The sequence below is a fragment of the Diplotaxodon limnothrissa genome, linkage group LG13 (assembly GCF_057381915.1).
Source record: "Diplotaxodon limnothrissa isolate DT_005_m linkage group LG13, D_limnothrissa_male_GT1.1, whole genome shotgun sequence".
Classification (NCBI taxonomy): domain Eukaryota; kingdom Metazoa; phylum Chordata; class Actinopteri; order Cichliformes; family Cichlidae; genus Diplotaxodon; species Diplotaxodon limnothrissa.
Genome location: NC_140608.1, coordinates 10,329,704 through 10,473,882, shown reverse-complemented (window position 1 = coordinate 10,473,882; position 144,179 = coordinate 10,329,704). Strand labels below are relative to the sequence as shown.

The following is a 144,179-nucleotide window of genomic DNA, read 5'->3' as shown; positions in this document are numbered from 1 at the left end:
GTATAAAGTGTTTTAGTTTCATACAGTACACGGTGAGGATGTAAAATGTTGATTACAAAAAAGCTGATCGGAACAGGGAAACTTGAAACACAGTAATAGAATGCAACTAAATAAATGAGAAAAATGTTCTTGCATTGGAAACTTAAAATGAATACATTCTTAAACTTGCACAAAATGATTATTTAGCCACACGGGGCAACACAACAAGCTGTAAAAATAATTACAAAATAATTGGAAAGCATTAACAAATACTTGTGCCTGTTTACTCATCCAGCTCAAATGGGTTAACAGTGTTACTCACTTGACATCATATTTGTGTACATCTGTAGGTCTTCTTCTCAGGTCTGCTTTGCACACCACCATTCCTTTTTGATAGACTTGTATTCTAAAATCCAAGATGTTTGACCAGAAATGTGATAAAATCTTGGTTAAAAAAAGGCGTTTGCTTATTTTCTCCTTTTTAGCAACCGCACAGAAACGTTTCTTTGTTTTTAATTCACCAGTTTAAAATTGTTAGGGCATAATGTTTGAACTATAATGTTGGTTCCTTCCTGGAACATTTAATTTGTTAATGTACTAAGATTTGTGTGAGAAGACAGGTTTTGGCGAGTGATATCCTTCAGTGTTATTTTATTATAATCTGAGGTTTACTTTGCTAGTGCCAGGCTGAACTCTCTTTTACCTTGAGAACTGGTCGTCTGACATCAACAAATTATTTTCAGCCAGAGAAATGCTGCTCACTGTCTATGAATTCCCCTTGATAACCAAACTTTTGATAAGCAGTAATGATAAGCAGTATCATTACACACAGACAGGATTATAAATGTAATTGTAGGACCACCTTTTACTCATATTAGCCAGTAGAGGTGGAGGGTGATACATGGTTATCCAGCTTTTCATTCTAAGATATTGAGATATTCAAGTAACTATGGCATTTTGATGAATAAAAAATACTAAATAAATAAAATATGTACTATCCAAATATATATTTTTGCATCGACTTCAAATAGCGATACATCATTACATTTGTCACTTAAATGAATAAAATGCACTGGAATCAAATATTAATTAAATGGACTCTGAAAGATTTCATCCATTAGAACCACTTGTCAGCTTTATAAATTATAGGTAAATCAACTTAAGTCAAATAGATTACTTAAGTCATTATGCTGGAAATATATCATAGAATCATATATCATAGTCAACGGTGCAATAGACTTCATACTTGAAATGTGCAATTCACTTGTATTTTTATTTTTATTTTATTCCTATTTATTCTATTTATCCCCTTTGTATATTTTATCTATATATGTCTTTGTATTTATATATGTGTATATATATATATATAATATTCTGTAACTCTGTAACTTCTGTCGGTGCTGTGCTTTTTTTGGAAACTGAATTTCCCAGAGGAACCCACCCGAGGGATTAATAAAGTTTTATCTTATCTTATCTTATCTTAGAAAAGACTGAGACTAATAAGCTACAGTACATGTGTCCTGTTGAGCAGTATATACTGCTCACACCTTGTCCCTGGTGATGACATTGCCCCACCTTACCATCATGTCAACTGTTGAGGTCACCTAAGGCAAGGCATGAGGGGTGGGGGTGGGGGGCGGGGCTGAAACCCCTGGGAAGGAATCTCAAGAGTGTACAAGCTCTCTTACAATGGAATAACCTAGAACAAGACACGGCCTTTACCTTAAACTACATTTACAAACGCAAAGTGTTTTTAAAATTCTAATAGTGATGTTATTTTAAAATAAATTACAAAATATTGTACAATTTAAAAAAACACCATGCTAGTCAGTGTATTTTTTTTTTACATATGTATATAATTATACATATGTAAAAAATGAATATAATACCACTGCAATCAACGAATGCATCTGCCAAGGTGCAAAATACTTACACTGAGTGAATCTGCTAAATGAAGTTAAATAATTTATTTATTTTCTTATGCAAGTCAATGTGGTTTCAGTCTTGACTAAACATTGAAAAAAAAAACAGTGGACAGAAAAAAGAAGTTGTTTTTATAACTCAGACCTTGTATATGCTGTGAAAGTCCTGTGCTTTGTGCGACAGCATAGCAATTCTTTCAGTGGTAAAACATTGCTTTGAGCATAATCCAAGCAGCAATTACATTTCCTGAGACACAAATGGAAAAACAAATTAACCCAAGAACATCACACACACAGACAAATGCATATGCACCCCCACACACACCTGTGTTTGTATATGCTGTATATATGTATGTGACTGCTTTTCATTCTAGAAACAATTAACATGCTCTCAAAACAGCCTCACATTCTCTCTGAGAAGGCTTTCCACAAGATTTTAAACTCAGGCTGTGAGGATTTGTTCATATTTAATCCATAAGAGCATGAGTGAGGTTGGTGATATTTGGTACCAGTCTACAGTTCACTTCATCCCAAAGGTGGTGGATGTGTAAAAATCAAGGTGCAATATCAGCCTGTCAAGGACTTCCACTAATTCCTTTAAGAACTTGCGTTGTGCATGGAAGCAGTTTCATTCTAAAAAGAAAAAAGAAAAAGAAAAAAGTATTTGACTTAAAATGCTGCCAAGCATGCTTTTGTCTAAAACGATCCTGTGTGGCTGTTATTATTGTTATTTCAGCTCCAAAATACATGAGAAATAAAGTGCAATTAGGTCCTTAAATAATTTTTAAAAATGACACAATTTTTGCCTCTGTACACTACCACAGTAGATTTTAATTAAAACGATCAATATGTCATTGAAGTGCAGACTTTCAGCTTTAATTTAAGGGGTTCAATAAACAACATTAACAATTTTGGGAATTATAGACATTCTTATGCACAGGCACCAATTTTTACAGACTCAAAAGTAATTGGACAAGCAGTTAAATGGCCTGGTGAGTCTAGTTCCCTCATTATTCTTTGACATATTAAGCAGATAAAAGATCTGGAGTTGATTCCAACTGCTGAACTTGCAGCAGTTGATGCTGCTGGTGATGAAGTGGCAGGGGCCATCATTAGACTGAAAGAACATAACAAACCTATTAAAGAGGAAAAAACCTTTAGAAGCAGCAAAATCAACAATCTGGCGCATTGTTAAAAAGAAGTATTGCACCAGCCAGTCAGATACACCAAAAGGCCAGGAAGATCATTGAAGACAACAAAGTGGACAATCAAATAATTCATTCCTTGGCTGTGAAAATATCTGTCCAAATCAAGAACCTGCAGAAGAGGAGAGGTGTATTAACAAGGTGGAAACCATTGGTTACATTCAAGAACACAATCTTAAAGAGCATGTACAGTTCTGAAATAAATCTTTGCACAGATGAAACCAAGAGAAACTTTTATCAAAATGATAGGAAGAGAAAAGTATGGAGATGGAAAGAAAAAGCTCATGATCCAAAACATACCACATCATTTGTCAAATATGGTGGAAGTAATATTATTGCATGGGCATGTAAGGCTGCCAGTGAAGTCAGACCCCTAATGCTTATTGATGATGTGACTGCTGATAGAAGTAGTAGGATGAATGCTTAAGTGTACAGGGCTATACTCTTCTCAGATTCAGGCAAATGCAGCAAAAAACTGATCGGTCGGGGCTTCACATTAGCAAATGGATAATGATGGAAAGCATGCTGCAAAAACACAGAGTTTCTAAAGGCAGAAATGGGATATTGTTCAGTCACCAAGTCAGTCACCTGATTGCAGCCTGATAGAGCATGCTTTTTTTGTTATTAAATATAAACCCGAAGGCAGAAAGACCCACAAACAAGCAGCAAGTGAAGGTGGCTGCAGAAAAGGCCGTATAGAGCTTCTCAAGGGAATAAATGTAGCATTTGGTGATATCCATGGATTATAGACTTCAGACAGTCATTGACTGCAAAGGATTTTCACCCCAAATTAAAAAATAATAATTGATATTTTTTCAATTATTTTCATTTGTCGAATTACTTTTGGACAAACTAACATAGAATGGCGGACTATGTATGAAAATTAGATAGATTAAATTAGATGTATAATTCCTAAAATGCTTCATCTCAGCTCTGCACGATTGATATGACAGGTTTCTATTTTTCTTATACACATAGCCTTCCTCACACAAGTCCAAAGTGATTTGTGTCATCTCCTAGCATCAAACGAGGGATCTTTTGCTTGTTGGTCAAATGTGCAGACAACAACTCTATAGAACCACTAAACAGGCAATGCTATTTAATGCTATCTATAAGCTTATGGACCTAAATGTGTTTTTCAGCTTCACACTGTAGCGCTGAGATTTCCCTCGTTGTGAACTCAGGAGCCTGCAAAACATTTAAACAGCCCCACAAAACAGAAATACACACACAAACTATATATTTAAGGAAATTCACATGCTGCTATTAGTCATATAATGTTGGTCCAGTACTTTTCAGATCGTTTAAACAGCATTTCTAACATTTTAGCAAGGACATGTTTTAATGCAATATTATACTTTGCAATAAAACAAAATAACTTTTTTTCTGAGCATATCTAATGTCTATTTATTTGGACAACGTCTCCCACCCCATGCAGCAGACTGTGACAGCACTGAGCAGCTCCTTCAGTGGGAGACTGCGGCACCCACGGTGTGGGACAGAGAGATTTCGCAGGTCTTTCCTCCCCACTGCTGTCAGACTCCACAACAAAGACTTTAACTGAACAAACACACACATCCACACATGTGCAATAACACTAAGTGCAATAATCTTTTCTGGCATCGTTGTATTTTTACTCAGTTGTATATAGCATTCGTATTCTATTTTTATCTTATTGTATATTTTTATTCTATTTTATTCTACTGTATATAGTATATTATTTTATTCTATTCTGTACAGCTGTGTACTGTATTTATTCTTATTGTATTCTAATTTTTGCGTCATAACTTTTGCACTGTCCACTTCCTGCTGTGACAAAACAAATTTCCCACGTGTGGGACTAATAAAGGTTATCTTATCTTATCTTATCTTATTTCATTTGTTTCAACATTTCAGCCTTTATTGAGGCTAGCTTTATAATTGGTTGTCTGCTCTACTCTAGACTAGCTCTCTAGGTACAGTTTGCATTTGTACTGTGAGAAGTGAGACAGTTTATTCTCACTCTCTTTATCTGCATGTTTTTATTATGGGACTTGCAGCAGAGCCTATAAATATGACAGCTCAGTATTCCAATTGCAAGAAGAGTAAAGAAAAAGTAAAAAGTCCCTATTAAGAATGGCAGTTGGTATAATGACACAAGAAGCAAAAGCAGATGCTAGTCAATGAACACAGACGTCTTTTAATATCTGTATTGTTCCATTGTTTCCCATGACAGTCCAATAAGATGGGATGCTCAAAAACTGTTTTTTTTTGTTTTGCTTTGTTTTTCTTTGAATGTACGTATTTGTAACTGTGCTTTAGTATTGGCAGTAATCATGTTCACATCCTGATAAATTATTCATCTTGAGCATGTTTGCTATGTGCTGAAATAGTTCATCAACATGACAACACTGCTGCTGCAATAGGGTCGAAAACAGGTCGCACAGTGACATATACTGAGAATGGCTAAGACACATTTTCAAGGCTCAAAGAAAAATTAAAGTTGGTGCACCTGTAATGTTACTAGTAATCATTCATTCAGAAAATCAGTATAAGTGAAAAAATCCTGTTGCTAGTAGCAACCACTACTGGAGTTCCAGGTAGTTTTCACTGACAGTGATAGTTAGGCCTTTTATTATGTACTCGTCAAATACTAGTACTTTATTTTTTTTCTTGATACACTGATTATTACAGATCTTTCATATATTTGCTAAATTAAATGTTTACCCTATTATTTATTGTATATTCAGTGTTGCCAGATTCACCTACAGAAAATAGAAAGAACAAATAAACAAACACAAATAAATATAACATGGTGCAGAACCCAGTCACCTGTCAAAAAAGCACTAGTCTTATTTTAGTTTTTATTTAAGAACTGGTTTATTGGTATATTTTGCATTAACTATGATGTGCACACGCCTACAGTACAGCCAGGGCTAATCTAAAGAAGGGCATCAAAAAAGCCAAACACCATTACAAAAAGAAGGTAGAAGAACACTTCTCCAACTCCAACCCCCGACGCATGTGGCAAGGACTCCAGACCATCACAGACTACAGGACCACCAAACCCTCCCCCGCATCCTCTGATGTCTCCTTCCTCAACGAGCTCAACAACTTTTATGCTCGTTTTGAGCGAGGGAACCCCACAACCACAACCAAAGCAGACATGACGCCAGACCACCAACCTATGACTCTCTCCCCCACCGATGTAGGAGCGGTGCTGAGCAGGATCAATGTCCACAAGGCTGCAGGCCCTGATGGCATCCCCGGGCGTGTTCTCAGAGCGTGTTCTGGGGAGCTTGCAGGAGTGCTCACAGACATATTCAATCTGTCCTTGGCCCACGCTGTGGTACCGGCCTGCTTCAAATCCACCTCCATCGTCCCGATACCCAAAAACTCCAACCCATCTTGCCTCAATGATTACCGCCCAGTAGCACTCACCCCCATCATCACTAAGTGCTTAGAGCGACTGGTCCTAGCACACTTCAAATCCTGTCTCCCCCCCACCCTGGACCCCCACCAATTCGCATACCGCCGGAACAGGAGCACAGAGGATGCAGTCTCCATCGCAATGCACTCTGTCCTCTCACACCTGGACAACAACAACACCTACGCCAGAATGCTGTTTATAGACTTCAGTTCAGCATTCAATACAATCCACCCCTCACAACTCATCAGGAAACTGACAGACCTGGGTATCAGTTCCCTCATCTGCAAATGGTTACTGGACTTCCTGACCAACCGCCCCCAACATGTCCGGCTGGATAACCGCTGCTCATCTACCATCACAATGAACACCGGTGTACCACAAGGCTGTGTGATGAGCCCTTTCCTCTACTCCCTCTTCACCCACGACTGCAGACCTGCTGATGGTTCCAACACCATCATTAAGTTTGCAGATGACACCACGGTGATTGGCCTCATCAGTGACAACGATGAGGCCGCCTACAGGGAGGAGGTGGATCGTCTGGCTGAGTGGTGCGACAGAAACAACCTGCTGCTTAACACCGAGAAGACCAAGGAGCTCATCGTGGACTACAGGAGGAATGCTGACCCACATCCACCCATCCACATTAAGGGGACGGCTGTGGAGCGTGTGAGCAGCTTCAAGTTCCTGGGAGTCCACATCTCCGAGGATCTCACCTGGACGACCAACTGCTCCAAGCTGGTCAAGAAGGCTCACCAGCGCCTCTTCTTCTTGAGGACTCTGAGGAAGAACCACCTGTCCTCAGACATCCTGGTGAACTTCTATCGCTGCACCATCGAGAGCATCCTGACCAACTGTATAACAGTCTGGTACGGGAACTGCTCTGCCTCGGACCGGAAGGCGTTGCAGAGGGTCGTGAAAACTGCCCAGCGCATCGCCGGAGCACCACTTCCTGCCATAAAAGACATCTACAGGAAGCGGTGTCTGAAAAGGGCTGGGAAAATCATCAAAGACCCCAGTCACCCATCACATGGACTCTTCACCCTCCTGCCCTCTGGGAGGCGCCACAGGAGCCTCCGGACTAAGACCACCAGGTACCGGAACAGCTTCTTCCCCACAGCTGTCAGACTCCTGAACTCTGCCTCCTGACATCTGACCCACGTTAAACTCATGGACTGAACATACACACACCCACAATGGACAACTGTACCCTCAAACACAATAATAACATGGACTGAACCACCACTCACAACCACTAGCACTTTATATAGCCTCTGTAGAAACTATCTACACCCTCACTTATCTTAACTGCACTACTGTATAGCTCTGTGTAAATAATCATTCTGTACATTCGATAATCTTTAATCCTACAACTGTTTACAACTTGCATAGTTCCCATTTCTGTATAGCTGTATATCTCAGATTTCTGTAAAGTTATTTATTTCATATTCTGTATAGTTTTTCATATTTATATCCTGTTCATATCCTGTACATAGCTTGTACTCACTACAGCCTGTACATACTTATAGTTATAGAATATTCACAACATACTTCATACCGTGTACATTATAACATAATAGACCCATTTCTGTAATATACTCACATATCTATATTATTGCTAATATATATTGTAATATATCTATATCACTAAAGCACTTCTGGATGGATGCAAACTGCATTTCGTTGCCCTGTACCTGTGCATGTGCAATGACAATAAAGTTGAATTCTATTCTATTCTATTCTATGTGACGACATAAATTAGACATTGTGGGAACACATTGATTTAAAGAGAAAAAAGACACAAACAAATGGACAAACCAAAAAACACAACGACACCCTGTCTTCCTGGAGTTAGTCAGCTAACATTAGCTGACTAACTCCAGGAAGACTAACTGTTTGGTCAAAGGATTTGTTCAATTCTGCAGACAATGATAGTCCATGTCCACTTTTAAATATGAAAATATTCACAAAACTTTATTTCCTATTCTACAGTGTATACAATGTATTCTTGACATATACCATATTTAGATAAGTGTGATTATCTCGATTCTTACATTTATAAACAATATAAGTTACTGTTTTTATATAACTGAATAACACAGTTTTGCAGGTGAGCCAATTTCATCCGAATTGCAATAACTCTTGAATGCATTATCTATTTTAAACCAAGGTCAGGTGTCCAGTGCATTAGAGACCTTCAGTGACCCAACAATATTTCATAATGTTTTAGGAGAAAACGTAAATTTAAAATTTTGTCAATTTTTCTGTTCTTGATAAACAGTTGCATTTGTTTTCATTCTGCAAAACTTTCATGTTCTTCTACTTCAGTATGCTTAAAGGCTGGAAACCCACTACTGCTTCTAGCAAACAGCAGCTTGTAATAATCCCAGTGTGTTTACTCCAGGAAATGCACTTTCTAGTTGAATTTGCTGTCTGATGCTGCTTTTAGAGTTTCAATACTCCTTCTAGTAATGACTTCAAATGAGGTCTTTATTTTTAATTGGACGTTTTGTAAACTTTATGCAGTGTAGACGCTGTACCAAATTCTGCAGGTCAAATGTAAAATGTTTGGAATATTTACTAGACTTAATATTTACTGAATACAATAATGTATTTCTATACATTTTACATAAGATGAAAACTTTGGTTGTAAGATTCAGATAAATATTTATTAAAAGCTAGACATTTTAAATGAGAATAAGAAAGAAAAGTATGGATCCTGGTGTTATTTGACTCTCAGAAACGGTTCATTTCTTCCCTTCAACTTCCCTTCAACTCATTCATGTCACCTAAAATGTAAACCTGTTTCTCCATCACCTGTTCAGCTCTGATGATTCAGTAAGGACATCTCCTGGTTTCATCTTCATGTTTCCCCCTTACCACATATCCAAACCGATATCATGACCAGCAGCTTTACAGCTGTGGCTCCAACAAACATCAGCTGATACTAGAAATGAACATTAAATAAATTCTACCGACAGCTGATCAAGCTTAAACGTGCTGCTGTTGTTTAGCGCGACATCTGCTGGTTCCCTCTTTCTGGCGCAGAGAGAAAAGCCGATCAGCTGATCATTGATCAGTTTCATGATTGAATTAGCAACTTTCTAGCTGAAATAGTTATGAAATCGCGTTCCTTTTCACCTCAACTGTAAAGTTCAACCTCCTTTGCTGTAACTGGTCAAGCCCAGAGTCGATCATGACCAACTGGCCAATCCACCACAATTCATTTATATCGTAAAAAGAAATAAATAAATAAAACCCCATCGGCCCATAAAAACGAAAAATGACAAGCCCGGTGGGCCGGTACAGGATGATGTACAGGATGATGTGATTCATCCTGTACATGCCCAATTCAGTTCTTCTATCACATGTGAAAAATCAGCACATTTTGTCAAACACGGACAATTTAATAAGAAAAAAAGTAATTTGTATGCCAAAAAGTAAGTTTTTCTACTTTATTTCAATTTCTAATAGCATTATCTGCTTTGCAGTTAAACTCATCAAACTTAAATTATGTTTTTTGTATGTCTGTGGGGATATATTCTGTGTAGGTCTTTAGTGCTAATGTTTTAGCCGTTGGCTGCAATCTTAGCTAGTTCATGGCTATAGGAGTCTGGGTCAGTTGTAACAGCAACAGTCTGGGTTAGTTGTAACAATATTGCAAATGTTACAACTTACCACACTATTACTTTAACTTATATTAAACAAGTTGGGGCAACGACATCAGCAGAGAGAGGTTCACTGGTCACCTTTGTATATGCGGTTAATGCCATTGGCAACACAATTCCTCTACTGTTTGTGTTCCCACACAAACATTATACAGACCACTTTGTCAGAGATGGACCAGTAGGAAGTACTGGTAGTGGAAATAAATCCGGATGGGTGCAAGAAACAGATTTCCTCATCTTTCTGAAGCACTTTGCAAACCACACCAAGGTAAGCCATGAAAAAAAGTAATGGAATTGCGATGCTGGTGCTTCATTGTTATGTTCAAAAGTTGGTGCAAGAGTTGTAGGTTACAATGCCCACTGAACCACTGAAGCCAAACTCAAGGAAGACCAACCAAAATTAATGAAATATTCAGTTGCAGAAAACTCCATAATTTGTCTTTTTTGGGGGGTTGGAATATGTTCAAAAGCTAGATTTCTGCATTCTGTCACACACACACATAGCTACATAAATGGCATTCATTTATTCATGTGCTGAATAAAAAAAGATTACATGTTAATGTTTTTCATTGTGTTGCATTTCACCCCAGGATATGTTACAACTAACGCAGGCTATGGGGTTGGTTGTAACATTTTACTCTTTGTGTTTGAGACCATACCATGCAATGAGTAATTGTGCTGCAGAGAAAATAGCTGTACTATTAGCAGAGACATGTAAATACTTTGCATTACATTTTGAATCCACTACCTTAAAAGAGCTCCAATTTACAGACAGAAATGTAAAAAATGTTACAACTATCCCCGTTCTCCCCTATTTGAAAGATAAAAGTAAATTTTGTTCAGAGTTGGTGGGTGTGTCTGTGGGACTATAAAGGCTGCCTGGAATCAGTAAATACCTCCTACAATACCTATTGTAGATTTGTTGCTTTTTGTTGCACTCTTTTCCTATTTCAGCAGTTTTAAAATGCTGTTTGAAGATTCTTTGACTGAGTTGTACTGAGGGAAGAAAGAAAGTGATAAAACTAAATACTTTTGATGTTAAGTAATGCCACGTAATTACTTTTCCAAATGAGAAATTTTTCAAATAACCCTTAGAATCACTAGTGATTGCATTGATAGACACAGCTGCAAAATAAGAAAATTGAAAAGTTCACGGGTGGCACAGTAGCGAAGTGGCTGGAACCTGCTGATCGTCTGGGGAATGTCTTTATTGGTTTCCGCCCACGTCACATCCATATAAAGCTAATCACTGATGTTAAATTGGCTGTAAGTGTGGATGTGAAAGATTGGATGTAGAAAGATTTCGTCATTCATCAAAAAACAAAAACCTATGAGTGATTTATATATGTACTCAAAAATAAGCTAATTATATATATTTTAGGTTAACACTGTGGCTTTACCATTTGTTGAGTGTGAATTAGTAATATATAAATGTGGATTTAAACATGCAGGCATGTCATTACCGAATGAGGAATCGGCTAATTGTTAGCATGAACTACAATCCAGTTTTCAACATCACCTTTGAAGTGTGTCTTACAAAATATTATCTACAATGCCTGAACCCTCGTTTCCATAACCCTGATTCTGCATCATGCTAATGTGTTTCTATGAACTTAACCATCGCTTCATAGCTAGCCACCAGGAATCACAGCATCATCAGCTAGCCCAACTTTTCACGTTCAAACTACAGCTATGGTTTCCAGTTTTATGGTATATATATATATGGTATATATATTTTATGGTATATATATATATATATGGTATAATATTATATAATATTATAACATCACTCACTCACTTGGACACTTGGACACTAGAAGGGGGAATTATGTTAAAATGCTCTTCATAGACTACAGCTCTGCATTTAACACCATAATTCCCTCCACACTCACCACCAAGCTGGAGCATCTGGGACTCAGCTCATCTATGTGTCAGTGGATCTCCAACTTCCTAACTGGCAGACCACAGGCAGTAAGGATGGGCGGACATGTCTCAGCCTCCACCACTCTCAGCACTGGAGCCCCCCAGGGGTGTGTTCTGAGCCCCCTGCTGTACTCTTTGTACACATATGACTGTGTGGCCACTACCAGCTCCACCACCATCATCAAGTTTGCTGACGACACCGTCGTGGTGGGCCTGATCTCTGATAACAACGAGACGGCCTACCTGAAGGAGATTAGGAATCTGGAGAACTGGTACCAGAGGAACAACCTCCTTCTAAACGTCAGTAAGACAAAGGAGCTGATAGTGGACTTCAGCACTAAGCAGGAGAGGAACTACCAGACCCCCGTCATCAACGAGTGCCCAGTGGAGAGAGTGGACAGCTTCAAATACCTCGGAGTTCACATCACGCAGGACCTGTCATGGTCCTGTCACATCAACACCGTGGTGAAAAAGGCCCGACAGCGTCTCTACCACCTCAGACGCTTGAGAGACTTCCAACTGCCCTCCAAGGTGCTCAGGAACTTTTACTCGTGCACCATAGAGAGCATCCTGGCGGGAAACATCTTAACCTGGTTCGGGAACAGCACCATGCAGGACAGACGAGCTCTACAGAGGGTTGTGCGGTCAGCTGAGCGCACCATCCGCTCCGAGCTCCCTGACCTGCACTCAATCTACAGCAGGCGGTGCTGGACCAAGGCCAGGAAGATTGTGAAGGACCTCAGCCATCCCAACAACAGACTGTTCTCTCTGTTGAGGTCAGGAAAGCGATTCCGCTCCCTGAAGACCAACACAGAGAGACTGAGGAGGAGCTTCTTCCCGCAGGCGATACGGTCTCTCAATCACACCACCACACAGTACTGACCCACACATATGGTTCTTACACACACACTGGACTTTCTGGACTTTGGTTTTGCACAACACTGGTCACTATATTCTTCATTTCCGGTTAATACTTGTACAGCTGCTGTTATTGTGTATATATTTATTTATATTTAGATTTCTTCATACATTCTTATATAGTTCTATATTGTGTATTGTGTATTTTGTTGTACAGTTATTTTATTTTCAACTTTAATTTATATATTTATCTTTATCTTATTCTTCCCAGTTAAATTTACCCTTCATTCTAATTTGTGTTGTACAGTTATTTCATTTTTAACCTTAATTTATATTTTATTCCTTCCTAGTTAAATTTACCCTTTTTAATTTTTCATATTTATTTCCTTTCTTATTCATAGCCTTTTCCTTTTTTGTTTTCTTTAGGTCACGAGCAGTTGTCCAAGCATTTCACTACATATCGTACTGTGTATGACTGTGTACGTGACAAATAAAATTTGAATTTGAATTTGATATGGCCAGAGGGGCCGATGGCGCGATATGGCAGCCTCGCTTCTGTCAGTCTGCCCCAGGGCAGCTGTGGCTACAACCGTAGCTTGCCTCCACCAGTGTGTGAATGTGAGAGTGAATGAATAGAGGTATTGTAAAGCGCTTTGTGTGCCTTGAAAAGCGCTATATAAATCCAATCCATTATTATTATTATTATTAATATCTTTTAGTGGAAACTAGACTTTCATGGATTCTGCAACAGCAACACTGATCATTGTTGTGAAGCTGAAAGAATTTGGATGATTTTTAATACTCAGTAGTGCCTCTGAGTTTGGAAGAGTGTTTGGACCCAGAAACTCCCAGTGACTTCAGACTTAACAAACAGATTTTCCCGTGTCTCACGTGTCAGTCCACCTCACACTATTTTTGTATCCCATAGTTTTCCCCTGCATTCTGTGCAGTGGTAGTGTTACCAAAGAAAAGTAATGTATTACACATTACTCATTATTTTTTCGTAAATGTAATGCAGTACATTACTTAATTACTCGCTGGGAAAAGTAATTTGTTACACTACTTGTTACATTGTTTTGTTGTTACTCGATAAAATCACCTGAAACACACCGTCTCATAATAACCAGTTAACTGTATAAACTTCATGGCTACAGCCGACACATCACTACCAAGTAACAACATAATTGTAACTGTAATGTAATTATTGAATTTAGTACAGTAATGTGTTACATTACAACATTACCGAAAAATGTAATGTGATTATTTTGTAAAGCATTACAGAAAATAATTTTTTTTCCTTTTGTTGTTTTATCACCTTTTGGATTTAAGTTAAATTTAACTGGTACAATGAACACATGGTCCACGTCAACTGAAACTTCTCTTTTGGGTACTATTTTATGAATCACACAATACTGCACATTTACTGCACTTAATGATTTTTTAACAAAAGAAGATGTTTTTCACATTTTACAAGCCTTGGGTCTTGGCTGAATTATCAGTAACTGTCCAGTCTGGCACTAAACCTGTCTGTTTCCAGCCTAATCCTGCCCTTAGGTTCTCCGGTAACCATCTGCTGGCAATACCTGGAGATGAAATTGTAGGTCACATCACAGCTGTACCTTGTAGCCACAAAGCTCCTTGCCTTTATTATCACTCAGCTCCTCCCTCTTACAACTGCCCAGCTCATCAGCCCCCCAGCCTCTCTAGAGATTCTGCTGGTTAGTACTGTAGAGGTCATGATGTGTCCTTTTTTAAATCTGTTCAGTTCAGCCAGCCAAAGATCAACCACTATTTAATCAATTCTGTATTCCCTGTTGCTGAATCTGCTCCTGGTCTTTGGTCATCTGATTCCTTGTCCATTCATAGTTAAGCTGTCTCTGTTTCCATGCTACCATCATCCCTGTTCCAGAGTCTATACTGGCCAGTTCAAATATTGATTCTATGACGGTTATTTCTCCACATAAGGCAAAGGAAAGTCTGTCCTGAAGTCTCTCTGATGGAGCTAGATTCAGAGTGACAAAATTTAGATTCTGTCATAATGTTTATCATCCCTGATGCCATGGGGTATAATGCATATGTCTATCTAGAATGCTCACAAGGTGCATCTGTCGGAAAACATAAAAAAAATAGATTTTAGCCAAAATATAAAGACCCAGAATATAATAATAACTTCCAGGGTGAAGTGGACAGGATGAAGATACGCACATACAGAGAATCCTTCATTTCAATAAAACAAACAGCACATACTCTCAGACCTGCTGAACTGTATTTTGCATGTGAGCAGAATGAGCTGTACTGATCCTCAGCTGCTTGATCATAGATTTCTTTTTTCCTGTGTCCTCCCTTGCATATCTTCAAAAGTGTTTATATTTTGTGTTATCCTAGTACATTTTTTTGCACATTTTTGTATGTGCAGTGATGCACAAGATATTTTCATATGGCTCTGTGCATGTAACATACAATGGCCTCTACAGATGAAAACCAAAATAATTTCTCACATCACGCCATGCTGGGCAGTGTAGATTTTTGATTAACAGCTGTAATCGAACTTGAGCCCCTCTTTCTGAGCCATTTCCCCTTGGCTGTCCAAAAAAGAACCGCGTAGGATTTCGAGCTGTCTCAGACTTCAAAAGGAGTGAGATGGGAAAGAAGTGAGGAAGTGCAAGTGGAGACACATAGACCGAGAGCGAATGGGTTGGGGTAGGGGGGTGGGAATGTACTTGAAAGGAAGACAGAGAAACCAAGAAACACAGGGAGACAAAAAGGAGAAATGTGTGTGCACTTGTGTATGTGTGGTGGGAGAAAAAGTGTGGTTGGTGGTAAGCAATTGCCTGCCAATAGACCCCCCAAAAAAAGTACGGGAGCAGAGAACGCATCACCTTTGGCCGAGTTCTAAAGTGCTCATTTAAAAAAAAAATCTCACAAAAGTTGCAGAGGGGTTTAAGCAGTATTGACTTTCCTTTCAGCCTGTGAGGAAAGCCTAAAGGAAACCCACTAAAAGTCCAAGTTAGCCCACATAGCTGATGTGTAAATGTAGGACGAAATCCATAATGGGGAAGACATTTCTTTCCCTTGGCCTCTTTCTTGTCAGCGTAAAATATGACACGACAGTAAACTGATACAACCATTACTTGTTTATGATGCTGGAGCAGGGGAGATGGGATAGCTACTTAGATATTTATTTATTTTAATCAGTTGTCAGTCACAACACGTACTGGTTCATTTTAATTTGCTATGGTATACCACTGTGATAAATCTGTCTTAACATCATCGTGATACTAGCAAGGTGGGGAATGGATTTGGATGAACTCAGTGTCAAGTAGGTTTTATCGCTTCTATAGTCTAATCTAATCTTATCTTATCCTGTTGGTATTTAATCATATTTGAACTCACCTAAATAAGAATATGAAATGATTTCGGTATTTATACATCTAAATATATATATGCATATAAATATGGTCTGATTTCATAAGCAGTTTATTTGCCTACATAAAGATGACCTAAAGCTCAAGAGCATAGAATTAAATTTGAGTCCAGATGAAAATTATATATGAAAATGAAATGAGCTGCACATTGACTGCAATGTGCCAAGTACACAAAAACTAATAGTAGTGGATGAGCATAATGATCACAGATTCATCTGATTTATTCAGCATACTGTACTGCAATTATGCCTAATACAACCACCGTCACTGTGTTAAGGCCACTTCACTAATACTGGATTTCACACCCTTTTGCCTTCAGAACTGCCTTAATCCTTCATGGCATCAATTTCACAACACGCTGGAAGCGTTCCTAAGATTTTGGTACATATTGACATGATAGCATCACATAGTTGTAGGCTGATGTAAATCTCCTGGCTGCTTTTTAGAGCTTTTTTCCCCCTTTTGTTCTTGTTTTTTTTAACTATATGCTCCAAAGTCTGCCAAAAAATTCCCCCCGTGCAGTTACACCACCACTGTTGATACTGACGTTGTTACAGGCAGGATGGATCCATGATTTTACCAGACCAGACGATGTTTTTTTGCTATTTTCCAATTTTTTGCTGAGCCCATGTTTCCTGTTCTTAGCTGACAGGGTTCACACCTGGTGTGGTCTTCTGCAGCTGTAGCTTAAGGTTTGATGGGTTGTGGCTTCGAGAGACCCTTTTGCATACCTTGGTTGCAACCAGAGGTTATTTGAGCAGCTGTTTTCGTCCACATTGTTCACATGCTTGAAAGCATTGACTTGCTGCCATGTGATTGAGCAGGTGTACCCAATAAAGTGACTACGTAATATGAGGTCACTCCCTATGCCAGTTGTTATCAACTTCAAACTAAACTGGTAACAAGTGTGCTACAATTTAAAAGAATTCACATGTTAATTTGATCAAGTAGAACAGTATCTGCAGAAAATGGCTGGCTTTTCTGTAGGAGAAGGATCAGGTATTTACAGTGTGGGTCAAAGAATTTCTCTTTGATAACAGATGGTGTTCACTCTCCAGTGGCAATAAACAAACATGTTTAATAAGAATGAACAGACCAACTTTATAATTATCTGATTATGTTTTTGGTCATATTTTATAAAGGCCTTGAAGAGTGTGGTGACATAATTAGGAAAAAAGAAGTATTCGGAAACATTACTGAGAGCCTCTGTTCATACACAGATTCTCCCCAAAGTGATTAAGCTGATTCAATAATTTATTCATGTATTTTCTCTTACATCTTGAAAGTTGTTAATCCGACACGTGGTTGGCAGAAAGTCACATGCCTTCCCAGTTAAATATGTTAATTTCTAGCATGAATTTACCAATATTGATGCAACATTCAAACTTAGTTCTATTAAGAAACAAAGGCATGGTATTTTTTTTCGACATTTTTACAACGATCTAAAAAGAAGTCAGGTGCTCAGATTTTAAATAATCCTTTAGTTTTTTTTAAATATATAATTGAGAATGCAGTCTTTCCTAATTGATTCAACTTATATTTATCATGGTAATTTGCTAATACAAGAAAAAATGACACTGAAAAATGTAAAATAAACATTTTACATTTTTCAGTTTTCCTAAAGAATGAATTTAAAAACGTTTCCTATATTTCAGGACTACTGTGTAGTGCAATTGATTTTGCTTTTTAAAAACATTGTGCAGCAAAACCTTTATCATTTTTATACAAGCAGCCTGTTGCAAACATGTTTGTCACATTGTGTTGAAGAGCAAAGATGGTCATACCAAATATTGGTTTTCAACTTTCTTATAAATATATTATCTCTTCTTGCCTTAAATGCTGTATTTCCACATGAGTTTAAAAATGTTTCAAAAGTTGTTGCACCTATGTCCCATTTTCCTAACAAACTATAAAGAAATGAAGGGGTAGCTCAGGACTTTTGGGCAGTATTGTGGGGATCATAAGAGCTACTGGTTTAAAACCTGACTGATAAATAATCAGACATCTTTTTATCCCAGTGTTCCGAGATACAATTTGATCAAGACAGGGAGGCACAATAGCCAAACTGATGTCAATCTAAGTTGTGATTAATTGGAAATGAACTGCAATGATGATGCATTATGTAAATGTATCTAGCTAAAGGAGTAACGCCAATAACTGACTCAACACATTTCTGCTGAAAGTAAAACATCACCGCTGTGCGTGACAGATGAACTACAGCTTTAAGAGATCAAGTAAATTGTATTGATATCCTGCCAAGCTGCTCCCTGTGTTCATCATGTACAGGAAAGAGGCCCAAGAACAAATATGTCAAAGCGATAATAGTAATACAGTGATTCACCATTGAGGCCCGTTTTCAGTGACAGGGCCAGTTTATAGCAGTGGCAAACTGTCCTAAACTACTACTCCCACTGTGATTTTAAAATCCCTTTTATTTCATCTAGACGATGAAGGAGGTACAAAATAAGTGTTTTGCCATCTGCAATAAAAGAAAGTTTCCCTTTTTAATGGCATGGGTATAGCAGTGTGGGGAGTGCACCTTGCTGTTCATCTCTTGCATGCGAGTGTGAGCTGTCTGGGTGATGGCCATTATGGTTCCTGCTACTGCCTGTGCGTCTGCTCCGCCGGGATCACTGAAGTGTTGGAACTAACAAGCTTGGGATGCAGACAGCGGATGCACAAATGGGATTTTGTCCTGAAAGCTTTAGAGTTTGCTCCCTGTCTTCGGTTGAAACAGGAGAGAGGATGGTACCGTTTGCAAGGATTGTCAGAGTTATGTGCCAAGAGAAATGAGATGATTACATCTGATAATCTTGCTAATGATCTACACTGGGGAGGGGAGCATATAAAATTAAATGAGCTCCACCGATGTACACAATTTTCAGTCTTGTCCTCTCATCTCTCTTTTTGCCTATTCTCTTTCACTGTAGCTAAGTTTTATGCAGAATTTGAGATGTTCTCCACCCAGGAAGATATGCAATATTCCTTGTCATAGTGAAAGCACACACAGGATGTAGGGCACAGACACATTAAAAACTCTCCCCCTGATACTTCTTCATAAAAGTACAAATGCTCGCCTCTTCCTCTTTCTTCCTCTCTGTCTTACACAGACGCACACATGAACGTGCACACATGAACGTGCACAATGAGGCAAACAGCGAATTCGCACAATGCTCCCTGCCCAAGGTTAGTATAGATTAAAAGATGTGTCATTGATAGAAGAGGCTCCTCCTCCCTCCCTGGCCTGTCACAGTGTGTTTGGGAACAACCCACTTCATTTTAGCAGCATAATGGGTAAACAGAGTGTGATCAGTCCAATTACCCCCTCATTGCAGGGGCGTTCTGGCGGGAATGGCCTGTAGAGAGAGTTAGCTGTCTGGCGTGCTGTGGAGATGCAACAGTAGCACCTGCTGCCCTGAGTACTCACTTGTATGAATCTCAATTTGTTTGTACAGCCGTGCCAAAAGCTGATGACCAAGAATTGAGCCCTCTGAGGCGGATGGGACTGCTGGCTTACCTTCTGATTGCTGTTTTCACTGCACTGTCTGTGAATGTGTGCATGATCCGAAGGTGCTGTTCTCAGCACTGAACTCATGTCAACGTCAGTCCTTCTAGCGAATTGTTTTGCGGTTGTTCTTGCTGCACAGTTTTCAAGGGCTGTAAATTTTCTCATCCCCCAATTCCACTATGTTTTACAGCTGAGCAGATGCATGATTTTGCTGCTGAGAGTTGTAACAGTAGAGTAAAAGGCTGCATTCCTGAATATGATATCTGAAAATCGTTATGATTTGATTTTACTTGTTCTGAAGTACTTTGTTCACTATCAAATGAAGAATAAGATGGGACAGTTGGCTTTTTTCTCTATTTTTCATGTTCATGCAACCGTGGGATCCATTTTTAAGCATCTCATGGATTTTTTTTAACCTTGACGGGTATTATTGCTCTCACTTTATCTCAAAATGTAAGTAACATACAAAAACATATCTGGTTACTGCTTTTGTGCTGTGCTTGTCGTCCTTGGAAAAGATGAAAATACTTCTCTTTATTGTTATCCTTTGGGCAGCTGTCTGGCAGCAGATGTAAACATAGGCCTATCACTGTGTCTCCATTTGAATACATCTGTGGACTACGCTTCCATGTAGTGCACTGTGTATATGCATATTTATTAACATAGTGTGCAAATTCCAACAAGATGGTGTTATTTCAAATTGAATGATGCAAACTGTTCACTTATCAAAAATGAAGACAGGAGAATCAGACTGTGATTATCACCACAGCTGTCATATTTTTGATCCTCTCATCAAAAATGTAGTACTAAATTCTTCTACACCAAAGACAGCTATTAAGACATGTAACATTAATAGCTGATGAAAAATGCCACCATTAATTGCCTAGATAGCACTGACGATCTCCTTTGCTACTGGCTGACATTTGGTTGGTCAGCCCTTTCTTTCTGTTTTGTTTCAATTCAATTCAATCCAGGTCTACTTATAAAGTGCCAACAACATTCAACATGCTTTATGCTGAAAGGTCAAGACCCTACAATTTCCAAAATTGCAACCGCTGAAAGGAAGAAGAGATCAGTTCCATGTTCAGCATGACTGTTATCAGAACTGATGTGCTGCATGTGTAGGCCAAGGGACAACCCCTGAAAACTGCATTTCTCTGGGTGCTTGTTTGAAGCTTGCTCCCCATAGACTTCCATGTTAAAGTGGCCAAATTTACAGAAATAAAAGGCATATATAAAAGTCTGTTAATAAACACACACACACAATAGTTTGGACATACATAAACACGGTACTTCAGATTTTAAATCCAGCATTTTTACAATGTGATATCCCTTTGTTGGTGTGACTCCTGCATAGGGCTGCACGATTTTGCATAAAATGAGAATCACGATTTTTTGGCTTAGAATTGAGATCACGATTCTCTCACGATTTACTTTTCCAGTATAAATATTTATTGCACTTATTAACTGCACATCAACTTCGTAACAGTTGAGACTGAACATAAAAACAATAAATAAACATAAAAACAACAAATGTCTCACGTTTTGTTGTTGCCGCAAAATGTTGTACTGCTTGAAATTCCGTCTCCACCGTTGCTCGACGCTGCATGTATAGAGCAGGTAGTGCAACAATAGAAAAATAGTTGCGGGACGGCACTGTGTAGCGTTCGTCGTCGTCTTTTTTTTTTTTTTTAAATCGTTGTCATTTGGAAATGAGATCGCACATAAGTATGAATCGAGATCGCGATTTTCTAACAATTAATCGTGCAGCCCTACTCCTGCATCACTATAACAATGATGGTCCAGGATTAACCAGTTCAGTTAGCAGTTCAGTTAGCATTAGCCATGAAGTTAGCTAATGCTATTTAAGAGTAGCTAATGCTATTTAAAACCAACATGGAGCCAACCATACTTGCCAACCTTGAGACCTCAGAATTAGGGAGACATTGAAAAGGGCTGTTGGGGGTGGGGGGTGGTATACATATATATATGTATATGTATACAAAAAACTTGAATTTTACAGTTTTTATTTATCAGATAAAATAAGTTAAATGTCATCGTTATTATTGGCTGGCCAGAAACAGCGGGGGCATCCAAATTCAGAGGCTGCATCCTCCTGAGGACCTCCGCGGTCTGTGGGCCGGGTCCTCTGAAAGCCGGGCAGGCCGGAAGTGAGCGACTGTGCAATTGGACGGTCTAGCCTTCAGAATTACGTCACGAGCTCTCTCGGTGGAGTGAAACTCTGCCGTCTGCTCCTTGCTGTCAAAAATATAACCGGACGCTAGCATAAATTCTCGACCATCTCACACTTCTGTTTAATCAGTTTTCTGTTTGATGTTTATTCGGCTGTGTGAAAATCCCGGAGGAACCCTCCCAAGAGATTAATAAAGTTAAATTTAATCTAACCTGATCTAATAACTTTAATCTCATCCAAATCGATTTCTCGCCTGAAAATATATTAAAAGTTTATTTTGCGACCCAGAAAGAGTAATAAGAGTAATATTAAAACTAAGTAGCTGCCGCCATTGTTGGAAACTGGAATTGGCTGGGCCGCGCTATGAATTCTACGATATGGTTTTTCAATTTTGTTGTCCGGGTGAAAAATCAATAGAAATTTGGGAGAATGGTGACTCCAGGAGATTTTCGGGAGGGGCACTGAAATTCATGATTCTCCCCGAAAAATCTGGAAGGTTGGCATGTATGGAACCAGCATGAAACTTGGTTGAAACATACATGTCTTTACCACATAGCAAAGCTCTGACATCACAACAACATGATTGGTCAATTGCAGTGCTGATGCTGCAACAACATTATGATGATGATGCAGAAACAAGACCAACATGGAGATACACCTTTTATTAGTCTATTACTTTAGGACTAATTAGCCAATGTGTGTTTCACCACTCAAATGTAGGTTACTAGGAAACCTTCCTAAACAGCACAACTTATCACTCCATCCTTTCATCCATATAATGTAACTTCTGGCTTAAAAATCAAATATGGTGCCAGCCAAAATCCTAATGTTAAGGTTTCAAAATGCAGAGATCAAAGCTAAGGGTGACGTCACAGTGTGTACTTTTAGGCTTGCTTGTGCAACTGTGAATGCACTTATGCACTCAAAATAGCACAAACAAGTATTTCAGGAGTACTTTTTAAAATATTGACACACAATTTCAAGAACTGACAGACAGCTCAGTCAGCAGGAAGTTGGAATTGCCTTTTCGGGATTCATTTAGCTGCACTAATTGAAACTAATACCTTTTAAATTGCATATTGATTTGGAGGAAACTCAGTTTTCAAATGTACACTCTAAAAATGACGGAATAATAAAAACTGTCGAAGTGCTAAGATTGAAAGAGCTACTTGATCCTTCTTGCCTCAGTGGGAACACAAGTCATGAAGATGGTGCCAAACATATCATTATATGACTTCAAAGCTCTTCTTCTATCCTGGGCTGTTGTGCAGTAGAAGGCCTGAGGCACACCGTGTCTGTGGCGTAATTGGGAAAAAAAAGTTACAGTGTCAACAGACAAAGAAAGGTAGATAATTCCGAATCTCTGCTGCAATGCATTTTTAGAATGATATCAGTCATGGATGTTTATCAGAAAGTCCATCTGAATTTCCCCCAAACGCACCCTTACTCTCGCGCGTGCACATTTGACAAGTGAATCCGGTGTTGATTGATGCAAGCAAATGATGTTTTTTTTCCCTGCCATTTCAAAGGCAAAACGTTGCCACAGAATAAACAGGGTACTGCAAAGCACAAATTACTTTTGCTGTCAACAGCTCTGAGTCATTCAAGCTCTGTTTTGGACAAATTGCACAGGTTTAGGCAACATAAAGAGTCTAAGATGTTACTGAATAAAACACAATAGAATTGTGGAATAATTTCGAAATGATTTCGGGTGATTACAGCGTTATAAATGTTTTCTTTCTTCAAACGTCCTCATGAACAATGAGCTCCAACCGTTCCCGCAGTCACTCACCGTCGGTGCGTTTGTCTGATGCGCAGCGCCTCCCAAACTGGTCCCTCACTTTGACAAATTCTTGGACGTGAGCGGGTCTCCTGAATGGCTTCTTGCTCATAAAGATGATGCCTTGAATATTTTAGAAGTTGAACAGCTCTGCCGCTCTCTGTATTTTCCCCCCACTGGTGGACTGTCAGTTTGGAAGACCACAATGGCACTTTGGTCATTTTGGGGGTTTTCTCTTTTGGCTTTGGTGTTGCTCTGCCCCTTTCACCCCAAGTTTGTGGCTCGCGCGGAAATAAGTTTTTCCACAAAACTCGACAGATTTTATCGACTGGATGTAACGCCACTGGACGCACGTGTGGCCAGAAAATCGGCGGAAATCAAAGTCTCACTGAAAATCGACAATAACACGAAAGTTTTTAGCGCGTATGAAACAAACACAGCCGGGGCTTTGAAACGAAACCATGGTCAGCAAGTGTGGAATGAAACACAGAGTGGAAATGAGGCACCGATCGACATCAAAACAAACTATAGCAGCGGTCTCAACATTCCCGATAAAAAGTATGATAACATTTTCGAGGACAAAGAAGGACGATTCAAAGCGAATATAATGTTAGAAAATACATTTTCTGCCGGAAGAAAGAAGGCAAAGAGGAGTGTGGGCGCAACATACAACGAAAACGTGGATAGGAGTATAAGTGGAGAAGCGTATTCAAGAGAGAGATTCGTGCAAACTGTCCAAGGTGTTTCCAGCGCAAGACCCGAGTATCGGCGCAGCGGAGAGGAAGCAAGAGTGTCAAACCCGAGACAGAACGAACCTCACCTGGACACTTCTACTTTTGCTCTGTCGGGAGACTCGGCACACAACCAGGCTATGGTGCACTGGTCCGGGCACAACAGCAGCGTAAGTTTCAGTTTTACAAAAATACACTTTATCATATTTTTAAAGGTGTAAAGAACATAAAAATGCCCCACACACTGGTGATATTTAACTTTGTTTCTACCTGATATAGACGTTTTTATTATTCAGTCGATGCGCATCAATCTGTCACATTTTTACGCACAGCTGATTCCGTGCGCACAAAAAGATTTCGTTCCTGCAAATAAATTCCACTCTAACAAAGCATTTAACTTGGAGCATTTAACCACAATTGTGTTTTCTTTTATTACCTATAAAGAGATTATTAGTGTTTGCGCATTGCGCGCCTGTTTGCTTGGACGCCAGATGGATATAAGTGTGCACTTGGAGGATTCCCTCGTGTTTTTTCAAACAGTAATGGAATCGGTTATCTCAACAAACTGTTCGCCACCTGAACTTTAAAATAACAGTTAACCCCTTAGGTAAATTTGATGTGACAGTGCCGTGGGAAGGTGCAGGCTGTTTGGCAGCAATCAAAACACATTAATAATTTATGAAATAATCAAGTAATGCCTTCCAGGAAGGTGTAGTAGCTACAATTAAAAAGGATTGTGTCCAACCTGGCCCTTTATGTGATGCTGATGAGACACTATCTGACATTTTTGGCAAGTTGAACATGCTTTTGTCACTGACATTTACTCACACTTAGCTGATACTTGTTCAATTGCCCGTCTAAATACTGTATTGCAGTATGATACACTTCAACACGTCTTGATGGGACTATGCACAATTTAAATGGATGACAAGACATTGCAGTAAACATCCAGATTGCCCGCATCACAGTCACACACCCTTACAAACACACACATCCACATCCTCACAAACGTGCACATAGACGCACAAATGCACACACACACCTACACCACAGCTAAATGCACATGCACTTTTTTTTTTACCATAACAAAGACAAAGCCATGGAGATTTTATCTCTCTTTACATATCCACCATGCAAAAATGTTTTCAACTGGCAGCATTTATCAGGAACAAAGATCTTTAAACTACAAACAGCCTTGTTCAAAAGAAATGAGCTGCTCTGCATTTTTTACTTCAGGTAATTTGAGTCACCTTAGTCTGCTGGGCAAACGGGTGTGCGGCTGAAACATTAGTCTGAGACCACATCTAAAGATCCCTGTGTCCCAGAAAAAATGCAAATATTCATGTGTTATCCCAAAATGCAGACATATTTCACTTGGTGAATTATATTATTTTGCATGTTCCTGATAAGCGTTTTCTTATCTGGTGCAATTTCTTTTGTGGTGTATGTCATAACATAAGAGGCATCACAGACGTTGGTCATTGAAGAAGGTCCTGAAATATAACTAATAATAACGTTGATTCATGGATTGCTATGTGAAATATGCTTCTGGTCTGAGATGTCTTCACCAACGATGGCCTTTGCTACTGCAGGACACTGTTCACTGGATTATCGCTGATGGGGTTGTCACTGCAGCTGTCAACATTTGAGATTTATACAGTCTGAACTCCTTTCCATGGTCCCAAAAGTACGACTGAAACAGTAGAGTTTAGATTGATGGCATTTTATGACTAGATGTTATAGCTCAGGCTATATTAGATGTAAATGACTGATAATAAATCCAATCTTACAGGGACATTTGAAGGAAAATTACTTCATTTCTGTGGTGTGGGGTAGTTCTATCAAATATTCACCTCAAGACTTTGCCTGTGATCTGACCAAGATGTAAAATACCACAGGGAGTAAAATGAAAAAGATGTAGAAGGTGATGGTGAAAACTCCAGCGGGGTATCCTCAGAGTACAGATTTGATAAAGAATTTTATTGCATAAAACCCCAAAATCTGTCCACAAATCAGTCTCTCAACTATTATTAGATTTCAGTGATTGTCTGAGACATCAAAGCCTAAGTCATAGCTCTCTGGTCTCTGATTTTAGGAGAGATAACATTGATTGGAGTCGACCATGGGAATAAAACATGTACTAATTCCCTTTGAAATGAATGGTTCTTAGCTACATGTATCGATTGGCTGTGCATGTTTCTTACTCCTTAAGTCTGTGCTGAATGTGAATGGGGATGGTGATAAAAAAGATTCATGATTTGTAATGATGTGTGCCATAAAAACAGAAAATAAACTAATTAAAAACACTAATAAATACACTTGGCTGTTGATGGTCCTATATGGCAAATCAATATTTCAGTCTTCTCCTCACATGGGTGTTCAAGCTATTGGTAATCTTTCTAAACAGCCATTGCACCACATCCTACACTCAAGGGATGCAGAGAGCCCCCTCTCTACCCCGCTGAAGGCAAAAGTCTTAGTGTGCAAGCCAGCTGGTGATCATGGAGTTATTGGCAGCCAAATGATTTTAGTCTCCTGATTGACCAAGCTCCTCACAGATAGCTGACCAAACTAGGACACTGTGTTGAAGCTGCAGACAGTAATGAGTATCTTTATTGACTTCACTTCGTCTGAGCATTTGCTTCAGAAATTATACTGTGTGTCATTGTAAATAAAGTAAATATATACCATGACAATAAGGAGCTGGTCATCTCTATGAAGCTACTGTTAAAAACTTGCTTTAGGACGGGCCATGCTCCCACTGGGCACCTTTGGACTTGTTAAGCTCTTATTTTATTTATTTATTTATTTATTTTGGGGGGGGGGGGGGGGGGATTGTTTCTTGTGAGGTGGCAAGGCTCAAGTCAATCTGTCAGCTCTGTAACATCATCGTCCATTGCAGCGGCTGATTGGGAATCAGACTGGCCTCCTGAGTCATGCTGTACGCATGCCTAACCAGAGAAAGGCCGTTATTGTTGCACATAATCTTATCAGAATAAATAGACAATAAAAAGGAGGAAATGGCATGGCCCTTGGGGACACCTGTGTTTAAAACTGGTTCATTAGATAGACAGCCATTCCATTTAACATGCCAAAGCTGGTTGCATGGGAGCTCCTTGATCCATAAAATCAAATGTAATGGGTTCCCAATTCACAGGGGAGTTTGACTGGAGTTTGGTGCTGTTACAGTATGATGAAAAGTGTATTAAAAAGCCGCCACTGGTGAGGTTCTCAGATAAAATAAAGAGGAAAGTTATAATGTGTCTTTTAAAATTTTCTCATAACTTGCAACATTTCACTTTCCTATTGTACACAAACAAGAGAACTTTTCTGCTTTTGCAGTTCTAGTTTCATGCAAAATTCCTCTATTAAAAAAAACATTACGATACTCAGTCAAAGAGACAGATAAAAGGCCTGTTTTTCATGAACTTTTCATCATCCTGCCCCCGATTGCTAGCTAAGGGGATTTTGATCCATTGAACGTTTGATGAAAATCAAAGTTGTCTGTTGTTCTCACATTTAAGTACAAATTATTTCCCTCCTGTGGTACACTTTGTATTATAATATTGGCAGCACTTCAATCTTTAATTTGTACTTAATATTTTCTTTCAATTATGTCTCTTTTTTCATTTTTTTCCTACTAATTGATTTTAACATAGATGGTATATTTAGAGTTTTAAAATGCACAAAAAAGAGAGAATAAAATTCAACATAAAAGAGTTTTTCGAACAGCCGTTTTTGTCCTTTACCTGCTTGTCCCTTGAGGTGTCAACACCACACAGCTGTTCATTAATCCCGCCCGTCTCAAGTCTTTAGGGGTGTGCTGTCCACTGATGTGACAGCACACTGTGTAAAAAGAGACCCGTCTAGTTCCCACTGAAATACCGAGCCACTGGTTGTGACCAGAGCGTGTGACACAGTTACCTGGTTACTATGGTTTATGGTTTACTCGTACTGATGGCACAGAGCTTCTAGTTTATTGGAGATTGTTGTTGTGGAGCTATAAATAAAAGGTAATTAGATCCAAGTCCAGCTATTTCCCATGGTATTAAGACCGGTTAATAATGCCACATTTATGAGCTATTGACCATATTCCATTTTCCTCTGATGCCATCCTCTGCATTATTGCATAGAAAATGTGCTGCTGTGTTGTAAAAAAGAATATTGTGAGAATGTTCCTGGAACTAGTGATTAAATATGAGTAACACTTAGACTAAGTAACTACTCTAAAAGAGTACAAGGAAAACATAAATGGGGGAAAAAAGGCGAAATTGAACACAATTTAATGCACCAAGTTAAAAATTGTCAAGAAAAAAAGCCCTACATTATTTTCATTTGAGAATCTTTTTTTAAAATCACATTAACCACATCTTATTTTCCTGTTGAGTGATGGCCACAACCACTTAGCAGTCATCTAGCTGACCTATTACACATCCCTAGGTTTAATTTGTATTAACAAAGGGAATAAAACTCATTCCAGATCGGTAGAGAGCTGAAATGACACTGGATAGTATAAATCCAGAGAGACATCATGACATTTTGCAAGGTAAAAAATATTTAATTTAGCTTCTCTTAGTATACCTGCATACAAGTACTTTGCCAGCCTGTGCAGAGGACTGCTTTGATGGCTTGAATCAAATTATCAGCATAGAAGTGCTTGTGCTACTGTTCAACCCAGCAAAAACCCATTGAAAACATACTGAAGATGACTTTGCCAAATTTCTAAACAATGTTAAAATGTGACCTCTAATCAACAGAAAATGTTCAGGAGGATAAACATGAATTCAAGTCCAGCAATAGACTGAAACAAATTACTTTTGATCTTTTACCTTTAAACCAACTTTAGACATAAAGGGTTCTCTTTTTAAAGATCATGACAGTCGTTTAGTCCAAATTTAGTCAAAAAAGCAATCTCCATGGACAACTTAGGCTGGGTGAGATAAATCCACAGTAATTATAAATGCAAAGCATGTCCGTAACAGCTCATAACAATTACTGAAAGATAGCATTAAATTGCAGTGACAATGAAAAGATTTTCAGGAGTATTATCATCTGTAAAAATGTTTTGTTGTTGTTTTTTCCCTTTTTAAAACTTGTTATTTTGGATAGCACATTTCTGTTACTGTTCTGTGTGGAGTTTGCATGCTCTTTCTGTGCCCTTTGGCATTGTCTCCAACTGTCCAGAGATATGCATTATAGGTTAATGGTGTTTAATGAGTGTGTATGTAACTCTTGGTCTGCTGTGACAGGCACATTAGCCAACAAAGCTATGTTGGCTAAAACAGCTATGTTACTTATGCTGTAGTCACACCATGGAAAACGGTGGTTGGATACTACGGCATGATCAAAATTATTGCCAGCGTGTGCAATGAACGTGCAAGCTCATTATCTTTAAAATGGTTGCTTTAAACACAAAGGATTGGATCCGGATCACTTGCAGCTGGCTGCTGTTTTCAGAGTGATTTTGGTGTGTCAAGATGGTGCAATAAAAAAAACAGCAATATAATGGAGTCAGTCAGCAATCACTTGTGATAATATGGTGATTAATTGGGATAAATAAGGCAAAAAAATATTCTTAAATTGTCCTCTGTTGCAAAGTTGTTGTTGTCTGGATACACAGAAATTCACATTAAACAGAAATTCACATTCACTACTTAGTGATTGCAGACCACCACTGTTCGGAGACTGGTCGCCTTCTACCAGGTAACTTGTGCAGTTGCCTTGCAATCAAAAGTGTTCTCTAGCTGCAAACAGGTATGTTAGCTAATGTTAATGATAGAAAATGGCTCTCAAGTAAAGATCAAGGCCTTTTTAAGCACCTAACCATCCCCATACTTCAGAACATCTATGATTATGGCTGTGGTTGGAGCTCTGCCCTCTATTAGAGGCAGATTGATATTTGGCACACACAAAAAAACAAACAAACAAACAAACAAAAAAAAAAAACCCTTACAATTTCTCAGGGTTGGATGGGCAATTTTTAAACATTTCTGGAGAAAAAGGCAGCATTCGCATTGTTATTTCCTTTTGTCTCAGTTTATTTTATAGCGCACAGGCTACAAGTCTCTACCTCGATGTAGTAATAATTCATTGAAATCCCAGTTTTTACTCCACAAATGACATGAATGTGTGCCCCCTTTTTTTTCATGAATCATTTGTGCTCAGGGACCATAATGCATCACATCAACATATCCTCTCAGCACTTCCTCAGCACTCAGAATTTAAATTTGCCTCACAAAGTGCATTTTAAGCAGCAAATAAAGGCCTGCCATCAGTTGTATGTTCAAGCACACTGTCATTACTTGATTTGACCTCGCTCTCTCATTATTTGTGCAAGACTAACACATGCACACGTTTTATTTTTCAGCTTTAATCAAAGAGACAAAGCGGGTGCAGAATCATACTTGACAGGTTTGCATGTGATTAATTAGCTTTAATAACTGCAGTGAGGTAGATATAACTGTGATTAGGTTATAAAAGCAAATTTATGCGTTTTCTGATTGGAGAAAATCATAAAATTGATATTCAGATTGGGAGACAAATTTATTAATTAACATAGAGACCGAGCTAACACAAACTGTGCCTTTTTAAAACTTTGTATGTCTAAAGGTCAAGGCTAATTTAGTTTTCAGTTTTATTCTTCTTGATACACAAAACAAGTTTGATCAAACTGTGTGTTGGGAATTGCTGGGATTTGCAGCAGCATATTACCAGAAGAAACACAGACGGTACTATCACGTTTAAAGATGACTGGGATTGCTCAGGTGGCACTCAGCTTAAATAATAGCTTGACTTGGCTGGTTACAGTGACAGGAATGCATTAGTTGCAGGAGGAAAACGTTTTTTTCCCGATCAAGCGAGATGCAAAGGACCCAACCCTTGAGCGCCACACACACTGTGCAATCAATGGAGATGATGGAAAACTTCCAAACACAAAATGACACATTTAGAAAACAGAGTACTTATTGTCAAATTCGGAAGCTGTATAAATGGGCAAATAAATATGGATCAAAATAATGGCAGAAATGGTGACAAGACTTGACAGGATCTACACATCATTTATGTGAGTTAATGATTGTATTTGAACACATTTGAACTGCCATCATTATAAATGTCTGTGAATGAGACTAAATTATTTTAATAGCTAAATAAAATCTAATTATGTTCTAGCTTTACTATGGTGATCATTTCACATCCTCTGAAGCCAAAGCAAACAACTTGTAAGCCCTGATTTCTTACGATGATTTTGACACACACTTATAATTAAACAGTGCTGTTCAGAATGTTTAAATGACCATCTTTAATTTATAATCCTATCCATTTCTGTCTTTTTTTTTTGCTTCTTTTAATGGCTTAATTTGCCGCCCAGAAGTAATGGAAATTTTATTATATTGGTTGTATGTAGCTCTACTCTTGCTGCAGCAACAAGAAAAGTAGTTGAGAATGTAACAATAGGTCTTTGGTTTGAATTGGCTAGCTCAGGCTTTTCTGTGTGGAGTTTGCATGCTCTCTCTGTGCCTGTGGCATTGTCTACAACAGTCCAGAGATATGCATTATAGGTTAACTGGAGATTCTAAATTGGCCATAGATGTGTGGCTGAAGGCTGTTGTGTTGTGGTGAAATTATGGCTCACAGGTGGTAGCACATTTGCAGTCTGCTGGTAACTGTGGACTGCCCATCTACCTGCAGAGAACATCTATACTCAGATGGAGGCAGAATCAAGCCTGTGGGCTACTCTTGGTTGTGGTGTTTTTTTTGGTCCATCAGCCAGCCACAGAGAAGAGCAAAGTTATCATATAGAAAGAGCTGAAGTGAAGCAGTGTGTTAAAAACAGTGAAAAAAAAAAAAAAGGAGCTGCTCACTGCAGCTGCTGTCTGTAGTTTTCATACTGTATTTTTTGATCTTTGATTGGGATTTTGGCACTTCTCTCCTTCTTGCTGAACTACACCGTGGGTCTCTTTCCTGTCAAATCATAAACTTTCAACAAATGCACAGTGGCATCCACATTCAGCAAAGTGCACTTGGGATTCTGGAGGACTGAAGGGGAGCACATTTGCATTGGCTGAAAACCTTTCTCTGTAGCCTCTCTGTAGGCAAATACCTCAGCATGTGGACACAATCACAGTACTGTAAATAAAGCATTATTCCTGCAACAAACTAACTCTCTCCTGTGACAACCCACTGTAACCTTGCATATGAGGAAGAAAATGACTGGATGGATGCATTTATACATGGCCAACATAATAGGCAAAACTGCCACTATGTTGAACCTTATGTTTATTTATAAATTGGTAGTGTGCTTTGAAACAGAAATAATACACATCACATGGTTTTAGTCACCAGCATGAGAAGAATTGTTAACCTATCTGTCAGCTCACAAAATGTTGACACTTTGAAATGACAATACATTGACCACACAATTCATTCTTTTCTTACAATGTACAAAATATGTACAAAATATCTACATGTTGCAATCAAAGCATGCTAAAACCTTTGCGTGGTGATAAACAGGCAGCTCCTTGTTAGTTTTGATGTTAGGAAAAAATGCTGTTCTTGGATTTTAGTTTTAGAAAAACCACCAGTCAAATCACCAGTGATTTGAATATCTCACTTGTTTACTCTGTTAACAGTTATCAGAGACTATGGCTATGATTAGGGGGTTTCAAACTGTTTGTATTGTCTATCAGAAAAGCCCAGTCTCTGGTGTCAAAGTCCTGCGCTTTGAACATCCAGATTCACGAGCCAATACTAAAAAGAAATTATTGTAAAACACCCGAAGTTTTCTCTACGGAAGAAACTGTTTTGGCTTACCTCGAGTGTTACACTCCACGGCTGAATATGGATGCAATTTTTAAAAAAGAGCAACGGGTTGATCTTTTGTTTTATTAACATAATTATTCTCAAATGAACTGGAAACAACATTTGGCGCTGAAACCCACCGAGCTCATCCCCCTGTCAGTCTTTATCATAATAATGAGGAGAAGGGCCTGATTTGCTAGACTGTATTTACAACTTTTTGTCAGGGTAAATATAAGCCAAATTAACACAAGATATTTACAACTAAACAGCTCAAACTATATTTGTACTGTACTGTATTACAAGCACTTCGGTACAGTATTTGTACAGGCAAAAAAAAATAGGAAAGAAGAAAAAGAGGAACATAGCACATTACTTTCTGGAAAAGAACTTTCCTATCAAACATGATCTTGGCAGGACTTTATTCCTTAAAAAGTATCATTGGCAAAGAAAACGCGTAGTGTATGCATTTAATTTTTATTAAAACTAATGTTTACCAGTTTACTCTCTTTGCATTATGAAAAATGCAAATAAGCAAGAGGGGAAGAAAGACAAAATTATATGTGGGACACATTTAGCTCACGAGCTGAGTCTCAGCACTTTTGGCAGTGAAGGGGGTCATTTTAGGTGGAGGGCTTCTCTCTTCCAAAATCTCAATTTGGACTAACTACCGCCTTTGGCTCTAGCTCAGACCCCTCCAGGCAGAAGCTGAGCCATTAGGAGCCAAAGCTGTGAGAGAACAGAAGACACTGGAAGAAATGCCTAGATGGCATTAGACTGTACAAAGTTCTCCAAAATGAAAATAGTAGTTTTGATTTTGGGGGAACTTTTCATTTAGTATTACATTTTATATTACCATATTTCATCTAATAATCATATTAATCGTCAGACTTGGTTGTTTTCTGTGGCTTAATGAATAAGATGATAATGCACAGACAACATGCAACTGTACCTTCAACCTATGAACTCTAAATCTGAGCAATCAAGAGAAGCACATGCCAAAACCCTGTAAGAGAAAAATGCAAATATCAGGGGTTTTTTTTTTTTTTTTTGGCTCTCTACACCACTTACAATGCATCAAATTAATTTTAGATTGCATGGGATGGGACTAAAACTTTGTTAAACGTGTCGAAACATTTAAATGACTTCTAAAATTGCAATCAAATCTGTCCTTGAATGCTGTGTTCCTTGTTTTCCACCTTTTTAGAGGAAACCACAGTGCATCGTGGCATAACAACATCAAACATAAGGAAGAAAAAACCATGACAGTTTATATTTTCATATCCAGTCCATTAAACGTATTTCAATGACTTCTTACCCCAAACTTTCTTTTAAAAAAAAGATTGAAGCAGATCTATCACAACCTTTTATCTTATTAAGGACAAACAGCACAGTTTATTGTGTATTGTTGTTAGCAAGAAAAAAAGTACAACATGTTCACAAAATCTCCTCACAATAGAGCTGCATTGAAGTGAAACCCTTTTATATTCTGTCCATTTCATTCATTTCCCCCTTCTTAATGGACTGAATTGATTGGTGAAACCTCTCAAGCTCGAAGCATCAGGGTTACATGACCAAAGCTCAAAAGTCTAGTGGATAAGCAAACATAGAAACAGCAGACTAATGCACAAGGGACATTTTGCGGGGGTTTACTTGATGAAAGCATCATCCCCTGGAGTATGTTTTCCCCCACAAAAGTACAAACAATCAATTTGGTGCACAATTAAGATGAGGACAGAGTAAGGCCTCTCTTGGACCTCACAATTTTTCTTAAAAGACATTTGTCTCTACTAAGTGCTCTACTTTGGAGATGTCCTCCCAGAGCCACAATCAAGATGTTGTGTTTTTCTTCCCTCCACCCACTTGCAGTGCATCTTGATTTTGCCCTCATTGCTGTCAAGCCTTAAAGAAATTTATGCAAATTTGCAACCAATACTGTATTTCTTTTCTCTGCAGGTGTTTGCATCAGATAATTTCTAATGGATGCATGAATATATTAATCTTTAATCTTAGCCAAAAAAAAAAGGAAAACGTTTTATGACTACTTTGTTGAATCTGTTGTGGAACAAAAGAGATGAGCTCATTTTGATACACGGATGACTTACTACAACTACACTGGTAGTCCCATTTGGCTCAACAAAAGACACAAAACAGCAATATTTTTTCTTGTGCTTTGATGGAGGTCTTTCCCCCCCACAAAGCACAGGAGATGAATGTTAAAAGCGATAGTCTGCAGCAAACCTGAAATGTGCTCAGTGTAGGTAGGAGATCAAGGATATTAATTAGGTAGTTGACTTAAAGAAAGCAGTCTTTGTCAAATTACTCAAATTACTCTTTGTTGCCCTTGGCTTTTGTCTTTATTTCCTTAATGAAGTTGAGAATCTAATGAGCTTAACAACAAATGAAACAGACTTTATTTTTATGTCTTCAAGATTGCATTTGCCTGAACAGGAATGGAGTGGAGTTAGGTAGAGCAGAGAGTTCCAGCTTGCTGTATTCACCAGTTTTTGGTGTTTGATAATAGCCTGAATGCATTAGGGGGTCTCTGTGGATCATCAATATTGGTTAGATATGGCTCACCCCAAGGTGTTGTACATTTTTCACCTCTTTCAAACCACTTCCATTGCTTCTTATTTGAAAGAGCATAGAGAGTGCCTGTGGATGGGGTGACACGGGTATGAAATTATGTAAATGCTGAATGGGATTTTGTAAAAGCTAGGCATAGCTTACCCAGGCTCCATTTGCAGAAATAATAGAATAGAACAGACTAGAATAGAATACAATAGAGTACCCTTATTGTTCACATCAGTCACAAATCAATTTATAATTAAGAAAAATACTGATAATTATCAGCACACTTTCATACATATATAGTACATACATAAAACTTCAGTATAACCGAAATACACTGCAGTATCTTGTTGTTCAGTATACTTATTGTTTTTGGCACAAATGATTCCCTTATAAAGCATTTTACTAGCTCGAGGCTTCCTAGAACATCGACCTGAGGGCATCAGTACAAAATCAGACTGACGAGGGTGTTCTCAGTCAGCAACAATAGATCAGGCTTTTCATTATGATACAGCTTATTTTATATTTGTTGTCAACCAGTGATTTTTTTCACCAGTTCTCACCTTTCTTGGATTTCTCTCTTTGCATGTCGTCTATTTTGCTGGAGTAACCTTTCTGCTATGGCTTGAATGATCCAGAATTTTTGGGACCAGCACCACCTGGTTCAAACAACTACAACATGAGACTTAAAACTACAACGATACTAATACATTTTTAGCATAAAGGCATATATCTATCTATTTGCTTGTGAAAAAGCTAAGCACTAACTGTTTCTATCTGTTGCTTGTGAAAAAGCTAAGCACTAACTGTTTCTATCTGTTGCTTGCTGCTGAGCTGCTGTGCAGGAGTGTGTTGGAGGTTTTTCACTGTAAACAGCTGCCCACTGCTGCCAAAAACGGTGCTTTGAGAGCTGTGAAACAAAACAGAAAAGTTGCGTGGTGTTGGACACTGAGCTGATACTTGTTATAAATCTCTATGTGTTGTTGTTCTATGAAAATATTCTTCCCTTGCTCAAAAAAATCACCTAAAACACTTAATGAATGAAATATTTAAGTTGAAAATCTTCAATGACACACACTTTGTTGAGCACAAAATAAGGTAAAAATGGTGAGTAATAGCCAAATCAGGAAGTCAAATGAAATCATGGCTCTTGACATTGTAGGGTAAAATATTACATAGAAAGAGAGAAACCCGATTATTCCCTATGACAAGCACTTTGTGTCAGTGTGGGGGGAAAAATCCAGTTTTAACAGGAAGAAACCTCAGGCAGAGCAAACCTCAGGCGGAGCAAAGCTCAGCGACGGCAGCCATCTGCCTCGACCGGTTGGACTGAGGCGAAAGAGACGAGTGAAAAAATGAGTGAAAAAAAAGGAAAAAAATCACCAAACTCTCCAACGTTGACGTCATTCCTAAACGACCTCAAACCCAGTCTGACGCTTCTCAAGTCTGCACTGTCATATTACTTATTACAGCTGGACACATGAAAAGCTCTTAGAGAAGACTGTACACATGTATCTACTCGCATGCCAGTTAAGGCAAGGCTTGTCAGATTATGTCTTACTCAGTCACTTGATGGATTCAAAAACCACTTTTACTCTTTTGGGAGATCACAAAACTGACCTCCTGACAGCTGTCAGAGAGAGGTGGCATATTTTGGTTTTAAAATAAAATATCTAATGCATGAAAATAATTCCATTAGTGTTGAAATATTCCAGTGAGTTGTTAGACGTTTGTGGCTCAGATAGACGGGGGTCACTCCCAGGAGATGGCTCGCTCACTGTATGAATGTTTACCCTGCAGTACAATATACAAAGCTTATGTGTATTCATGAAAATGTAAATGTGTGTCATTGTAGCAGTGAACTTTGCAGAGGCTAAAGGTAAGTAACAAAATAGAGATATGTCAGTGCTTCGGTGAGCATCAGCCGCTAGCTGAGTTATTACAATGAACCTTACATCACTCACTGGTATCAACTTTGGGGGTCCCTTGGAAATTAATTTAGCTCCTTGTTGTCCCCTCTAGTTATGTTCAAAAACAGCACCAGATCCACATGAAAGTGGATTCATTTCTCGCATTTCTAAAGATTGTTTCTACTTCCCGCGATGTGTTACTCCTGAGCAGAAAAATAACAGTCTGGAGGTGTGATGTTTAGAGTAAGGGTTCCTTTGCTTCCCTTGACTACCCAATTAGGCAGAAACAATATTTGAGGGGTGCCAGCCTAATTATGCTTTACTTGGGGCTGAATAAGCAACAGGTTCCATTTGAAGCTTGGTGCTAGAAATCACAAAATAACTGTGTTGATGTGCAGCAACAGTCTATTTTATTTTATTTTATTAATAGCCATTTTTCAGTACAGTACAAAGAGATGATTCATACCTAAATTGCGAGTTGTGTAGAAAATATTCTGCCCACCAACTATGTTCAGATGCCTCTCATGTCCCACTGAAGCACATTCAAATTTGACCATTTCGCTTAAAACAAAAGTCGGATTGATATGGAATTTGTAGAGACATGATTCAGTCCACAGGCTGTCATTGCATATGCTGTCTGGCCTGCACAGATGTGCAAGTTGAATGCGTAGGCAGGGTTTTTCCTGAGCAGAGAAATTTTTGGTGGCATCCAAAGATGCATTATTTCAATTGCGGAAAATGAACTTTTGATCTGATGAGATGAGGACCAGGTCTGTGAACGCTCGCAGTACATTGCTGTCTTCGAACCTTTTCTGATTCAGGCAATAACGTGGTAGGACAGAGTCAGTCTGCTATCAGTCTGCTTTAAGTTTGAGATTGAATGTGGTTAAGTTGGGAGCGTTAAGTCTGTTGCCATCTACAGACACAGATATTGACATTCACAGACACTCCTCACATTCAGACTCCACCAAGAACCTCATAGTTGTGAAACTTCAGAAATCGCTCCACAAATAGTGACATAGTTGCTGCAGGATGGCTGCAGGATCAGCAAAAATTACAAAGACACTCAGTAACCTTGCTTTTATGTAGGAATATAAACAAAAAATATCTAAACAATCGACTCAAGTAGTTAGTTGAGTTGAGTGCTCCATTGCAAAGAGATGCTTTGCAGACGAGTTGAGCTTATCCGTGCATTACTAAGATTGATTGCATCATGTGAGCTATTTCCAAACCTTCACTAATCTGTCTGAAAGTCATTGCAGTACATCTGAGTCGGGCCATGATTGTCACCTTGTAATCAAAAACGGTCACCCAACCCAGAGGTTGACGGTGTTGCACGCTCAACGTCTGAGCAAACAGCTGGCTGCTACTACATGCAATCGGCTTCTGACAGCAAAAAAACTGAACGAAATCACAAAGTAACCCACTGATTTTTCCAAGTTGAAATGAGGTTTCTGACCTATTTCTATTTTAGAGTGACTAAACCATTAGGCAGGAAAAACTCTGGTGGATCTGTTCGCTGCTAAGTCTTTTGAATTAAGCTAAAAAAAATAATCACAATTAAATTATGGCTTTTAACACTTGTTGCCATGGAGGCTGTTTACTCAGTCATCTAAGAGTTCAAATCTTTGGCAAAAACGACCTGTCTGTGTGTGCCTTTTAATGTTTTCTTTTTCCTCTGTCACCAAACGAAAAATGCTGGATTAAAAATAAAGAAAGTAATTGGAGAGTCTGTTCTATAAGGAAGAAAGAAACAAATGAGGTGAGATTGAACGAAAGAAAGAAAAGAGGAAGCAAAGAAGGAAAAAACTGCGACAAGAATAGAATGTTAGGATAAAAGGATGACTAAACCCAACTCCTCGGAGGGTGAGAGCCAATCTGAAAAATGATTGGTTGACTTTCCCGGGGCAAAGCTCTCTTTGCTCACATCAATAAAACATAAACATGAATAAATGCACTGCTTTTGGCCTTCCAGGGTCCTTACTTAATTTCATGTATGCAAGTGAGCAATGATATGCATGGAGAATTGTATTTACCTAGAAGGCTCAAAATAATTCTGGAAGCCATTTTGTGTTTGTTTGTTCCTGGTATTTACATAAATGCAAGGCTGCACCACAAACTCGCAGAATTTCGTGTTTAATGCACCTTCATTCTCATACTTTAAGTCACACATCTGGTGTGCAAGTCATGTGCTGTCCCTACTGGTCTCGGCATTTGCATGTATAGTAGTTGCTCCCTATTGACTTGAGTCACAGATGCACAGCCTATCAATAACGCTGAAGATGTGGGAACGTGCAGTCTACAGTGATATACTCTTGATGTATCCACTTAGGGACAAATCATCCAAACAGTCAGCTGCCTCACTAGTCTGTTGGTCCCTGAGGTAGATCTTCACTGACCCATTTCAGTGGGTCAGCTTTTGTTAATGAGCCAACCACACAAACACGTTGACAACAGTTAAGGGAGAGCTCCTAATGGCAATTACAGCTTGGGTGCAGAGAGGCTTTTCGTTATCAAGTTTTGCCATTTGGGGCTATTTTTATCAAGGTTATTTTACATCACCAGCTACATTTATGTACATTTGGTTCATTTGGAATTCACGTGCAAGACAGCAGAAATGATTGAAACCCACGAAACTGTGAACATCTAATCGTTGTTCACTCGATTCGTTTGCTGTGCTGGATGTTTGAATGCCGGTGGTTAAGAATGAACTGCTCTAGTTCTGACACTGATAAAATCAAATCCAGATTCAATTTACCTCGTAGTATTTATAATATCCCGTGACACAGATTCATTGTTGTTAGCAAAAGAGAACTGAAGAGACAAACGATCAACAGTTTGGCTCAGTTTTTCCTCTTGTATCTATTTTTCAAAGCAGGCAATTAGGACTAACATCACAGCCATTTAACTAAGTCTGCGCTCCAAATTGATTCTGACTCCAGCGTTGGACCTTGCAGACATGGTGCATTTAGTTATGCAAATGCTTATCTCACTGTGTGATTGGTTAATTAACCTGCAATGCAGATAGTCCCAGCCATGCACAGTGGCCATTTGATGGCTAAATTGTGGGTCAATTGGGTTTTAACATTTTCAAAGCAGACTTAGATACGTGTCATTGTTCCTCTGAGTCTTGTGTGGCTTTTTACGGTTTAATGAGTCGTTCCATGGGTCCCATAAGGTTAATACGTTTAAACTCACTGTAATTGAGCTTTTGACCTATCTTTCATGGCTTTTTTTAAATAAAATCACAATATTATGTCATCTTTCTAGTCTTTGATTGTAATTATCTACCATTCCTTCTCCCACAATTCATACAGCACCCCAAGCTCTCTACCCTACCCCTCTTTCTATCCTGAGTTATGAGCATCCCCACGGGAAGTCATTTATAATGCCATTGGAGTGACAATAATGCGTTTGCACACCATTTCACTCTGCCCTCTGTGCCTTGACAGGCTTTTATGGGCCGCATTTTTGTTTCCCCAGAAACACATTGTCCAACCATCCCCAGAGAACAAATGTTCCACCTAAACTGGAACTGGACGTCTTCCAATGAGTAAAAAGAGTAAAATAACAACATGTAACATCAGCATTTGAGATTTGTTGGTGCTTTTGCAGCCAAGGTACTTAAATGTTTTGAAGGTAAAAGCAAAGCTGAAGTTTAAAAAAAAAGGAAATGAGAGAGGATGGTGCATTGCAGCCACTGACTGCATTTCTTTTCATTGTTCACTGAACAATTATGTTCAGAGTTTTCTGTCATGTAGGTATCATTCCACATGAGATACAGACACAACTCTTGACAGCCTTCATGGATTTCTTTTTTCAGATCCTGCCACTAGTCGACTGACATTTCCTGACAACATGAGGATCACTTGTCATTGGGCTAACATACTGTATGAGCCTGATATTTATTAGCAAAGAAAAGTAGCGGACATGTTGTATTTATTCCAAGTCATTAGGTGGAGACAGATAATGTGCGCTGCCGAGCCAAAGGTTTTTAATGCAGATCTTGACTTGTAATTAAATATGTCTGTTGTGGTTACGTTGCAGGTGATCCTGATCTTGACTAAACTCTATGACTTCAATCTGGGGGGTGTTACCGAGAGCTCACTCTGGAGGTAAGTTTTCCTTTTTTAATCTCTGCTATCTTTTCCTTTGCATACCAATATTAAGGTTGCGGTATCACTGCAGGAATTTTATAAAAATGCAAAATCACAAGCCAAGAACAACAACAATAATATATTCATCGAGTGCTGGATACTGTAAGCATGATTTATAGTGTTCTCCCTTGCTAGGATACGAACAATCAAGTTTCACTCGAAGCCAATATGAAGTATGTTTTAATAAAGCATCTTGAAGTACCATCCTCTTTTTGCTTGCTGGAGTTCTATAAATAACACAACTAGCACCACAACAACCTTTTAAAGAAGGCCCAACCTATTTTCTGTCCATCATCAGCAGGACTATTTCTGACAGATAAACCTTAAGAATGATCTGAGGGATTCTCTGTTTGGATCTGTGGTGCTTTTCCTCTGACCTAGAAACTTTGTGATGGAGTTTTTGATTGATTGTCATCTGTAACCTTTTGTTTCAGAAGCAATTGACATGCAATTGCTGCTATATAGCCGTAGTAATTTCATTCAGTATGTATTGAGAGGTGAGTTACAGTGCCCTGTCAGGTCATAAATAAGAATGGAATTCATTAAGGATTATACCATAGAGCCCAATCCAGCCTCTGATATGCCTTTTCTCTCACCTCTGCCATAGCCTGCAGAGAACTCATTTCATTCTGAAATACACGTGAAAAAGAGACCATCAGTCCGCCAAGCATAGAGTTTCAAATTAATATCTGTTTCACCAGAGGCGGCACTAAGATTTACACCCGACTTGACACATTTTGAAATCCCATATTGTGTACAGGAGGTCTTCCATCATCAAGGTGTCTGCTTAACAATGGCACCACGAGTAAATTAGAGTGTTCCTCCGGGGATGCACAAAGGTTCTTAGTATGAGTATTGGAAAAGCAGAGATTTGAATGTTATGAAAAGAAAAGGGAGTAAATGATTTCTGTGATAACACAATAAATGATTTATGACTACAGCTGCAGGCCTCTGTTGGTGGCAAGACGCAGTGTTCGGATCAACGGATGACTTACAGAAGCCATCTAAACACGCATCAAGTGCCTTTTGTGTTTTGAGACGCCTGCCGCTCCTGCCCAAGAAACATCACAATATAGTAACATCGTTTAAGAGGCTTACTTCCACCACTGCAATCAAAGAGCGATATGCCAGCTGAAAGCAGTACTTAAGCACAAATACAAATGCGTTTAGGGTAAGGCTTTGAAAACAATGTCAACAGCAAACGGAACGATTCAAGTTAATGCACAGACAATGATAGCAGACACTGGGTGTCTATCCAATTATACAGTGAAATTACATTTGGAGGCACTCAGGTAAAACTGAAGCTTGGTTTGGCCGTTTGTGCTGAGGAGAAATATGAGAACCAAGATGATGAACACATCTGCCCCTTTTTGTGGATATCAGTTTTGTGCAAGTGTCTTTACATGCAACAGATCTAAATTTCTGATTGCGTTTAAATACAGCTGGTTGTTATTTACATTTATTTTAAAATCTGTCTCATTAAATTTTTAATATTAAAAGAAAACACTGCTTTTCTCAGGCTGTACTGGGATACTCATACTCATAGAGCGGGGATAGCTCAGTAGGTAGAGTGGTGGCCCCATGATCGGAAGGTCGGGGGTTTGAATCCACTGAACGGCTACCCTGTGGTACCCCTGAGCAAGGTACTGTCCTTACACACTACTCCCTGTTCTACAGCCCAATGGCTGCCCACCACTTTACTGCGTGAATGGGTTAAATACAGAGAGGAATTTCCCCACAAGGATCAATTAAACATAGAATTTTTTTATACACTCTGCTTTAGCTCCTGTTCCTTTTAAACTACCTTTCAGGAAGGATTGGTCTGATTGGTCAGTTAGCTAGTCCAAAGCAAGGTAACACTGGGTTACATGTAAAACTGTCGCCTATAAACAAAAAGGTTTAGCTTAACCAATAAATTTACATGTAAATTAAAAAAAACACAGCATCACTGCTGTTTGTAGCTTGCTGCTACAATTCTTTTAGATGCACCGAGTAGCAGGTTAAAAAATTGCTTCAAAATAATGTTGTGCGTTGGTCTAAATTGGCTGTGTTCGTGTCACTGTTTTATGTGCATTCTGTAGCTTTATTGGGAATTCAGCAAAGTACAACATGCAAGTGCAAAGAGATTTGCAGAGAAACAAATGCATAAAACAATAATGTTAACCACACTAGCTGTGCACAGTGCTAGCACTTATAAGGATTTTCTTATTGTTGCGGGTTAGATTGCCACCAAAATAAAAGTAATCCAGTGACTTTTTATTTCTTGCATTGTTGGGTATGCATGTGTTCAGCAGCAACAGATAATTCAGAGTGTTTTGTCCATTTTGTTTGAGGGTGTGCCAAACTTGCCTCCATGTGGGCAGTATAACAGTCTGCTGTGTAGTGGCACAGATAAGTAAGAGAAGAAAATCCTGAACTACAAGTGTTTCAAACCGTTCAGAAGCACTATTTTCCATGGGAGGGAATAACTACATTTGTCCTCTCTTACTTTGAAAACCTTTTACATTTACAAAAAAATGCCATGTAACAGACTAAAGGGTTAGAGGAGAAACTCAAAAAGCATAATGTGAGCACTTTAAGTTTTCCCTACTGAAAAGAAAACCTAATGAAAGAGGATGAAACTAAATATCTAAATCAGTTGAAAGCACAGAGAATAAAAGGCAATTCTGGCTCTAATTTAAGATTAAAAGCTATATGAAAGGGGATTTCATCACAGCACTTGAAAGGAAGTCTTCAAAATTCCTTCCTCACAGCCTTCAATGTACAAACAGTATGAAAGGAGAGTTATTACTCTTATACTGTAAGCTTGCAATGTGTCCATTACGCAGAATAATGTTGTATTCAAGGACTGTAGTCATGCTGGATGATTTAGCCCTTCAACAACAAAGAGCATATTCTATATTTACTGATTAACATTTTCCATTACATACCTGGACTTCATTAATTGATTCCGTACCTGGTTTTATTACATGTCAGTGTATCGTTTAAATCAGCTTGCAGAGACTTGTTTGACATGCAGGGAATTGATGTTTAGTCTGCATGATGTCTTTGTCAGAGTTAAATTATTTCTGTTGCAGATTTCTGTGAGAACTGCCTGATTATTATCCCAACTTTTCACTGCAGAAATCTGCCAGACTTGGCTCTCATAAATCATATTCCTTCTTTTGACGTTCATGTTATCTTGTTGGTTGTCAAAAAGCTTTAAAGTGTGAGCTTTCCTTAATGATTTCGAACGCGCGAGTCTTCAAATTAGCCCCGGTGTGAAATATACACCATCTTACAGCGATGACAAATTTCCTGATAAAATCCCCAAAACGCTAAATGTATCTTGTGGAATTTTCTCATAAAAATAATTTTCTAACATTTGATATTATTCACCAAAGTACAGTCTTGGCTAGCAGTCTTGAGTCACACCTCATTTCTTTCTATTTTGCTAGGAAAATGGAAAAATAGGTTCAGCGGTTTATTGAAATGTGCACATGCATATATAGAAATTCAGTATTAGGAAGAAGCAGAGTTTGCACCAATCTACAAAGTTTGTAAAAGTTCATATTTCAGTATGACTATCTTCATTCTTCAACACACATTTTCAAAAAAAAATCCCTCAGGCGAGTTTTCTTGTTATTTCTTCAAGTATTCCTCAGGAATAGTTTTCCAGACTTTCTGAAAGTCATTCAAAGCTCTTCTTTGAATGTTGCCTGAAGTTTGCTCTTTAACCCACACTGCTTGAACAATGTTGAGGTCCGCTATCTCGGTAGGATAATCCATAACTGATAGTGTTCCATTGTGTGTTCTTCTATCCAGGTATGCCTTTACTGCATTGGCAGTGTGTTTGTTTGCCAGCAATACTATATAGAATACTATATGTTAATTATAACATTAATTTTGAACAGATCTTGAACAAACAGTGGCTGAAATGCAGACCTAAACCGTGACAGTGTCCACCATGTTTAAAGACTACTATAAAACACTCATATTAGTACCTCTTCATGTCCTGTGTCAGGTCTTTATTGGATTTTTGCTTTTAGATACTCTTTCTCTGCTGTAGATAGTTTTGTAGACCTGGCACTTTTCCTTTGTCCTCCATTTCTCCAGTTTCCTCAATTTTCTTGAGGAAACACTGCACAGCATGTCAAGATTTTCAGCTAAGAGCTCTTTGCAAATCACCTTGTTGGTGCAAAAATACTATTTAACGCCTGTCAAACTGTGTTATCTTTGCCATTGTTTGTAGATTCAGCTAAAGAAATGGGAACAAATCATGTGTTTATGGAACAGGCTGCTTGTAACAAAGTGCCTAAAGATACAATTTAAAACAGTTTTTTCTGCGAAGCTGTCTGATGCAACACCTTTTTTTTATTTGAATGATTGATAGATCAGTATTAAGAGGCTTAACAAACAAAAACAAAACAAAAGCTACACTGTAAACTGTCAGTTACAAAGACGAGAATCAGTGAAAAAGCAGCCAATGTCCAGTTTAAATTAACTTTAAAATAAATTCAGAAAGCTTTGAGAACTATTGCTCAAGAACACTTTAACAAATACAAGAAAGTCTGGGTAAAAATGTAAAGGAATTAGGCTGTGCTAAAGTCTTTTGCACAATATTGTACGTTATGTGTATTCCTGAGGCCAAACAACTTTGTTCAAGAAATGTCCTATAAGGTATGGGTATTTCTTTTAAATATTTGCACAACTAGCTTTTAAAAAATATGTTGCAGTGACTTTAGTTAGCAATCTTGTGTTTCTTTACTATAGCAATATTTCCTAGTAATCTATAATCTTAATCCTTTTTAGATGTAACATGTCTGTAATTTAGTCCACAGCAAAATATCTACCTCATACAGAAGTGCCATGGCATAATAATCGAATGCATGGAGACATCACAGTGATGTCTGTCTTTTTTCTGTGCACCTGTGTTTTGCCTCTTTATGTTTCGTTGCTTTTTGCATGCAAACTCAGGTATCAATTCTGCCACACAGCATGGACACCCACTCATACAAAATGCAAGCTCAAATGTAGTTATTTGGCAGTCTATAGTAACATTAGTTTTGTAGCTGGCTAGCAGACATGTTATTCAATTCAAGCAAATCAACAGTTTACATGCCGTGTTTTGGGTAAATGTCTAAGTCACATAAAGCTCCCCTGACAATACAAATCCTATGTGAATAGTGTTGTCTGCTCTTTCCTTTGGCTTTATTGGAACCAGTAGCTGATCAATAGAATCAGCAGTGTGATGTCATACACTAGCCTTGCTTTCACTTTATTGGCAAACTAATCATTGAGCCAAATGTATTAATTTGCTTCGACAGTGGCTTCACCTTCACTAGCTGATGTCATCCTTCACTGCACCTTTTTTGTATTTCAGCTGTTCCTTCTTGTTTTTACAGCTTTCATGCAGCATGCATTTGTATTGCCTACTAATAGCATGTTTGTCAGCAGTGATAATACATATCCTGTCTCTTGCATACTTGTTTCTGTGCATGTGAGTCCTCAAGCTACACGATTGTTGCTAAATTACATATCATTCTTCATATAACTACACTGCATGCACAATCACTTGGCAGGTTAGTATTCATCATATAATAATTTCTATGCACACTATTCAACTCCAAAACATATAAGCCTAAAAGCTTGTTGCTGTTTATCATTTTCAGGTGATGTTTCTGTAATATGAGAGGGAGCAGGCTAAATTGATTCACACTGTTTATTAAGGTGTTCATAATTACTGGACAAATTAATTATCTCAGGTAGCCCATGACGAGATTTAAATAACAGGGAAATATCAAAAACCATGCAGTGACTTTTAGATGTTTGCAAAACCTCTTTGAGTGACTAACAAATAATGAAGTGTTTTGTTAAAAATGGCACAAATTAAATGCAGAAGAATGTGGGTAACCCCTCCAGTTCTGGCTGAACAAGAACAAGATGAAATGACAGTGACTGTTTTTGGAGCAGACGGATGTGTCCGTGGCTGGATTACTAAACACAAAGTGCACCGGGCGGAGGTGGAGGTGGAAAAGGGGTCCTGGTAAGAGCTGCTATAATTAAGGATGAGCTATTTGGACCTTTTAGGGTTGAAGGTGGAGTGAAAATTCCAAAGTTACAAGGAAGCTTTTCTAAGATTCTTTCTTCACATTGTGATACGGGAAGAAGTTGGCAGTATTTAAGAAGTAAAATCAGGAAAATCCTCTATCACATGCATACAAATCCTTCAACTGCTAGCCAGGGAGGCCTCAAAAACGACTTGGCTGTCTTCTTCACCTGTCCTAAATGCTGTTAAAAACCTTTGATAAGTTTTGATGCTTAAACAAAAGTTGATCTTAACAAAGGGCCAAAGAAAAAACAGACTTTTCCTGCCTTAATTCTACTGGAAACACTCCTCAGAGATTGTGGTCCATACTGACATGATAAGCTCACACATTTGATGCAGATTTCTGCCACATCCCAAAGGTGCTGTACTGGATTAAGATCTGGAGACTATGGAAGCCATTTTTTTATGTTCAGGAAACCAGTTTGAAATAATTTGAGTTCTGCCACTCTGCTGGTCAGCGACAATACTCAGGTAGACTGTGGTGTTTAAATGATTGCCAATTGGTACTAGGGGGCCCAAAGTGTGCCAAGAAAGTATCCCTGACACCATTACACCATCAGAAGCTTGAAGCATTGATACAAGGTAGGATGAATCCATGCTTTCATGTTGTTTACCCCAAATTCTGACCATACCATGGGAATACCCAAGTACTCTCAATTTTTTAAATATTCAGACCAGCCCGTCTGGCACCAACAGCCATGCTCCATTCAAAGTTACTTAAATCAAATTTCTCCCCAATTCTGATGCTCAGTGTGAACATCTCTTCACACCTAAATGCACTGACTTGATCGGCTGATTAGATATTTGCTTTAACGAGCAGCTGAACAGGTGTAACTAATGAAGTGGCTAGTGAGCGCAATTGTAGAGTAATTAAAACGTAGCTTCCCCCTTGGAACACAAGTGATGAGTTGCCAAGTTATCTGCAATTTAGACTCCACAGTCTGGAGAGCAAATTAAAGTTTTGGAAATATTTATATAAATACTGAAATTGTATTTTCAAAAATAATAGGCAGATGTTGCAGCTAGTTAGAGCAAATTAAATTAAAGCTGACTTCAAAGCTTTAACTTTTATTAATATTTATTTATATGCATGTACACTGCTGTGCAAATTTGTATGTGACTCAGCATCTTGCTTTCAAAGCTGGGTTTTGCTACTTACCACTCAAAATACTTGGCGTGGCTGCCTGAAGCCTAAGATACAAACAAACAAAATAGACGCCCGCTCACTACTTGCTAAAAGCACCGTGGGGTTACTTTTAGCAGTGATTAATTTTATCTTTTTATCCAGCATATTTCTGTAAAAATTAGCTCTACAGTTACTACTTGAAAGCCCTGCTTTTCAGCCAAACACCACCCTCTGATTACATTACACATTTAGTCCTTTTATAATCTGAGCTGCAATGAATGGCAGTTTTTAGTGTAGCAGTGTTTTTTAACGCAGCACTTTGCAGGAGCAACAAAACCTACATTAGCATGAATGTAGACTGTGCAAGTAGATTTTCATCCCCTAAAGCAAAAGGCTGCCCGAATGGTAGAAAATCAATCGAAAAAAGTATGGTATACTCTGGAGTCTTCTAAAGAATAAGTGATTTGCAGTTAATGGGCTAAAACATCCCAACACTCTGCTATGGGGCTTTCAAATTTGTCTCTAATGGATTTTTTTCATCAGACATGAAATGTTTTTTGTTTGTGTCCAGATCCACTGATTATGGGAGCACCTACACCAAACTCAACGACAAAGTGGGTTCAAGGACAGTTTTAAGTTACCTCTACGTCTGCCCTACCAACAAACAGAAGGTTAGCATTTACCTGTTGCTTATTACATCTTCCTGGCGTGAAATTTATTATTATTTTTTTTTAAATGTTGTTCTCTCTCTCTCTCTCACCTACACATACATGTATATGTGTGTGTGTGTGTATAAATACACATCATCTGGCCCTTTGTACTTTAGATAATGGTGCTTAGTGACCCAGAAGTAGAGAGCGCTGTTCTCATCAGTTCAGATGAAGGGGCGAGCTTTGAAAAGCATCCCATTAACTTCAACATCCTGAGCCTGCTCTTCCATCCCGCGCAGGAGAACTGGATACTCGCCTATAGTCATGACAGCAAGGTATCTTCTGAGTGAATCCACAATGAAACTTAAAGTGGGAATAAAATAATGTTCGATGCTCAGTAACATCTTATTCCTGAAAATTTTACGCGTGATGAAGATCAGCCTGTTTTTGTCTTGCAGCTGTACAGTTCGATGGACTTTGGGAGAAAATGGCAGCTTGTTCATGACAATGTGATGCCAGGCAGATTCTACTGGTATGATTATGTCGACCCCCGTATTTCTTTTTAACTCCTTCTGTACAGTGATTGCAATTTGCATCATCAGAGTGTTCACGACTCTATAGTCTTAGAGGGATCCTGTGACCTCTAGTCAAAAGCAGATCTCACACACAGCAGTCGAGCTCGAAACTGATTATATCCACGTCACGTAGACCTGAAGGAATATGTTTCTTTGTCCATAGCACAAACATGACATGCTGTTTTTGTTGTCGCTGTCATTTAGTAATCTTGACTGTGCGGGCACAAGGCAGTGAATATTGATGTGAGGCCGTTTATCCCTGTTTGTCATAGTATGTGTCAAACCCAGTGGGTTTTTTGCTGGGAAAGAAAGGACATTGGTTGGAGGACATCCTCTCCACATGCATGAACAGTTAGATGTTTGATAAATAAGAAGAGCGCAGCGGGTGAAGCAGCACTCGAAACACTGCATTATTTGTCCACTTGAATACTATTTCTTCATGCACATTATGCCAAATAGTTATTTTTCAAAATAAGGCTGGAGCCTCCTACAATTTTGTAAAAACACACATTTGCCATGGTATGTGTTTATGGGAATGGGGGATGTTTTGCCAAGCCCCCCGCCATGCCATACTACTCTTCTTTTGCCGTTTCCTTTGTTGTTGGTGAATTGAGATTAATTGCCGCTGGTGGCACAGATCGTACATTGACCGATCTACAGGAAATAAAAACATATTGTTATGGGTTTCACAGAATAGTGATGTCCATCTGAGCATTTTTTTCCTTTTCTTGCCCACCAACCTTTTTCCGCTCCTCTTTATTTTCTCCTCCTCTTCTTCTTTCAAGGGCGGTAATGGGGCTAGACAGAGAATCAGATGTGGTCCACATTGAGACGCGCATCGGAAAAGGCCGTGAGTACTGCACTCCAGTTTGCTGCAGTAGCAAGACCCACAGGACCCCTTGCCTCTCATTTAGAGCGAGGTCACGGGCAAGATGAGACCTGTTCTTCTGTTCAGATTGGTCCCTGAAGTCTAGTAAAGCAGAATAGGTGTCTCCTGACAAAAACGGAGAATTTTAGTGGGCTGATGGATGTTTCTTCTCGTTAATCTCCCCCCTGAGTTTCATAGACAAACCTCAGCTTCCCCTTTCTAAACAGCGTGGTCTATTCTGTCAAACCAATTAAAGGAATCTCCTGCATTAGAAATGATGCTCATATTCCTCCTGTGGTGAGAAAATGTGTATCAGAATTACCATACAACCTCTCCTTGTCTGGCACAATAACATCTTGAAATTTACTTTGTCGTGTAACGCTGCCAGAGCTTTGACTCTAATAGTCTTGAATCTAATTTGGATTTTAAAAGTATTTGGTGACTAGTGTCAGTGTTTGACTGTTACACAAGCTGAAAATTGTTCCAGAGCGATGAACTTGGAGTGGATTTTGGATTTACATACTGTATAGCAGCTCCACTGCATACAAAGTACTGTTTGAAGATAAATGGTTGTAATCAACTTCTGATTGATTTCCTTTTGTCTCTTTCCAGGTGCTCAGTATGTGAAGTGCAGAGCCCAGCGATGCACAGAAGGCAACAGACAGTACCTCTTCCCTGGACACGTAGACACCAACTCACTCGTCGTACAGGATGAATACGTTTTCACACAGGTTTGCATAGTAATAGATTACTTTCATCGATTAAACTAAGCCAGTCGTCGGCATCTTTTCATGCAAAGGTTGCTGTCTATGTGATTTTTGATTTTCTTTTTCTTTTTTTCATTGTCGTTTGTTTTTATTTTGCTCTCATGTGCACCCAATTCATCCTTTTCCATCAAAACCCATGTAATAGCTTTCTCCAACACACCTGTTCCCCACTGGCCCGATGTGTGTTTTGATTATGTTTTGTCTCGTTCATGTCAAGGCACGCTCAGTCTTTGAGTTTCCACACAGACATACTCCATGCCTGAAAAAGGAACTGTGAATAGACAGGTTGGTGTCCGTATTATCATTCACTCTGACTTTGACTCCAATTAGACATCCACAGTCAGGGTCATTATTAGAAAATTTAATTTTCAAATGCCCTCCACTGTCATTGATTTCCATCCACAGCTATGCAATTTTCTCTTGCTGGTCAGGCTTGATGCATTTTGGTCATCCTTGACTGTACTAACTAAATTTGGGGAAAATAAAAAAATCAAATTATACTACTTTTCTGTGGCTGCTTTCATTTTAAATAAACACCCCTAAATATTTTCTGTTCATTTTAATTTATTTATTCACAGGTTTAATCTTTTGATATGATATGATGTTGCAGCAGCAATGCTAGCAGTGACCTAGTTTCACTTTCAACACATTTAATCCACTGACTTGATTGGAATGGCTACAGTGTAAGAATGAAACTGTATGGAAAAAAAAATCACAGTGTGATTCAGAAATGGTGATTCAATAAAAAGCCCAAATTGCATTTAGCTGAGATGAGATTGACCGTCAAGGCTGAGGCAGACATGAGGAAGATGCTGGTGAAAATAACTGGACATACAGGGAGTGTCTACACGGAGATCTGGTGGCACAGATGACTTTCTTGTGACTTTCATTGCTTGGGGCAGTTGGATTTAACTTGACAAAGAGTAATGAGGTTATCGATTGGGCTACAACGAAATAAGCAGTCTTCAACACCTCCAAAGTCTCTTGGGAGGGAAGGAACAGCCAAGTGCAACATCCTCAAAAATGTGGCCTGGGAAAATGCAGCTCATTGATTTTCGATAGATTATTCCATTAGGGTCCTAATGTAGTGTGTTGGGGGACAAACACCATCCTTCTAGTTGATTAGAAAATAAGCAATCAAGTAGTGTTGCCCTGCCTGTAAGTGGAAGGGAAAGTGGTAGTGCATTAAGATCTCCAAGAAACACTGTAGATAAAGCCAGCACAATTTTCAGTGCCTCTTAGCTTTAGACTAATTGAGATAATGACAGTAATTTCTGTTGTGCTTAATTTTTGTCTGCTTTCAACACTCTGGAAAGCAGTGTTCATATACCACCTTCGATAGAAGTCTAGGCATGCCCTCTTTTCACAACAGAGCGGGGTGCTGTCCAACTCTCATGCATTGCTGTACAAAATATTAGGTACTATAATTTGTTTGATATCTGTGTGTCGTATAGTACAGTCGAGGAGGCTTTTGATTGGCTCCAGATTCAATTTGTAGCATTATGGCAAACTTAAACATATAATCAGAGAGAGGTTGAATTTAAAATTCGATACCCAGAAAAATATTTTTATTATATATTTATATTTTTTACATATGCAGATGTTACTATTTTTATTTTTAAAAATAGTGCTTTATGCAGATGTATTCAGCTTCAAACCTGTTTATTTTACGTCTTTCAGGTGATTTAGAATCATGTTTTTATTGTCAGTCAGAGCTAGACTGCTACTCTTTCTATCTGTTTCCCAGCTTCAGTCTGGGACTTTTACAGAAACACAAGTTTTTCAGACACAAATAATTGCTATCCTGTTACAGATAGGCAGAACTGATGAGGTTTGCTAAAGATAAGGTTTTAAGCATTGTTTTACTGTTGACCATAGCTGCTAGCTGCTAGCTTATTGATGTGGGTAACTAGTGTTAGCTAAACAGCTGACGTTAAGATCTGTTAACAAGTTCAAATTTATGATAACTGTTCAATAATAAAGTGCTGTTGGAACAGGAGCTTCACTGACCTCCTGAAGAGTGGGACATCAGTCTTTCAGATGCTTTCCCAAGTTTGTTATGCTATTCATGTGTTTAGCTGCTAGTGAGAGGAGGGGCTGTGTGAAGCTCTATGTCACCTGAAGGAGGCATAGGTGACACTATTGATATCAATACTGCATTAAAGGAGTATGTAACCTGATAGTAATTATTAGTATCAATTAGCATGCACGTGCTATTTTTTTGACAACCCTGCTGAGTACATATGCTGCCTACTGAAAAAACAGCAAAAAAAAAACAAGTAAGTGTACCATTGCATTTTTTCACAATTTCCACTAGGAGATGGTTTGGTCCAGGATTATACAAAGAGATATAATCCCCAATGAAAGAGAATCCATAGGAGCAATGTTTGACATGTTCGGCAACATGCTTTGAATAACCTTGTACCTTGAAAAAGTGTTTGCAAGCCTAGGAGAGTGCTGTTTTAAAAGAAAACGATGGCCACAGTAAAGGGATTTTTTTCCTTTTTTTTTTACGGCATTTTAGCTACTGATGAAAACGACTTTCACTTTACTTTCTGCACCTTTTTCACTGTACTGTATGTCTTGTAAACACCTCCCATCTCAGTTTGGTTTTCATTTGTCTGATGGTCTACATAGGCTTTTCTATGTAGGAGAAAATCATACCAACAGCAACGGCTATAATGGGAATGTGCAAATAAATTCCACTGAACTAAATTTCTTTTCTTTTTGTATTACTGTGAAAAAGTAACTTTCAAATATGATGTATCTTCTTGACACAGGGGTATATACAGTGCATGTGATCTGATTACAGAGTGACAAAGCTTTTCTGCCTTCATTGCAAAGGTAACCAAGTCAGGACGAGCCAGCTACTTTGTCTCCTACATGAGAGAATCATTCAAGCGGATGAAATTACCTAAATATTGTCTGCCAAAGGTGAGCAACAGAAATAACAACTCCTAAAAGTGTCTGATATTTAGGAAAAAGAAAAGATATTGTTATTGTTTCAAATCACCTTTGTTGCTTTTTGTTTTAAGAGTTAGGTCACATGACTTTTATGAAGAAATGTCACATTTAAGCCTTTTAATGCCATCTCTTCTGAGACTATTTTGTGTTTGTTTGCCTGCATCTGTCATTCTCACCCATTCTGTCTTTCCATCTGTCCATTTTTCTCTCGCACACATCCTACTACAGGACATGCATATTATCAGCACAGATGAGAAGCAGGTATTTGCTGCTGTCCAAGAGTGGAATCAGAACAACACTTACAGCCTGTATATCTCAGACTCTCCCGGGGTCTACTTTATCCTTTCATTAGAGAACCTGAGAACCAGCAGAGGACCTGCGGGTAATCTACTAGTGGACTTTTATAAGGTGTGTAGTTAGCCTTGTTTATGGACTGATGTTGGCACTCCACCACTTACTCCCTTTCCTGTTACTGTGCTGGAGAACTGTTAATTTATGAAGCTGTCGTTATATAGTAGGTTTTAATCCATTAACATTAATCCTAATAATACATTTTTATAATGAAAAATCAGAATTTTGTTGGCAGTATATTTTGTCTGAACAGCTACTAAAATATGGTGCATCGTTACACAGTAAACTATTTAAAGCTGTTTTGAATTATTAACAATAAAACTTTACATATTTTGCTCATGATGCTGTACTTTTAAAGAACATTTTTCAAAACATGAAATATCCTTTCATAGAGTTTTTTTTTTTACAGTGCCATGTATTTTCAGCCTGCTTCCACTGAGGCTCAAAAGACGAGTCAATAATTATAGATTGATTTTCTAAACTAGAAGTGAAAAGGGCTTTGACAGTAATGAATGCATTTTTGTTGTTTTCCTTCTTAGGTTGAGGGGATAAATGGCATGTATCTTGCCAACAAACTGGTGGATAATTACATAAAGACTTTCATCACATACAACAAGGGGCAAACATGGTCCTTGCTGCCAGCTCCTGCCACTGATGTGGCTGGAAATAACCTTCACTGCATTCTGGTGAGCTTGAGCCTTTGGGCAGGAGTGAATGAATGCTCTTATTCATGCAAAATTAAGCCTATGACATGAAACATTCCTCAAATGTTTCAGCCTCATCAGCTGTGTTTTGGATGTTCTTGGAGACGAAGCCATTTTTGCACCAGGCCAGGTGCCAGCCTCAGCATCAACTTGTCTTTTTAGTCCCCTAAATGACTGAAAAGATGCTTTGTTGGAATATTCTTATTATCAGTTTAAGTCACAGAGTGTCATTGCATTACATTTTAGGGGTCTAGACTTTCCATTAACCTCTGAAACTGTAGTCAAACAGGACTAATGAAAGTTAGATTGCACTGAATTACATTATGTGGCTGTGGTGTTTTTCAGCAGGTATGATGTTCACCTAATCCAGTCAATATGTTCTTCAGAGACCATTTAAAATCATGTACATTCCTCAATTAATAGCAGGCTATAGTCTTTCTGTGTGTCTTACAAATGACCACTATGCTCTCTTCTGTTTCCTGACCCCCTCCTCCAACTTCAGCCGTATGAAAAGCCTTATTGATGTTTTTCGGTACGCTTTATTCGGGGAGATGAGTGAAATGATTTGAATCAATTTTGCCATTTTTATCAGTGCATCTTGGGGAATTTTAATTACATGCCTTGTTTGCTTTAGAATGAAACAATTCAAATGCCCTCTGTGTCCCCTCAGCCATTTCTTTTTTTTTCTCCTAGCAGAGGAGATGAGAGGAACAAAGTATCTTTGTTTTATAAATGGTGTCTGAAAATGTTAACACTTTTCGCTCAACGGGAAGAATAGTTTGAAAGCCGAACTAATTATAATTGCTGCTGTTAAGATCTGAGATATATATTGTTTCAACTTGTGCTGTATTTGAATCCGTTTTGTTGACAGCCATTTTGCTCACTGCATCTTCAACTGGAGATGTCAGAGAATCCTTACACATCCGGACCAATCACCAGCAAAAAGTCTGTTCCAGGAATCATTGTGGCTACAGGTAGAGTTACATTAGGACATGAATTTAAGGTGCTGTGCAAAAGGCTTGAGTCTCCTCTCATTTTTTAAATAATTTGATAGAAAAATAGGAGATAGATGCACTGGAGAACTGAAACATGTGCACATTTATATGGAAATTAAATATAGAAGCACAGAGTTTGTACAGTTCATTTGAGCTTGAAAGTCAGTAGTTGATTTGAACTTCAACAAAGTCTGAGCTCTGTTAGGCAAGCTTCCTTATCATTTCCTTAAGTATTATAGAGGAATTCTTCTCCAGGTTTCTTCTTTCGACGTTGGCTGCCTTTTGTTCCATTCTCTGTCAAGATGATCCCACATGGCTTCACTAATGTTGAGGCCTAAGATTTAGGGAGGCCAATCCATGGCTGATGGTATTCCACGGTCTGTTTTTTACCCAGGTATGTTTTTTTTATATTGACAGTGTGTTTGGGATCACTGTCATGCTGAAAAATGAAGCCGTTGTTTTCCAGACACTTTGCGGATGGTGTTGCATGGTGAATTGAAATGTGTACTTTTCTGTGTTCATAATTTCATCAGTTTTGAGAAGATCCTCAATGCTGTGGTAAACCATTACAGAGTCTCCACCATGTTTTACAGATTAGTATAAGACACTCAGTGTAGTACCTCTCTCCTGACCTCCTCCATACATGTTGATAATATTGAGAATTTGAGGAGATGAGAGGAATTTGAAACAAAAACTTCATATCACTCAATTTCACTGGTAAGTGTCATTGCTATCCAGACCCATTCAGGTGTCGTGTAATTTTGACAAACCTCAGGCTTTTCTCCCTTTTTCATTTACTACTTTATACCTGTCAAAATGTGTTATCTTTGACATTTTTTGTAGATTCAACTAAAGAACTCAGAATAAATTGCATGATATTGTGACAAAATTGCTAACGATAATAGTTTAAAATTGGTTCCTTGCTTCCACTGATGTGGAGACACAACGGTGGTTCATGTTTTGGGTAAGATATTTGTTTTATTGCTGAAAATGGTCAGGCACAAAAACTGGACTGAAAAGGAGAACGATTGCAGCCAATGTCCAAAGGAAATCTATGAAATACCTTCAGACAGCCTGGAGAACTATCGCTGAAGACCCCTATAAAAATTGCAAGACAGTCCCGTATCCTCTGCAGCCAAATATAAAGCAATGAGCCATGGCTCAAGACTTTTGCACAGTATTGTAGCTATTCATTGTTTTTCAGGTAAATACATTGTAGCAGTTCAGCTAACACACAATTAATCACACAGTGCCCTCTTTATGTCATTGAAGTCAAATATGAAAACTTCTCAGGCTAAATCTGATATTTCAGGTGAGATGATTAGATCAGGCTAAATCGTAAACTGTCATTTTCCTGCAGTGGAAAATGAGAACGTACATAGCTTCTGAGTGATTTCTATCAGCTGATTGTGCACATAGGTGAGTTATGAGCTATAGTGAGTCTTTGCTATGTAAATGCTGACTGAAATTATGCATGTTTTTGGACTCAGGGAATATTGGAACACAGCTGTCCTCCGCCAACCTTGGGATGTTTATAACATCTGACGCAGGAAATAGCTGGAGACAGGTGACATCCATGACACGCTTTGCATGGTTACCTTAAAGAATGGTGCTGCCTAATAAAATGAGCAAATGTGTCTCTTTTTCAAATTTACGATTCAGATTTTTGATGAAGAGTACAACGTTTGGTTTCTTGACAATGGAGGAGCTTTGTTGGCGGTATTGCAAGCAGCGGCGCCAATTCGACACTTATGGTAGGTATAAGCTTCTTCAGTAATCTCTAATCCCATAAATACTGTAGATAGAAACTGTAGGTGTTGGGGTTGTAGTGGGAAATTACACGAGTGCAATTTTGTTTGGGGGGGGGGGTGCTGCATATGATTATATTTAATGTTTTAAAATGCTGATGGGCCAAGTTTGCATGATTATTGTATCGGTGCTGCAGCTTCAGAACCGTCAGAGTCATTTCCAGCGGAAGAGAGTCTGTTACAGCTTTGTACTCGTAGTTGGATATGATGGTTTGAGTGCTTTTATGTAAATGAGGAGTAGAGCAGGGTGGAAATATGAGACTCAGAATGCCCTCATAAGTCCCTCATATTGTGGGAGCTCTGTAACACTATCTACTTTGATGTCCCTGCACACTACAGCCCTGTCAAATGTGATTAAGCTCCGAGAGAGGTGATTTGAAACCCCCCAAATCTATTTCTAATGTTACAACCTGAGTCATATCTCTCTTTTCTGTTGTCACCTTCAAAAATCTACCTGGGCCAAGGAACATTTGTTCTATTGTTCAGTCTGTTGTCAAGATAATTTTTCACATTGAAGAGAATTCAAGGTGCTTCATTTTTCACCCGCGGCAAAAGCTAAATGAACTCAAATCTTTTATCATATTTTATCATATTTCTTTGTTCTTGCTTTTTGTTTCTGTAACCTGTATTCGTCCACTGACAGTTGTTGTCTTCCTTTACGCAGGATCAGTCTAGATGAAGGAAAGAAATGGGACCGCCACAGCTTCTCCTTGGCTCCTCTGTATGTGGATGGAGTTTTAATGGAGCCAGAGTCTGACAATCATATTATCACGTAAGGAGACACATGGGTAGCGTCCAAGAGGAATAGAACAATATCAAATCTGAAGAATTAACTCTTGTGTTGATATAAACAAGGAAAGGTTCAACTGATTAACTTAGACTTCTAATCAAGAGGAATTTTATGTTGCCTGTTAACATTAATGACAGACTTCAGATTGCAGGTGCTGAATATGATATCAGAAAACTGCGTGTCTATGTCTCAAGATAATCTTGCTTTTCTTATGCATCATCTTTCAGTTTCTTTGGGCACTTCAGCCATCGGTCAGAGTGGCAACTGATTAAGATTGACTACAAAGGCCTCTTTAGCAGGAGATGCATGGATGGAGATTATCAGACATGGTACCTGCACAACAAGGTAACAGGATTATTAATCACTTCTGATTTATTAACGATTCGAGCGCGTGTTTGCACATTTGTTTCTTTCAGACTTGTGAAAAAGAAGACAAGCTTTTTTTCTTTCCTTCTTTGCGATATAGGGAGAGCTCTGTGTGATGGGTGAGAAGCAGATCTATATGAAGCGCAGGCCAGGCAACCGTTGCATGCTGGCCCAAGACTATTCCAGGATCTATTCCTCAGAGCCATGCCCCTGCACAGCTTATGATTTCGAATGGTAATGGCTTGTATTCAGTGTTCCTAGCAGGGAATATATTGTAACTCACTTTTTTTTTTTATCCCCAGTGACTCTTAATTTCTTTCATCACATGTTTACCAAACAGCCTCTCTACTTTGAACATCTAATTCAGTTGTGTGTAATTAGGGCTGTAATAAAAGAACAAAAGTATCAGTTTGCAGAACTTCATAAGGCTTAATATCCCTCTTACATGGCATATTTACAGAATAACCAATATGACTCTGTTCATCGGATATAATTATAGTTTGAAAAATATGGATCGGAGTTAAGAACTTTTCATCGCGCTGCTGTGATTTGCATAATGTCAAGTGACTTATTAGAATTCAATTAATAATGGATCGTTAAATGAATTTTAAATATCTTTTATCCATCTGTCTGAAATTCTGTTTGATCCCACATGTCTGACAATCATGTCTCTAGTTATGGTCTTAAAATATGCCATGAAGCTCCAAATGCAAAGCATTTGCCCCACTACAAAAGCGTGGATAGCTAGATTACTCTGAGTAGCAGTGTTTATCATTTCATGAAGTTTTTTTTGCTTTGTTTTGTTTTGCTTTGCTTTGGCAGTGATTATGGATGGGAGCGCCAGGCAGATGGGAATTGCTCCCCTGCTTTTTGGTTTAATCCAAACGGTGCGGCTAAAAGCTGCAGCACCAGCCAAAGCTTCCTAAACAGCACAGGGTAAGTGGCCCCCAATGTTCAGTCCATCACAAAACAATATCCCATTACACCTTTTTTGTCATGTTGTGTAGTACATAAACAGAAAATAATAGTTTACTTCCTATTGGTTGAGAAATAGGGCTCGGAGGGCCCAATCTGCATTATTTCCCAATTCTAAAATATATAATAATTCATAATGTATAATAATTCAAAACAGGTTTTTGGTTATGAAGCTTTTTTACATTCAGGAAACTGACAAAATTAAGTGTGCTCATAGAGGTCTGTATTTCAGCCTGCCAAATGCACAGTATGTGCTGTTGCTGGGTGCTATTTTCCTGCACTAAATTGCAGAAATAAAACTGAGGAGCATCTTCCAAGCGGAAATAAATAAAAAATAAATGTGATAGTGGTGAACAAAGAAAAAAAATCTTTTGGGAAAAACATTTTTTTCCCCTCTTTTTGTAAATAGCTGTGAGCTCTATGAAAATTTACTGGCACTTAACAGTTAAGTCTTTATGTTTTTTGAAAACTGGTAAAACATGTATCTAATGCTGGGTTCTGTTATGCGATGTGACAATGCTCTTTACTTACTCTATGCTCAAAAGGTATCGGAAGGTTTTGTCCAATAATTGTAAGGAGGCAGGGAGGAATGTGTACTCGCCCAGGAGGCAGCCGTGTCATCCCAGAGCACCCCGGGGCCTCCAGCTGTCTACCAGTCAGGGAGAGCTCAGTTCCCCTGTTGGAAGCAACGTTACTTTTATGGTCTCCCTCAATGAGGTGAGTTATTACACCTAAAAGTCACTGCAGTGTAAGAAGAAGCAGATATTGCATAATGAACCAAACCCAGGCTAGTGCTCTCCTGCTTTTTTTTCCCTAATTCCTAAGCTAAATGAATGACTCATTTACTTTTCTCTTGCTGTTATATAGAAGTGAGGATGTTATGTTGAATACTTTTCCATTTGTGTGTGGTAGGAGGTGGTAGGAGCAAATTTTAAAGAAAAGATCTGCTCAAGTGCCCATTAAATCAGACATGCTATGTCCTCTTTTTCAGCTACTATATTTTGTTGTTTAAATATAATTTATGGTGACAAACTGAACCTCCTATTAAAACCTGTAAGAAACAATGTGCCTTGCTGGAGATGGACACATTTACAAAGGATGTTATTCTCAATTAATGATGGCCTACAGGCTAGCATAAATGATCTGAAATAATTAGGGACGTAAAAGATGTAAAAGAAAAATGTGAAAACTGGTTTCAGAGTTGATTGTAATAATAAAAAACTTTACTAAATGGCGCTGACAATCAAGGTCACCTTACAAAACATAATTAATAATAAATTATGCAACAGAGAGGACAGCAAATAGAACAACTGATGTACAGTTGATTCCAGAAAGGAAACGTATATAAGCTTGTTTAAAAAGATAAACAAAGCAAAAAACGGAGGGGCTGGGAAAGCTGCATGTTACAATATCATGATGTGAAAGGCAATAGGATCTGCATCAGTTCAGATGAGTTTAAGAGATTGAAGAAGCTATTTGAGCTGATGTCGTCATCGTCTGCCAGAAAACAGCATCAGATTCCAGATGTCGTCCATCGGTCTGGCTCGCTCGGCGGGAACTGGGAGCCTACGAGGAATCATCATCCAGTTCTCCATGAGGCACGACTGAGATTCATTTTGGAGGAGAGAGAAAAAAAGAATATAATAGCCAGTGATAGAAAAGACCACATAAAAGGAAGGAAGACGGTTTCTTAATTTCTTCCGAGGTGTTCATTGTTTCATTTTCCTAACCCTAACCCAAAGAGAAGAACGTCGATTTAAGCCCCCTCCTCCACTACCCAGAATTGGATAAGCAGTTACAAAAATGGATGGAACTGGAAATGATGATGGTAGTTATCAACCTCATTTAAAAGTAATCTGAAATCTCAAATTATTCTCAGGAATATTTTGTAAGACTTCTCTTCTGGGAAATATGTATTGATTTTTTCAAAAGACAAATGCAGAAAAGAGAAAAGTGTGATATTCAAAATACTAATATATACAACGTTGATGTATTTATGACTAATATATTCACAGCAGCACATTACTGCACCAAAAACCAGATCTGAATGCAATGTGTGTACCTTGTAGGATTTACATAGATTGCCCAAAAACTTGAACGGCTTTAACTCGAAGGTTATCAAAAAAAACAACCTTTAGCCTGAAAAATGGATGTATTTATGAAATATCACCTCAAACATTGTTTTTCCTTGTTCCCTGTTCCACTCAAATTTACCTCTTTTAACATAACATAGATTTGCACCTCTTTGTAAGTTCATTAAATGTAAGAAAAAGAAACAATTTGAGGTTAGTTAAGGAAGAAGTTAGTCCTGAGATCTTATTGTTAACTAATTTAATTGGAACTAATTCTTCTGAAATGCCTGACAGGGTGTTGCTGAATGTTTTTAAAGTGCAATTTTTCATAGCTTTGATCACCACAAATGAAGTTTATTTGATCTTTTGTTTCAGCGTGGCATCTCACTACAGATAGCTCAAAGCCTGAGTAATAAAACCAAAAGTTTGTTGTTAAAGTTTCTGTAATTTGTATGAAAAACACTTTGGTGATGGCAATGTGTCTGTTTTTGAGTGATCAGCTGGAAAAATGACACCAGATTATAAACTCCTCCATCTTACTTTGGGACTCTTTCATGACCTTTTTTGCCTCTGCGTCTCTCTTTTCACATTTCTGCTTGTTTTCTCTGCTGAATTTCTGTCTTTTTCCATTCATATTCACTTTCAAAGTTTTTATGACACAGCCTATATGACATCTCAGCTCCAGCACTTCAGCGGCAGACTGATCGTTCTTCCCTTGCATGTGGTCCAAGTGAAAGTATCCTGACCTAAGCCATGATGACAGATGCTATGTAATACCATCTGTCCACAGGGAGACTCGCTGAGGACCAGCATCCAGCTAGACTTTGGAGATGGCATCAAGATCACGTACTCTAACCTGAGCAGGGCGGATGATGGCATCAAGCACATCTACAGAACGACTGGGAGTTACCGCGTGACAGCTACTGCAGAAAACAGCCAAGGATCTGACAGCAGCACACTGTTTTTACACATCACCAGTATGTGAATACATCATTACTGATTCCTGAGGCTGTGCAGATAGCATAAACCTCTTTTCTTTCATGGATAGTCACGTTCCCGCTGAATTGCATTTCAGTCATGGTTTTACTACTTTTATGCATTTTAACCTTGGAAAATGCAAAAGCACACACCTGAAGCTAAATGTACATCAACTGCGATCACAATAATACTTTTCTTGCTGGCTGCATTCATTCGATGCATGTATGGATATATGATGGCGTATTTGTCATCGCCGCAGGTCCACTAGAGCGGGTGTATCTCTCCGCTCCCATTGTAGCCGTCAGAGGGAAGGAGGCTAATCTGACTGCAGTGGTTTGGCCGAGCCACACCAGAACATTGACCTTCTTCTGGTGGTTTGACAACAGCTCTGAGGTGAGACGCTTCTCCTCCTCCACCTCCTCCCACCATTCTTCTATACACACAAGGCATTTATCCTTTTTACTGCTGCTTTTTTCCCCATCTTCCCACTCCTCCCTTGATGTCTTTGTGCTCTTGTTTGTAATCTGAAAGTGTAAATCTACACAGATCTCCCCACAAATCATGGAAAAAGTGACAGTATGTGACTGCCCTGTGCCATTCTGGAGGATCCAGCTTGGATGGTTGATTATATTTGCCTGAGATTGTGTTCAGCGCAGCATCCCCTCAATATACAGTAGATATACGTAGTGTTCTATATTCAGCCATGAGGATGCAGCTTTTTCTGTGCATTTCTCTGTGTTTTTCCTTTTGAAATCCAGCCCATTATAACCTTGGAGGGAAGCATCTCACACACATTTCAGAGCGAAGGAAAAAGCAAGGTCACGGTCCAGGTTGCTTCTGGGAGCACTGTAATGCAGGATTCAAAAGTTACAACTGTTAAAGGTGAGTGGGGGAGACAGTCTTCAAAGCACTTTAATTGGAGAGATGCCTGTTACATGAATATGCAATATGCTATCTCAGGGAAAGTGTGATGCCTCTCGGTCAGCGCTGCAAGCTTCGCCACGTTGATGTCAACGTGGACTTATCTAATGAATAAAATGTCACGGTATGCGAACACGAAATCTCGAGGAGCAATTAACTTCAAGGCAGATGTTGCCAAATGAAAAAGGACAAAACTGCACATCAGATTAATCAAAACCTAAACTAGAAGTAGCGTTAATATTCTAACAGACATCACTTCACCTTTTTTCCAGAGTTCTTCAGGTCACTGCTGTTGTCGTTTTCGCCAGCGCTTGATGAGCACAATCCTGACATCCCCGAATGGAGGGAGGACATAGGCCGTGTGGTGCGGACAGCTCTATCACAGGTACATCAGTTCCTAAGAGATCTTTCCTGCAGTTGACAGCGAACACCAATGGCTTTCAGGGTCATTCCTATTTTATACGGGTGCGCTAAAATGACACAGCAGTCATGATGTTTTGTAACCCATGTGTTCTTCTTTTATTTTGTTTAGGAGACACATTATTTAGTGTGAATTTAGCCTTCAGAGTAAAGCCATACCTGGCTGTCGTGTTTTCGCGTCACTGCAGGTGTCTGGGATTCATGAAGATCAGCTGCTGGTATCTCTGTATCCAGGGCTTCCAACTACAGCAGAGCTCTTTATTCTGCCTGATGAGCCGACATCTACTGAGCACAAGAGTGGGAGCGAAGCGGCTCTTGAGATGGTAAGAGCCACAATAATGTAGATCATGTCAGCTTTTATGTAGAGCTGCTGTTTCCTGGTGTTGAGTATTGCAGCATCGACAGCGATCAACTCGAAGGAAAATGACGACGGAGGCAAAAATGTCCTTAATATTTTGGGAACTTTATTCCTCATTAACACGCGGCAAAACTTTTCTCATGGGTGCCATTTTCGTTGTGGTATACTTTTTTTTTTTCTTAGGGGCATGATGACGCAGCATCCGTGCTCTTACAATGAAACAGTGCCTCCTTGTGGTGGCAACTAAAATACTGTCTCTGTTAAACCACAGTAACCATAATGCAGTTAAACACTGTACAACATGAGTACACACAATGAATATCTTAACACCCCCTCTTGTACTCAGGTTGCTGGAATCAAAGAAAAGTTGTACAATAAACGATAAACAGTTGTACAATCTCTACCACACTTCCTTTTTTTTTTTCTCTCTCTCTTTTTTTTTCTTTTAAGCACCAAACATAACGTTAGCAAACTTAGCAAGTTTTAGCTTAGAAACAGGTTTGGTCATAACATCTGCAACCATTTCTTCAGTGGTGCAATATAACAGACACATTTTCTCTTCATTTACAATGGACCTTACAAAATGATATTTAATGTCCACATGTTTGCACCTCTGTCGGCTCACAGGGTTTTTAGCCAGGGCAATTGTTCCCTGGTTGTCCTCGTACACTATTGTTTGAGTGTAGCTGTAGTCATCTATACCTTTCAAAAGCTGTTCTAAATATATACACTCTTGCATTGTGGAAGCCAGAGCCATATACTCTGCTTCACAGGTAGAGAGCGCCACAGTGGGCTGTTTCTTGGTCTTCCATGAAACTAAAGAACTGTTGTTACATAGACGTACACAGTAACCAGTAGTGCTGCGTCTGTCGGCAGTGTCACCTGCCCAGTCAGCATCACTGTAGGCCACTAGACCCAAATTTTCATCTGTGTTTCTTCTAAAACACAACTTCTTATCTTTGGACCCTTTGAGATATCTCAACACATGTTTCACAGTTCCCCACTGTTCTTCTGTAGGCTCATGGAAATGTTGCGATAACTTGCTTACCACAAAACTCAGGTCAGGACGGGTACCTGATGCAAGGTATATAAGACTGCCTACAGCCTCTCTATACATCCTCACATCTCTTATCTTAGTAGCACCTTCTGTGTAACACAACTTCTGATCACAGGGAGTTCCTCTGGGTTTACAGTTCTGCATGTTAAACCTCATCAGTATCTTGTTGACATAGGTTTCTTGTGACATTGTTACACATCCATCAGACTGAGTGAAATCAATACCCAGAAAATGCTTAAGTCTGCCCAAGTCTTTCATCTTAAATTTGACTGAAAGCATTTCTTTCGCATCCTTCATTACCAGCAGCAATTATCAGGTCGTCCACCCAGATGATCATAATCACCTTACCATCTTTTGTCTCTTTGGTATAAACACAGTGGTCTGCTGGGTTTTGCCTGAAACTGTTCGCTGTTAGGTATTCATGCAAGATCCTATTCCAGATACCACCACATTCTTTTAACCCATACAAGGATTTTTGTAATCTACAGACTAGCCCTTCTCCCTCTTCATAACCTTCTGGCTGATCAATGTAGATTTCATAATCAATGGGAGCGTGTAAATATGCTGTCTTCACATCCATTTGATGGAGTAACAGGCTCTCCTGCGCTGCTTTCTGTAACAAAACTCTTATGCTGGGTAAGTTGGCTGTTGGTGAGAATGTCTCTCCATAATCTATCCCCAACTGTTGGCTGTAACCTTTGGCTACGAACCTTGCCTTGTATCTGTCGTTTCCCTCAATGTCACTCTTAACGGAATAAACCCACTTCCCCCCTACAGTTTTCTTTCCCTTTGGCAAAGTGGTTAGGGTAAAAGTGTCATTTTCCCGTAACGAGTGAATTTCTTCATCCATGGCTTTGATCCAGTTCTTTGAGTTAGCTGATTCTATGGCTTCCTTAAATGTGTTTGGGACACCACACACTGCCCTGTAGCAGTAGTCTATGGTAGTGTGGATCTCATCGCTGCCACTGTTGGCAGCTACAAAGTCATTTAAATGTCCCGGTTTTCTTCTCTCCCTAAGAGGATACCTTTTGTTGACAAATCCATCACTTGTCACACTTGTCTCTTTTCGTTCACGCTCATCAGGTATACCACTTTGTGGACTTGTGTCTGTCACAATAGGTTCTGGAACCTCATTGTCCTTGTCACCTTTCTCTGAAGGTCTGTTAGCCATAGGCTGTCTTACTCTGCTACAGTCATCATTTAGTTCTCCCTCATCTGTCTGTGTTTGTCTTTCTACATTTACTTTGCTCACAAACTTAACAAGTCTATGTTTCTGAACTTTCTCAGTTTCAGGGTGGTAAACTAAGTAGGCGGGACTGTTCTTATCATAACCTACAAAGAAACCTTGGTCACATTTTGAATCAAGTTTCCCCTTGTCCTGTTTGTATGCATAGCACACAGACCCAAATTTCTGCATTTTTGACAAGTCTGGCTTTTTACCTGTCAGCATTTGGTAGGGTGTTTTCCCTGTTCGCTTACTAAAGCATCTGTTCCGTGTTACAGCAGCAGTTTGAATGGCATAGTTCCATAGGCATTTCGGTAGCTGACTCTCAATTAGCATGCACTTGCCCATCTCGAAAAGAGTACGCCACCCCCTCTCGGCGGTACCGTTCTGATGGGGTGAGTACGGGGCTGATGTCTCATGCTTAATGCCATTTTTCCTTAACAGGGTTTGGAAATCTCTGCATGTGAACTCTGTCCCATTGTCTGATCTAATGCATTTTACGTTGCCATATGGTGCAACATCCGCTAGAAATTTCTCTGTTGCCTGCACTGTATCAGTTTTCGTCTTCAGGAAATATACAAACACTGAGTTTGAATAATCATCAGTGAATGACTGCACATATTTGTACCCATCAATAGATTCAGTGGCTATCGGACCTGCTAAATCTGTGTGTACCATTTGTAAAGGAGCCTTTGCTCTTGTATCAGGATCTCTGTTTCGGGTTTGTGCAAACTTTCCCTGGATACACACTTCACATTCCTTTTCAGGTCTATCGGTTCTCCCCTTAATCTGCATACCGTTAACCACACCTTGCAATCTTACTACATCTTCATAGTTGCAATGACCTAATATCTCATGCCATGCCTGTATGTCATGACAGGTGTTACACTTATCATTACCCTCAACTTCAGTCTGCAAATAGTACAACTTGCCATACACATGAATGTTAAAGTTAGTACAGTCTTTGTGGGTCAACGTGTCCTGCCCTTGTTTAAAGGTGACTGTTGCTCCTAATGCAGTGGCTGACTTTACAGAGAATATGTTCTGGGGGTATGATGGAATAAACAGCGCATCTTTCAGCGTTGCTTTGCGTCGCTGGCCTATATTGTCAATCAGGAACACCTCTGCGTCCCCCCTCTGTTGGGCGACGCCTCTGCACTGGGTACCGTCTGCCAGTTCTACGCTGTGTGACTCCGGTCTGAACGCGTCGTCGAAGCTCTTGAACTTGGCGATGCTGTTAATGATGTGTGAGGTAGCCCCAGTGTCCACCAACAGGCCTTTCTCCTCAATGCTGTACGCTGACTGCTGGACTTTGATGTCTACGCCCTTAATCCTGAAGGCATAATCTGGCGTTTCTGCTTTGGATCCGTTGCCGCTCTCATCTGCGACCTTCCGCGCGCCATCTTGTTTGTCTTTATGTCTACATGTGGTATCACTGTGTGTGCTGCTTTTGCAATGACTGCACCACGTCCTCCGTCTGCACACTTTTGCTCGGTGGCCTTTTAGTCCACACTTGAAACACACAATGTCCACATCGCTCTTGTATCTGCATTGTGCGCTGGATCTCGTGTGCTCACGCCCGGTTCTTCCTCCTGTTTTCATTACGTTGTCGCTACACTCGGATGCGCTTGACTTTTCAGTGTCTTCGAAACTCCGTAGCTTTGTTTTGAACTCAGCAAATGTCATATCGTCTTTATCGTGAGTAACGTGTATTGCAAATGGCTTAAAACTTTCAGGTAGACCTTTTAAAACCATAGCAATCAATAATCCATCACCTAAAGTCTCACCCGCATTGCGCAGTGCTGTAATGGCGGCCTCTGCTCTGATGACATAGTCTGTGACAGTCTCTTCCCTCTTTTTCTGAAGCGATGATAGCGTGGTGTACAGGTTGATGATTCGGGGCTTCCCCTTTCCAGCGTAGTAGTCCCTCAATATTTCTAATGCTCTTCTCCCATTATCAGGGGCATCTCTCATAATCAGTGAGAGGCTTTTATCGTCCAAAAATTGGATTAACTCAGCGTAAGCGTCAGCGTTCTTCTTACCGTCTGCTGCTACTTCAGCCTCACTGTTCGGTTCCTTCAGAACAGTGGCTTTTAATCCCAACAAGTGCAAATATCCTAGCACCTTAGTTTCCCAAAGTTCATATCTGGTCTCATCTCCGTCAAACATGAGTCGAGGCAGCCTGCTTGCTCCTCGTTGATCCATGTTGCTATTTAGCCGTTAGCCCGCTATCCGTTGTGGCTCCGGATCTTCATGAGAAAAAACTCTTCTTCGAGTCGGCCCTGGGCCCATAACCTGTTGAGTATTGCAGCATCGACAGCGATCAACTCGAAGGAAAATGACGACGGAGGCAAAAATGTCCTTAATATTTTGGGAACTTTATTCCTCATTAACACGCGGCAAAACTTTTCTCATGGGTGCCATTTTCGTTGTGGTATACTTTTTTTTTTCTTAGGGGCGTGATGACGCAGCATCCGTGCTCTTACAATGAAACAGTGCCTCCTTGTGGTGGCAACTAAAATACTGTCTCTGTTAAACCACAGTAACCATAATGCAGTTAAACACTGTACAACATGAGTACACACAATGAATATCTTAACACCTGGACATTAAAGATACATTGTATTTATATTTATGCTAGATATTTAAGAGGACCTAAAGGCTGTTAATAGGATAATAAGACTGTTTGTTCATATGGCATGTTTCCATAGTTGGTATTTATTTCTTCTGTTTTCCTTCTTCTTCTTTTAGCGTATCCCTAGCATCCTCCTCTGTCACAAAAGCACTTGCACGTCCTCCTTCACTACATCCTCAGTAAAACTCTTAACATCTTCAGTTCTGCCACTTCCATCTCAGGCTCCTGTCTTTTTGTCAGAATAGTTGATTTTTATTTCTTTTTGTTAAATGATCTTGAGCAAAAGCTTTTGAGCTCACAAAAGATCCGCAGACTGCTTATTTTGCTAGGACTCAAACAAAGTAAGTGCAAAACGCAAGACAAATGCACTGAAATGTGTTAATTATCGGGCGAATCTTTGAACAATGGAGAGAGCCAGTCAATGGCGCCACCGGCCATTATGCTAAGCTGAGCTAATTATTGTATCAATCTTTTCTTTTCCAAAAATGTCTTGCTTGTTCATGAAATTTTAATGTAAACCTTTGTGTTTTCTGTGTGTTTTTGTTAAAATCCTGTGACAGATATCAAATATTTTTGTCACTGCACTGAACCAAGGCCTGATCCAGTTTGAACTGAAAGCTGACATTCGCATTATTGTGTACATGACTCAGCAAACTCTGGGTAAGTTTTCAGCAGTCGTTACATTGAAACCCTTTTAGAGATATGTGAAAACAAAACACTCAAACAGGCCCTAGGCTTATTTTACGGCAGATTAATACAGCATGTCTACAGATCCACAGAGCATTAGATAAGATGTGTCTTCGTTAGACTGGTTTGACATTGAATTTTAACAACGCTCTGAAAAAATAAAGCAAGGCAAAGACAAAGTGTTTCCTGAGAGACGGACAATGCTGTATATCACAGGATTTAAATATCCTTCACAGAGTGCCAGTTTTGCACCTGAGGCTATGAGACAGTAGCTCTCTTTGAAGTCAGCCAATCAATCACATGATTGACAAAGCAGGTGTTTGATATGCACGGGAAATTCACAGGGTCACCGGGTCATTAGCATATCGTAAAAACGTGTCGATCACCTCGCGTGTCTTTACCCTTTTCATCCACCAATGGATCTGTCTTCATTTGTGTCTGCATACAAAGGTCTGGGTTGCCTTTAAAATGATCGGGAAAGGTCAAAGACTTCATAGGCTTCTCTGTGACGGGGAGAAAGATGGGCAGTGAGAGGAAATACTTTGAATATTGCATCTCAGCATTTATAAAGCCATGACTATGCATAAGCTACTGCTGCATGCAGTATGAACCCTGGAGAGAAGCAGTGGACCTCCTAAAGGTGCTTTTTATGCCCTGAGGGGATAACATGTAGGGATATGCTCTTCATGACATTGGGTAATGAAGTAATATCCTTGGAATAGGACATGGTTTAGGAAAAAGTAATGAGTTTAACACATATTATGTAAAAAGTTTGGTGCTCATTTATGGTGTTTGGCTTTCAGCACCACTTGTGGACTCAAACTCACTTCCCAGTGGGTCGGCCATGCTGATGCTGCTCATCGTGGTGTTTGTTGGTTTAGCTGCATTCTTCATCTACAAGTTCAAAAGGTATGTTTACTGAGATAACGAAGTAAATACTGTTGAACTCACTTGATAATCAAAAGCTAATCATCTTTATTGCTCTGCTGTCTCTTAGGAAAATCCCTTGGGTCCACGTTCAGACTGAGGACAGCCATGAGAAGGATCCAGAAGTGATAAGCACAGTCGGTCAGAATGACACCATGTCCAAGGTCAAGCTCAGTGAGTTTCCCTCCCAGAAAGAACTCATGGAAAAAGAGCTGGAGGCGAGGAACATAGGTAATCCTTTCAAAATGCCTTTACTGCAGGCAAACTGTGACTGTGTTGTTGAAAAATGTGCTGTAATTATTACTAATGGAGTAGTGACATAAAATCTACATTCTAATGAGGCTGCACTACTGTGCAAAAGTTGTGAGGCATCCCTCTTTTCTATATATGTTGCTTCCAAGTACCCATGCTATGTCTAATTTTTTTTAATGGTCAGGAGCAATAATTCTCCAGGCTTTCTGAAGGTCTTTCAAAGTTTTTCTTTTGACATTGGTTGCTTTTTTTTACTTATTTTCAGTGCAGCTCTTGTACCTGACCATTTTCAGAGTATTTTTATGAACCACTTAACACTGAGGTATAAATCATTTAACCTTAAAAAGGCTCTTGGCTTACAGAATTAACAGTGTTGTATCTACACATCACAGAAAACCTAACAAAGAACCAATTTTAAATTGTATTGTTTGGCACTTTGTTAGCCTGTCAAAAAATGTAATTTGTATGAAAAATGTTAACAATATAGATTGAAAAACACAAAATATTACTTTTTGCAACAACAAGGTGATTCTTATGGTGCTATTAGCTAAAAACCTGGCAGATTGCAGCGATCTGTGCAGTGTATCCTTAAAAAAAGTTGAGGAAACTGGTCTCATGGAGTAATCAGTCCACATTTGAAGTTTTCTGTTCAAATCATAATCAATATGAATGGAGGAGGTCAGAAGTGAGGTACAACAGTGAGTGTCTACAGGATAGAAAAAGCACAAATTGAAATAGTAGCAGTCACAGATTGGCCTCCTCAGAGTCCAGATCTCAACATTATTGAAGGATTTTGGGATCATCTTGATAGAGAACAGGAACAAAAGGCAGCCAACATCCAAATAAGAGCTTTGAAAGTCCTTCAAGAACCCTGGAGAACTATTCCTGAAGACTACTTAAAGAAATTACAAGAATGCTGCTAAGAGAGTTAAAGATGATCAGGTCAAATATTCACTTTCAAGCTTGTTCCAATTGTGCAAGCTCTGTTTCTGCCTTACATACTGTATTAACATGTTAGATCATATATTTCAATAAAATGCTGGACCTACTTTATGTTAAAACATAGTGTGTAAACATATAGTATAAATGTCAAATAGTCAAGTACAGTATAAGTTCCCCACGAATGTACTTTGTTGCTTTCAATCATTGAAGAGACAGTGTATCATGATGCAAGCTTTTATTTCAGGCCCACATTAAGAGTATATGAGAACCTACTGTGATTATTTTTTAATGTAATAATATGTATTTTATTAATACGGGGTTTAAAGGCTGAATGTTATTGTAAAAGACAGATGCTGATTAACTTTTTATTGCCCTAAAAAACATCACTGAGCATTTGAATAAATCTGAAATTTAATATAGCGTAGACTCAAAATACGAGGATGTTCTTTTTGCTCTTATTTAAAATGGCATGTTTTTTATTTTTTTAGTGAAACTACTCAAAAATACATTAGAATTCAGTGCGTGTCTGAGGTGCTGCGACGTCTTTATCAATGCTGTCTGTCATATTTTTGCAATTTGCACAGCCCGAGCACAACTGCAGCATCTGCACAGAAACCAGATATCACCATGACAAGTTAACTTTTTGATTGCTATGCTTGACAGCCGCTGTGATGTCTTTTAGATGAGAACTATTCAGTCCCTGCAGACGGTGTGGACTGTTTGACAAAACTAGCATTGCAGTGCTCCTGACACAGACATGTGGGCTGCAGGCCTTTTTTCTGGTCACTCAGCACTTTGGCTGTTCTTCATTTCTCAGCTGTTTCAACCAAGTCCTTGCTGATCTGAAACAAATTGACTCCTTTTTAGTTGCTTTCGAGAGTGTTTATTTAGAAAAGGGCAGAGCAGCATGGGGCCTTTAATCTGTGGCTCGCTATGCTAAATGAATTTACAACCTGCTGCTTAAAGATTTCATTAGTACTCATCAGCTTGGTTTGATTTTCATGTATTCCAATTCTGGCTGAGATATAAATGTTCCCAGAAAGCTGAGTCTGCTGTATTCGGTTTTCACTATTTTACAGGAACGTTATAAAGTCTACCATCTGTTAGTCCAAGTCGCTGTTCAGCTTACTGCAGGATTAATATGATTGTTCATCTGTTTTGAGTATTGCCATCGATGATTTACCTACACAATTTTGTGAACTCTTTTTAAAAATGTGGAATAAATAGAGCACATTTGTTATACAGTACTGAACCTTCCATGTCTTGTAAGGCAGGTCTTCCACCAGCCAGTGGGAAATATTTCCTTAGAGAGTTTAATTTAATTAATGTGTGGGTTCAGTGATTTTATGTGTCCTCACTTTAGTCCAAATATCCTTACATGCTTTAAAACGAAGAAGAATCTCTTATCACTGGTAGCTGTCACAATGCCGCTGAAGCTATTAAGTAAAATTACAGTCAGAATTCATGAAGGTTAAAAGGAAGATTTGAATGTTTCAAGCAGTATCTGACAGACTTAAATGAACATTTTTTTGGCAGCTTAGTTAAGGACTTTCATTTGATATATGTTAATACTAAATGATTAAAATGACAGCTCATATGGGCTCCGTAGAAAATTACAGTTGAGTTGAAATGGGGATTAATTATGCTGGAAAGGGGATTCATGTATGATACATTATACAAGACAGGAAGTTGTCAGGACCAGTCTTCCTAGCAATCAACTAAGGAAGACAAGTTAGAATTCTCTGATTAGCATTTGTACGTACAAAATTGATGCTGTATGTGGAAAAAGGAAACTGTTTTTGAAAGGAGGATGAGGCTTGTACTGCATGTAACCTCCAAAAATTACACCTGAATTCACTAGACTCAGTGTAGGAGTATCAAATGTCATCTCTTGGTCAAAGAGACAAAACACTGAAGCAGTAACTTTTGAAGAGCACCTCTCATTCGGCTACATAATTGGTCACAGCTATCAGTCTCGGGTGTATCCTGCATGTGCTCCATTGATGGTTACTCTTAAGTGACATCCTTAAATCGATTCTGAGTTGTTTTCTAATAATAGTGTGTCAAAAGGCAATGTGACAGGACAGCTTGAAAGGTGTTCTTATTGATGAACCTACAGAGAATTAACCTCTGACTCTGCAGCTCCCCTCAGCTTTGCAGGGCTTTACAGTGGACTTAACCTTAGCTATGCAATCTGCAACTAGCATGTTGAGTCCACTGTTATTGTGAAAAGCTCTAAAAACACCAGCAGCTCAGCACCAAACAGCAAGTAGTCAAGATTAAAAGTTAGATGGCAAAAATACTGAGACATTTTGCAGCTATAAAAACTTTATAGGAGACCAAACACAGAGCTGAAAGAGGGGATCGTGTTATTTTGTAACAACTGGTTGTGCAAAGTAACATGTTTACTGAAAAACAATTGGCCACATAAATCTGAACAGATCTGTATATTAATTATTTTTGCTTTCCAAAGCAACCACAAAAATGGTTCATTGCAGCTTCATTAGTAATGTTTGTTATGTATTGGTCTGAAATAAAATAGAACCATCTAGATCTGAAACAAAACCTAACTAGAATAAGAATCATTTGATATAGAAATGGAAGTTAACATGTCTGAAAACATATTAACTCATTTCTGTCTCTTTACAGCAGCCATCCAGACAGAAGGAAATAAGTATACTTCTCAAAAAAAATCCATGAAACGCTTAAGTCAAACACCACATCTTGATGAATGACATATCTAAGTTGTAACTATTTACTGATGTATAATCTATAATTTGTTGCAAACAAAATGATGCAACGACATCAATTGTAACCAAAATCATCAGCCCTGGCCTGGTAATATGAGAGCCAGTCAGTGTATCACTGCCTTAAATGCCCTCTGGACACATGAGAGCAATGTAGACCGGCATAGGGTCTGACAAAAGTTCTGAGGATTCCCTCCTGGTACCAAACAGCAGTCTGTGTATGCAGGTCTGTATGACCTTGCAAGGATAAGGATAAGATCATCACTGACCCACGCGAAAACTTGTAATGCCGGATGATGTTTCAGACATCATAAAGTTTCCCATGGTGTCTCCAGACTCTTTGACTCATTGTCAGAGCGAACCTGCTTTCATCTGTGAAGCCAACAGGGGATCAGAGGTGGATACTGCCAATTTTTGCATTCTTTGGCGTATGCCAGCCAAGCTGCACGGTGGTGGGCTGTGAGCACAGGTCCCACTAAAGGACTTCAGTCCTTCATCCCAGTCTCCCGTAGTCTGTTCCTGACAGTTTGGTCAGAAATATGCACAATGAGCCCACTAGAGGTCATTCTGTAAGGCTCTGGCAGTGCTCCCCCTGTTTCTCCACACACACAGGAGCAGAGGCCGATCCTGCTTCTTGGTTGATGATGCCCTTCTTCGGTCTTGTCCACCTCTCTGCATGTATTAGCCAGTCTTTTGGTATCATGTCCACAATCTTGAGACTGTCCTTAGACATACACCAAAGTTTTTGTGATGGCATGTATGGATGCGCCATCCTGGGGCAGCTACCTGTGCAGCCTGAATGGGCTGCAGGTATTGTTTCATGCTACCAGTAGTGACAAGGACACTAATAAAAAGCAAAATAAGAGAAAAATCAGTCGGGGGGGATAAGGAGAGAGCAACTGTCTGTGACCACCTCCTGCAGAAACATTCCTTTTTTAGCAGCTGTCTTGTTGTTGCCTCTCCAGTGAACCTGTTGTCACTTTCACTGTTACCAAAGCAGGTGAAATGGATTTAGAATAGTTTATGCTTCCTAACTGAACAGACTGATAAACTTGATGTTTAACCAACTGTGTTATACTGTGACAATCAAGTGTTCTGCTCATTTCTTTGAGCTGTGCTTTTAGCTTTATAGAGGTGAAAGAGCTCCCTTTAGTTAATATACAGTTACTGTTTCTGGTTCATTTTAAAAAGCACTAGAATTCCGATCTCAATTTTAAAGCTCATTTTATCTTTTATATTAAATACTCAATTTGCTGCAGGCTACACAAGTTTTACTCTTAAAACATCCCTCTTATAAGATTAATTTAAAGCTAAAAAAAATCTGTATGTCTTTTGTAAATCTGAACTGACAGCCAGGTCTCCACCTTAATGAATTTATTGCAGGTTATTACTTATGAGAATGAACATGAAATTAGGTTCAGGCTGCTCTATACAAATGGCTGAATTTATTGAACTGAGATGTTTGAGACGCTGAAGTTCAACTTTCGAATAAGCCAGTGTCTGCACGATCTGAATGACCGCACTTGTCACGGCGATTGTATCTTATCAGCCTACCGTCATCACCAGCTCAGCCCTGCTCGGATAAGCCATGTTCTTTTAGTGTGTTTCAGGCAAAATGCATGAATGATGCAATTAAATATAAAAGCCTCTACAAGCCATTTAATTAAAAAACACAAAAAAACCAAATCATGCCACAGCAGTCCCCTGCTATTTTATTTACTCAGTTTAATAATTTGTTCACCTCTTCTTCTTTTTTTCAGGTGGAATTGGCAGAAATATGGAGAGAATTGTTACAAGGGAATTTCCTAACTGTACTAATGTCTAAGACATGAGCTCTGTTACAGAGTAAGTACTGATTGTTGTGTTTCAATTGTGCTGAAATAGTTTTATTTACTGGTCTTTTTTTTCCTTCTTTGTTTTCATGCCAATAGCTGCTATCGTTCCGAGACATGTTTTTTTTTATTCATGTGGATAGAATAAGCATCTAGTTTACAATACCAGATGATAAAGATGAATCCACTGAGCCAGACTACAGGGCCTCTAGTTTGGGGACAGTTAATGCTGAAATGTGTTAATAAGTGCAGCAACAAGCAAAAAGTAAGTGGCGTCAAGACTCCCTCGCTCTTTACCACATGCCATGGATCCTACATTGCTAATATGAACATTATTAATATTATGAATACTCAGATGATGTTGTGCTGCTTTAAATATTGTTTTACTCCTTTTGTATAGTATTTGGGAAATACATGGCCGGGCACTAGAAAACAAATACCCCGGAAGCTTTGGTAGGTGCCCTTCTAGAGAAAACAGTGTTAGGAATATATGGGTATAATGTTAATAAGAAGGAGGATATTATTAATGGAGAGGTTAGTACTAGAGAGAGGATGGATAGGCTTTACTATAGTTTGTAAACTCGACATTGATTTCTCAGTGGTTGTCGTAAGGAGACAGCCCTGTGGGAATATTAGAATACTACTAAACAAGGCTGGAAAATACTGATTCCATCTAATAAAAAGGTTCTGCTGCATTCATATTTATCTCTATCATACTAATTTGACTAAAAATGATCAACTCTGTCAATTACAATATTTTACTTTATTCATACTTTTTGTTTACTTTTTCCTCTTTATTACATCCTGAAGAGCCGTGTCCACACAGGGAGCAATTCATGCATCTGAAACCAACAGTTGGTTGCTAGCGATCATTCCAGGCTCTGGTTGCCTCGGTTATGCTCTGTATTGATTACCAGGTTGTAAGTCAATCACCAGCATCTCTCTGGTAGTCACTTCAATCGATTGCCTCAATTTTGAGAAAAGTTTATCTTGGACTTGTCCACTTTGCTTTGTTAGCAGTTTTTTTTATCTATAGTCACTTGAGGTTGACTTTGTGGTCTCTGGTCACAGCACTGCTGAGAATCACTTGTTGTGCGGACACAGCTTTAATGGATAGTCAACCCATCCAACAAAGACTTGCATGATGGGGCAGATTACATTCTGCTCTTCCTTCATAATAGCTCAGTTGCACTAGTATAAAACTAGCACTGCAACCCCATTATGACTATGAAAAATGGGTGGTGGCCTTGTGATTGCATCAGATTTTTTTTGCATTTGGCGACCAATTGCAAATAAGAAGCAGAAGTTGAGCATGCAACACCTTCAACCTTTGTCTCTAAACAATCATGGCCTGACTCAGACTGAGTGCAGTCACCTTCAGACAGGTTAGCAAAGGTTTGCATAAAACTGCAGTCTCATTTATAAACATAGATTGCAACACAATGCAATCAATCTGAGTCAGTCTGCACCAATGAGCACAACTCATCTGCGGCGCATCTCTTTGAAATAGGAGACATGACTCAACTGGTTGCCAACAAGTTGTATTCTGGTTATATCTCTATATGAAAGCAAGGTTGCTGACCATCTCTGTCATTTTGCAGCAATGATGTCATTATTTGTGGAGGAAATTCTGTTTCAGATCTATGAGGTTCTGGCCGAACTCTGTAAATAGTTTGTGTGAATTTCCGTTTGATGTGAATTTCTGTGTATGTAGAGCCAGCTACATTCAAACTGAAAGCAGACTGACCGTTTTATTGCTGTCTTCATCCACCAAAGGCAACTGACTGCGAGTGGTTGCAAACCTGGTCCCTGTCTTTGAAACAATCATTTCAGGTGACAAGATCATCATTGTACACAGTCTCAGTAATTTTGGCTCACGTCACTGTTTTCCTGAGTGTGACTATAATATAAGACAAAAATATAAGAGATTGTTTGATTTTTTTTTTTAAATCATATAATTTATTCTATTAACCTCTTAAACTTTATGTTCAAGCTAAACGTTACCATCCTAAAACTAGAGGTCTTTGAGTTGTAGATATAATGCTTATGCATACATATGTGACTGTTGGTAAAGAGTATAAGACAGGGATGTATGTTTCTGCTCTGTTAGATAACATGGTGCTTTCAATGACTGTTTCTCAGAATATGGTATACAACATCATGAAAGTCTGGCCTTACAAGGGGAAATATCGACAACATGTACATAGAATAAGATGGAATTTAAATCTGTACACTAGCATCGTCATACATTGTCGTTAAGGCAGCCCACTGAGCAGGCAGTTGTGTCTTTCCTTGATTTTAAGTCTCACAGCAAGATGTATGTCCACTTTTTTAATTTCATTGGGGGTTTTTTTTTTCGTTTGTTTTTTTTTTTTTTACAGTAGCATGCCCTAATTATCTGTGATAAGACTATAAAAGACTTTTATTGGGGTGAGCCAGTACTGTATATATAAATATATATATATAAATATATATCATTGTGATTTTAAACTTTACTTGACACATTAAACAAACTATTAAACACCTTGTCTTATAGTCTAGTTGTGCATTTGCCCAGAGTTGTGCATGAAACATGAAACTTCTATGATATTGTTCCTTTTTGTCGATTATATAAAATCGTCTTGTTTGGAATCACATTTCTTACTGTGAACAAATTGCCATTTTGAAATTGTTCAAAATAAATGTATTTTTATATGGAATTATGTTTTGTATTATGCATACACCCACAGTAAGCCTAACAGTGGAACATGTAAGATTAAGAAATGGCTCGCAGTGCTTACAAAAAATGTTGGGGTTGTCATGACACAAACCTAAAAACCAAAGGGTTCGAGAAGCTTCTCTTTAACAGCACTACCACAGCCTTATCTGAAACACAGGTGCCATGTAGCAGCCAGTGTATCAGGCTCACCACAGCACTTTTAATGATCCCACAGAGGCTCTGAAGTCAGATTTAATGGGCAGAAGTGTGATAACACCCATGTGAAGATTCCCATCTGACATTTAGACTGAGCTTCATTTTACCTCTAACACTCTATCATTCAAGTTGCCAGTTATAGCTGGTTTCTTTTTAATGGGAACAATTACTACGGCTGTGGTCAAGTGATGAAAAGCAGATGTTAGTACGGAGGTATTAGTATGATTTCTTCTCTGAGTTACAAAAGAAATGTGAAAGACAGTGAGATTGGAGCATAAAACACTGTGGTTGATTGGCTGAAATATGTCTTCACACACAAAGCTGCAGCAACCAGGACCTTGTTTCTGTGTTTTGCATTTTGTTTGCCACTTCAACGGCTTCATATCGCACACCAATCTTCATCACTCCAACAGCCATCAACGCCCCGAGAGTCTTATTCTCGCTCCTGCTCTCAGTCTGAATTAACACCAAGGCCTTTCTCTAACTGCCCTGGGATGTTCGGCAGTGCACAATCAAATTGAACGGTGACAATCACTAATGGATGATTCGCTGCAGCCAGACACTGTAATGTAGCACTCAATGAAAGGAAACATGCTCATCAATTTCACACTGTGGCTAACACAATATTGCTGTGGGTTATTGTTGTGGGACATTTTTCATTCAAGGTGCTACCCAGACTGGGAAAATCTTCCTTGTTGATTTTGTGTGTGTGTGTGTGTTGATTTCCTGGAGAGGGGATAATTAATTTGTTGCACAGTGGGAGAGCCAAGGAACTATCCCATTAGAATCACTCCAGGCTACTTGGTGCTTTTCATTGTCCTCTCGCTCTGTCCCATTGTATTATGCAAATGGCTGCACTGAAACTTCAGGCATGCTAAGCAACACTTGTTAAGAGACAAAGAAGAAGAAGCAACTAATTCTACAATGTGAGCGTGCCTATCAATCAAAAGTACCAATTTGTGATAGACTCACAGTCGGCTAGGGTAGAGCCTTACTTTTGCTCCTCATGAGCCTTGCTGATTGACTTTGCATAGCCTGCGAGTTAACTACGTGGTTTAAACAGCAGAAATATAGCAGCCACACTGCAATCCTTTTGTGTTTCTTCTTTATTATTTATGTAATTATGGTTACTTCTGCAAGATCAAATGAAAAACACAGTAACAACCCACTGAATAATCACATCACTTATAATGAATGATTAGTCTAGCCCGTTGAGAAACATAACATTTTCCAGTTCACATTGTTAACATTTCTTTTCTTTTTTTTTTACCTAAGACATATTTAGGTAGCTTGAAATAGAAAAAAAAAGGTCATGCAAATATGTTCACAATCGTATTCACAGGTTAATTATTCGGACTTAACAAAAAATAGTTGTTAAATAAATAACAAGCACAAAGAAAAAAAAAATCTTCAGATGACCATGTGGAGAGATGAGAGTTTGTCTGAAGACGAGTTTATTTATGCTTCAGGCTCAATTGGAGGATTGGAGGGAAGAAGTATGGAGAAGCCTCTAGTCAATTTGTCTTACTGACATATGATGCTGACAACACTTAAAAAGAAAAGTTTGATGAAGAAGAACTTTAGTACTTTTCCCAAAGAGACAGCAGCTGACCAAAGCAGTGTGCGTAGGCTGAGCCTTGTTGACAGGAGATATGTCTTCTCTATCTCTGTGTCCCTTGCAGCGAACGAGATGAACAAATCTGCAGGCTTTTGTCCGCCGAGTCCTTGGGGGTAAACCTTAAACAGACTGCAGGCTCCCGTGCATTGCAGTAAACCGAGGAAATGCTATGTGTAGATGTCGGTATCATCTTAATATCATAAACAGTCCAGAGTAAATAAAAAGTGAATTACAATAATCCAAAAATCCACAGTTTCACTCTTTTCCTATAAAAAGGCACCACATCCTTCACAGTACCAGCAGTTCAAAGAAAATATGAAAAGTAAGTAATAATTGTGTCAAGGAGGCGACAAACTGAAAATAAACCTTGATCTAATAACTAAAGTGTAAATTTAGCGCTTTTTTACTGCATTACAGTGAGTGTCTGCTGCAGTGTTATTATTCTGAAAATTTACATTTTGTTCTCTGTATAGAAACCCGAATACACCAGAAATGCTTCTGGCAATGAATAAATACAAAGTGTAAAAGTCACTGTTTTGTGCAACAGTTAAAGTTGACCGTATGACAATCAAATATAAGACTACCGTTGCAATAATAGCCCAAAACAATGATTTAGAGCACTAATGTGTTGTTCGCGTTAAAGCAGGGTAACATTTATGACGTTAGCATTCATTCCGCTGCCTTCATTGTCACCAAAATGATTTATTTGAGTCTACTAGACAAGAGGGATTGCTCGGATTTTCATCTGCTGTGCATACCCATCTACTGTAATCTTCTGTTCTTATTTTTGTTATGACACATATTATAACATTTTGAGCGGCACAGAGGCAGGCTTGATGGAATACACAGATCTGGGACTAGGAGCTCTCCTTCATCTCCTGGATATTGCAAGCTTTCATTTGATGAGAATCTCCTGATAAGATTTACTGATTGTACAGAGCTTAATGAATCTGCTTCCCTCACTGTCTTACTCAGATAAGCTATTTCCACATAGTTAAATAAAGTAAACTCCACAAACACAAGTCCAAAAACAGAAACGGTAGAATATTTTGAGATATGATTACACATCACTCCCATTTGATATTTTCATATTTGGGCAGGCGCAGCTGTAACCAGCTGAGACTTCTTCCATTATGGATGTACATTATTTACATAAAAAGATCAGTGTCCTTGCAAAAATACAAGTATTTCAGTCAAAAAGTGTTCCTTTTCAAGAAGCAAGTATAAATCTGTACAGTCTCCTCAGAGGGATTAGGCAGCACAGTGTGAACTGGTCCATCCATGCATGGGTAGCAAAACACTCGAGACCATTCATTGTGACCGTGGTTTCATAGCTTGCTGGAAGTAACTGCCAAAGAAGATGTATTGCTTTCGAGTCGGTCATAGACTCTCAACATTAAAACACATGGGGTGCTTCATCAGAGAGCTTGATGTCTGTGTGAGATGGCAGGTAGCCTGGCGAGGGAGAAGAAAGGAAAGCGACACGGGAGGAATTTTATGTATGCTATTTGCATGAGGGTGTATTTTTGCAGGCAAACACATTTATCTTGGATGGGTCGATTGTTTAGCTACGCGTGGAGGTAAATCAACCGGAACTTCATATATATTTCTTGATGAAAATGCTTTCACCACTCTGCTTCTTTGCAGCTGTACTAATTATTTTATTGGGTCAAATAATTCACCGAGACATTCTCATCACTTTAGCTCACACTTGGTTGTGCTTCGCTTACCTGTGCGTGCTAATACCTCACTGTGCCAAAGTCAGGCTGGCAAATACATAAATACATAACACAAAATAATAACTCTGTCTTGGCAACTCGTCTGACAATACACGGGGAGGAAAAATAGAATTGGCACTTAATAGTAAGCGAATATCAAGTCAGCGAGCTTTAACTTGTGGCCAGTGCTCCTGACTGCGACAATTTTCTTTAATGTTTCAAATATTTATTATTTACAAATAAAGACACGATGCCTTTCAGTGAACACAGTTTTAGCATGTCGCGATTAAGATATAGCTTTCTGATTTCCTAGCACGTGGCTAGTCATTTTTTTTGCCAAACATTTGGTTCATCTTTACTGAAGACACTGCTACATACAGTATCAAACAAGACGTCTTCTGGGAATCATACAATAAAAATGTATCAGGTGTAGCATCATGCGTTTGTCAATGTACATGTTCAAAACTATGATTCTTAATGGAAGAGCGTACTAGTCAACAAGAAATACCAGATTTATGTTGCACAGTTTCATTATTTCAGTTTCTCTGTGAATTTCCACTTTAAGTAACTCTCACTTTCGCTCCTGCCATGATTGTCCAGAAGATTCCACCAGGATAATCCTCTTTGAACTCATTATCTACATTTGCTCCCTTCAATTATAGCCCGTAAAGTAAGTGTGCCCTTTTTGGCTTCTTCACAGACACTGCTGTAAACCGTGTTTTATAGTTCATTCTGAATAAAAAAAATTTAAAAAACTGTTGACAGTGCTTTCTGTGGGATCTCCAAATTAATGGCGATAATGTCCCAGAAAAGAAACAAATCTTCTAAATGTCATTTTGTTATTGCTCTTAGCACTACAAATAAAATTCCAGTTACCTCAATTCTATCAGGTAAGTAATTATGCAGTTTTAGTGACAAGTACACCGCCGGCTTGGCTGCCTGGGAAGATGACACCTATTTTGTTGCTTAAAAAACTGATACAAGCTGAATAAAGCCTGTAGCTTTAACAAAGCGCTACACACCTCTGCTTTTTGAGTCCAGCTGTACATCCACATGATCCAGTGCGGTCAGCTTGTCCCCCTCAGGGTTTGGGACGGCTATGGAGGTCACTGACGGGATGACCTCTTGTTCTTTGTCAGGCTGCTCTGCCGTGTATGTGTTCATGCCTGGGATCTTCCTGCAGGTCGTGCACAAGGTGGGGAAAGGGAAGCAAGTTAATGGAAACCTGCCATCAGGTCTGTTTCACTAATGCCTTCACTAGGCATAATGTGTCACGCACTATTTTTAACTGTTAAGGATGGGAGAGGATTGCTTGAAAGCTGGAAACTAGGGCATTTTGCATTCCACTGGGCATTGCTCTCTCACTTTTCGTATTGTTCACCTCACTTTTCAATAAATTTTTCATCCCCTCAGATGCATCCCCAATTCTGCTTAAAACTAACATCTTGCATTTCTAATTTCAGATTCACCCCCTTGTGTTTTTGTGCTGCAGCTGGTGCTGTGACATTTGGGGGAGCTTAAGAACTCCAAGTTGATTTCTTAATGTAGTAATTACTATCCATAAAGTTCAGCAGTGTTTGCTTTATAATGAGTAAAATTCCACAAACTACTGACGAACAAAACCATCCCCCTGTGATTGGCATGGGATTACCTCCAGCAGAGGATGCTATTTACTGTATGTCCCTCACTGTATAATGTGTGTTGTCTCAGGATTCATCTTCTCAACCTTTCCTGCCATTCTGCAGAGTATGCCTCACCTTGGATAGCTGTGTTTAGCATTTCCGAAAGGTCAACCCTCACATTGTCAGATAGATGAATATTGATAACTGCAGGACTCTGACACCCATTCAGCGCTCTGGGAGAATTGATTAGCCTGTCATTCCCTGTAATATTCTGCAGATTGAGACAGAGGGGAATTGTCTTATTTCTCAAGCTATTATTGTGTCGTGGATGTCCATAACTCAGAGATATATGGAGTCTGAATACTTCTGGAAAGTTTTAGGAGTTCGGCAGTTAGGTGCTTGCTTCTAGATAATGGGAGCAACCCTAAATAGGGCCGTGCGAATACACACAAACAAACAAAGCAATAACGTATTTTATCGCAGACAACTTCATGGATGCGTCTGCAAATCAGAGGGCTTATTTTTATGACTCCGCCTAACTTATCTTTCTCTGACTGTGCTCTGTCACCCAAGTATTTTGTACCTTTTAAATTTATATATAACAAAGGCAGCCAGGCCCATCAGGACAACTGACACCAGCATGATGACCGCCGTGCCGCTGTGGCCACTATCACTGCTGTCCACGAGAGGAGCTTTGAAGCAGAAAGATGGAGAAAATGAGCACATATGCAGGCCAAGATTATATAGCAATTCTGTTAAATATCAGTCAGCGCAGTATAAACAGAGAGAACATGGAAAACGAATACAACAATATGACAAAATACATAAGCTGTACTTTCCAGACTTCTGTTTAATTTTTAATAAGCATTTGAAAAGCTGAAAGCTCGTTCACATGTAGATCTCATTTTTAGCCTCAAACTAGAAGAACCGCACACAGTCTGGCCCCAACACGACCCCAGAAATGGGGTCTGGAACACATCTCTAACAAAAATGGATCAGACTGCCTGCCATTTGTTCAGGTAGGTGTGTGACAGACGCAGCAGGCTCACCTGGAGACAGCCGTGTGGCGTACACGTTTACCTGCACCCCCGGTTTGAGTGTGAACTGGATGAGGTCTTGGTTCAGAGCACTTAGCAGAACCTGAGAAAGCTATGACGAGAAGTGGCAGAGCGGAGAAGGCTCAGTTAGCGGCAGCTGTATAGGAATATTTCACAGTCATCAATATTTCAACCACAGCCATTCCATCCAACAGCTTGAATTATGGATCAGAGTTTTTGCTTCCTTCTAAAGAGGAGCAAATGGTGATGTGACACAGGGAAAACCAAACCTGCTGCACTGAAACCTAACAGGCTTTAATGGTGGGGGAAAAACCTTATCAGGTAACCAGGTGTTCTGCTTATGGTGTGGCAGTGACATTAAAAAATAATCTTCTGCCATTTCCATCACAGCGGGGAGTTTTTCAAACTATTTCCTTGTCATGCTTCCTTTTAAAGGGAATGTGATTTGCCCATTTATAGGTTCAGTGAGGCAACATTATTGGAAATCAAAGTGTGTTCTAATATCTTAAAATTGCTGTTTTAATTTTTCTCCCTGAAGAGACTCAAGTTCCCCTGCTTTTCACACCTTGATGAAGCAGTCATTTAGCAAGAGACCAAAATGCCTTCCCAATGCCCATTTGAGTCCTTAGCCATGCCTCACTAATTCCATCTCGCTCTTTCTAAAATCTTTCCACTGGTTAAAATTAGACCGCTCTACACAGTATGAATAATTACTTTTTGTTCTAGTGGCATATCAGGGTCAGTAAATCTATTACACATTTTAATAAGCTCCTCCACACATGCACTCATCGATGCACATGTGTATGTGTTGGCGCTCACTCAGTGCCTCCACATTGCAAGTCATTCACTGGAGATGAGAACAGTGAACTGAAGATTTATTACCCTATTGTCTGTGAGGTTCTGCCAGGTAATCAGACAGGCTTTAGATAAATACATCTCTTTAATTCCCAATCCCAGCCGCCTGCCCCAGATTGTCTCCTTTCTCGATGGTGCCAATTATATGATGCATCAATGTAATTAAATACCTATTAACGTAGTTCAAGACTGACTGTGAGCCAGCAAAATTATGTTTACTTGTGATACATTGTAGTCTCTTCCGTTATGAATAAATGAGCTTGTCTAGCTTTAAAAAAACATCTCTGTTTTATTGCTTTGTTTACCTATTTGATAGCTTTTCCGAACATGATGCACGATACATTTCCAGGAATATTATTTCACAGCAAGAAAATAACAACCACAAAGCCCGGGCGGCTTAAAATAAAGTTGTTATCGTTACCCAAAGGTTTATGCAAGTCTCAAAACTTCACAGAGGTGACTGTCAGTCCAATTACACATTCTGAGATACTCTGAGTGTTATTTCAGTGCGCTGATGGATGCAGCAGTGCTTTTACACGGGAAGGCATTGCCCTCTAGTGTTGACATAAAGTATTACATTTTAGGAGTGCCTGAAATACAATATGCATCTGTGGAAACACTGAAATAATTAACAGTTTAGTGATACAGATTTAAAATCAGTTTGGAGGTTCTGTGAAATAATACGCGTGATAAGGAAGAGAAATACTGATTAAATAGGGGTATACTCAAAAAACAAGAAAGTACATGAGGACAGACTATTGAGACGCTACTGAAAGATTGGCTCGTGTAAGAAAAGAGCCTATGGGGTCTATATAATAATAACAATGAGCCTATATGGAACACATTCCTCTTATTCACTGAGTTCTCACTTGATGGACTACACCAGAGTTTGTGCATGCTTTAGCCCAATTACCACAAAAAATGTACAGTCCTCATTACGGCTGACCTTTTCCAAGGCATAACATCATATTTTTCCTCACCACCAAGCAGCCAGTGGCATCCATTCATTTCACAATGGTATGAAAATGCATTTTCAGAGACTTTCAACTTGGCTGACTTCGGTAATCCATCACAATGAGCATCACGTCTGCATTTATTTTTGTCAGAGTTAACCTTAATGTTAGGTGGTGATGGAGTGCAGACTTTCCAAGTCAAGCTGCACTTAAAACTGTGTTACTATGCAACTATAATTTAACTCTGACAAAAATAAGAGCAGACATTATGCTCATTTTGATGTATTGTCTTGCCAGAACAAGTTTCAAGTCTCCCCAAGTTGATGATTGGAATGGAAAAAAAAGGGAAACTGTGGCACCAAAGAAGGCAGAAGACATTTTAAGAAGTAATAAAGAAAAGCATAAAATAATTGGATAATAATTAGGTAGTCTCTCGCATAACAGACTCTGTCTGTCAAACACATAAAAGAAAAGAAAAACTGGAAACAGGAAATAATAGTCAGTAGTCAGAGATAAGAGAGGGGGAATTTGTGCAAATACAATTTCATTTCAGCGCACACATACTTCCAGTACTGTGGACAAACAGAGAGAAAGGGAAGTTAAGATGTAACTCTCCTTAAAACACTTCTCCAATACATATAACCAAGGACTCTAAAAACAGCTTGATGCTCCACATCAATCGGAAATTGGAGAAAGAATCTTAGATAATTAGGGATGATTGCAGCAATATATGAGAAACTGAAATTTATGCAAAGAGTTTCTCAGGGGGGGGGGAAATCAATGCAGGAGGCAGTGTGGTGAAAAAAAAAATTGCAGACCACTTTCATTTTTATCCTTTAGCTTAAGACTATGGTATGGTAAATACAATGTTCTGTGTATCTGCAAAGCAAGATGCAACCCTGTGGTGACAGAAACTGTTCTGAGTTTTCGTCTGGGTTTGTATTTTTTGAAAGCAGGAGATAATGATGTCTGGTTTCCGAATGTTATTTTCTAGTTTATCAAGAGTTTTGTGATTCAGCCTCAGTCTGTCTTGTCCCCGGTCCCGGTGTCAAGCCTGTGAGTCTTAGTTTTGTCTCTGTGGTTATCTTACTTCCTGTTTTACTTCAATAGTCTCCTAACACATTCAGTTTTGCTTCCCTTGTCTCATTTGTCTAGATTAGTGTCACCTGTGTTCACACCTGTGGCCTGTCCTCTTGTTACCTCATGTGTATTTATGTCCTCAGTCCAGTCAGTGAGTTTATGTGGTGTTTTTAGAGTGCTACTTTTGGGTCCTCTCCTGCCTGCTAGACAGCTGCAGTGATAGAAAGATATGTTTTTAATACTTAGCTTATACTGATAGCTCAACAATCCTGTATGACACTCTGAAGGAAAGGAGGCATTCTCCTGAGATGTTCTCTCCTGAGATGGTCTCTTAACTCCTCAACTTCTTGTATTTATTTATTTTCTTTTGTGGATTACAGAAAACCAAAGTGTACTGAGTATCTGTCAAGGACCGTTATAGTGATTTATGAGACAATACCTGATCCAGGTGTGCCCACTTTTCATCCATGGCTCTGTCACTTGGCCTCTTCTCAGGTACAATGAAAATCTCTGCTGTAGTTGGTAGCCCTGGAAGCACTGTGACCAGGAGCTGATCCTCACTGATTCCAGTGACCTTTTATAATAACAACAAAACCTCATTAAAAAAGGTTTTTGAACTGACACACTTTGAGGTGATAGTGTGTACTACGGCCCTGAAATACGATCCTTGGGGGTCATCTGTATTAACGAGTAAATTCTTTCTGCTTTCTGCTTCATATATCATTTGCCTAAGCACCAGTCACTGTCGAGGTATAATGCACGAATCAAGTTAAACATGCAAGTTCAATATGACAGTCTTTGGTAAAGGCCAGAGCTTTTAGTGCATTTGTGCCGTAACCAGAGGTCTGCTGTCAGTTTCTTGGTGCAAACTGTGGTCATATCTGACAAGACAGAAGGTCAAAGTGAATGTTTCATACTGAGGGCTACTGTCGGATATATATAGAGCTCAGTATCCAGGTCTTTTACATAACCCGCTGCTTTGATGACATCCCCACAGTGTCTGAAAGAGAAAACCAGGCACATTTAACCACAGTGTGGCTCTTTTTTACTAGAGCTTGTGGTGTTCTCTCACCGTCATTCTCTTCTTCACAGAGGCAAAAGGCAAGTGTCATAGCAGCACTTTTACTGCCCTTTAGTGTTTTGACATGTTCAGTTGAAAGCTTGCGCTCGTAATAATGATTTCGAGTGATGCGCTATGTCAGCGTTCAGAGCGAAACGACTAATTACACAGCTACTGAGGTTAAAGACACTGCAGCTATTGGAGTGAAACACTTGACAAGATCACATGCATACATTACAAATGTAGCGTAACCAAAATCTTAAGTGTTATCAGCTCACTAGACAGTGACTAGAGTTTTTTTCCCTCCTCCACACTAGTGTAAAGCTGCTAATTGCCAGAATCTAAATGAGATTTCTGAAGTTTAGTTTATTCCTACTCATGTTACAGCCTTTATAACACCAGCAGCTGAAAAACTGACCTGAACCATGCAGTTTTTCACAACTCTGGCGATGTCCTCTCTCCACTCAGACACCCCGGGGTTCAGCTCATCCAAATTAGATGAAAATGCCAACACGTGTGAGCGGAAATAATCTGAAATATAGGCAGAAATCTTCTTACTTCATGAAAAATAAACTCTTTAAACAATTATCCACTTCACACACTTCAAATAACCCTTACACTGACTGGCAAAAGTGTCGTTTCTTGCATATATTTTTTGGTCTGGTGACCTTCTTATTTCATTTTAGAATACATTGTTTATTCCTGTGCATGCATCATTAGCTGCAGCTAAATCCTCAACTTTGTTTATTAGCTGCTACAAGAAAAGACAGTCGGAGTGCCAGTGATAAAATGTATTGATTGTACTACTGGCAGAATGTAAAATGAACTGCTTCACACTGGAGATCTGCTATAGCGCTAAGTGTTTTATTAGATTCAAAGAGCAGCCCCAGGACTCCTCAAAAATTGGTATTTTCATTAAAATTTACATCTTTTTAAATGTTAGTAAACAATTTATATCAAAAAGAAAATAAATAGAAATTCTGTGCAGAGTTTCTGCTGTCTTTGTCTGTGTTACATGTATTTTTATTGTTTATGGTGAGGGTGGCACAGAGGTGCAGTGGTTAACACTGCTGTTTAGCAAGAAGGGCCTCGGTTTGAATCCACTGTGTGTCTGTGTGGTGTTTGCATGTTTGCCTTTTGCCTCCATAGGTACACTCCAGGTATAATTTCCCCCCACAGCTCATGACATGCATGTTGATTGGAAATTCTTTGTAAAATTGGCCACAGGTGTGAGTGTGAATGGTTGGTCCTCTCTGTGTTAGCTTTGCGATATTCTGGTGGCCTGTCCAGGTTACACCCTGCCTTTCACCCTGTGATGGCTGGGATAGGCTCGAAACTTTAATTGGATAAGCAGAAGAAAATGCATGCATTTAAAGTTGAGTGATGGGTCCTGTTCATGTGCCAGTTCCATATGTGGTACAATTAACTTTGCAAACTAGCATAAAAAGTGAACGAAATTTAAAGAAATGCTCTGTCATTATTTATAATTACCTTCATTTATACTAGAAAAAAATAGCAGTGTCCTGGCCAAGAAAGACAACAGTGCAATCATAAGTTGCATAATTTAGTAGCACATACACATTCAAAACTATACACACATTGTTAATTGCAAGCAATAAAAATAAAAATAAAACACAGAAACAACCAAAATTCATAAAGTTGATTGTCTGTAAAAAATGAATATCTTTGTAAAAGTAATTGTAATTCCAGAAACAACAGGCAAAACATCTGGAGCCTGAAGTAAATGCCCCCAAGTCATTAAAAATAGAAGTTCATTAAGTAAGAACAGTTCTTACTTAATGAACTGGTCTCACTTGCTTACCCAGGCTTAAACTTGGATCATAGAAACACTGCAGCAATGCTTTTATGTTTTCTGGCACATCTCATAACCCCTACAGAGCTTTCACATGATCAAAACTGTAGTTACTAAACTAAACAATTTCTACTGCAACACAGCCAGCGTCCTTCACTCATGAATGGCACGAGATGTGGCTGAAAGAAGCATCACTGAACCCTTTTTTTTGTGCTGTCAGAAGCCATAAAGTTTTCAAGTTATTCACTCTCAATTTCTAGAGGCAAAACAATTATCGAATGGCTACTTAAGTGCATTAGGTGAAGAAAATGATGGTAACATAAAAAAGATACATACCATAAACTGATACCCTCTTTTGATCTTGATGGACAGTGTTGCCCACTGAAGCCTGAACAGTAACAGTGTGAGTTCCCTCCTTGGAGAAAGTGAAGGGCATTGCGCCACTGAGGGTCACAACAGGCTAAAAAGGCATAGAGGCATGAGATGAGATGAAACTGTCTACTATCTATCATGCTGCTCAGTAAACAGGCGGCATGGTTTAGTAGGAGAAAGTATGGCTTACCTCCGTTTTGTTATCAAACCACCAGTAATAAGTGACTGTTCCCACATCACTGGGCTGTAGCACTGTGGTAAGGTTTACTGCTTTGTTCTTGATGACCACTGACGGAGCAGAAAGCTGGACCTGCTCGAGTTGACCTTTAGAGGGAAAATACAGAAACTCCAAAGTCGTACCTTTTGTTAAAATGCGTAAACGTAAAGCTTTCATGGTGCTCCAAATTTCAAGAGAAACCACGTATTTGATTACACAGTATTCTGGCACAACAATGGCGGCCTGGAACACATTGACAGGCAGGATGGAGCTGAATGCGCTTCAGGAGTGGTTTGACAAGTGTCTGCAGATGTTTTGATGTTTTTGCACCCATGAAAGTGCCACTATTGGAATCTGTTATAATGAGGTAAATTCAAGCTGACCAGTGGCGCTCTTTTCTGTCAACAAGGAGACAACAAACAGCTGTCTTTCACACCCACGCTGGATGAATGACACTCAAAGCTTTTTTTCTTTTTTTTTCGGTGAAGTCTTACTTTAATGAGCCGATCTGAACCCGCAGAAGGAGCGTGAGTGCATTTTCAAACCACTTTTTCACTCTAAAGGTTCAAAAGTCCAAGTGTTTTGATCTATTTGAAGGCTGGTGCAAAGTTAGCTGTATTATATACGTGTATATTCCAGCTCCATATTTTTATTTTTGGACATGGCTTTGCATGATTCAGATTTCAAAATAATCCTCATTTATCTTACACTGGGCCATGGTGTAGACCCTCAAGCTGTTTTAGCTCCCTTTAAGCCAACTTTCGTCTGATGTAAACAATTAACAGAAGGTTTGAACAGCAGGTGGGTGGGGCATCTGTGAGCTAGAGCTGTATTGCCTGAGCTGATTGTATTAAAGATGTCACTGACATCATACAACACCAAGATCAGAAAAAAACTGTGTGAATCATGTGAACTTTTAAGGTTTAATATGAGCATTGCATTATGAATGATGCCTATAAATCTAGCATGGAAGTGGAAGTGTATGCATTATATGATTTTGTATGCTTTAGCAGGAGCTTATCCAGGACAAGTTACTTTTTTTCCACTCACAGGAGACATGGAGGTAGAGCACGATCCTTTCAAAGCCCAGAGCGTTGTTTGCTGTAGCAGAAACTTGGTAGATGCCAACTTTACTGTAGATATGCTTGACCCCGTCGTCGATGGAGCTTATATTCACATAGGATATAGCGGTTCCATCACCAAAGTCCACTGTTATACTTGTCATGGAGCCAAGACCCTTGCAAAAGAAAAGAAAATACTGTCACTCACGCTGTAACCTTGGTTGTTTGTCAGCATTCTCGCTGACACACAACCGTGTGCTTTTTCTCTAATATCTACTGGAATGAGGTCATGCTGTAAATCATGTCACAGCATATTTATTTGATGTGCTGCTGCTCGGTCCTCTGTGATATGTTCATGACAGCATCTTGGTATACAGTACACCAATAAAAGAGCATGCACCCTAAAAGCTTCACCCTATAATGTAAAGTACATGGGTTTTTTTTTTTCTTAAGTGAACTCAGCACCTCTTCCAGAAACACCAAGAAGGTGACATTCTTTCCCAAAGTTGCTACCAGCGTTCCCTCATTGGTGAAGAGCTGGAGGCCCTTGGGAGCCTGACTGGGACACTTTTGTCGTCTGGGGCTGTACTTTAACAGGTTTCCCTCGGTGCAGTTGTTAGACAAAGCTCTGTGATATCTAGAATTCGTAAAAGAAAAGAGAGGACTTCTAAAATAAAGGACTGTCAGACACGGCATGAGCATAAAAGCAGGCACAACCCATGAAGACAGTGGATACGACTGTTTGTCATATTTAACTGCTGTATTAGGTGAGTTTAATTAGCCTGTTATGAATAGATATTAATGCAAACAGATTTATTACTGGATATTTTTTTAATCATATTTCCCACATATGTTGGCTGGTTTAGTCTTGTTTAATGACTAGTTTTTAAGCAGCATGTGACGTGATGTTCAGTGTGGTGGGAAGCCTGTGCTATACAGCTGGCTTATTTTGGCTGACAGTTAAATAGTGGCAATAAATATAAGCAAGCCTCGCTCTTAATCTGAAGTAAGAAAATCAGAGGTTTGATCTTTTTAATTACCTAAACTCCACACACGTCTCTTTCAAGCATGTTTTCCATCTGTTTTTAACCTTGGAAATTACATTGTATGAAAACTACTATTTTAACACAACAACTGGTGATTCATGAAGGCTGATTTGAAACTAACTAAAAACATTTGTGCATCTGCTGCTTGTTTTTCTGGCATCATTTCAATCTGGTTCTACCAGAAATCTCATCCTGTGAAAACTGCCACCAAGTGCTAGCTCGGTGGGGGATATTTGATCTCTCTACTATTGATGGTCTTTACTGTGCAATGTAAACTGCATTGACAAATAAAACTGAATTAAATCAAAAACATAATGAACAAGTGACTCAAGCATACCCTGTGGTGTTGAGAAAGCTGTCCCCTGCGATGCAGTCTCTAGATGTTGCTGAATGAACAAACCAGAAAGCTGGAGCACAGGTGCCATCGATCTGCCTCTCGAACCCATAGTCGCTGTTTCAGTAGGGAAAAAGACACTATTATCAAGATTACGGATCGTTTATTTATATATTAAAAAAATACCCAAACCCCACACCAAAAAATAAAAATAAAAAAATCAATAACTACATGCATCCTTCAAACAGAAATGTTCTGGGCTAGAGAAAAGTCCCCACAGCAAAGCAGTATTTGAAGTTTTGATGTTTTTGGGGGGGTTGCATCAAATTTCTGAGGCAGCAAAAGCATTGTCTGTGTTAACACAAACACACAATTATAATACCTCTGCAAAGTATTCATCAGTAAGACTGATCTGTCAGAAATCTTTCATCATGATCAGGGAAACACTCTCTCAGGAGCCAGAAGTCATCTAGTAATAAAGTGGTGTTAAGCTTGTGTTATATTAGTTTGTGCTGCTCAATCAGCACCGGTTAGATGAGAAAGATAAAAGAAAGGATGAGACAGTCTGAAGTGATAAACAAGTATCGAAGCAATACTTGTTAGACATACAGAAGTAGCTAATAATAGAGTGTAGAGTGAACCACTACTGCTATTCATTATGGAAATCTATTCAAGGGCACTTGAATCATGCAGCAATGAACCTGCTTTCATGTGATTGCGAAGGCTGGGCACCCACATTTTTCTTTATCTCGTGATCATGTGGTGTTTAAACTTTTTATAATTGAGATTTTTCATACTTTTGCGATGCATATTATCATAAATATAAGTTTGGGTAACACCGTGTGGTAAAAGTGACATGATAAATGAACTGCACAATATACTAGGAAGCAGAAAAACATCTGTGTTCGTGAAACTTTTTTTTATTATTATTATTACCAAGTTATGTCCTAAATTTACAAAAGAACATGACTGAAATAGGAATAACAAGTAGTGAATTATAAAATAGATCTTTTCAAATACTGTTCTTGTTGTGCCTTAGGTTTACTTCACAGACTCTGCCTCTGGAGATTGATAAAGTGTTGTGCATTGGATTTAATGAAGTGAAAAGAGTGTAGCTGCAGAGAAGAGAACTCACCACTCAAAATCCGCCTCTGTGCACAGGCAGGAATCTGACATCTGGGAAATATACTGATCTCTGGCCTTGACACATCGAACGTTTGCTTTCAGTTTTTGGAAGATTCTCTTCATTCCCATGATGCACACTTCACCCTGTGATTAATAATGCATCATAAACATTTCAGAAATTCTTTTTTTTGTTTCTTTTTTACCATCTTGCTTTTATTGTGCAGCTAAATCAAAGTGATTCTCTTGGCTTTAATCAATGGATGAATCTTCGCGTTATCATTAGTCAAATAGCAGAAAGACCGCCTTACCTCATTGTGCAACTGCCACGTCAGATAGTCGTCAGATGTGCACCGCTGTTGGAAAATGGACCGGAAGTCGATCTTGACGAGTTGCCACTCAGATCGATGACTGAAGTGACCGAATATTCTACACAAAAAAGTCAGAAAAGCCAGAAAATTAATCAAATGCGGGGTAGATTTGAGAAGAAATATGTGAAAAACCTGTAACTCCACTGATAATAATAATAATAATAATAATAATAACAATACACTGACTCTAACCCATGTTCTGCAGGAGCAGAGAAACCCTTCTTCTACATCTTGGCTGACGAAACCCAAAATCCATATCAAATAAAATCAAGAATATTGTGAACTCTTCTAAGTCTTCATCTGGGTAAAATATAATTAGCAAGGACGGTAATTAACTAAAATGAAACACATTGAGTCTTCATGGTTCCTTCAAATCTTACGTCATTATAAGGGTGTCCTCTCCAGGCTCCCCCAGCACCCCATCAACATAGAGCGGAGAGGAGGTGAAGCTATATTTGTCCCAGTTTCTGCCCTCATCAAAACTCAGCCTGAGGGAGAGAACAATGGTTGGATCACAGACAGACCAGCCACAAATAGAGCTGAATTCTGTATGAAAAGCATCAGAGGGGAAGCAACCCCCCCCCCCCCCCCCCCCCCCCCCCAAACTCCCTTGTTTTGAAGATTGAATACAGTCTCTAAAAAGATGTGGTGCGTCCTTGGAGAGCCTTACCATATGTGTCTAATTGGCAGAGGTGTGTGTCGGATGGCCACCAGAGATCCTCCTTGATTCAGGAAAAACACACTGTACTCTTCCTGAAAAACCTGCAGACATAATCAGCTCCACTTCATAACTCCAGAGAAAAATTCAAGTCTGCACAAAGTACAAGAACATGCATGTTCACACCTATACAACGAACAAGCAGGAACACACAAGAGTCTCAGCTGTGTGAATAAAGGAAAGCATCAAGCGAGCGTTGCTCTTATTGTTGATATTTTTTTCAGACTTAAGCCAATGGCAAAAAGTCTAAATGCTCCTTTTGTTTTATTTGTTTTAAAGATCAGATATGCACAAGGCTGGCTGTCAAACTTCACGCCTTTGTTTTTTTTTGTTTTGTAGGGTTTTTTTTGAAAATGTGACTGCAGCAACAGCAGCTGAAAACTGAGGAATAAAAGTTGGCAATGAAAGCTCAGATTCCCTGTTTTGTTCTCTTCTTCTTTGTTCAGATAATAGCTCACTAAAGTCATATGTTTTAAAACTTTTGTTCCGTATTACACTCAGTGAATAGTCATGGGGAAGACGTCACTGGTTTCTTGAATGGATAAAAAGACTCAAAAGGAAAACCTGATTATACTCAACAGAGTAATACATTCAGAAAGCACTACCTATCGAGATGAAGACATTGTACAGGTACTAATATCACAAAATGTACCCATAGCCCTAATCTAACAGTTAATGTAATGTACCTCTCTCCAGGTGTTCCCAGCATCAGATGTGATGAAGATGCTGACATTAGCGTTGGTCAGCTCAGGTCCAACCACGCCTGAATACAAAAGATTTTTAATCTCAATTATTTTAAGCATGTCACGTTTTCAGATCCGATCGTTAATTCAGAACCAACAAAAAAGTGCTTTTGTTAGTCGTTCCACTAAAGAACATGCAACAGATGTGCAGGACAAACAGATTTCCTTTTATATTCTAAATTGTTGTCAGCTAAGAAAGACAGAGCTGGAATTGCATCTAAAAAAAAAACAGATGTGACTGTGTGCTGAAGGATGTGAGCAAAGACCAGCATTAAGGCAGAGCGTAAACAACAGTATGGATGTGCAAAATAATCAAATATCGTCTCACCTGATGCTATTATGATTCCTGGAGCTGAGTCTTTGCTGACAATGTTTCCCGAGGTGTAAGGATTCTCTGATACGTGAAGGTGCAGGTGCAACGAACAGTATGGCTGCGAAACGCGAAGGACATTAGTTTTCCAAATCAAAATGAAACGTTAATATAGATCAGATCTATGCGCAGGAGATGATGTGAAGATTTGATTGTTATATACATGAGTAACTCAAAGCCCATATTTGGGCTTTTGTCTGTTGTAAAAAGACACAACAAGCATCAAAAATAATTACAACAACTAAAAAAAAACATTTTAGTTGCAGCTGTAGCCCAGTGGAATCAAAGCTTATGAAGCAATATGAGTCCCAACTAATGCTATTTCACATAGTGAGTAATGCTTAGTAAATATTGTCTTATTACAGTTTCCAAAATTAGTGGAAAATGGCTAGAGATAGAGATGCAGCAGTAGAGATAAATCTCTTACGAGTGTACGCTTGGTAGATTAAAAGGCAGTTTGGACGACAGAAAGTGTTTGTGGGACCTTTTTGGATTAAGTGCCTCTTTAGATTTAATTTATGGGCCTAGAATCTCTCTAAATTAAAAAAAAGTTTTAATTTTCCTTTAATTTGTCGTTGACTAAGTCTGCCACTTATGCTTGTGCTCCTTATCTTTTATGATTTGACTTTACCTACCCTGGTGGAATAAGAAACAATGTGAAGCTTTGTACTGATTTATTTTTTTTAAAAGAAAAGAAAGAAAAATAAAGCAAAAATGCAATAATGTGCTGCATTTTAGCACACAAACAAAAAGCTATCCAAAAATCTATGGTACAGAGCAATACAGTAAAGTCTGGTTTTCAAAGCATGCTGGGATGCTATGCAAAACGTGAATAAAAATAAAATCCAGTGATTTTTAAATCATTTAATCACCACATGTTTAAAGCTAGAACTTGATGATTAAATCATCTTCATAATATTATAATAACATGTGACTGACATGGAAAAGCAGGAAAATGTCAGGAAACACCAAAGGTTAGGCAGCAAGTAAAATGTCTATGTTGCACATTCAGTACTACAGAAATAATACTAAAACTTATATTGAATTTACAGAATTTACTCATGTCGTAGTTCCATCATCCAGTGTTTTACACCCTATTCGTTGCCACTGCTGCTAACATCTTGTTGCATGAATAATATAAGCCTCTACGGGACACAGACACACTCTAAAATTCAACATCTGAGTGCAAAACTGGAGTTTTTAAAGGGGATTAATGTAAAGAGTGGCCTGAAAGTGCATCACAATTTTTCGTTCGTGATTTACGATGATCAAGTGCTCATGCCTGCAGTCATTCCCCAGTCCCGTATAGATTTGTGCAAATGTTGCACCCCTACTGCGTACGCAGTGCTGTAGTAATACTGTCTAGAGAGAGTGCGTACATACATGTTTGACTTCATCTAAGTTCTGTGCCAGGAACTGAGCAACACATAAGACGAAAATATGAACCTAGTACTCAGAGCAGTCTGGAGCCTGAGCTTTGGCTCATAGGGATTACATTTACACGTTTGAGTATGACTTAAAATAAGGAAAGGTATGGTATGTTCCCTTTACTTGTAGTAATATGTATTGAATATAAATGAATACTGGAAGGTAAACCTAATCATAACAGGTCTCTTCACTTACTGCCACATTCAGAACTGCGTTGCTATGGCACATAGTTATCAGCAGACTTTGACCATGGTCTAGCATGATTCACTGCGGTATTTTTGCAAGCAGATAATGGAAATCCAAATAACCAAATGTACCTCTTGTCAGTGGCCCACTTACTTGTTCACAATAGACCTTGTTTCCTTGGAGATCGGTTGCTGGAGCCTGAAGAAGACGCCAGTCTCTCCCCTTGTTGTATGTGATATAAGTTTTCACTTGGTTCTCGACAACTTTATTTGACAGGAACACCCCTTTAATCCCGGCAACCTGAGAACATGAGAGAAGGAGAGCAGTGGGGGGAAAAGTAACAAAAAAGGGAGGAAAAAAATAACCGTAAATTATTCAAACTTAAGTAAAGCTGAAAACCTAGTTTGGAAAGGAAGAGATGTCTGAAAGTGATAGTTTTTCCTGACATGGAGCACTATTTTGGACCATCTGTAGGACTCTGCAAAATCAAAACAACATATGGCACAGCCCTGAGATATGTCTTCTTCTTTGTATTTATGTGCAGAGAGATGCAGACTCTCACCTGCAGCTATCACTTGAGCTCACATTTCTCTTTCATTTCCACAAATCTTTGTCAAAGTATGAATGACCATTTAATATCTTCTACTGGTCACTGCAGCTAAGTGTTTCTGGGCAGAGAGCAGCATAACTACTGCTGATGGCTATCTTAGCTTTCAACAACATGATGCTTTTACTGCTGGCTAAGGATGAGGATAATCTAGGCTGATGTATACATGTGCAGCTGCTGCAACCTCGTAGTAGATCTGTCAGCACAGATATAATATGTTCAGGGCACTAGTTAAAGCCAGTATTCTGCACTGTGCCAATGCACCATCACTGACTGTGTTTTCGAAATGTGTATATGAATGATACCTTATCTAATGACTAAACCTGTTAAATGATTTCTTGTGAAACTGTAATGTTGCATGAAAAAGATGATAAAGCAGCCATAGAGTAGATATGAGAGAAGCACCCAGATGCTGCAGAATGAATGCAGTGTAACATCTGTTTCATTATAGAAGGGGCATCTAAAACATCTCAGTGCACTTAAGGAAAACACAGCAGAAAATCCACAAGAACTCTTATGAAAGTTTTTGTCCATCTGTTGGTGCTTTACTTGTCAGAGTCTGTTATGTTGCTCAAGAAAGATCCCAAACCAGTGATTTGACTTTTGTATGGTACTCTTAGAGACACATAGTGTCTCCGTTAGCGCTCCCCATGTTGCCATCAGAGTCCTCTTATAGTCAACAGTTTCAGTATATGGGTAAAAAAAAATTCAAGTGTTTTTCTGATTATTCATCTAAAAAAAATTCATTCCTAAGCAGCATCAAGTTAATGTTATTTCATGTAATTTTTTATCATTTTTTAAGGACACAAATACAGTCCCAAATTAGAAAACAAATTAAAGAAATCTAACTCGGTGTCAGGGTCCTGGGACTGGGCGACCCAGGATCCCTGGGCAGTCATGGACCTGTGTATTATTATTATGTATTTTTGGTGTCGTTTCTCCTTCTCTGTGCTGTGTTAGTCTGTGTCCCACTCATATGTTTAGGCGAGGTATGGGTGTGTATGTCTGCGGGTGTGCCTGGAGGATGGAGCTCGGCCACCTGCAGGCCTGAGGGGTGTGGCCCTGACACCCGAAGCCACACACCTGCCGCTGATCAGGGCTCGTCGGGGGAGCTACTTAGGAGAGTCTTGGAGCTCCCACCGACGCGGGATCATTGAGTTATCTTACCAAGTCAGTGTGTGTTAGCGTAGGTCTGTGCTGTGCGTATATGCCCGCCGAGGGTTAGTGTTGACGGCTGCGTCTCTGGTTTCCCTACAGGAGGAGGAGTGGTCCGGAGAGGCAGCACGCACGGGGGTGCGGAAACACAACAGCGGGGAGCACGAGCACAGATATCGGAGGGAAGCACGCACACGGGGTTCGAGGGAGCAACGGGGAGTTATTGTTTTTACAGCCTTTTCACTGTAAATAAAGAGCACTGTTTGCATCGCAGAGTCTGCGTTTTGGGTCCTCCTTTCCCCACATCCCCACGGTCTGCCAGCCAGACCGTGACAGAATGATCCCACCACTTATGGACCCAGCGGTCTCCGAGGAGAGGCTCAGGAGGGAAATTATGGACAAAGTGTACCGCATGTGTGACTTATGGTGGGAGAAGCCTGCGGAAGGTTTGCGTCACGCCGTGGAGAGGCGGCTGCAGGAGATGCTTTTTAAATTCCCCTGGCTGGTGGACTCCCTTAATGCGGTGGTCCTGGACTTCCTACTTTCCACCCTCCACCTCCACTCTCCTCCTCAGGCTGCCCACCAGCTCGGACAGCTGGTGGATTCACTGCCTGAGACGCCGGCCCCGACGCCGACACGGAAACGACGTTCGCGCCGCCAGCGTTCCTCACCGCAGCTAAATCCACAGACATCTCAACAGCCGGCTGTGGTGAGTCATATGGACAATTCATCGTCACTCACCTCAACTGTTTACTCTGGGGCTATGTTTATACGGTCAGCTGCCCAGCCGGTAGCCAAAGCGCAGCCCGCGGCCCAGCTGGTCACGGTACCTCAGCCTATCGCCCGGCTAGTGATCCAGCCGTCACCTGCTGAATCATCCCCCGCGACATCTACCTCACCGCTTACCGTTTCATCCTGTTCACCATCCACATCACACGCTCAGCCATCTTCTCCACCAGCAGCAGCCTCCATTCCACTGCCCACTCCAGCGGCCTTGTCCGGAGAGAGCGACCTCACCCGCGTCCAACGCCTGATGGACTGGGTAACTCACACCACCAACACAAGGGCAAGAGTGGTGGGGTTAAACGCCATCGAGGCAATCCTGGAGGGAAACCCCTACCTCGGCCAGCTCAAGGGAGTTTCCGCCTGCCTTTGCACCCTGCGTAAAGCCCGGGGGGTAGTGCAAGCTCGGGAAACCTCAGACTTCGTCCAGCTGCAGCAGGAGCTCAGCATGCCCGAGCAGGAGCTCAGCGAGCCGGAGGAGCCCGCACCGTCAGCTGAGGCGCTCAGCGAGCCGGAGGAGCTCGGCATGCCCGAGCAGGAGCTCAGTGAGCCGGAGGAGCCCGCACCGCCAGCTGAGGAGCTCAGCGAGCAGGAGGAGCTCGGCATGCCCGAGCAGGAGCTCAGTGAGCCGGAGGAGCCCGCATCGCCAGCTGTGGAGCTCAGCATGCCCGAGCAGGAGCTCAGCGAGCCGGAGGAGCCCGCACCGTCAGCTGAGGCGCTCAGCGAGCCGGAGGAGCTCGGCATGCCCGAGCAGGAGCTCAGTGAGCCGGAGGAGCCCGCACCGCCAGCTGTGGAGCTCAGCATGCCCGAGCAGGAGCTCAGCGAGCCGGAGGAGCCCGCACCGCCAGCTGAGGAGCTCAGCGAGCCGGAGGAGCCCGCACCGCCAGCTGAGGAGCTCAGCGAGCCGGAGGAGCCCGCACCGCCAGCTGAGGAGCTCAGCGAGCCGGAGGAGCTCGGCATGCCCGAGCAGGAGCTCAGTGAGCCGGAGGAGCCCGCATCGCCAGCTGTGGAGCTCAGCATGCCCGAGCAGGAGCTCGGCGAGCCGGAGGAGCCCGCTCTGCCAGCTGAGGAGCTCAGCGAGCCGGAGGAGGAGCTCTCGCTGCCGGCCGAGGAGGAGCTCTCGCTGCCGGCCGAGGAGGAGCTCTCGCTGCCGGCCGAGGAGGAGCTCTCGCTGCCGGCCGAGGAGATCAGCGGACCGGAGGGACCTCCACGTCTAGCGCGGCCTCCTCGCCATCTACGTCCGGTGCATCCACGTCAGCGATCGGCGCGTCATGGACCTGGTGCCACGCCTCGCTGTTGCTCACCGGAGCAGCGCCGCCGCCACCGGACCCGTGGCAGGCCACCAGAACCGTTCCGCCGCCACCGGACCCGTGGCAGGCCGCCGGAGGAGCAGCGCCGCTGCCACCGGACCCGTGGCAGGCCCCCTGAACTGTTTTGCTGCTGCTGCCGGACCCGGGGCCGTCCGCCGGAGCTGCTACGTCGCCGCCGTTGGGCTCGAGGTAGGCCCCCTGAACTCTTTTGTTATGTTGATGGGCCGCCTGAGACTGTTTTGTGGCGTTTTTTCTTTTTGTTGCTCCGCTGCGGGATGCGCGGTCGGACTCTGGGACTGTGACCTTGGGGGGGTTGTTTTCTTTGGGGGTTTTTGCTTGTTTTGGTTCTGCCCTCCGTCCTGGACCTCCCGCCGCCCGCCCTGGGTTGGTTGTACTGTTTTTGGTTTGTGTTTTTGGGTCGTCGGGAGCCGACCCTTAGAGGGGGGGTACTGTCAGGGTCCTGGGACTGGGCGACCCAGGATCCCTGGGCAGTCATGGACCTGTGTATTATTATTATGTATTTTTGGTGTCGTTTCTCCTTCTCTGTGCTGTGTTAGTCTGTGTCCCACTCATATGTTTAGGCGAGGTATGGGTGTGTATGTCTGCGGGTGTGCCTGGAGGATGGAGCTCGGCCACCTGCAGGCCTGAGGGGTGTGGCCCTGCGGAGGGACTGGCCACACCCGAAGCCACACACCTGCCGCTGATCAGGGCTCGTCGGGGGAGCTACTTAGGAGAGTCTTGGAGCTCCCACCAACGCGGGATCATTGAGTTATCTTACCAAGTCAGTGTGTGTTAGCGTAGGTCTGTGCTGTGCGTATATGCCCGCCGAGGGTTAGTGTTGACGGCTGCGTCTCTGGTTTCCCTACAGGAGGAGGAGTGGTCCGGAGAGGCAGCACGCACGGGGGTGCGGAAACACAACAGCGGGGAGCACGAGCACAGATATCGGAGGGAAGCACGCACACGGGGTTCGAGGGAGCAACGGGGAGTTATTGTTTTTACAGCCTTTTCACTGTAAATAAAGAGCACTGTTTGCATCGCAGAGTCTGCGTTTTGGGTCCTCCTTTCCCCACATCCCCACGGTCTGCCAGCCAGACCGTGACACTCGGTAAATATCTGACATTTTGACTTGATGAATGTGATGAAAGTTTGTGACTTTTTGATTTTCTGTCAAGCAAACCCTCTGTTGGGGCAAGGAACCACATTTGGTAACTTAAATAGACGTTAAAACTGGCTTCACTGTGAGGTTGTGGAACCATATAAACGTCTCCCAGTCAGTCAGCAAACATCAGGCTAATGTATGTGACACATAGTGATAAAAGTGCATTTGAATGCAATGCTCACTGGGATTGCCAGGCTTTTACCGTTGTACCTTTAAAAGCCGGAGAGCAGTCAAATGCTGGAAGTGGAAGCTAAATTGGCTAGTCATTCATATGTATATTAGGTTGTTACCTAGGAACTCTGGAGGGAGGGGAGTGGGGGTGAGTGATTGAGGGGGTGGGGGAGTGGAGTGTTTCAGTTTGCCATCTTAGGGAGAAATCAACACATGTCCTTTGTATGTCCTTTGTTGCTGACATTTATTGATGAAAACAGTGAGATTGTGTCATATATATACCCAGTACAAAAAACACCCAGTGCTCTGATTGGTGCACAATCATAGAGATGATTGTGCACCAACCAAGTTTTGGGTGGCCTGCGACCTAAAATCCAAGTACATTTGCAATGTCTTCCCATATCTTGGCAAGGACCCCAATCGTCCCACTGGGGAGAGACTTTCTGAAAATGTAGTAATGAGGCTGATGGAACCATTCCTAGACAAGGGCAGAAATGTTACCACGGACAATTTCTTCACATCGCTTTCACTTGCGCAAAAACTTCTTGGACGGAAAACCACCATCCTCGGCACAGTCAACAAGATTCGCAGGGAAATTCCTCAATCCACTAGACAGACAGATCGCAATGAATTCACCACTCAGGTATGTTGCAGGTCTTTTGTGGTTCTATGTTTATGTGTTTCATTGTGTGTAAAAGGGCTATGGAAATAACAATTTATCTTATTTCTTAGGTGTTTTCAACCTCTGCTGCCACGCTGACGGCGTATGCGGCCAAACGGAAGAAGACAGTCTATATTCTTAGCAGCATGCACAGCGTGGTTCAGACTGATAACACTACCAAAAGGAAGCCAAACACTGTCACCCTTTACAACAAAACAAAGTGTGGCGTGGATGTGATGGACCAGATGGTTCGGGAGTATACTGTCCGCAAAGGAACACGGCGCTGGCCAGTTGCCGTGTTTTATAACATGATTGACATGGCAGCACTGAATGCACATGTGCTGTATCAAGCATGCACCGGGACGAAGGAAAGACGGGTGGACTTCCTGGTGGAGCTTGCAAGGGAGTTGGCTCGCTCTCATGTAGCTGCGAAGAAGGCAAGAAAAGAACAGTTGCTTCGGACACAACCCTCCACACCGAGCCCTGGAAAAAGGGCCACGTGTCAGGTCAAACACAGATGCAAAAAAAATCAGGCCACTGTGCGATGTGTTCACTGCTACAGGTACACATGTGGTAAATGCAGACGACAGATACCGTGGCAGTGCCAGGATTGTGAGTGATTGCTGAAAATGTTGAAATGTACTCACTCACTTTTTATCATTATTTGTAAATATGTGTACAAATGGTTGGTTTTTTGTACTGTTTTCATCAATAAATGTCAGCAACAAAGGACATACAAAGGACATGTGTTGATTTCTCCCTAAGATGGCAAACTGAAACACTCCACTCCCCCACCCCCTCAATCACTCACCCCCACTCCCCTCCCTCCAGAATTCCTAGGTAACAACCTAATATACATATGAATGACTCCAGCATTTGACTGACTGCTCTCCGGCTTTTAAAGGTAGAAACGCAAAATGATGACTCCGCGGGGGTCTAAGGTAGAAAACCAAAATGACTGCTCTCCGGGGGTCTAAGTGCATCCAATCAGCAGTGGCTGGGAGTATTTCAGACTTTAGTCTTCTACATTATGTATTTCAATAGTTGTTCTAAATGTTGAGATAGGTGTTGTCTCTAGAAATTAGTGGAATTTATGGCTAAAAGTGGTGGCACTATATTTGATCATATTTCCATAAGTCCACTTTGAGACATACACCAGATGCATCTAGAGAGCCATATTTGTGTTATTAAAAAAAACTCTTATAAATATAGGATAGTAGTAGTGAATAATACACTGAATGTTGCCACAAGTTCCTATAACATCATACAGTGATCCAGTGAGACATTTATCCCACTTTTAGTCATTTTCAAGCTGTGAAATGTGTGATTTTGGTTTTTTGATACCCTTATAGTATTTTTATTATACTTCAGTTACATAGTGTTATTATATTTTATTACTGCTAAAATTGATTTAGTAATTCAATGTTTATGAATTATTTAGTTTTCCTTGATTTTCACATGGTTTCATCATGCTATTTATTTTTTTGTTTGTAGTAGAGATATACTTCACTGCTACTGTTTTTCTTCAAAGTGGGCTCAGTATTGACTCAAAAAAATACTGTTTTTTCACTTGAAGTATTCTGTTCGGGCACAACCTGTATTTGTGTGTATATGCATGCTCAGTTCAGTGTATGAACTCAAATGAACTTAGACCTTTGAAGAAAAGTATATATTTTTAGCCACATTTTGCAAATGTTGCCACCTTACAGCAGCCTGTGCCTGTGACTGGACAAGACTCCAGTCAAGAAAATGTTCAGAAAATAAAACGAGGAACCATATATGATACCTTCATTTACCTTAATTTGGAACATAAAATTAAAACCATATACTCCAATAACACTCTGGGGTTAACATTTTGAAGGAGCTCAATTAGTGCTCCATAAAGCATTCTTAAGTAGTAATGCATTAATGTCAACACACACAGACAGACAGACTATAATAAATATATGAAATATATAAAAGGAGAAACTACAAAAAAAGCCACTGCCCTAATATTACAAAACCATGTAGTCAGATAAAAGCACCACCCCTGCAGCACATTCACTGCCTACCTCATAGAGGTCTATCATTATATTTCCCTCAGGACCTCCACTGCTCACAACGTCCTCCAGCATCAGGGTGAAGAATAGCCCTCTGGACTCAGACATGTACAGGTTGTAGGAATCATTCTGGTGCCAGTCCTGAATCGCTGCCACCACCTGGTTATCGTCTGTGCTGATTATCTGTAAGTCCTAAATAAGCAGAATTCATGAGTGGATGCCTCTGTGTGGATTACTTAACTACTCATTTGCCAATATGTTTCTTAGGAAATGGCTTAAAGAACAAGTAAGTGTAAATCCGCTTAGCGATGTGCACAAAGCTGCGAGCTAACAATTTGTCACTTCTTGACATCACTCAGTCTGGGTCTGTAGCAATTAGACCTAAGGCATTTCACGCTGTGCACTAAAAATGAAGCCAAGCTCCTTTTAATTTTACTGAATCTCTTATCCAGCATGGTGCACAAGATGTGCCCTTCCCAGAAAAAATGGTCACAGAATACAAGGCAGGATGGATAGATTTATTGAAACAACACTGCAGGAACTAAATCTCTCCTGTTGTTCTAACACAGTCTCTCAAACTGCTAAGCCACCCTGCTGTGCTTGCAGTAAATGGAAGTCAGTGCATTTTTGTGCAGATGCTAAATTGACATTTTCTGCTTCAGAACATTTTGGGGAGCCCTCGGGAACTCCAGATTTGCTTTAAGTAAATGTAATTTAGGCGAAGTAGATATAGATGAGAAAACTGAAAATCAGTGCAATGCTATTAAATAAACAGAGACATAATTATGCAATCCTATATCATTTTTCAGGAGATTAAAGCACAGAAAACAATTTAATGGATCCGTCAGTAAATAATACTGGAAGCAAACTTGATGAAAGTATTTGGAAATAATCACCCAACTAAAACTTATAATCATAGAACAAAATATCCCAGAGGAATAAATGTTTCATAGTTAAATTAATGTTACTTGTTCTTCTCAATCAAACACTGCATCCTTTCCAGTTACCTTACCTTTGGCAGAGTGTACTTGGGAAGCTTCATCGGGTAGAAAGCATTTCGTTTATAGGACACATAATGGACAGACTGGCCACCTACTGGCACCTACAAAAGCAGAATAGAGTACATTTATCCATAGTAAACATCCATAAACATAAATGAAGACACTAACTGCCCGAAGCTCGGGTCAAATAATTTATGCAGCCATCAACACTCTGGTTTTGTTGCTAATTAGGCTGTTGTGCATCATGCCAGAGTGGCATTGTAGTAATATACAACGCTGCAATTTAATTTTTACCCCATCCCTTCACAGGATAATGGCCCCTTTTAGTTAATGAAAAACATGACTGTACATTAAGACAAGAGTGAACACATTGGTTTTACAGCATTTAATTGTCTTTTAATGAAACCAGACCTCACAATAAAAACCCACCTGGATAAAAACGTATTCATCCTGAACCACAAGGGAATCAGGGATGATAAACCCAGGAAAAGGTTTGCTCTTGTTTCCATCAGAGCAATTCTGAAGTTTACAAGTTATGTACTGCGATCCTGTGGGTAAGCAAGAAATTAGTGCTAAAAAGACAACATAATACAGGAACAAACAACCTTCTGTAGCCCACAGTAAAAGCTTAGCAGTGCCTATGCTCATAGTATTAAGTGAAGCATAGAAGCAAAAATTTGGAAGCCAATATTCTTACTAATAGATAAAGTAGAGAGAGCTGTCCCAGTTTGTTAACATCAGCCAAATGAAGTACTCTCTACAGAGATAGGGCATTAACACACAAGGCCCTTATGGAAGTGCCCCCCTCTCTGCATTGTGGCCAAGAAAGTCGAGCCGAGTGCGCCAAGTCACAGCCCAGCCCTTCAAAAATGAATAAGCTCGACTGTATGAAGACTTCATGTAGCCAGATGGGAAGAAGAATTTCAGCACTGACTACTTTCTTTGTTTCTCACTATAATAATAATATACTTAAATGAAATTATTCATATATATTTATTATATTAAAAAAAACATTGTTAAACTAAATTGTGATAAATCAATTTTTTTTTCTGTGTTGCCAAGGTAACATGTTGTTATTACTCACGCCCATCAGAGACGCTGATCTCCAGATGAATCATTCCTTGTTCTTTGTCCAAGCCCAGTCTGGACCTGTAACATCATGATAAACATTACTTTTTGTTTTATAATCAGTGTCTGTCCCGTGACCCTTAAGAAAAGTGAACGTTTCACATTGTCTGAAGAATTCCTCATTTATTTCTTACTCTGAAGCACATATAAGAGCTACAGGCTGCCTAAAAGCCCACTTTCGTCTGATGTATGGGCTTTGCTGAAGCCTCCTCATGAAAAAGGTGATATTAGCTCTGGGCTCATTGAGCCCCACCTCTTCTCTATAAGCCTACTGTGCTCTGACTGGCCAGCTTTCCGGTGCCTGTAGTGAGTTACCATCCTTTGCTTGTGAGCACTGCCTCCTCCTGTTCCTGGTGAGGAGATTCCAAGAGCAAAATGTAAAAACAGAGATGAACACAAATGTCTTGTTCTTAACTACAAATGGCAATTTCTCCAATCTACTCTCACATGTTCAAATTCAGTCTGGTATATGAGAAGATCTGCAGCAACAAGGACAGCAGCAGGGCATCTATGCTTCAAAACAGACTGGTTAAGCTAATTACCAGCTGACTGTATGATATAACACTGAAGTTTCAATCACAAGCAATATATGGAGAAATCTATATAAAAGAAATCTGTGATAAGCTTACTTAATCTCTATGAAGATGCAGGAAAAAATGTTCATGTCATGTTTGTAGCAATGGGTTTTTTGATTAATCATATTTGATTCTGGCTCTGACATGAATATTAAAAAGTTGTAAATAACAATGTACATTGTTTAGAAGGTTTACAACCTCCAGGCTAGAAAAATGAATCCAACACAAAAGTGTTTAAAAAACTACCGAGGCCACTTGAAGCGAGTCAGTCCCCACAGACTGCTATAGCAAAATGGCAAACTTAGAAGCAATAAAAACCTTGTTTACAGCCTGGCACAGAAAATACATAATACACTGTTTTTTGTCTTTAGAGGTAGTCTCCTCCATCATAACAAATATATACTGGGTCTTTATAACTCATCCTTCTGGATTCTGGACGTGGCTGCTTTGACTGATGTGTGCTGATGCAGCCTGCTGAACACTATAGTCACAGACTCAAGCCCTCCACTGTCTGTTGCTAGTGTCTTCTGGAGCATTTTCATGAAATAACCTGACTGACATTGTGGCTGTGGTAAAGCTTGTGCAAGAAGGTTTAGAAATTTGCCCTTTAGTGTTAAAGAGTTAAATTCTGGTATTTTACTAGTGTGATACAAAACAAATTAGCAGGTACACATGTCTGTCCAGTAAGTTTGTGGTGGTGGTTTGTTAAACTTTTGCTTTCTTCTCTAAATCTGGTCTCTTCTGGGTCCAAAAACTAACACGGCAGCAGCCAAAATGAGGCTTCAAAACACAGAGCACAGAAAACAATGACATGCTGGGTACATCTATCTTTTATACACACATATGTGTATTTGGAAACTCCACGCTGCCAAACAGATGTGATATTGCTCCAAAGCACCTGGAGCTGCCCAGGCTTCCAGTTGGCCAATCAGAAGACAACAGGCTGTCTGAGATGAAGGACTTAAAGAGTTCAGAAGTAATATCAGCTTTTATATTATTTATATTTTATCAGATTTTTTTGGTGTGATTCCTCCAAAGCTACTACAATACAGACTGACAATAAAATATAAAGCAGCAAGCATTACACTGCATGCGCCTTTAAGTTATGTATTAAACAGTTATTCCCAGTAGTTCCAAAATCAAGAAGTTGTTACATTTAAATTGGAGTATTACTATTTTTTGTCACCACTAGTGCTGATAGTTGCTGCATATGTTTCATGGTTTTTTTTATAAACTGCATGAAAACAACTAATGCTAACTGAGAAATAACTTATTTACATATAAATATAATTGTACTGACTTGCATACATTTGCAAAGGATTAAAAGTTAGTTTAACTTAAAGAACAGAATTTTCTTTCTTTTTTTATTTTTATTTTATCCCCTTAATAAATTATTTTGGGACTCCTGAAGCCCTAAATTAGGCTTTCATTGTAGGTCCCCCAATTTTAACATTCAGTGTTTTGTATCAAGTAGCTTAGTAAAATAGCGAGACAAAAAGCACTGAATATATTTGAATAAAGTGGAGCCTTGTACATAATCAGGCTGTAACAGAAACAAAGAAAACTGAGAAAACTCCTTAGTAAGCGCACTGATGGGTCGTTTGGCCTGTACCACTCGTTATCTGTAAAGTATACTTAGCTATCTTATTCACTTTCACTACAGATTCTTCACGGTAGCGGTTAAGTGAAGAGTGGCTGGGGTGACCACTTCTTGTATTAATAGCAGCTGTTGTGACAGAAGATGGGTTTTCTTCTCATTTTCCATACTGTGTCTGAACTACAATATAAAAAGCTCCAATCCTGCTTCCCTCAGCACTCTGTAATTGCCTCACAGCTCCATCTCTTTTAATGGACTTTCTGTCAAATACTTCATCCAATTCTATCAGTGAACAGCAGCACTTGGTCTTAAATAACCCCTGCAATGTTACACTATGTTCCCCAATAACTAACGCCTTTTGGTAGCATTTTACAGCAAGGACGCAAGACCTTTCAGGAATTCATAGACCGCTTTGTGGTTGAGTAAACACATTTGATTAAAATATTTGATTAAAACCTTCAGAACTATAAGTAACATACCTGAATTAATAGTATCTAACGCAACAATTTAGGGAATTTTAATGGCAAAGATTTGTGAATTATCAAATCATGTTAATGTCTTCATCATGGTGTAGGATGGGCTAAAGAAATTGAAGTAATGGCATTGAGCGATTTTGGTTGAATTCCAAATGTTATAATTACATATCAGAGCTTTCATTCTTCGTATCTTTAGCCTGGCCTTTCCGATAAAGAGGCAGCCTTGTCCTTCTTTAACACAGCAAAGCAAATGATAAATAGCAGCAGAAAATAAATCATATTCAACTTTTCATATCAGTATGCAAGAGGTCATGAATTCACGATAAGTGTTAACATATGCTTTTGTAAATCATCTTAAACTGAGCAGTGTGGGATGCTTTTTTCTTGCATATTTGGGTTTATGTATTTCCTTAAAGACAAAAGGATGTGCTTACACATTTGAGCACTGTAAATTAGATTTTTGATTAATCCTTTGGCATCACTCACTGTTCCAGATGATGGGGGGAAAAAAATCAAACGTATCTTTAAAACTAGGATTTGTTGCATTGACGCTTCTGTGTTAGTGAGGTGAATTCTTTATTTGGTTTTTGGTTTTTATTTTTTAAAACAAACAACTGTTATGAGTGATTTTCACACCAAACCTTTGGTGATTTGTGAAGAAAGACCATCTGCTGATGTCTTGTACAAACCTAAATTATGAACACATTCTCTGCTGAAGAGTAGCTGCAGTCTCATGTAAGAAAGAATTTGAAAGTCAAACATGTGTACTTATATACTAATCTACTGTGCAAAAATGTTCAGCTGCCCCTCATTTCTTTATATTTTGCTAGGGGATGTGGAACAGGTGCAGTAAACATACATGGATCTACAGTGTATAAGGTAAACTGCCTAAAAACACATTTCTAACAAGCTTGAAAGTCAATATTTGGTAGGATTACATTCACCACAGCCTGAACCCTCTTAGGCAAGCTATCTTGTAATGTTTTTGAATAGTTTTCCATGCTTATTGAAGGACATTTAAAGCTTTTCTTTGAATATTGGCTGTTTTTTGGCTGGATCTGGGGAGGCCACTCATAACTGACCGTGTTTCACTGTGTGTTTGGGATCATTTTAATGCTGAAAAATTAAGCTGTTGTCAGTCAGATGCTTTCTAGATCATAGATTCTGCATTTCATCATTTTTTAATGTCTAATGGGAGAGGGCCCACCCACATCTACAATGAGCCCATTCTGACTGCCCATAAGAATATTGTTTTTAATTTTTAATGATCAGAATAACGTATTAAAATGCACAAAAGGCTAAATGTGAATTCTATGAAAACACTGATAATTGAGTACATACAGTGAGGATAAACTTGCTTTCTTTCTTTTATTATATTATTTATTTAGTTACAATTTGAATGTCAGTATTTAAGAGAGTGAATACTCTATGATGGTCTTCACAATGGTGATAGATCAGGTATTGTTTTCATACATTATGCATGTGCATGTATTCACTCGTAATAAACACAAGTGGTAGAATAGTATCAAACACATGCATTTTATGTGATTACAAGTTCCAGCCCAAATTAGTTTGGCCCATCCTTGCACTACACCTGTACACACTGCACACTACATCGAGATATGGCAACTTTTCAGCTAATTTGGCAATCAACTTGGTGCAAACATACAATTTCATTTGTAAAACTGCTTTATGTTTGACATGTATCACATATTTAGCTCAAGAAATGGGAACTAATGTGTTTGAGAGAGGATTTAGTAACAAAGTGCCTAAAGATACAATATAAAATTGTTTATTTGTCAAGTTGACTGGTTCATCCCTTCAGTTAGTTTTTTGGTATCCTTAGATGATAATTAGGTCAGTGTTACGTAACATTTCTCTAAAAGTACTGGACTGAAAATGAGTGAAAAATAGCCTATAGTCTATAGGAAAATTATGAAAGACCTTGTACAGTACTGGTGTAGTTCATTATGTAGGTTACATGGAAAGATCCAGTCTACTTTATGTTTTACACATCATTATAAAGGGATTATAACCTACTCTTGTAGAAGGCTGGTTAATATAATGCTGTGTTTTAGCCCTGAACATGGGACAGGATTTCTGTGTTGGCAATAAAATGTTTTTGTGTGACAAGCTCCTTCACCACTGCAAATTATATTTTTAGTGTATTTTAAGTCCTTGTGGGCTGGGAGTTTGACACAATAAATACCGAACTCACACACACACAGTAAATCCTGTGGGCTTACTTCATGCAGCAGTTTTAGCTTATGAAGATTTTCCAACCTAGCTGCAAACTGAAGTACCTTTAACCCAAAGATGTCCATCGTTCTGCATTTAATTGTATTGACTAGAAAAAACAAATTAGAAAGTTAACTATTTCTCCTGAACAACCATAAGCAATGAGGCTTGAGGATAAAAATATCAGCATCATTAAACAAGGCACTAAAATGCCTTTTTCATGACTTTCCCTGAATTCTGCTTAGTCATTACCTCTTCCCTACAGATTTGTATTTACCATAATATTGTCAACATGATTTAAGACTAACAAAAACCTGCAGATCACTCCACTGTACGTCATTTCAAACTTCCTGATTAATATGGCTTTATTTATTTATTTATTTAGAGAAGAGTGTGAAGCCAGCTACTATAAAAACTGTCATAAATTTAACACATATCAGCGACCATAGTCCCTGTATCGGTTCCTAAGAGAAGCTCAAAAGCCCCAGGACACAACCTCAGTCCTGACTCTATGCATCAGGTACATGCATGCAAAAAAAGAAAGAAAGAAAGAAAGAAAGAAAGAAAGGAAACCAAAAAAAAGAAAACCTGATGGATAATGTTCGGGTAAGCCCTGATTTGTAACATAATATGGTAATCCAAAAATATGCCAAAAATATTTCATGAGGAGACTGTATTCGGTGGATCAAATATTTATAAGTGTGTGTAAACTAGACACAGCGCATTATGTAAAAAATAAAAAGAACGACAAGCAAATATAAAATATTTATAAATACAAGCCAAGCTCTGCCTTCCTGGAAACCTTGCTTGGCATTTGCTATTTAAAGAAAAAGGCTTTAAGTTTAATTCATTTTTACCATTTCTGAAAGGACAAATGCAAACATGTTGTTTTTTCTATAACCCAAGGCACTTCCTACAAAGAACTTTATTTAAAAAAATGCTTTACATGGCACTTTTGAAAACAAAGCCACAAAGTGCTTTACAAGACAAAATAAAAATGGCAGGCCCGAGCTAAAACTTTAAAAAAAATGGCACACTTAAGACTCTAGATGTTAGGTTTAAATCTGACTTGATAACATTAATGTTTTGTTTTCTTTGTCATTACTGAAAACAAGCTGCTGACTGATCATTCCCCTCTGTACTACTGTTGTGAGCAGAGTGCTAAAAATGCACACAACTCAATTTACATATTTTGTGTGAAAATAATGCAGCATGTTTCTACCAGAATGACAAATGACTGGATGTTGATCTCACCAGTAGAATCTGTTGGGGACGACATTGTCATGCACAAGCTGCCATCTTCTTCCAAACTCAACGGAGACATAGAGCTGAAAAATGGGAAGGCATTAATCAAATGTCTACGGCATGAGGTACAGTATAAAGATGATTTTTTTTCAGAATCTCCAAAAGGATTATTTCAAGATTTATGTCCAACTTCTTTTCCAAGCAGCTGCCAAATCTTTAAATTTTGTGGCATTAAGATTTTTAGTTGTTTTTTTAAAAAAATACAGCACTACTAAGTGCATGCTTTATGCGGAGATCCACCAGTTCATGTAAAAATGCAGTAACCCTTAGAAGCCAGATTTTAAAAATAAAACAGGGAATGGTGTATATCTACTGTGATGGCTTAAATAAGAGGGAAGTGATATACAAAGTGGTCTCTGAGTTAAAAACCACAGCGTCTTGTTCTTAAAGTAACACAGCAGGATTCCTACCTGACATCTTAAAATCCGTCTTGTAGCTGTCATTGTAATTTTTCTCCATAAAGCCATTTTACTTGTGTTCAAGCAGTCCGAAAGCCTGTCATCTCTCCTTAATGACTGAGCAGCGTGCATCTTAAGCTCTCAGCCTTACAAGGATCGGCAATATCATTTTTGAGTTATCTAAGTACTTACAACTTTTAAAAGACATGACAGGCAATCAATAAATGTAAAATGAAACCCAGCTATAGCTGTGATAAAAGGAACAAGGAAAACCACTGAAATGTAGCTTTACAAAGACATACAGAATGACCTAAAGGCAAACGTCTCTGAAGCATCTTTATTTTGACCCATCTGTGGCTCTCAACTCGGCTTTCATCTTCCTCCCTGCATCATTTATCTCACTTCTCAGACCTTGACTGTTTTTCTCTCTGAAAATCAAGTCTTCCAATAGCAGGCTGGGAGTCCGAGTTTGATGCCTCTGGTTTTGAGTAAAGCAGACAGCAGGGTTCTCACACAGAGTAATGGAGGGTGTGTGTTTATGCTCGCTATTGTGTGTGACTGAGTTTGTGCATTGTTTGGGCGTGTCTAACTTGTTAACTTTCCCCTGTGCTTTCTGAGGACACATCCATTCAGAGCTGTCTGTAGCTGCACCTTATGACCTGTTAAGGGCTGCAGAAGCGGCAGATATCTGTGCTTGTGAAGACCATGTTATGAGAGTTAACGTTGGCATTAAAATGAATGCATCTGACCATGAAGGCAACCTATGTTCTGTATCATTTTATAGAGAGATTACTTGCAATGTGACCCCACGGTGACTTCAGTCTGGCAGAACATTCAAGTAAAAGTAACAAAAGAATAAAAAGCAGCAAGTAATCTGTATACAACAGCCCACATTCTCATATGGAGATGTTTTTCTGTCACATTTTCAGATTTTATTGCAACTATTTCATGCCATCTGACAGCTACACTCTACCTTTTGGTCATGGCTGTAAGCCAGGATCCAGTCTTCCTGCTCGGGGTGAAAAAGCAAGCTGAGGATATCAAAGGCTAAGCTGTATTTTTGATAGGACGCCCCCTCGTCAAGGCTAATGAGCAAGCTGCTCTCCACTTCTGGGTCGGTCAGTAACATGATCTAAGACAAGACAAGACAAGAGACAGGGGAATCAGCAGCCCACCATGACAGCATCCATTCCACAGGGCTTAAAGAGTGCTTGTGCAACAGACGCAAGGCACAGACTCCTGCAGGGCTGTGTAGGGTAAAGATCATAATAACCCTGCTGACAGACTTATGAATCCACGTACACGACATGCACGTTCACACTTACCTTCATCTTGTTGTTTGGACTGACATACAAGTAGCTCAGTATGGTTTTTGTCCCGACTTTCTCATTGAGCTTTTCATACGTGGTCCCATAATCAGTTGACCTAAAATTCAATTACAGGACAAAGTAAATGGGTTTTGCTGGAGAGAAGAGAAGAACAGCGCAACACCTACTAGTTAAGATGCTGATGGTATCATTAAGCATTTCAGGGAAGCAGAAAATTACCACAGCAGAAGTCGTGAAGCAATTTGCTAAATGAATGGAGATTTTTTTAATTATTAAAATAAACAATAAATCCAGTGTTGCATGTGTGGCTGGGGCATGATATTATTATTCCTTTTAATTAGTAGTGGTATTATAAGTGTTATTATTGTGTTATTATTGATGCTTACATTTAATTACCACTCTGTCGTGTTTTAGAAATCAAATGAAGGACATATTTGCCTGAAAGCTTAATAATGGGGTTTTGAAGTCATTTTTTCATCTCAAAACAAAGGCACTATTTCAGATTTCATTTTGAATACCTATTATTTTCACCAAAATAGATATCGGTTTTAGGTGGTTGGTGACATTTCAGTAAAAAATAGCCGTTGCACTGCATAATACAAAAAAAACTTGTGGATTTAGGATGTCTTAGAGGATAAACACCAGTATTTGATATCCTGGCAAGAGAATGCACTGAAATGTTGCACAAAACTTCATGAACTAAGAATAATAATAACTAGGAAATCACTTTGTTTCTTCAGTTCTTGATGACTGTATTAAACACCAACATAACATGCTGTATAGAAATGACATGTAACATGTCTGAATTGTTAAAATTCACTTCATTTGCTGATGATTAATTTATATTTCCCTAGGAACACTTGGAACAATATAGTGGAAAGAAAACTGAAAGAAAATGGCTGAAATTAAAAAAATATATTATCACTAAATTAAAGCAAAATAAAGCAGAGGATGTTTTGTAACAGGCAAATAAAAAAAGTAAATTTATAAGTATAAAGAGGGCAAGAAAAATGTATTTCCGGGCATGATAATTGTATATAAATGATGTTGGAAGGTTCATATGAAAACCACTTTTGGCTGCTCCATTATCCACAAAGGAGTCGCCACAGCGGGTAACTCCACATGTCAGATTTGGCAGATTTGTTACGACAGATGCCGTTCTTGACACAAGCCCAAACAGATCTATGTTCCCAAAGTTGAAAGGGATTGAACTTTCACTTGTTAGGCGAATATAAACAATGTAAAAATATGAAGGTCCAAAACTAAATATACATAAAACTTTACATAAATCAAAATCATTATACATACTGTGCATTACTTACTGTGTGGAGGTGTGGAGAAACACATTCAAAACAAGAGCTAATACAGTGCGTATGGTACAGGGGAAAAATACTACAGGACTTAAAAACCAACCATAAACCAACCATGCAACTATTCATTAAACTACATGCCTTAAAATGTTACTATTCAGTCCATCTCAACACTGCACTGGTAATATACAAAGCACAAAATAATCTACCTCCAAACTGTATTCAAAGGTTAAATCAAATAGGTGTAACCATTGTGGAATAGGTATGACAAGGAATTAAGATTGTGTAGTTCTCTTTTTAAATTCCAAAAACCAGGTGATGAACAAATGTAAAACCTTATTACTATTGTCTGTGAAACATTCGCTTTTGTCCTTGTTTACCATTTGTTTCAAATGTATTATCTTTCATTTGGTTTTTGTTTCAATGAAATCGAGTTAGAAAAGCATTGCCATTTCAAATTTGCTCTGTATAAAGGATAGGCACGATAAGCTAAAGCTTCATCCTTCAACTATTCTGTCAGTAATTTGTGTTCCTCCCATTTAATTAAATTCTTTGTTGTCAACATTTATTTTAATGGGCACTTCTTTTAATAACAACAAAAATTTAAATGCTTGTCATAAATATGTGGAAATGGATAGATACAGCATTTGATGACAAAGTGTAGACTTTACCAACTTCTATTACACGAAATTAAATCTTTCACCTTTTACTGACAGGAAAGTAACTTGCGTCACTGTGGACACAACAATGACATTAAGTTAATGATTCAGTGTTAATGCTTTTGTGCTGATCTCTCCAAGGGTCCAAACAGTGTGCAACTACATTAACATCAACATAACAGTAACATCAATGTGTCCTGCTGTATAACTACAGAGCGTAATATCAGAGAGGAGATCTTACCTCCATAAAGAACTCTCCGTTACTCTGCCAGAGTTAAAGTCGTAGTATTTTGTCAACATGAGAATCACCTAGAAAACAGATCAAACAAATTACCAGCTGTGAAGGTGTGTATCATCAGTTTTCAATAGCAGCCACAAAGTGTCAGATAGCGAACCAAAAGCCGCCCATGCATGTGTCTTTTAATCTCCCTGACAGACAATGCTTTATTAAAAACACAACAAAACCGTGATGCCTTGTCAACCCACTACCCCCGTACGCCATGAAGCCTTGTGCATATTCTCAAGGGAAAAAATCTGATCACATATGTATGATATACTGCGTTTTATATACCTATATATTGTTAAGACAGAGTAGAGGACCAAGAAATGCAACCACTGGTGAGCAATGACTAAATGAATAAATCAGTAAACACTATAATTTATTCTTGGCATAGAAAGGCAGACCTTAAAAATATATAGGACATCCATTCTGTAGAGAGTCATAAAAAATGTCACTTACATGTGTGGTTTACAGTTCACAGGGCTTTACCAAACACATAAAAACTACAGATTTCCTGCTGTCTTTCAAATTAATATTAATAAACGGCTTGCTGTGGAATATCATTTGCCTGCTTTTCTCAGAACGTATCAAACCTTAATCAAAGCCAGTGTGTTTGTATGTGCATGTAATTACTGATGCATGAAGGCGTGTTTACATGCTCTTTACTTGTTTGTTTTTTTACTTTTTTTTTAGTGAAGAAACGGTTTTACATATAATTATATATATTTAGCAGAAACAAATGCAGAAATAAAAATAATGTCTGCTAAACAGTCATTGTGAGCTAATGAAGGGCACCACGTGAACAGCAGTTCACATGGTGCCCTTCATCCTTTACGCAAATTAACTGCTCAAGCAGTGCCCTTTGTGCACTAGGGAATCATAAAACCAGCAGCTCATATAACTCTCTCGGGAAGCCTTTTGAGGCATCTTGTTGAGCTTTTCACCGCTACCTTCTAATTATCAAGTGTTATGAGCATTTGGGGTGACATTCCCTATGATGACTAAGAACTTCATCATATTAACAGGAATTTTTAACTTTTTTTATTAAACTTTTGCATATAAAAAGGCCAAACAGAACTCATTTTCCAGGTTAAAATCAAACAAATCCTTTTCATCTCTATTTGATAAATGTGCACTTTCAGGTGAATCATGTACCATATTTTCTGTAAAAAAAAAAAAAAAAGTATTTTTCAAAGCTAAATTATTCAATATGAAGTCAAATCAAGTTTGTTCTCTATATGCTTATAATTCCTAAATATACTGTAGATGCAAAGACGTGTCACAGCAAGCGAGCGAGACCATAATTAGGTTGAAACAACAAAATAAACAGAGAGATAGCAAAAGGTTTGGGAGAAAAGCAACTTCAGAGCATCTAACAAGTCAAGAACACTCGAGGAGGTAAGCATATTATTGCCGAGGTTTACAATCAAGACCTGCCTTCAAAAATGGGCATACAGATGGTTTAGACAATCAAAGTGCAAACCACTGGTTACACTCAGGAACAGGAAGGCCAGATTGGATTTTCTGAGAAAACACCTAAAAGAGCAGGCACAGATCTGAAAAACATATTTGGACAAATGAAACCAAGATGAACTTGTACTAGAATGATGGGGAGAGAAAAGTATAGAGAAGGAGAGAACAGCAGCTCCTGTTCTGAAGCATACCACATTATTTGGTGGATCATGGTAATGTTATGGCATGGGCATATGAAACTGGACTGCTCGTGTTTGTTGATGTGACTGCTGATGGAAGCACCAAGATGAATCATGAAAAATAGTGCAAAACTGATCAGGTAGTGCTTCACAGTGCAAACGGATAATGACTTGTAGCATACTACAAAGCAACCCAAGAGTTTCTCAAGGCCATTTTTCAATAGCCGAGTCAGTCACCTGATCTCAACCCAGTAGAGAATGCTTTCAGTTATTATGTACAAAACAGACAGAGCCACAAACAAGCATTAACTGAAGGTGGCTGCAGTATAGGCCTGGCAGAGCATCTCAGAGGAGGAAACATAGCATTAGACAGGCAGTCATCCAGTCCCTGTTACTTGAGTCTGTGCAAATGGAAGACTAAGTATTCAAATGGCTGCGATTCGTTAACAAAAATTAAACAAATAAATCAAGCTAAAAATCTGCATTTTGGTTACATATCAATTGTTTTAATTAAAATCCACTGTGGTTTACATATTTTTAAAAAACTACAAAATTCATGTACAGTAGTTATGTTTTCAACAAATTCTGGACTTTTTTTCAAGTACATATTGTTATTGTTATTATTGTGTTATTATGCGATTGCAGTTTACTTTGGACATTATATGACTGGGGTTGAAATCAGTGATCATTTGCTTTGATTAGCTGTCTACAGATCAGTTAATATTTTATCACAATTACTCTGAGCTGAATGAAAGATCCTCTCAGAGATATCATATTTGCAATTACTGTATATAACCTCTAAACAGCAAATTTATGTTTCTCCAAGAGAAAACCCCATTATCTGATATATTATGAATATTACCAATAGCCCACTGCTTCTACCTAACACCACACCGTTAATGCAGTAAATTGTAAATTCACGGTTTTACTTTCTTTCCAGACTGTATTCCCCCTATGCATAGGCTGAGACAGAAAACTCTGACTCTGCTCTTACCTTGTGCTGAATGTATAAAAATTCTCTTTATGGGAAGTAGTTCTAAGATAATCCTCACAGCTTGTTATAACTTTGTGTCCAGACTGGCTTGCAGAGATTTATGGTCTTCCAATAAAATGGCCTTTATGCCTTCCAAAAGTCATAGCCTCATGGACACTGTCATACACAATAAAACAACCTGCAGCAGTCTGAAAATTAGGACAAATTACACTCCCACCCCCTCTTCTGTATGGCAATTAGCTTTATGCATTTCCTTGGAAAGACTCCAGGATTACAGCAAAATGTCATGTGTATCTACCTTCCTGCTGGCTGGAAAAGAGTCCTGTATTCTGAGTGATGCTGAAAGTAAGGTGAAACTTGATGGCTGCAGTTAACACGTCAATAAAGTGATACAATATTCACTTTGTTGGCATGTCTGTGTCAGAAAGGTGCTTAACATGTCACAGAAGCTATTAAATTGCTTTTTCAAACCACCAGATGAAGGCTCTTCTTTTAATGAATACACCACATGGTAATTTATCCTCTGAAAATGGTAAAAGAATCTGTTTTAGCACATTTTTACCTTTCAATTTGAACAAAGGTGTCAGCTACCTGGGGGTAAAACAACTCTCTAACTCACTGTTTGGCTCATATTGTACTCTGGCTTTGGTTCAGTCCTTTCCCTTGTTTTAAAGGGGAGAGGGGGTGAATAAGAAACAAATGGTGAAGAATATTTTTTCCCATGGATATAATAGAAATGCACCTATAGATTAACAGATGGATAAATGAAAGAAAAATAAACTGAAATGCTAGATCCTGAACGCAGCAGATCTTGATGTACTCAAGCCCTCACATTATAATAACTATTATTAAGTAACAGCAAATTGATCATAAATAAACCTAACAAACAACAAAATAAAAATGGTGAATAGCTGAATAGTAAACCAGCTTCAGCTTTACAATAACCATATAGATAATGTTACTGGACTCTATTTAGGTTTATGACTTATGCAGGTTGGTAGGTGGAATGGTTCATTTTGGTTTTTACCAGCTTTAAAAAACAACAACAACTGTATACAACTGTATATAAGCACAACATCAGTGGCCTTGAGGTGACTGTTGTTGGTACAAATAAAACTGAATTGAATTGAATTATTTTTGAGTAACAGATAGACCACATAACCTCCTTGGAGGAGATAAAGAAGTATCAGCTCTATAGTCAATATTCAAACCATTCATGGTCATAAAACTGAATCTGTTGTTATAAATACTTTTACAACAGTGGCTGGATGCTGGAATCAGTTTTTAGGCCCACGTGGACCAAGACAGCCAAAATCAAAAATTGGATTTTTGCAGATAAACAAATCTTGCTTCTCATTCAGCAGTCGTAAAATCATTAAGCAATCTGTCTGCACTTGACTATGGGGATATTGTTTACATGCAAGCTTCTTCATCTACCTTAAGTCCTCTTGATTGTGTGTATCACAGTGGGGATTGTTTTTTATATATTTTACATGAACAAGCTTAGAAAAGATAGCATCATTCTATGATTGTATTTACTGTCCTACTGTAAAAACTCCTTGCTTGCATATGCTCTTTAATTAAATTTAAACACTGTAATTACGATGTCCAATCCCAGGACTGCTAATAATTTTAACATTAGCTGGACTTCTTGTTCACATACTGCACTGGAAAAACTGAATTTAAATACTTTGCTGTCAATAAATGGAAAGAGCTGCAAAAAGCTAGGAAACTACATTCCCCGATTTAATAGAAACATTTTAAAAGGTTATATTTATTTATCTTGAACTAACCTTGCATTTGCTTTTCTTTATTTGTGAATGAATCACGCGTGATGTGTAAGGTGAGTGTCTAAATAACAGATTTAATAATAATAATCAAAACCTTTTGCAGAGTGCTTATCGAGATCGTGTACCACCAGACAAACCACGCATGTTTACACTGCAAATCAACCTCAACCTACTCCTGCAGCTAAGGTGTGGCACATAGGCTGCAGTAACTCCAGCATGTTTCCAAAGTGGATTACTTGACATCCAAGTGCAAGCAAATTGATTTTTCAACTCTTAATCCTTTGTAAATCTTAAACCTTGAAGGTAAATGGCCTGGGATGAATTTGATCATTATATAAGAATGAATGGAGGCTTAATGGTGACTTAAAGAGCTTAGGGTGAAGAGATTACTGGTGGGAAATGAAGGCGTTGTATGCGGAGGGGTAGGGGCGGTGTGGTGGTAGAAAGCAGTGTGAGGATTCGGTTACTGAAGGATGAACACTTGAGACAAATGAAATGAGCAACAGAGTGCACACTGCAATTCATTCCTACTCTAACCAACCCGCTGATCAGGCCTTATCAGCTGTTGGAATTAAGACGCCTCATCAATAAAACTGTCATCACATTTCGCCACAGCAATTAAACAGATGGATGATTCCATAAAAGCAGTTGTTACAGGAGTTACTCACTGGAATATTAATAATAAAGACAAATATTACACATCAAAAAGTGGTCACTGTCGAAGCCTTTTTCCCTGCTGCATGCTCAAATGTAACACATCCGCATCACAAGTAAGCATACGATCCGCCGTTAACACAAATACACAATTTAAGCAAATTTAATTACTGCATGTTGTCATAGGGCATCAAGATTTTGCGTAATGATGACGCTTAAAGGTGTGACAACTGGTGGCACTGATTTTCACAAATAAGGCAAACTAATTGGGAGAAGAAATGTGAGAACACCTAGATATCCACACCACAGAGGTGATAACAATGTTAGAGTGCACGCTGTTTAAGGAATGGAAAAAAAAAACAAAGCTTAGCAAGCAAATTCAATGCTCCCAGAGGAAGCACAGCAGAAATTATGAAACTTCACTTTATGAAATTACCACATTAAACAGCATCATTTAACACCTTCAAAAAAGAAAGCATTGTCTAATTTTATTAGGGTGTTTATTGCCCTACGACACACTGCGCGGCAACAAAAGCCTGCAGGAGGGCATGCCGTCATACACTTCAATACCACCTGAGTGAGACATACAATGTACAGAGCCTTTTGTCTGCCACATCAATTTATATCATTTCATTAACAAAGGCAACATTTCCTCGTAGAGCAGATGTTGCGCTGGAGCTAGGTTGTTTGAAGTCAGGGCTGTTGGCTTTCCCATGGATTGCAGGTCACTGCAATCATAAATTATGAAGTAACTGCTCAACAGCACTTTGCACAACATAAACTATCCGTGTCCTGATGAGAATGATGTATAAATACAAGAAGGTGTTAATCGGAGTAAATGTGCTGCTTGGGAATTTAAGTAAAGGCTTTCTGACCGCTGCTTTAACAAGGATGCACATTTTACTTTCATTCTTGCAGAAATAAAGTTCATCTACGATGTGCCTGATGGCAGTACTCTGTTCCTCTGGCAGACAGAAAACATCAAATAATCAGCATTTTAAGTGCAGCTTCACATTACAGCTTCGGCTTTTGAGCAGAGCAGCAAGTATGTGACTTTATTGGACTTCTCTTGCCGAGACAACGGAACTGTGTCGAAGTAGAAGCTCGGTTGGCAAGTCATCTGAAACGGCTTCCTTAATCTTTCAGCTTACGCTCTCGCATCATTTGCTTCTTCACCATAAATGAACGCCCAGGCTAGTCCAGCAGCTGGGTTGCAGCAGCATGCTAAGCTTGTGAGTCAGTGTGCACGAGGAGGGGGTCTGATCAATGCAAGCAAGATTAGACAGCAAGTGGGTAGGTTTCCAACTCAGCCAAAAAGTTACGCCCGCTGTGCGAGGAGGATTTGTCTTTTTCTTTTTTCAAAACTCTCTTTAAATCTTCAGCACTCACTTTGAAATTTGGAAGTGCTGAGTGAAAAGGTAAAAAATTGACAGTGTGTTGACAAACCTAAAAGCTCCCTGGACTCTTCAATATGTTTCCTCTGACGTAAATAAAGTAAAACAGCTGATCCTTCTGTTTGCCAAAATGCATCACTGTAAATCCAAAACGGAGAGCTCGAGTGAGCAAATCAAAGTTATGGTTTTGATTATAAGGCTTTTCTTGAAGCAGCCAGATGGTATATGAACAAGTAATGCAGGTGGCCACTGTAAAATGAAAGTGTTCTGAACCACAAAATGAGGTGCAAACTGAGCAATGGTCGACAAAAGAATATTGACAGCAGCAACCAACTGGCAGAGTGTTTGAGCTGGAGCACTGAGGCGCTGAGGCACACCAAGCAGCCGACAACTCAAATAGCACTTCAACAATATAGCGGTAATTTTAACATTAATTGTGAAGATATCTGTGCAAATGAATAGGCCAACTCTTTGCTTACCAACTGGTACTCCAATTATTCTGAAGCTTTAGCAGCTGCTCATGAAACAACACTGAGTCACAGTGGAAACAGCCAGAGCACACATAACAATAGCATGGACCTGCACAGCATAAGTTGTATTTAAGCAAACAAAAAGAAGTGCAAACAAAAAGATGTGTCTGTGACAAGAAAAAAAAGGAAAAAAATAACAAAGAAAGAGTTGACATCTCATTATGCATTGTTCCCGGCAAATTAACTTTATCCTTGTCTAGAATAAGATCGTTACCTGATTTGAATTTGGAATTTCTGCTCTGTTAGACCACACTCGGTGCAGAAGAAAGGAAACCCAGGAGGGGAACGCAGCTTGCCAATAAAAAAAAAACACACTCAGCAGGATTTCAAGGCGTAAGAGAACCTCACCACAGGAAGGCTTGGTGGCTCGGCAGAGCTGAACTCATCCTGCCAGTAGTTTCTGTGCAGTGCTGAGCTTTAAAAAATCAGTCTCTCTGTTTATCCATGCAGTACAGGCAGTACTACAGCCATAAATTGTCAGGAAAAATGAATTTGTTGTCTTCGGTTGTCTTATGCTAAGTCATGGTGTTGCGATTCCTATCATTATGTATTTCATTAATTTATTTATGTGTGTGATGTTTCCCTTCCCGAAATGTTACACCAAGCCCCTCGGGCTCCACATCCCAGCCAGGAGTGAGCAGAGCTGGTGGAGGTCCGTTCTGGCTGCGTCGGTCAGTGGGCTGTCTGAGGATGTCTGAGCATGTCAACAGGCTGTTTGCTGTTTGTGATGCTTTGCTGAAGAGACAGAATTTACATGAGATAAAATAGTGGAAAGGTGTTAATGACCGGACTAGTTTTTGAACCCAGCACAAATAAAAATGGCAGAACAGCAGCAATATGATCCAGATTAGAGTTTGCTGCAGAGAAAGCTGCACTTTTTTTGTAATTACTTCAATATGGCATTTGATAGAAGTGGGACAGGAAATTGTGTCAAACTAATCAACAGGGAGATGTGAAGTCATAAATCCCTTTCATGTCACTGTTTATTCATTAAGATTTAATTTAGCATTGACTTATATGAGTATAGATTTAAAGAAAGAAAGAATGACAGCATTATTTTTGCTTTATTACATTTATTAATAATGAGCTAATTTTGGGTAAGGTCCAAAGACCTCTGAATTTTTTCTGACCCGTGTGCTCATTTTCTTAAAAACATGGCATATTGTATGTTTGCTGTGCCTTTCCTGTCCTTTACATCAAACCAAAAATGCAACATCTTGGTAAATATGATTATTTACTTTCCTTCCAACACTTTGCACGTCTCACTTATTTTTGACTGTTTTTTCAGGTCCACACAGCAGTTTTTTTAACCATATACTGCTTATTTCATCCAATTTTATCCTGCATATTCCTGGTGCTGATACATTAGCATTTTCTTTGAGTAAGGCCAGCTTTGTACTGAAAATATCGCACTTTGGGCAAACACAGTATTCTCGCTGTGGCTCCGGGATGATGGTATATATGGGAAAACAGAGAAGAAGAGGCCTGGAAGTTAGAAAGGAAAGAGATATGATTTTCACGTTTTTCAGCACCCTCAAGATTTATTTGTTTGTTTTATTAGCATGAAGTTTCCAGCCTTAATTTTGATGTATTAATTTACATACCTCCATAGTGCTCTAACATCAACATTTTGCTTTTGATTCCTTAATTATCTTGGGAAATCACATCATTTTGTTCACACTGGTAGTATGACTGAAACCACATAACCTCATCTTTAACAGGGGCGATTGTGGCTCAAGAGTTGGGAGTTCGCCTTGTAATCGGAAGGTTGCCGGTTCGAGCCCCGGCTCGGACAGTCTCGGTCGTTGTGTCCTTGGGCAAGACACTTCACCCGTTGCCTACTGGTGGTGGTCAGAGGGCCCGGTGGCGCCAGTGTCCGGCAGCCTCGCCTCTGTCAGTGCGCCCCAGGGTGGCTGTGGCTACAATGTAGCTTGCCATCACCAGTGTGTGAATGTGTGTGTGAATGGGTGGATGACTGGATATGTAAAGCGCTTTGGGGTCCTTAAGGACTAGTAAAGCGCTATATAAATACAGGCCATTTACCATTTAACTGATAATTTATCCTCAAAAAAACAGGTGCTGGCAAACTTAAATATATCTGTAACCCTAAATCTTATCTTCCGTTTTCAGGTTTATGTAGTTGGGGTGCGGTAGACTCACGCTGTTCATGTAACAGCAGAGATTTATATACATATAAAAGTGAATTATAGGACAGATGTTTGTATTGACTGTGAATACACAAATGGCTTGCTCATCTCATCATTCTTATAGCCCAAACCTAACATACACAAAGACTCAGCTCAGGAACATTACAGTTAAAAAGATACTGTAGTGATGCTTACCCATATTGACTTTCAAGGGCACAGAAGACAGTCATAAAGTGGAACTGGAGAATGACAAAATTTTATCTGTGATTCAGTCAGTGAGTCATAGAAACGACTAAAAACTCGGATGAAACTGGTGACTGACTGCATACCTGGCCAGCCTCCAGTTTCGCAGTAGCGGATGAGACAATTCACCAAAAACTCAATGAGGCAGATGAGGAGAAGCTGCGCACCAAGCTATCAAGAACGTGATCTATGAAGAGGAGGATGCCCTCTACAAAAATGGGAAAGCTGAAAATATGGATTGTCATGAACTGCGAAGCTTCTCCTCGAGGTTGCTCAAAGCAGAGAAGCACAGAGAAATTCAACACTACATGCACAGAAGGCTTCAAGCTTGACCATGATAAAATAGTTATGAACCACGTTAAATGTCTTAACCCCTGAAAAGCTCAAGGACTGGGAGATTTATTAGGAGCCTCTCTATCTATCTACTAGTAATTTAAGCATTCTTTTGGACAAAAATGTTTGAGAATTTTCCTGGACGTCGTAGCACTCTTCCCTATCCTGACCTTGAAAATATGGAAGGGTGGGGGGGAAATGTGTTTTCTACTAACAATACTATCAATAATTTTCTGCTTTTAACTTTTTCCTTCACAAAACAAATAACACAATGTGCATCCTGCATTCTTCTTCTTCTGTGTAACAGCTGGATAAAGTGAAAATAAAACGGAACAGATGTTTTCAAGGTCATGTGATGCTGGATCGTATCCCAGTGTAACCTGGGTAAGACCTGGGACAGGTTTGACAGCCTCACAGGGGAAACAGAATGACAAGCACTTTCACACCTGCAGGCAATTTAGACTTTCCGATTCACCTTGCTAGTCTTTGGACTGTGGGAGGAAACTAGAGCACCTGAATGAAGCCATTCGAACACAAGGACAACACGCAACCTGAACATCATACCCTCTAAAATTACAACGTTCAACATTAAACTAACACATCGTTTGTTCAGATAAATTGGGTGCAACCCACACAGCCCAATCCTGCAATATTCTGCAGAAGTAATTTGCAGTGCTGCCTCTGTCGCACAGTTTTTGTGATTTTTCCACATCATTTGAAGTTAAATGTTTAGTTGATGGGGACTCACGATGCCCGATTATTTACCTGATTAACTTCTGGTCACCTGTCTTGCACTTTTAGCAACACTGCTCACCAAAATTCCAGTCTGATTTTCCACATGGCTGCCATGAAAAGATCCATTATAAATTACAGCAAGCATGTTTTTAAAATAAGTATTTTATATAGTGTGACTAAAACTGCAAGTTTTCATTGATTTACCTTATATATCGCTGGTTTACCTGTGCTCTCTGGATGTATACGTTTTGTCCAATTTATACATGTTCTATAAGCCAGTGACCTGAAATATTTGCTGTAAGCCTTACCCACAATTTTTCCATCCATATTGTAGATTCCAAAATTCAGTCTAAGCTCTCAGCTAAGATGCTTTTTCTATTTTACTGAACAGAGGAGAAGAGACAGTCCTCCCCTGGAAAACAGCTGTTAAATGAGAGAGTCACTACCTTTAGGCACCCTTATAACCTACAAAATGAAACTTTGAAATATGTGTTTAATGTTTTAAAAGGCTCTATTTTAAAGCAAATTCTGAAAATTAGATAACAGTCTTACTCCAGCGTCCCTGTCTCAAGCCAGGAATGGTGATGACTTGTGCTATGACGGCTGAAACAACAGATTGATCACAATCGTTTATCCGGAGGACGTGTTGGAAGAGACCCAGTGCACTGAAAAAGATGCAAGCAGACTATAAGAAGCAGCCTGTTGGAGATACACACACCTCGTTTGTTCAAATAAAGAGCGACAAAGTCTAACGCAAATATGGTTTATCAAACACTATTCACCTGTGGATATTTAAGCTGTTATAATTCCTCCTGCAAAACACGTTGTGCCCTTGGCTCCACTCAAAAACCCAGTGCTGAAGAGTTTATTGAAATAATCTAATGCAGGCAAACCATTGAAAGTTATTTAATGCTACACTACAATTCACCGTGAAGCAAACATTCAAATATATCTCAATTTATTGCAGTTTCTTCTTAATAGAGTCCTTGAAGCTTGCTAATTAACCGCTACAGTTAAATTGTTCAACTCTAATGAAGGCAGCCTTGGTATTGAAATGCTAAATGTGACAGACAACAACCACATGAATTAGCAGCGTGGACTGAGCACTACTTTTGATTTTGTCTGTTTTTTTGTGTTGATTGAAAAGCTGAAATGATGTTGCAGCTTCGTTTGTGAACCGTGATAATTGGACAAATGATAAATGAATGGCACCATCCATCAACTAGGCTTCAGCAAATAAGTACCAAAGCATCTGCCTGAGCTGGACAGAAAAACTAGATATCAAGGCATGTCGACATCAAGCTCGGACAATGTGTGTAACAAACCATACAAACTGACTGAATTTCTTTAGATGTAATGCTTCATCAGTTATTATATGTCAGAGTTTTCAAGCAAGCACAACAAACAAATATCTACATTTTTGAGCACTACTAAAAATATAATGTCATGGACGACAAATATAATGTGATAACTGTGTAAATTCTCAAAGCAGGTTCCCATACAAACTGAGTTACACGGGTCCCCAAACGGTTCTTCTTTCTTTGTATGACAGTCAATAATACAAAATGTGTTATTCAGCCTGTAAGACAAGGTTGCTTAGGCCTGTGATGTGTGATACTAAATGTCTTCTTGTTTCCAGGGAATCTGATTAAAGCCCTTATGACTAAACTGTAAGTGTTAATAGATTAAGCAAAGATGTTTAATTAGGACAAGGCTTCATTTTGAAATAGATTACTGCTTTAAATAGATTTATTTTAAAAAGTAGACCAGCTGGAAAATGTACACGTTTTCTTACTGACCACCTGGCCTCCACTTACACACATGGAGAAAGAGAGAAAGAAGGGGAGAGGGTGTGGCAAGTAACACACACACACACACAAACACATTAGACTGTGAGTAGGCGAGATGAGATTCTGCATAAGGGGGAAATTTGTTGAAGCAGAAAGTTCGCCATGCAACTGTGAAGACGATAGTGCCAAATCCTGCTGAAAATGACTTAATACAATAATAGGTTTTGGAGTATAACTAATACTATTAATTAAAAGCAGACAAAAATACACAAAAAAGCACTTTAATCACTTTTTATTACTGTGTGACTTTTGGATCTTTGGTACCCCAAGATACTCCCCATCTTATACTGTAACTATACTGCATTATGGATGATAAGCTTATTTACTTTCCTGGCAAGAGGTAGAAAACTGTGTGCTGTGAGGCTTATAGCTTAGCATAATGAATACAAACTGGGGGGAAACTGTTCAGAAATCACTCTAGTCACCCCACAAAGCAAAAATATTCTGCTGTTGTTGTAGACAAGATGTATCATACCAGTTACTTTTTGGATAAGCTGGGGAAACAGTTTCCCCCGTTTCCAGGCTTACTGCTAAACTCGGCTAACCACCAGTTGGCTCTGGCATCCTAACTAGTGTTTATGTGCAGAGGAGAGAGGATCCTTATCAGAACTATGAGCAAAAAAGCCAATAGGTGTAACTGCCCTAAAGTCAAAGCAGAGCAATACTGAGGTAATGTATTCAAATAGGAACTTTCCACAGCTATGCTGATGACACAGAATTATGCACACCCGTGCAGCCAAATGATACAATAAGTCTGATGAGTAATAACTTTGTGAGACTCATGAAAGACAAGCAAGGTAAAAATACTTCTGCTTTGCCTCAGGGCCACAAGAGATGTACTGTCCAAAAATCTTAGCTCTCTGCTTCCACAGTTCAAGCCTAAGCAAAAGACATTAGTGAGAGTGTGTTGGACTTTGATCATAGCATTATATTACACCATAAAATTGGAATTCTCTCAGCTGAGTAATATTGCCATATCAAAAACCCAGTTTGTGCTTAATTCTCAGTAGACTAGACAAGCCTACTGTGTATTTCAGTGGTCTTGCTGAGAATTTGATTTGTCAATTATAAATCATTCAAATCCGGGTTCTTGTGATATTGACCAGAACAAGAAGAAGAGAACACTGAGTGATTCTGGTTTTAGCTGAACTCGGTATAGCTCCATATATATTTTACAGATATTAAATAACTTGTTTGTCTATAAAGCACGACAGTGTTTCACCAGCTTCCATCCTCAAGGCTCCCTGTTGTTTTAAGTGTCTTTACATTTACTCACATCCTCCATGAAGGTTGTTTGAAGTTCAGAACCACAATCAGACCCAAGAAAATTGGATCTGTCCAAACTGTAGAAAGTATGTCCCTCTGGATATCAGGGAATAACCCCCACTGAGCATTCTGTTATCTTTCAACCTGTAAATCCATTTGTCTCCAAGTCCTTATTTTAGCATGTCATTGTATTATGATGTTATTTCATGCTTCATTTATCCTTAATTTGTCTTTTAGTCTAAAGGACTCCAGGTTTAGGTTCTTTGCATGATTGTAATTATATTGATTCTTAATTATTACGCTATTATAACTTTCGTCCTATACTTTATCTGAGCCATTCTTATATAATGGGTGGTAGGAGAATTATAGTTTAATTGATTTAAGCTTGCAAATAATATGTATGCAGAGAACTTACAAATGAGTGACTGACCAAAACGGGGAAAAGCAAAATGAGCTTCTGTGAGTGACTTAATGGGAGAAACACGCACAAAAGAGCAAATGGGGCATAATCCCCTTAACATTATTTTCTTTTTCTTTACCATATCTGCCAAGTCAGCCGATCAATAAACAACAGCATAAATAGGGTGTGCGTGCCCGTGTATGTGCGCGTGCGCGAGACAGACAGAAAAAGAGAGAGGGAGAGCAAGGGAGAGGTTGAAAGGCAGAGACTGATTCCTTTAAAGTCTGCATGCTCTCAGTTTTAATCTTTCATCGCGTTTTTCAGACGCATCTGAATGAGTCTTACTGCCACGTAAGACCTGTGGATGAATGATGACCACACTGCGTCAAAAAGAGGTCCGTGCGTAAATCTGGAGCACATTAACTACTTACGCTACTGTTTTGTCCGGACCAGTGCACCATCGCCTGGTTATGAGCCGTGTCCTCGGTGAGCGCAAATGTCGAACTTGTGAGGTGAAACTCCTCCTGGTCCGAAACCGAGGCATCCTCCCCGCCCTCGGGTCTGAATCCGGACCAAGTCTCTGTGCTCCTCGCACTACGTCTCCAACTGGTCACATTCCTGTCCTCGTTTTCCGTCACATCACCAATTTTATTTCCCCCATCGTCTGTGTTATTCTCGGTTACATTGCTGAGAAAGGGGGAGGACACGCTTGAAGACACTTCAGATTGGGAAAGTTTCTGGTTACTGCTTGGGGCGCCTTTATGCAGAGAACTTGAGATATTTCCCCCAAACCGTGGCTGTACTTTGGACGAACTTTCTTCGCTCGCGGTCAGTTCTGCATCGTAGTGCCTTTCGTTTCGGGGGGTGACCGACCCCTCGGTAAATCTAAGAAACTCTTCAGCTGTTGCCTCTCCAAAATTTGTCAAATCCAGCGCCGAGAGTTCCCGGGGAAATGCTGCGGAAATGAGCGGCAGCTGGCAAGACGGAATGCACCTTACCTCCGCTTTTGTTCCGCCCAGGATGGAAGTTAGGGTAAAGATCCAAATCCACTCAGAGAAAATGATAAAAAGGCAGTGACCGAGGCGCGTCTCCATTCTACGTTGATTCCTACTTAAAAACATATCATTTTTTTTAGTCTTGAGCGAGTGTCTGTCATCACCTGGTAAAGTGGTTGAATGTACTGTGAGGAGGTGCAGCAGCGCGCGGACAAGTGCTCCCAAGTACTGATGCAAACGATGCATCAGAGGAGGAGCTGGAGGCTGAATCCTGCACAAGAGGGGAGCGGGGCCGATACCCCGCATCATCATCTCAACCTGGATTAAAACAAAAAAAAAGAAGAAGAAGAAGGAAGGAACAACAAAATAATAAAAACAAGCATGGGGGTTGGGTGTAACTTAAGTTTATTCCTGATCAACAGTGTGACAGATAGTATGTCATTATAAAACATTTGATTTAATAATCATCTTATATCTTGGTAATTATGCACAGAATCAAAACAGCCTGAAAGGTGATGTATGGTATGGGGTCCCTGGGGGGGAAGTCTGGAAACATTAGTGGGTCTGCCACTGGCAGTCTTTGTGAGGAAATGTTACTGACAGGAGCTTTATGGAAGATACAATGAGGCTTTGCATTTTCCATTAGCAGGTCTGAGTAATCAATTAACAAGATTACCTGTGTTCACTGTCAATTATGTCATGCAGGTAAAGTCCCGGCTGTGGCCTGCCTGCAAAATGGGCTGGAAATAGTTTCACTTAGGCTTTGCTCCTGTATTATCCATTCAATACACCCGAATGGAGAAAATGCATATTCCCCAAATTTTACCTGCTGTTTTCTGTGGCCCTTTCTTGGGGTTAATGGAGGCTTGAATAACAGAAAATAATGAGAAGAATTCAAAGCAGAGGTGAGTGAGTAATCAGTCTTGCTACATCTCTGATCTCTGCTGTTGAGTATAAGTACAGAAGAGTGCGCAGGTGTCACGGCAATAATAACGATCCCATTATTGCCATGCAGTGCATACAGCAAAAATATATTGTTATATTTCTCTATACTTTGGGCTTTGTTCCAGTCAGCTAATGGTGGACCATTAGGAGAACTAGAGCCTGTCCAAACTCTGTGATTAGATTCTATTTCTGGGCAACATTTAGTCAATAGGATGAGGATGCTGTTGACTGGTGAGTGATGCCGAAGAGACTCCCTATATTGAGCTGCGTTCTCCCCATCGCTCTGAGCTGCGACGTGATCCTGTTCCACATACGGGTCAACTGCACAGAGACGTCTTTCATTGCCAGCCATTAGTGATGCAGTGAGCAAGAGCTGTCTCAATCTGTTTCAGTTAGCCCCCACCAGACAAGGGGAAACCAGTCTATAATGCAGATTGATGGCTGACTGAGAATTTCAATCACAGAGAACACTGGCTAAAAACCTCAACTTTCGACTGTAATGAAAACCTCAAGCAAAGTCCAACTGTTTCAATACAGAACACCTTTTTTAAAAATGGAAAAAACTGGTCTCTTTTTTCTCTAGGTACGAGTGTGTGTGTGAGTGACACTTCCACAAGTTTACACATGTGTGTTTCTGTGCTTGTTCTGCCTTTGTCGAGTTCACAGTAATAATGCAGTGATCATAATGCCTGACCTATCTGCATAGTTCAGATGTGGATAAGCAGTTCCTGCCTTTGTTTTACTTGTAACGTCTCTGTGATAGATGATGCTAAAAAGTCATCCTCAGCATCACCACTTTAGCAGATTTATTACGTTTACTGATTACTTTGTCATATTATTCAAAAATGTTTTAATCAGAAAATAGTGAAAAGAGGTCATGACAATATCTTAGTCTAAGGTGACATTCTGAAATTACTTGCTTGATCTCAAAAAAATCTCCCAAACCCAGGGGTCATTTGATTTTAGCTCATATAAATGAAACAAGCAGTTGTGTCACAGGGAGAAAGTCATTTTCTGTGGATAAACCAGTAGCCAACTAATCATTAAACCCTGAGCTGCAAGTCTTGTTTTCTTTACGCATTGTTGAAGCCACGGTAGGAGGCTGAAGTGTAAAAAAAAAACCTTGTAGATGTCTCAGAAAAAGAAAAACTGTGGTAAGTACAAGCCAACTTTGTGTGAAAGAGAGCAAAAATAAATTGTGCATTAAAAAAACAATATCCGCGGAGGATCTTTTAGACTTGTTCGCAGACTTTAAATTTCACTGCAAGGTGACAGATTTCGGGACTGATGTCGTATAGCACATTTGTGTGCACAACATGGCAGCTGAGTGGAATCATTGTCTTTCGACAGACAAGATTGCTGCTTTGCTGCCTGTCACACTGACTGAATACAAACTGCGTATGCTTCCTGAGCTCCTGCCTTTATGATGGGAACTTGTGAGCCGGCAGTGTGAGAAGCACACAAAGGAAAGAGGTGACAGCTATCTATGTTGCTGGATTAGTCTGTGTTTTTAATTAAATAGAATTCAGCAGAAGAAGAAGAGAGCACTGTATAGGGCATCTCTGAAATTAGTCTTTTCCATGTTGACGTCTGGTTTACTTTCACAACTGTCCTTATTACTCCAGTCCTCATAATAGCTTTAAAAAGGGAGCAAAGACAGTCAGGACATTACTCATGCACAGAACATTGTCTAAAACCTTCTGCTCAAACTAAAAGGTAACATCTGCCTTCAGTGCTGCAAAGTGTTGGGTGGCAGCAACAGTATCTGTATATGGCAAAAGTCACACACGGTTGCCATAGAAAAATAACCTTTTTTTGCATACAGTAATTCAATGTACATAATGAAAATGTGATCGTCTAAAAATAAAAGAGAAGGGGTGAAAAAAAGTGTAGCTGCTGTGCAGACGTGTTATGCAGCAACTCGTGCCTCGCTATAAGGTGTTGCGGTAGGAATAGCCGAGCTCAGTTCGATGACGGACACCTGAGACATCCACTTTAATTAATGCTGAACACACCTTGGGGGCACCAGGAAGAGAAAATCACCTTTTCAAATAATGATTTCAATTACAATATTGAGAGATAAGGTAAAACGCTGAAACAAACGCTGAAATGCTACAGGCTATGTACAATTGATAGCTCAAACCTTTCAGTGGATCGTTCAAATATATGATTTGATGTGTCTGCTTTGCTGTGAGTGAAGTGAAGCAGTGTGTAAAATGCTGTGAACGTGTAAGTAACAGAAACCTACCACATGCATACTTTGTGTACTGAAGTCTAGTTTCTGCTTATTTCAGGTAAGGTGGGTGCAGCTTTAATTAACTGACCTTCGGTTCTTGCATATGAGGTCTAATTTAAAACCATTAGTTATTCAGCACAAATTTAGTAATCAGTGAGCTGGATTTCCCTATTATCATACTTCTTCACCATTATGTTAATCTTCATTCTTCCTAATGTTTTGCTTAACCTTCAGTGGGCAGAATCTGCCTTATTGGAGCTCAGGACAACAACAGCAGCCTAATATTATCACAAAAGCATCATTAATCCACATCTGAAAGAGTTCATTCTTTTCACAGTTTGAGGAAATGCTAAGAAATAAAGGTTTTGAGCTACAGGGCATAGAGTTTTCCTCATTTTACTCCCGCCAGAGAGCCAGATGCATTGATGTTATTGCTTAACTACAGTGTGTTTGATCTGACCCCATTATTGGTCTCAGGAAATTTAGCTGAAAGCTACAGTTAGGACTAGGAGCAGAATAATTTAAATTACAAAAAGAATAACATCAACAATTATGTAGCTTGGACTACTTTTTCATAAGTGGTTTGGGTAGTAAAGGTATTTTTACAGTGTGAGACAAATGTACTGAGTAAATGTTTACCTGCTTTATCATTGCATTCATTTTTTGTTGGAGAATCATGCATTAATTTGAATATTTTAACATTACAGGTCCAAACTTGAAGTACTTAGAAGGACTTGAATAACCACAAAATTTAAAAAGACAACAGAGCTGCTTCCAGCTGCTCCCTTATTCACAAGGGGTCACCGCAGCAGGTAGCTCCACATGTTTTTGATTTGACAGATTTTCACATCCGAAGGGATTTATGTTTCCTCCCATAGGAAACATGGGAGAATCTTTTGCTTGTTAGACGAATGTTAGGCGAATGTGTAAACCACTACACTATGGAGGCACTAAATATTAAAAGATAATGCAAGTGCTAATTAGCATTCAGAAACTGATCGAGGAGGATAGCAACTGTGCAATATTGAAGGCGTTCATTATTGACTGCATCATTTCTTGTACAGTGAAAATGTGTTTACATTCAGGTCTGCTAGTAAAAAAAACAATGTAATCAACAACACCTAGAGTTATTTCTGGATAAGATGTGCTTTAGACACGGACTCAGTAATTTGCTTCTGTGCTGACTGTCAGTGTAGTCTTTGAAATGTAAAGAATTTTTTACCGTAAGTGATCCATAGTGCACGTTTACTATTGCAGCCATGATGACAAAGGTGTCCTCCCCAGGTTATTTTGGAACAAAACCCAGCCAAAGATCACATTATGTACAAGCCTAATATCCCGTTTCAATAGAATATGCATCCATTTTCAGAAATGAAATATCTTTTAAATTATGTTTTTGCGGACCTGCCTGTTGGAGTTAAAGGAAATGTTAGCAATGAATGAGAGTTCTCTCTGCGTGAGTGTATAGCCTTTAACAAATGTCATCTTTATGTGGTACACTTCATAAAAAGGCAGGAAAAAGAGAGTTCGTTTTATGAAAAAGTTCATTTTACGATAGCAAATTCATGCATGTTTGCAGACAATGGCCCCATGGTTTTTTTCCTTCTGTCTTTTTTTTTGTCTTTTATAAAAATGGATTCCTTGGAAACTGCTGTCTAGGTGATTCAACCCATTCAAAGTTATTCCAATCCATAAAAACGGAGAGAGATGTCAGTTTACCAATTATAGGCCAATATCACTACTCCCACAGTTCTCAAAAATTTTAGAAAAGTTATTTGTTAATAGACTTGATAAATATATTGAGAAGCATAATCTCCTAAGTGATAACCAATATGGCTTTAGAGTGAAAAGGTCCACTTCAATGGCAGTGATGGAACTTGTTGAAGGGATATCTAATGCAATAGATAATAAGGAATATACTGTTGGTGTTTTTATAGACTTAAAAAAGGCGTTTGATACAATTGATCATTCTATATTAATGAATAAACTAGAGAGATATGGCATAAGAGGGATAGCATACAAGTGGATGAAAAGTTACCTGGATGAAAGATATCAATATGTCGAATTCAATAATGTAAAATCTAAGCAGTTGAAGGTAACTTGTGGTGTTCCTCAGGGCTCTGTGCTGGGCCCTAAATTATTTATATTATATATAAATGACATATGTAGTGTTTCCAAACTGTTAAAATGTGTATTGTTTGCTGATGATACGACTCTGTACTGCTCAGGTAAAAACTTAGAACAGCTTCTGACTACAGCGGAAAAGGAGTTAAATATATTAAAAAACTGGTTTGATGTAAATAAGTTATCATTAAATATAAAGAAAACAAAATTGATTATTTTTGGCACTAGACAAGTGAAAAATGTATCTAAAATAAGGGTTAATGGAATTGAAATTGAAAGAGTGTACGAAAATAAATTTCTTGGAGTGATAATTGATGATAAGCTGAGTTGGAAGTCTCATATAAACCACGTGAAAACAAAAATGTCAAAAACCATTGCTATTCTCTATAAAACAAAGCATGTCCTGAACAAAAAATCATTATACACACTTTATTGTTCTCTGTTGCTTCCATATATGACTTACTGTCTGGAGATATGGGGTAATGCATATAAAACGAACACTCTTCATATTTTCAAGTTACAAAAAAGAGCTATAAGAATTATAAACCAATCAAACTATATAGAACCAACTAACATTTTGTTTATTAATCTGAATACCCTGAAATTTTATGATTTAGTTGAATATAAAATGGCACAGATAATGTATAAAGCACAAAATAACTTGCTTTGCCCCAGTACTCAGAAGCTGTTCAAAGTCAGAGAGAGTCAATATGACTTAAGGGGAACAGATTTCTTTAAGAAAAACAAGATGAGGACAAATATAAAGCAGAGATGTGTTTCTGTTAGAGGAGTTAACCTGTGGAATAGTTATGACAGTGATTTAAAAAGGTGTAGTTCATTTTCCTTGTTTAAAAACATGTTTAAAAATAGAGTATTAGAAAAATATATATATCAAGAATGAAAAGAACAAAAAGGAGAAAAAAAACAACAACCTCTTGATTCTTTACTTTGATGTAGTTACTTATCTAAGGTGGAAAGTTTTTTTTTCTTTGTTTTGTTTGTTTGTTTGTTTGTTTGTTTTGTTTGGTTTTTGCTTTGTTTTATTATTTTCTTCAAGCCCTGTGTACAGGAGCTGCATACAAAAAGATATTTTGTGAAAAGGGTTGGCGTAATAAGCAAATGCTTCAGCCAATACCTTTTGATTAGCCTTGTCTCATGCTTTCTTTCTTTATGGTAGATTTTTGTTCTGTTTTCACTGTTTTTTGTTTTTTTTTTTCTCACTGTTTTCACTGAGATTTGAATTTGAATGCTAATCAATAAAATCAAATCAAATCAAAATCAATCAGATGTCCAGGCGTCCTGGTGAGCATCCCCTCCTTAAAGCGATGTGTCTTTTTCTTTTTTTGTTGCTTAATTTAGACATCATCATGGTAATTTACAACTGGACAGAAGCTCTCAAGTAAGAGAATACCACATGATTTTTATACACCAACTAGATAAACATTTGAAACTGTTCTCAGAGAATGTTTAAGCTAAGCTTGATCGCTATTCTTTAGCTGGGTGAAGCAAACAATTTCAACACAGTGGGAGTCACGGTTTTGATCAGCTTTTCATCAGCCTCCAGCTGCAGAACCACAAACTGTGACACACACTTGTAATTATCAATTATATATGCTCGCATTCAAACTGTTTCCTAGGATTTGAATAGTCTATCTATCTATCTATCTATCTATCTATCTATCTATCTATCTATCTATCTATCTATCTATCTATCTATCTATCTATCTATCTATCTGCTTCTTGTATTATATATTTAATATACAAATGAATACACGCAGAAAAGATACGCTCTATTTTTGGAAATTGGCTCATGACAACAGGCCCTCTAAATCAATGAAATACATCCACGGTTTGTCTATGACCTCTAGAATGGCACGTAAGCAGTTTGTTTCATCTGATACCTCTTTTGGCAAGACAATGTCATTTCACTTGACTTTCTTAGGAGGAGACAGCATGTCTCTCACTCTCTTTTTGCTTTTATACAAATAAACACATTAGCTATAACATGTTCAAGTATGGGATTCCTTAGGGGAAATTCCTCATCAGGGACATTTCCAGATTGTTTTAATAGGGTTATAATGAGAGGGACAAGAACAGGATGACATCAGTGTTTTATCAGAGAATTTAATAGGAAATAAGTGTAAAAAAAAATGTAAATGATCTAAAATGATGTCAGGCTCATGTGTTGTGTTTTGTCCTATCAAAGATAGGATTAATACATGAAAAGAAATGCCGCACATGAGTTGCACATAACTAACACTGTTTTGGTTATTTGTTTTACAAAGTCGAATTTCTTTTCTTAAAAAAGCTTGTTTACTTGAGTTATAAATCTACTAGCAGTGCACAACTTGTATAACCCTATCTATCTAAAGTTAATATATTCACTATGTAGAATGGCACTTGATGTTGATGGCTTTTTAATGACTTCCTGGGTAGCTTGATCTATAATAATGTAATTTGTCTCATTTGTTAAAGTACAAAGTACAATATTTCCATTCATGCCTTGAGAAAACCTAAATATACTACATTACATCTATACTCTAGTAAACTACTCGAGTAAATCTATAGTTACATTCATTCTGCTCTGTGCTGTCAATGAGTGGTGTTGGGCACAGCAAAATTAACAGTACAGGGTGGGCCATTTATATGGATACACCGTAGTAACATGGGAATGGTTGGTGATATTAAAGTCCTGTTTGTGGCACATTAGTATATGTGAGGGGGCAAACTCCTCAAGATGGGTGGTGACCATGGTGGCCATTTAGAAGTCGGCCATCTTGGATACAACTTTTGTTTTTTCAATAGGAAGAGGGCCATGTGACACATCAAACTTATAGGTAATGTCACAAGGAAAACAATGGTGTGCTTGGTTTCAACGTAACTTTATTCTTTCATGAGTTATTTACAAGTTTCTGACCACTTATAAAATGTGTTCAATG

The 144,179-nt window shown here is 39.2% G+C and overlaps 3 protein-coding genes across 3 annotated transcripts; 2 read left to right on the top strand and 1 right to left on the bottom strand.

Moving 5' to 3' along the window:
• The first annotated feature begins 24,073 nt into the window (after window positions 1-24,073).
• On the top strand, window positions 24,074-78,106 carry LOC146619862 (VPS10 domain-containing receptor SorCS3-like). Its single transcript, XM_085369773.1, has 27 exons — window positions 24,074-24,769; window positions 41,924-41,991; window positions 49,819-49,918; window positions 50,074-50,232; window positions 50,356-50,429; window positions 51,258-51,322; window positions 51,953-52,071; window positions 54,952-55,041; window positions 55,300-55,479; window positions 55,962-56,108; window positions 56,998-57,100; window positions 58,612-58,688; window positions 58,784-58,875; window positions 59,594-59,701; window positions 59,947-60,064; window positions 60,186-60,319; window positions 60,908-61,021; window positions 61,606-61,777; window positions 63,923-64,109; window positions 64,370-64,503; window positions 64,869-64,992; window positions 65,304-65,416; window positions 65,640-65,774; window positions 71,287-71,386; window positions 72,217-72,322; window positions 72,411-72,571; window positions 78,042-78,106. The coding sequence occupies exons 1-27, from the start codon at window positions 24,074-24,076 to the stop codon at window positions 78,104-78,106; spliced, it is 3,741 nt and encodes a 1,246-aa protein (XP_085225899.1).
• A 5,935-nt stretch (window positions 78,107-84,041) lies between these two features.
• LOC146619860 (VPS10 domain-containing receptor SorCS1-like) lies at window positions 84,042-136,034 on the bottom strand. The gene is made up of 27 exons (XM_085369170.1): window positions 135,372-136,034; window positions 120,914-120,981; window positions 118,701-118,800; window positions 118,349-118,507; window positions 116,927-117,000; window positions 110,743-110,807; window positions 110,088-110,206; window positions 109,670-109,759; window positions 108,670-108,849; window positions 100,926-101,072; window positions 99,117-99,219; window positions 98,732-98,808; window positions 97,998-98,089; window positions 97,708-97,815; window positions 97,268-97,385; window positions 96,970-97,103; window positions 95,838-95,951; window positions 94,920-95,091; window positions 94,444-94,630; window positions 93,367-93,500; window positions 93,141-93,264; window positions 91,410-91,522; window positions 90,371-90,505; window positions 87,035-87,134; window positions 86,569-86,677; window positions 85,386-85,540; window positions 84,042-84,100 (listed from the first exon to the last, which is right to left on the bottom strand). The coding sequence occupies exons 1-27, from the start codon at window positions 136,032-136,034 to the stop codon at window positions 84,042-84,044; spliced, it is 3,699 nt and encodes a 1,232-aa protein (XP_085225296.1).
• LOC146619861 (uncharacterized) lies at window positions 103,520-104,820 on the top strand. Its single transcript, XM_085369737.1, has 2 exons — window positions 103,520-104,568; window positions 104,763-104,820. Exons 1-2 carry the CDS (start codon window positions 103,568-103,570, stop codon window positions 104,818-104,820), a joined length of 1,059 nt encoding a protein of 352 aa, XP_085225863.1. The 5' UTR covers window positions 103,520-103,567.
• Window positions 136,035-144,179: the final 8,145 nt, after the last annotated feature.

Bases quoted from the DNA above. Each gene is read 5' to 3' on its own strand.
- LOC146619862 (XM_085369773.1), top strand. From the start codon at position 24,074: ATGGCACTTTGGTCATTTTGGGGGTTTTCTCTTTTGGCTTTGGTGTTG. The intron at 50,233-50,355 runs GTATCTTCTGAG...TTTGTCTTGCAG, and splicing joins CCTATAGTCATGACAGCAAG to CTGTACAGTTCGATGGACTT. The intron at 58,876-59,593 runs GTAGGTATAAGC...TCCTTTACGCAG, and splicing joins GCGCCAATTCGACACTTATG to GATCAGTCTAGATGAAGGAA.
- LOC146619861 (XM_085369737.1), top strand. From the start codon at position 103,568: ATGGACTGGGTAACTCACACCACCAACACAAGGGCAAGAGTGGTGGGG. The intron at 104,569-104,762 runs ACGTCAGCGATC...TTTGCTGCTGCT, and splicing joins CATCTACGTCCGGTGCATCC to GCCGGACCCGGGGCCGTCCG.
- LOC146619860 (XM_085369170.1), bottom strand. From the start codon at position 136,034: ATGGAGACGCGCCTCGGTCACTGCCTTTTTATCATTTTCTCTGAGTGG. The intron at 118,801-120,913 runs GTAAGATCTCCT...ATTGAATTTTAG, and splicing joins ACGGAGAGTTCTTTATGGAG to GTCAACTGATTATGGGACCA. The intron at 85,541-86,568 runs GTACAAAATACT...CACGACCTGCAG, and splicing joins GTTATATATAAATTTAAAAG to GAAGATCCCAGGCATGAACA.